The following is a 129609-nucleotide window of genomic DNA, read 5'->3' on the forward strand; positions in this document are numbered from 1 at the left end:
TCAAAGAAATTCCAAGAAAAAAAAATTAAAATTGTTTTTCTATATATGCCTAAATGAAAACGCCGATCAGCAGTGGGTTCTATATCGTGCCAGCACCTACCTGACACAAATGTGCTTTTCGTGCTCAAAATAATAGCTTTAAACCATTTTATAACTGGTAGATTCTGACGTGAAAAGTTCGTGCACAATTTGTCTAATTAAAAACAAAGTTATTTTTTTCTTTTGAGTAGGAAAGTGTAAGGAAAACGCTCGACCGGTGTTAAATAAGTAAAAACAATCGGAACACTTATTGTACAAACTATTTCTAATTAACATCATTTGTAATCAGAAGCGGCAAGAAAAGAAAAATAATCTTTGAAGTGCATAGACACCATTAACAAGATATCTGTGAGCCAATGATAACTAGTAATAACCCCACTCTGATGTAAATATGCAAAATAAGCAAAGTCGACATTTAACTGGAAGTTGGCATCCGATTGGTACAGAAATAAATCCCACGATATGGCATGCCTCAACTTGTAGTGTGTTAAAATTTCAAGCATCTGCGATAAATAGCTGCTGAGAAATCTTTGACAATAATTTGTTTGAAAATTTAGGCTTAAAATAAACAAAGTCGTCATTTAACAGGAAGTTGACGTCCACGATATGGCATGCCTAAACAAATAGTGTGTTAAAATTTCAAGCATCTGCGATTAGGATAAATAGTTGCTGAGAAAAAAGCAATAGAAATTTTTGTTACGGATGGACAGACAGACAGAACGACAGACACAAGAGTTAAACAGTATAGCCCCTTCTACTTCGGAGCGGGTGTATAAAAATAGAATCTATATGCCTGTTGTTTAATTAAGAATTGCACATCAACGGTGTAGCGTCCTTGCATGCTACACACACGGATTTAACCAGATTTAGGCCATGAATAAAACAGGTTCGTCATTGAAGACCTTTATTAAAACCCAAAACAACGTCACGCATAATACACGGGCAGTAACCCAACATAACACAGTAGGGGATAGCATAGAGTTATCTCTCTTAGAATACGTAATGTAAATAACAAACTCTACATCCCTTCCTTTCTCACAATGCAACTATGTTCCAAATGAAATAACTTCTAAAAAGTAATCAACTAATCACATAAGCAGTGCCATAATAATTTGTACATTGGCACAAATCAATTACTTGTGTTGACAAAGACGTAATAAAATATTCCAAACATAACATGAAGATTTCCTATTACATTTTACCAATACCAGAATGCCAATTCACAGTTTTTTCCCAGGAAGTTATTAATACATAGAAAATCCCTCAAATCTTGATGGCAGTTTCTTATTTCTTACAGGTCTACTTTGAACACCAACAGTTTCACTACTTGTATCATAGGACATACTGACAGACTCAGTACTACACTGACTTTCTGAGTTACAAGTTACATTTGTACTTGGATATGTCTTACAGTTTTAATCAACTCACTCATCATTTTCAATCAATTTTGGTTCATCTGACAAACAATTACGTTCTCTCTCATTGAATTTCTTTAAATGTGTAACATTTCGTTTGTACTGTATATCTTCATCTGATTCAATAACTGCACTATTGCCATTCATCTCAACAACTTTAAACGATGATGCATTGAATGATGTGGGCAGTTTGTGTTCGCGATCTTTTTAACAAGAACTTTAGCACCGGTATGAATATCGGATTCAACCGCTCTACGACGTTTATCGGAATACGTTTTGCCCTTTTCCTTCTGTTCCGCATCGCAATCGGGTACTTCAAGATCATCAACATTGTAGTCAAAAAGTTCGGGTAACTTTGTGCGAAGCTTGCGACCAAACAATAACTGAGATGGACTAACACCAGTCGTCGTGTGCGGCGTATTGCGATACATCACAAGAAATTTATCAAGTTCCGCTTTCCAATCTCGACCTTCAGCATGAGCAATTACTTCACCATTCGCCTGCGGCCATAAAGGAGTCGTTCTGTGGTGGACAATACCGTTGTCCAACATGAAATCTTTAAAATGCTGACTCACAAACTGAGGATCATTATCTGTATGGATTGATAACGCCAACCCATGGGTTAGAAAGAACTTTGAAATCAATGCTGTAATATTCTCAGAAGAAATATTTTTCGTGATTGCAACTTCAAAATTCCTACTATAGTAATCAACTAGTACTAATATGTACTCCTTACTCGGTAATGGACCTAAGAGATCTGCCTCGAGATGTTGCCAAGGCGCAGAAGGCAACTCGGTGCGCTTCGTCGGTTCGGGTTTACTAGGTTGACTTACTAACTGACACCCGGAACAACTTCTGCAAAACGTTTCAACACATTTGTCAATCCTTAATTCTTAATCGCGATTTCATTGCAACGATGCCAGGATGTACTTCATGCGCAAGTTGAAGAACCTGATCGCGTAATTGTGCTGGAATTACGATTCGCGTACCTCGTAATACTAACTTTCCAATCGAACACAATTCGCTCCGTATTGGCAAATATAGCTTGAACTCGATGCGATTCCACTGCTGATTTACAAGACATTGTCTAACCGAACAAAGTTCTGGATCATTCTCTGACGCTCTCTCCATATCGCGAGTTGTCATAGCAATCGGTGTTGCTTCTTCAGCTACAAACCTAAAGTAGTCGTCTACAATATCCTGTGACTTTTGCAGGATGTTATTCTTGACAAGACGTGAAAGCGTGTCTGCTATGTTCTTCGGACCCGGAATGTACCGAACTTTAAAATTGTACGGTTGCATGCGCAACACCCAACGCTCTATTCTAGCGCAAAACTTTGACTTTATAGAATGAATACTCTTAAGCGGCTTGTGATCAGATAGGAGCTCAAATTTTATGCCGTACAGATAAGCATGAAATCTTTCACATGCCCACACTTGGGCTAACGCATCTTTCTCCGTCTTAGAGTAACGACGTTCCGTATTGCTCAAACTACGGCTCGCATATAAAATAACACGAAATTTACCATTTTGCTCTTGAACAAGTACCGCCCCTAGTCCAACAGGACTAGCATCAGCTATGACCTTAGTCGGCGCAGATTTGTCATAGTAGCCTAACGTTTCGGCATCCGCAAGACGACGCTTCAGTTCATCAAATGCTTCTTGTTTCGATCTTCCTCATCTAAAAATCGCATTTTTACGAGTCAACTCGCGTAACGGAGCAGCAATTCTTTCTAGATCCGAAATAATTCTAGAACTGTAATTCACGAGTCCCAGAAAGCTACGAACTTCTGCTGAAGTTTTCGGTTCGCGCGCGTCGACGACAGCTTTGACTTTAACATCCGCCGAACCTACTGGTATGCCACGACCAGACAGCGCATGACCCATAAAAACAACCTGTGACATGTTCAATTGACATTTGTCCCTATTAAGGGTAAAACATTTCTCATACAACACTTTGACAACATTTTCAAGACATCTATCATGTTCAACTTGACTACTTGCATGTACAATGATATCATCCATAATATTGTGTACATCCTCACAACCTTGCAACACTTGTTGCATGACCTTCTGATACATTTCAGGGGCACAACTTATACCAAACTTAAGACATTTGTATCTACATAAATCCTTGTGTGTTACAAATGTAGTAATTTCTCGAGATTCAGGTTTTTAATTCAATTTGGTGATATGCCCAAGTAACATCAAGTTTGCTAAAAATAGTACTAGATTAATTTCATGCAAAAGTTCATCAATGGTTGGAATAGGATGACGAACTCTCTTGACGGCGGTATTGGCCTGGCGCATGTCTACGCACAATCTGATGTCATCACCTGAATGGTTCGGAAAGCACACAACGGGCGACACCCACGAACACGGCTCTTCAACGCGTTCAATGATGTCCAGGTCGAGCAGTCCATCTAGCTTGTTGGCGAGTTTGTCACGCAAACTATACGGTATCCGCCTCATTGGTTGAATCACTGGCCCAACATCTGGATAAATTGGAATTTCTAATTGAAACAATTTCAGCTTCCCTCCCCCTTTGAAGCACTGAGGGTACTTATCAAACACTGAACGGTTATCTGCATTGACGGCATTACTTACGCTGCGCACGATCTGTAGAACACCAAACTGGAGAGCTGTATCACGACGAAGTAGGGTCTGTCCCTTCCCATCGATGACCACGAATTCCACATCCGGTATAACGGTTTGGTTATATCATAATAAATATAATTTTTACGTAATAATGTTTAGATAATTTCAGGTAGCGAAACTAATGAAACAAATGCGTCGTAAATGAACAGCGAAACAATTTTGACATTTACATAGAATTCATATAATAAGATCAATTCATTCTTTAAATTAAAGCACTGTTTAAAACTTAATGTTATTTTGAAATAAAAGAATTGAAGGTAAATAAATAATATTTTAACATTTTTGAAGACCTCAGAATAAATGAAAATTTGTTTATTTATACATTATTTATTATTTTATGTAGGATGATGACCGACGGGATAGAGATAGGTAAGTGTATTTATCTATTTTTTTCTTTTTTTGCATTTTTTGTCATTCTCTTGTTCACTTTTTAAGTAATCATATCCAAATACTTTTAAAGGGGCATGATCACGATTTTGGTCAAATTTTATTTTTCTGTTTTATTATTGAAAATTGTTTAGGAATGCATTTCTAACGATCAAAAAAAAATTGGGGTGCCAGTAGATGAGTTTTAAGCAAGATACAGGGTTCGCAATTATTCGTCATTTAAACAAGGCTCGTGCCCGGTTTCCTTTACATAGGCTCAATATACCAGTAAAAAATCTTTTTTCAAGCTGATTTTTTATCATCTTTTTCATTTAAGGATAAATAAACAGTTCCTAACGATTAACTCATTCATTGAGGGTTTAAAACTGGAATTTTCACTTCAACATTCAAAATGTAAACAAAAGCTTTGTTTACATAGAGAAGAATTGTAAGCTCTTTAACTCGCTTATAACTTAACAAATGACACCAAAATTTTGGTTGCCTATTTTTAAAAATGCGTTACTGAAGCAGTGTAAACATTAAAATCAAAAAATAATTTTTGACCAAAATAATGACCATGCCCCTTTAATCAACATTTATTTGTAGAAAAATCAATTTTTCTATCTTTTTTGAGAGGGCTTGTGGCCATCTGTAGACTGTATTGATTCCCTTTTAAAAAGAGCTCGATATAAAAATAATGGAAATATCCAAAGCTAAAAGACGACAAATTTTACTGATTTTTCTTTACTAAATGATGGTTTATAACCAAAGCTTTCCTATTTTAAAATTCTAAGTAGATCTGATGGTATATTTGTTGGCCATCAAGCTTCTTTAAAACAACAATCTATAAATCCTTATTTGGGGATTTTTTTTCGGCAGGTGGTTGTGCAGATTTGATTTTTAAAAATATGTTCATTGTTCACAAAAACTAGGTCATTATATTTAAAGTAATAAAGTTAACAGCTTTATTAGCACGCATGCGAAAAACTTTAATAATTACTCTTTTCTCATTTCAAAAAATGTCGGATAACCAATGTATTTTATCTTTGCATCAATGGTGTCTACTATTTATCAACATGTGTTTAATCCCAATTTTCGTGGATAATGTTGCGTAAACGAACGTTGCGTTAACTTTTGATAAAAAGAGACACGCAGGCCTTCAAAAGTCAATCTTTAATATTCAGTTTCATTCATAATGCATGCAGCTTATTTCCTTCAAGAATAAAATGCATGTGATATTAAGATTTCCGAATCATAGAACACATATTTAATTCAATATTGCCAAGCTATATTTTCAAAATGAAGTTAAAATCGTTAATGGATGACACAGCAATTGCTCTAAGAAAAAAATATCACCCCTTCCCCACTTTTTTTCGATATAAAACCTTAACTTTTGCCCCACGACCTGAGGATCGTTAAGTTCACAATGTAATATGAGGATATAATAATTAAACATAAAAATAATGCACGACCTTATCCCCTACCATTGTGATACACAATTGAATAAATTTCCACTATCTGGCCATATTGACTCCGCCATAGTACCAGAACGCTTAATCATAGGACCATGAATTTCACAATTAAGGTAAAGGACTTCATGGAAATGGAAACCTTAAATTCCACAATTAAACATAAATTAGAGGACTTCATGGAAATGAAACTACGCATTTAGTTTTCCTAAAATATATGTGAAAATGGAGAATAAAGTATTTAAAGATTTGATTTTCACTATATGGCCATATTAGCACCTCCCTTAACTTTAACCCCCGTCTTAAGGGCACGAATTTCACAATTTAGGAAGGGAACTTCGTGGAAATCAGAACCATGCATTTGTTTTTCGGAAACATATATGGGAGGAGAGAATAAGATTTTTTTGAAGAATTTAATACATTTTTACTAGTTGGCTATACTGAACCCGCCCTACAGTATAAAACTCCAAACTAGGGACCATGAATTACACAATTTAAGATAAAGAACTTAATGAACATCAAAACCATGCATTAATTTTCTCTCAAATATATCTTTGAGTAGAGAAAAGATACGTAAAGATTTAATACCTGTTTACTAGATGGCCATATTGGCCTCTCCCTAGGACCTGAACCCTTGTCCTATGGATCATGGTTTTCATAATTTTTTGATACAGATGTTACATGTATACAGCATGATTCAAAGATACGCCATATGTATGAGTCAGTTCTGGATCACCGACACGGATTGAACAAGGCCATGACAACATATCTAATCTGCAGGATCAATTGCATAACCTAGCGTGTTTTAAATTCATAAATTTTAATACCACGACAGATTTGTTGTACACCTTAATCATTAATGAACAGATAATTGTATTCAACGCCTATATACTTCTCGGGAAATTGCGATCGCTATTTTGTATAGATATATATGTGCATAAAACGGGAAAGTTTAATGGGGATGCCCCCCACCCCCCCCCCCCCCCCCCCCCGATTATTTTTCTTTTATCTGAAATTCTTATTTGTGACAGTAATAGAAATAATATTGAAAATTGACCTATATAAAAAACAAATTTAAAGAAACACTAAATACATATTGACTGGTTCGAAATAAATACATGTACATGTAGAGTAAAACAGGTTATTTTTTCAAGTCAGATGCAACAAACAGGATTAAGGCCACGTATATATGCTTGAGTATATTATCAATTTCAGTTTATTTTTTTATCCGTGCCCGCTCTTTTAAATATCCATCACTGCAGTTTGTGTTTTATTTCAATTTTTAAGGATTAAGAAAAACGATTTGGACAATGTGTATACAAAAAATGAAGTAAATATCATAATAATGTGTACAATGTTAATTCCCGCGCTTGCGCGGATTATCATCTACACTACTAAATTCAAAATCCACTGATATTCCCAAATATTGACTGACATTGTCTGACATCCACTGTACATTGACTGTACATCACTGTACATGTCACTGACTTCCACTGTACCCCACTGTACATTTCTACTGAACAGCACTGTATCCCACTGTACACCACTGTACAGTCCTACTGACTTCCACTGTACCCCACTGTACGGCACTGTACTATTAATTTGAGAAAAAAATCAGATTTTTAAATCTTCAGTATATTTTTTTTCTTCGATATTTATATTTATTATGCTGTATATACATGTAGCATTATCATTATGTATACAGATAACTTGACAGGAGAATGCAACAGGTCGTTAAATTTATTTAATACATTTTCTTTATTAATAAATGTCTATTGTTATTGAATGTTACGATCATAAAATTATGATAATTTCCCTAGCTATAAGGTGAAAGTATTGAATTTTACATGTTGAATCTAATTATTAAAAAAGTACATGTCATTATGTTCATTCTGCCAGTCATTCGAAAATAACCCCCCCCCCCCCCCCACCAGCAAGGTTACATAATCATTTCTTATTGATGATATTTGACAAGCCCTCGTTTAAATGATCGGGTTGTTAATTCTCTGTGTCTCTTAAGCTGTGTTTTAGCCACTAAAAACAGTCAATTAAAAACAGAATCCTCAAAATATATCCATGCTTGGTTTTTTTTTTACACATGTCCAAATATCATGACTGCCCGCTTGACTACACAGGTACATTTTGAAGATAGCGTGCGAGTTTCTAGCTCATTTCTTAATTGATTTCTTTTGATTAAAATGTTTAAATATATATTGCAAATGTCGGGTTTTGATTCTACAAAATAACTCCTACTGCAGAATACATTATAAATTTTAAACCTAATCAGTGACATATTAAGCGGTAATTAACTGTATCATTAATTTCAGCAAGAAATAAAAGGAAGGATTTAAATCAAGGAAGGTTGTAATATGCGTAGCTGTACAGTTTTCTTAATATATGATTTTCTTTTAAATGTTTAAGAAATAAGATATATATAATGCCCTACGCTACACACTTTTTTGTATAATGTGAGAGAGAGAGAGAGAGAGAGAGAGAGAGAGAGAGAGAGAAAGAGAGAGAGAGATTACAGGTATATCACTTTCTGACAATATTGTATTGGTGTCATTTGCAAGCGTAGAAAAGTTCACGATAAAATCTATGTTGGAAGTGGCGGCTGTGATGCCTTAAGGGGATTTTAACGTGCTTATACCTTTCTGACTCGGGGCCTCAAGTTTTAGCACTAGAAAATTCATGAGAGAGAGAGAGATCCATTTATCAGAAATAGATTAAAATAATAAGAAATTGGTTGTCTATTAATCTGCTTCTTTTACAAATCAATTATTTTTCTTTATGTCTTACGTTTATTTTTGCCAACCAACTCCGTGGTTTTAGTAAAATATCTGCAAACTTTAAGTCGAAAAATGAAATGTAATATCACCCCCTCCCCTTCCTTTTTCTTCCCGAATCCACTTGATACCCCTTGCAGTACTGTGTTATGTCGAAACGATTCATGTTAAGCAATCGGTTATAAAAATTAATGCATTTTTTTTCAATTTTGACCTCGATGTGTAATCACTATTAAATAGATATCATAAATCCCACTTTTGTGCAAAGATTACATGAAACTAGTCCTACATGTAAGTAAATTATAATAATCTTTTAAGACAGATTTTAAATGATTATGATCCCAATGCACCCGGCAACCATAATGACTTTTTTTTAATCAAAAGTGAAAATTCAGAGTTTTTGTTTTAACAGTGTATTTTCCCGACGTTTACCTCTCTTTATTTCTAGGCCCCAACACATATACACAGGTGGTCAGTTTTCACACCTAGACACAATCACCCGGCCGTGTGTATAGTCCGGGCCTTTCTGTTAGTTCCGGGTTTTTAGCTCACCTGAGCTGAAAGCTCAAGTGAGCTTTTCTGATCACATTTTGTCTGTCGTCCGTCTGTCCGTCCGTCTGTCCGTAAACTTTTCACATTTTCAACATCTTCTCGAGAACTACTGGGCTAATTTCAACCAAACTTGGCACAAATCATCTTTAGGCAAAGATGATTCAAAGTTGTGAAAATTAAGGGCCACACCCTTTTTCAAGGGGAGATAATTAGAAATTAATGAAAAAATTTGAGAAATTTTCAAAAATCTTCTTCTCAAGAACCATTAAGCCAGGAAAGCTGAAACTTGTGTGGTAGCATCCTCAGGTAGTGTAGATTCAAAGTTGTGAAAATCATGACCCCTGGGGGTAGGGTGAGGCCACCATGGGGGGTCGAAGTTTTACATAGGAATATATAGAGTAAATCTTCTTCTCAGAAACTAATTAGCAAGGAAAGCTGAAATTTGTGTGGAAGCATCCTCGGGTAGTGTAGATTCAAAGTTGTGAAAATCATTACCCCTGGGGGTAGGGTGGGTCCACAATGGGGGGTCAAAGTTTTACATAGGAATATATAGAGTAAATCTTTAGAAATCTTCTTTTCAAAAACTAATCAGCAAGGAAAGCTGAAACTTGTGTGGAAGCATCCTCAGGTAGTGTAGATTCAAAGTTGTGAAAATCATTACCCCTGGGGGTAGGGTGGGTCCACAATGGGGGGTCGAAGTTTTACATATAGGAATATATAGAGTAAATCTTTAGAAATATTCTTCTCAAGAACCATTAAGCCAGGAAAGCTGACACTTGTGTGGTAGCATCCTCAGGTAGTGTAGATTCAAAGTTGTGAAAATCATGACAGCCGGGGGTAGGGTGAGGCCACCATGGGGGGTCGAAGTTTTACATAGGAATATATAGAGTAAATCTTTAGAAATATTCTTCTCAGAAACTAATCAACCAGGAAAGCTGAAACTTGTGTTGAAGTATCCTCAGGTAGTGTAGATTCAAAGATGTGAAAATCATGATCCCTGGGGCTAGGGTGGGGCCACATTGGGGGGGGGGTGTTAAAGTTTTACATAGGAATATATAGAGTAAATCTTTAAAAATCTTCTCAGTAACTAATTAGCCAGGAAAGCTGAAATTTGTGTGGAAGCATCCTCAGGTAGTGTAGGTTCAAAGATGTGAAAATCATGATCCCTCGGGCTAGGGTGGGACAACATTGGGGGGGGGGGTGTTAAAGTTTTACATAGGAATATATAGAGTAAATCTTTAAAACTCTTCTCAGTAACTAATTAGCAAGGAAAGCTGAAACTTGTGTGGAAGCATCCTCAGGAAGTGTAGATTCAAAGTTGTGAAAATCATGACCCCCAGGGGTAGGGTGGGGCCACGATTGAGGGTCAAATTTTACATTGTAACATATAGAGGAAATCTTCAAAAATCTTCTTCTCAAGAACCATTTGGTCAGGGAAGTTAAAACTAATGTGAAAGCATCTTTATTTAGTGTAGATACAAGACTGTGAAAATCACTATTGCCGGGGATATAGATGAGCCATTATTTGGGGTTGATATTCAAGACGCGTTTATTTGCACTTTAAGAAATCGGGCTCGGTATGCCGGAAACCGATTCTTTGTTTGCATCCGGCAGCCATATTGCCAAGTTGAAAGTGTGTGCTTGTCTCCTAGTTTGACGATTACATTTGATTTAGCTTTATAAATTTACAGGTTCTGTTCAGGTAAAGTGATTGAATGACATCAAAGTGACCGACTTATGCATTAAGTTATCATATATATTTTATCGATAGACGATGAGTAATTTATTTGTTGCATTGTGTATGCTTATGTTTTAAATCACGTGCCATGGGTTTGCATAATCGTGAGTTTGAAACTGCTTTAATCTACGATGTTTGTTTTTATGTTTTCTGACATCGATACTTAAATTTATGTTTTTTATTCTGCCATTGAACAAGAGTTGCAGTCTTGCAGAGACATAATGCTACTATTGGGAAAAAACTTCGGAAGACCGATACAAAATTTTACAAAACGTTTGGTGACTTTTTATGTATTTTTCAATATTAAAAAAGGGGGGCCTTTTAACTGAAGGCAGTGCATTTGCAATTTTAAAAACTGAATACCTGATTACCGAACTTGTTTGGGCAGCATTAATAACTTTTTCATTTGATGTACTCTAATCCACATTTTTCATTATAGACAGTAGATAGGTAGATGCATGTTTGTCTTCTTTAATTTTCTCTCTTGCAAATGATGTCATGCTAAAATTACAAACTATTCTTTTTTTGTTTATCATACCGTGAAATTAAGCTAAACAAAATCCATGTTTACAGATGTTTAAAAAAAAATTAATCTAAATATAGATTGATAGACAATCTCTTTAAAAAGGCAAAATATTTAGTAGGGGTTATTTTAATAGGTTTGTAAAAGTACATAAAAGGAATCAATTTTTAATTTGTCCTCATAATATGTATAGCGTGTATACAGACAAGTATTGTCACTATAGTCTGTCCCAAGATATTTATGCCACATATTTCCTTAAATTATTCGATATTTATAAATACCTCTTGGTTCAGACAATGTTCATTCAATAGTATGAAAGAATCCCAAGATTCCCTCTTTGAAACGCCCCCTTCTAGCTTGTCGGGTATCAGTACACAGCTAAAAATAAAAAGTCTATGGGGTTTTTCCATTGCCAAGGAGATGAAGACGCCCAGATGATAATGTTGAAAAATTGCGCGAGGTGTCCCGAGTACTTCCGAATGGAGAAAAGATGTCAACATTCCCCATTATAAATCTCCGTAGGAAATCTGTTTTTGTTCCTGTGAATTAAATGATAATGTGTGAATGAAGTTATCTTGGGAATTTCATCAATTTTTATTGCACTTCTGTCACAGGTACATGTATGTGTATTTTTATTAAAAATTGTTCAAATATGCAGCATAAATATCTTGGAACAGACTTTTTAATCAATTTGTAATTTATGATCAGTAGGAAAGGTCACTGAATGATATATGACAATCGATTTGAGATTTTATAATCATTGGTACATGTATTAAATTAAATATCGTCAACATTTTTGGTTTTAGAATTTTAATTTTGATATGGATAATGCTAGAATTTTTAACAAAATATAAATTGACTTGATATTCAGATATGTCATCATAATGAATTGTTGATTTAATAAAAAGAAAATAATTGACAATCATTATTTTAATGAAAATAAACATTTAGTGGTATATTTTAAAGAATTTCTACAAATTATTACATGTACTGATTTGATTTTAGGCCAGTGACTAGTTGGTTAGAGTTGACTAATTCTACAGAATAATAGTGATGGCCTGATTATCACAGACAATCAAAAATTGGTCACTAAATGTCTCCCGATGTCCATCGATTAAGATTTTCCTAATCGATTATTTAGAGAAAAATGTAATAAATCAAAACAATTCATACAACTTGTTAGAAGGAGGTGAAATGGCGGCGTCATGTACAACAGATGATGAAGATCCAAATAATAAAAACGTGACTCACGAAATCTTTTCTTTTATACAAATCAGGTCCAGTACATTAGGTTGTACGTGTATATATTATTATTTTTGAATAAATGTTCTTAAACAACACAACATTTTGTTAAGAAATTTTTTTTTTATTCAATTAAGAAAATTTGAATGTTTTGATTACTTAATTAATTGATCACTTTTAATTGTATTTTGTAATCAATTGTGAAAATTTTCTGATCTCCCTATGTACCCGGTAGTTAATGATTTTACACTGAATTTACACCACTTGCATACAGACATTATGTAGATATATTGATGCAATTTGTCACAGGGGCCAAGCCCGTTTTAACATTAATTTCATTTCAATGAAATTTAAGTTAAAACGGGCTTGGTCCCTGTGCAATTTGTCTTAATATTAAATGTAGATGTGTTTGGAATCGGTGAGATTTTCATAATTGATTATCGGTTTCCTTCAACTAATCATAAAATATAATGGTTGCTTCATAGTTTACTGCTGAATATGTGTAAATAAACATGATTCAATCAACTGAATTGCAATGTTACTTAAGCTTTTGTATCTTTATTTACTTATTGTTTATTGCCACAAATATGATTTATTCAAGAATAAAAAGCTCCAAATTAAATATCTAGAATCATATTTGAGTACTAGTCCATGCAGCACTGCAGACAAGACATTTAGGCCAAATAAAAAAAAAATGTGTTTCCGGTAACATGCCAAAAATATTTAGGGTAGGGTTTTTTGTAATATATTTAATTTTACCTTTTATTTTAAAATCATTACTTAATGATTTATTAAGCTGTTTTTTTGCCAATATACATGCACATGTGAATAAGTATGTGCTACAAAGTATGTTTATTCTTTAAAGGGGCATGGTCACGATTTGGTCAAAAATTATTTTTCCGATTTTAATGTTTACAATGCTCTAGTAAGACATTCTTAATTAGCAACCAAAATTTGAGTGTCATTTGTTGAGTTTGAAGCGAGTTCAGTGCTTACTATTCCTGTTGTTTAAACAAAGCTTTTGATTACATTTTGAAAGTTGAAGTGAAAATTCCAGTTTTATACCAAAATTGAATGTGTTAAACGAAAGGAACTGATTATATATGCCTATGGTGAATTAGAAGATAGGTAAATCAGCATGAAAACGATTTTTACTGGTACATTGAATCTATGTAAACCAAAACAGGGCACAAGCTTGTTTACATGAGAAAGAGTTGCAAGCCAAGTATCTTGCTTATAACTCTACGACTGACTCTCAAATTTCACATGACCATTAGAAATACATTCCTAAAGCTATAGGATATGATAGGCCTGCATATCTAGTTGCACCCTGTTTTGATTTTTTTCATTTGGGGTTGGCCAACAACTCTTTAGGGGGTCAAAAGGTTGGGGGTCTAATATTAAACCCTATGGGAAAAATTTAGACTATTGTACATGATAATAACTTGAGAATGGACAGAGACAATAACGTTGGGTTTTCAGAATCATATATTGACTATTACAGGCAATGTGTACTGTTTATTAGATCTGATCCCTAGGGACATCGCCATCCCCAGGAATTTGAAATGACCATATATCTCAAAAACTGTTAGAATCCTGACCTGTAAACCATATATATTCTTGTTCGTTTTGTTAAGGGGCATCAAATAGTATGTAGGTCATGGGGCCCTGGGGTATGGTCCTGACCCCCCTCAAACAGGATGACCACCTTCACCCCCCTCAAACAGGAAGTCCCGTCCCCTGAACAAGGAGTGCCCAAACATCTTGAAAACTGATGTGATTGCCATCCCTAAGCCATATATTTTTTTGTTCATTGTGTTAAGTGGCATCAGATGGAATATAGGTCATGGGCACTGGGGGTGGTTCTGAGTCCTGACCCCCCTCAAACAGGAAGTGCCCAAATATCTTGAAAACAGTTGAGATCCCCACCCATAAATCATATATATTCTTGTTCCTTAGGTCATGTTGATTCACCAGTTACACAGTGAATGACACATGGGGAACATGATGAAATTTTAGAAATAGAATTAAGTATTAAATCACTTTGTTTGTAAAGTTTGACCCATGTGGGTCATCCCCAAATGATGGTCTCGTTCGTTTTGGAGACTTTATTATCGCCTGATTTTAATTACATCTTGTTTAATTAATAGAATAGACCACAGCATTTGATTAGGTTGACTTTTAAGTCCATTAAACAAACAAATTATCTCTAGAAAGGTTACTGGCATTTAATTTTTTTTTTACACCATTGCACTGTTTTAGTTACTGTGGAATCATTTAAATTCGTGGGGGCCAATTTCCGTGCATTGTGGGTTTTTTGCTTATTCATGGGAATGTAATTTCTTGGATGTGTCAGTTTTCAGTTTCAGTAGGTAAACTAAATCTTTTATAATTAGTTTTCGTTGAGGATGTAAATTCTTGGGCGACGGCTACCCACAAATACCACAAAATTGAGCCACCACTAATTCTAATGATTCCACAGTAAACGCTAATTTAAAAGTCATTTAAAGAATGCATTGGGTGAAATTGTTTATATTCTAGACACAATGCCTCGGAAGAAGAGTTGGCGGCGGTCTTTGGTAAAGGTGGGAAACCAGAGTCGTACCAGCAGTAATGACGATAGACTCGTGGAACTTGGCCACGTAAAAAACAGGAGCCAGTTAGACCCAACAAATGACGTTACATTTGACGAACCTGTAAGACTCGTGGAACCTGGCCACGTAAAAAACAGGAGCCAGTTTGACCTGGGGGATACTGCCTCATTAAAAAGAGTACATAGTTTGCCTTCGGGCACCAGTAACATTGCAGATTTGCCTTTGGGCGCCAGTAACATTGCAGATTTGCCTTCGGGCGCCAGTAACATTGCAGATTTGCCTTCGGGCACCAGTAACATTGCAGATTTGCCTTTGGGTTCTAAGAAATGTGCTAGTCTGAAAATTTCACTCAGTTACATAAATGAAGAGAAGCAAGTTTGTGCTACGAAAATGATATTTGGTTCATTTCATCAAGGAGATGATAGATTTTCTTTATTTTCAAGAGGAAGTCAGTGCACCTGCAATGCTCTTACAATGCTAGTGAAATGTTATGAAGGATTTTCATTTACATCTGAATTTATAGATAAGACATTAATATCAGGAGACCAGCTTTATGTTAAAGTTGTGAAAAGTTTGCAAGGAAAAGGAAAATTTTTGAACAAGTTTCTCTCTTTTGATGAACTACCTCTTAACATAACATTAGGAGAAAATCATCATGTTATTCAGAAATTTAATAGCATTTGGGGATTGGTAGTCTCTGAGGAGCAAAACACCCAAGTAAAAAGTTTACATCAAGCTTTGGAAGAATCATTCCAAATTTCAAGGTACCTAATGATAATGATTGGGTCTATTTGTTCTGCGATATATAAAGTGTCCAACAATGAGTTCTACTTCTTTGACTCGCATTGTCATGACAGTGATGGTATGTCATCCTTTGAAGGTAAATCTTTACTAGTGTTCAACAGGAATATTGATGATTTGGTCTCCTATTTGTACAATATGTATAGTAGTATGCATATTGATTTTGCAATGCAATTTGAAATTTTACCCATCTCAATTGCAACATTGTGCCATAGCTTCCCAGAAAAAGATCCTTTTCAGAAAAGGTTTTATAGAATGGATGAAAAACAACCAGTGACAAATTTAGTAGACAAGGAACAAGACAGAAAAAGCTATATGAGGGATTACATGAAGAAAAAGAGACAAAATGAACAATTCAAACAACTTGAAAGAAACAAGGAAATGTTGTCAAGAAAATTGAAAAGGCAAAATGTTGAAGTTAGAGAGAAAGAAAAAGAAGGTGATAGAGATGCTAGAAAATTAAAACGACAAAGTGTTAAAGAGAAAGAAAATGAAAGGGAAACAATTGCAAGAAAATTGAAAAGGCAAAATGTTGAAGTTAGAGAGACAGAAAAAGAAAGTGATAGAGATGCTAGAAAATTAAAACGACAAAGTGTTAAAGTGAAAGAGAAAGAAAATGAAAGGGAAACAATTGCAAGAAAATTGAAAAGGCAACATGTTGAAGTTAGAGAGAAAGAAAAAGAAGGTGATAGAGATGCTAGAAAATTAAAACGACAAAGTGTTAAAGTGAAAGAGAAAGAAAATGAAAGGGAAACAATTGCAAGAAAATTAAAAAGGCAACATGTTGAAGTTAGAGAGAAAGAAAAAGAAGATGATAGAGATGCTAGAAAATTAAAACGACAAAGTGTTAAAGTGAAAGAGAAAGAAAATGAAAGGGAAACAATTGCAAGAAAATTGAAAAGGCAACATGTAGAAGTTAGAGAGAAAGAAAAAGAATGTGATAGAGATGCTAGAAAATTAAAACGACAAAGTGTTAAAGTGAAAGAGAAAGAAAATGAAAGGGAAACAATTGCAAGAAAATTGAAAAGGAAACATGTTAAAGTTAAAGAAAAAGAAAATGAAAGGGAAACAACTGCAAGAAAATTGAAAAGGAAACATGATGAAGTAAGAAAGAAAGAAAGAGAAAAAGATAAGTCTGCAAAGAAGCTTAGAAGACAAAGTTATGAAATAAATCAGAAGGAACGTGAAAAAAATAGAATTTCAAAAAGAAGATGCAGAGAAAGACCACTAGCTCTTGAAAAAGAAAGGTTAAAAAAGCAAACACAAAGAAGTGACAATGTCTTTAGACAAAATGAAAGGCTATGTGATAGAGAAAAAAAGACAAGAAAAAAGGTTGAATAAAGAGTACTGTAACAAAGAAAGTGAACAAAATAAACAAAGAATGTTTGGAATGCATCTCCATAACTGCATTCAGAATTTTCATAAACAGATTAAACATGGTCCCATTTTCGTTTGTTCATGCTGTCATCAAACTTGGTTCAGAGAAAGTGTTTTAAATGTAGATAACACAAAACTGGATAGCGCAAGTAAAAATAAATATCTTACAAACACAATATCTGCTGAAAGTACAGAATGGATTTGCAATACCTGCTATTCATCAATACGAGAAAATAAGATTCCAAAGCTATCTGTTCTAAATGGCATGGGTTGGCCATCGAAGCCAAAGGAATTAAATTTGTTTCCATTGGAAGAAAGACTTGTGTCACTAAGAATTCCTTTCATGCAAATAAGAGAATTGCCAAGAGGTGGACAGTATTCGGTGAAAGGAAATATTGTGAATGTTCCAGTTGATGTTCAACCAACTGTGAATAGTCTTCCTAGAAAAATGGACGAACATATCACAGTTCCTGTCAAGCTAAAGAAAAGGCTGTGTTATCAAAAATGTGATTATCAGGAAAATGTAAGACCCACAAAAGTACTCATGGCATTACACTGGTTAATGAACAACAGTGACTTCTACAGGAATGCAAACATTAATGTTGATGAAAGTTGGTTTCAAGAAATCACATCTTCAGCAAATGAAATTGTTCAAGAATTTGTAGAAACACAAGGTAGGAAAAATCAGAATACTGATGACGATTCTGAAAAAGATACTGAGTATGATGATTTTTGTGAAGTAGATGGAGTTGGTAGAGATGGCAACTGTGATACTTTATTAGAAGATGCCTCGAGAGATATGAATCAGATATATACATTTGCACCAGGAGAAGGACAGCGTCCTCTTAGTTTATATCAAGATCAAAATGCAGAATACTTATCATTTCCAACAATATTTTGTGGAAAAGGAAGACTTACTGACGACGAAAGAGCAGTTCATGTCTCATATGCAGATATAGCTAAGTGGGAATTGAGAAGTATAGATAGGCGTGCTGCCCAGTCAGTTCCAAACTTGTTCTTCAAGCTCAAAAAAATTCAAATGAAACAGATTACTGATAAATGTAACTTGGCTCTTAGAAAATGCAAAACCAAAGGAAAACTTATTACAGCAAATGAGATAAAAAACCTTGAACATGTGAATAGCATAGTAAGACATGATGAAGGTTTCTTTGTGTTTAGACAGTTGAGAAATTCACCTGCATACCTTGAAACTAGAAAAAAAGGATGTATTTGCTATGATCAGACAGCTAGGATTACCAACATGGTTCATGTCCTTTTCTGCTGCAGATACAAAATGGAATGATCTCATTAGAGCACTTGGCATCTTAAATGATGGAAAAGAATATACAGATGAGGATATTAATGATACTACATGGAATGAAAAATCAAAATTGGTACAAAAGGACCCTATCACCTGCACAAGATACTTTGATCATAGGTTTCGAGTATTTTTGAATTCTGTTTTGAGGAGTGACCATCATCCAATAGGCATTGTGAAAGACTTTTTTTATAGAATTGAATTTCAACAGAGAGGGTCTCCTCATGTTCATATGATTGTTTGGATTGAAGATGCACCAAAATACCAAAAAAATAGTGAAAAAGAGATATTGCATTTTGTTGATCATTACTTGAAATGTGAAAAGAATGAAGATGATGACTTAACAGGATTACAAGTGCATAAACATTCACAGACATGCAAAAAAGGAGGTAAATCTGTTTGCAGATTTGGATTTCCTTTACCTCCACTTGAGGAAACTATGATTTTGGAGCCTTTAGAGTCAGATGTTGACAAGTATAAAAAAAAGTATGATGAAGTTCAGAAAAAATTAAATGATTTGAAAAATGACTGTGATTTATCATACAAGGAACTCCTAGACACAGTGTTGAAAATATCCAAGGAAGATTACATCAAATGCATTAGAAGTTCTCTAAGAGGTCCAAAGGTTTTTCTAAAAAGAAAACCATGTGATATGAGAGTCAACTCCTACAACAGTGTTGTTCTAAATGCTTGGAAAGCTAACATTGACATGCAATTCATATTGGACCCATATGCCTGTGCAATGTATATTGTCTCATACATAAGTAAATCTCAAAGAGGAATGAGTGATTTACTAAACAGAGCTGCAAAAGAAGCCAGAGAAGGAAATCTTGACATAAAACGACAAGTGCGTCATATTGGAAACCATTTTCTCAACAGCGTGGAAGTTGGAGCACAAGAAGCTGCATACTTAGTGTTGCAAATGCCTCTGACAAAAGCATCAAGAGATGTTGTATTATCAACACAAGTCCTTCTGATAATAGAGTAATTCTCATCAAAACAGATTCAGAATTGGAAAAGTTGACACCAAATTCTACGGATGTCGAATGCAGTAATGCCATTAAAAGGTATGCAAAACGACCGAGACAACTAGAAAACTGGTGCTTAGCTGATTATGTATCACAGCTTGATGTAGTTTTCCCAAAAGAAAGTGGAAATGCTTTCAATGAAACGGAGATAAATGATGATGAAAATGAGAATGATGAATCGGATGTTGACTTTAGTGAAAGTGATACACTTGTTACTCTGAAAAATGGCATTGCCATCAGGCGTCGCAAGGTACCTAGAGTGATTAGATATGTTCGGTTTAGTCTTAAAACAGATGCCGAAAATTACTTCAGGGAAAAGTTAATGTTGTTTTTGCCGTGGAGAAATGAATCAATTGATCTGCTATGTGGAAATGACACTTTTGAGGAGTCTTTTAATCTTAAAAAGTTTTTTCTGACACACAAAATCAAGGAATATGAATTCAATGCTGAACAGCTTGATGCAGCTTTGCAGATGGCAAATGAGGAATTTGAAAATGCTTTTGATGAATTGGCACCTAATGCCCAGCAGACAGAGGCAGAAGATGAAATTGAGGGATCTTTGGAATCTGAAAACTTTGTGCAGTTTAATCCTGAAAGACCTGTTGAACAAAGAATATATGATATTGGAGCAGATGTTGGCATTTCGTCGAGACAAATTACAGAGGAAAGTTCTGTGAGATTGCCTGATGATGAATATTTGAAACTTCTAGAAAGCCTGAATGTGAAGCAAAGGGAGTTTTTCAACCATGTGTTGCTATGGGTCAAAACTAAAAAAGAGCCTATGTATTCTTTCTTATCAGGAGGTGCAGGTGTTGGCAAATCTGTGTTGATAAGAGCACTTTATCAAGCTTTGCACCGATATCTATGTTCCACAGAAGGTGAAAATCCAGAAGATGTGAGAATACTTCTATGTGCCTACACAGGAAAAGCAGCATATAATATTGGAGGATCAACCATAGCATCTGCTTTTCATCAAAAAATTAATCAAAGCCAACAAAGCTTGCATTGTGATGAATTGAACACTTTTCGTACAAAATACAGAAATCTGAAATTGATAATTATTGATGAAATATCAATGGTTGGCAATAGATCTTTAGCTCTTATTGATAGTCGTCTACAACTTCTTACAGGCATCAAAAAACCTTTTGGGGGTGTAGGTATAATAACTGTTGGTGATTTTTTTCAACTCAAACCAGTGATGGACAGTTGGATTTTTCAGGATTTAAAGCATGATGCCCAAGCTCTTGCGAACAATCTTTGGAAGGAACACTTTTGTGTGTTTGAATTGGATGAAATAATGCGCCAGAAAGATGATCTTGAGTTTGCCCAACTGCTAAATCGCCTTCGTTACAATGAACTAACATCAGAAGACAAACATGTAATACAAAGATGCATGATAACAGAATCAAGTGACAATTATCCCCACCATGCTCCCCATCTCTTTACTCAGAACTCTAAAGTAGATGCATACAACAATCAGTTGATTCAAACACTTGAAGGAGAAAAGGTCACAGTAAAATCAGTTGATACTGTTATCAAAGATTACTCAAAGGAAGTAAAACAAAAGCTTCTTAGATCTTTATTGAAAGAAGATGATGTTAGCAAAACTGCCAATTTAATGCAAATTTTGATTCTTGCTGTTGGGATGATATACGATATCACAGTCAATGTAGATGTCTCAGATGGGTTAACAAATGGTTCATCATGCAAGGTTCAGTTGATTGAAAGCAGAATGGAAGGCATATCAAGACCAAGCATAGTTTGGGTAAAATTTTTTGATTCAGCTGTTGGAAAGTCAACTCGCAAAAAATACAAACATTTGTTTCATGATGGAATAAATAATGAATGGACACCTATTTTTGAAGTTCAGCGGTCTTTTGTATTGAATCATAATACTTTCCAAAGAATTCAATTTCCATTGAGACCTGCTGCTGGAAAGACAGTTCATAAAGCCCAAGGTTGTACTGTTGATGAAATTGTAATTGACTTGTCTCAAACTAAAGTAAGGAAAATTCCACACATTCATTATGTGGCTTTAAGTCGTGTACGGGCAGTAAATCATCTACATATCCTAAACTTCAACAAGCAGGCATTAGCTATGGATGAAAAAGTGCTTGAGGAAATGGAAAGACTGAAAAAAGAGGCACCATTGCAACTTTGTTACATCCCATTATACCAGGTCAATTCTAATTGTTTTAAAGTTGCTTTCAACAATAGTAGATCACTTCATAAACACTTTCCACAAGTAAAAAGTGAGCCAAATATTCTTGCATCAGATGTAGTTGGTTTTTCAGAGACAAGACTATGTGATGTGGATGAATTACACAATTTTCAACTACAGGGCTACACAGCAATATTTAACAATGAAGTTACAAGTCATTTTAATAGACGCCCACATCATGGAACAGCACTGTACGTGAAAAATGACTACACGGTAACATGTATCTCAAAGTTTAACAATGGCTCAGTGGAATTCATCAGTGCAAATGTGCATTTAAGTCAAAGTAGAGATGTAAAGGTCATCGTAATTTATAAATACCCATCTTGTTCTTTGGGAAATTTTAAGCAATATGTAGACATGCATCTAAAGCCTTTAATTGACAAACAGAAGGACTTTCTGCTTTTAGGAGATTTCAATTCTGACTTGTTTGCTGGGCATTTTGACTTTTTAACGTTTTTAGAGAAATGTTTTCAATGTAAACAAATTGTTACAAAGGCTACACATGATACTGGTTCTCAGCTTGACTTGATTTTTACAAACATATCACCATGTGTAACAGACGTAATTGAAGCATACTGGTCTGATCATAAAATGATTTACTGTGCTTTTGAATGATTAAATAGTTTTCTAAAAGAAAGGGGCACGAAAGTATAAATTTGTCGGAGGGAGCTGTGAAAATAATGCCCCCTCCCTCATCACATTTGTCACCTTAAAAAGGTGACAAATGGACTATTAATTTAAGTATTTTAAGACACCAACCATTTGCTGGCAATGTGTCAAAATCATGTATTTTTCAACTTTTCCTCAATATGGAGGAATATTTAGTACATTGTTTCTGAAGATTGAGGAGTATTCTGAGCCCTCTCCCTATATGAAAAACATGACAATGCAAGTTAGTTGAATTCCTATGCCATATAAATATATTAAGTAATTATTTACATTGGTATTCTGTATTGATTATTTTATTTACTTAATTATCTTTATTCAATTGGCATGTTCTTGTGTATTATTTGGTCATCTAATTCTATGTCTCTTCATTATATGCTTATCATTTTAAGTCTTATTAATTAATCAACAAGAATTAAAAAAAATTGACAATAGCTGAATCACAGGCGAGTGAACCGTGAATATGACAACTGTGGACGGGTCATGAATTTACATTTTCTAAACTGTGTACGGTATAATATATGATGTCAAAAAATCAAAACTTTCCTTCTTAAAGCCAGCATGTGCAGCTTGACAAAACTATTGCAGGAAAGAAAGGCATAGTAATTCAAAAGAATCATCTGTACTTAATTATTGTACATAAAGAATTGTATACTGATGTTTTATTCTAATATATTCCTTCTGTCATTTTTCCATTTTTGCAAAAGCTTTGATAAACTTTGTACTTATAATATAGATGTCACAGCAATAATGTTTGCATCTAAAGTGAATAATTATACCATATTTTTTAACTTGATGATATTTTATTATTAGTCCAGCTTTTACAGAAAAAACAATTATTTTCTGCTATATCAAGCAATGGTTGGTGTTTTACAATACAGTAGATGTATTCACGAATATGTTTTCAATTGTTATTTTTCAAAATTATTTTATATTCATTTATATTGACTGTATATTGTATACCGGTACATGCAATCCTTTCATCATGTAGGTGCATAGCAGATGTACTCGTGTAAATTTATACTGATATTAGAAAAGAAATATTGGAGCAAAAAAAATGGTGACCTCTCTAGTAGTATTTCTTTTCTTTTTCTTTGGGATATTTTTCTGTTGACAGATTTTTATATTATATGTACTTAAGACCAATTCATTTCTCTGTAAATAATAATTAGTAATCCTGGTAATACTGGGTTTAATTGTTCATAAGGAAAATTATATTTTGCTAAATGATTTTAATTAATGTAAATGCATGTATTTATTTTAAACATACTAAATGCACTAGTATTTTTGTACATGATTTATAACTTCCATTATAATAAAGACACAGGTAAGTATAAAGAAAGGAGGTCACTGGCCAGCCCGTAGACGGTGCGGTAAACCTGCCTTTTCTATTATATATGTCTATGGAGAGAGAATTCATGTTTTAAATTAAATATGATGTATCATAAAAGAAAAAGCAATATGTTTTACAATCATACACATTGCTTGCTTATTTGACAAAGTGTACTCTTAGTTTACACTTTATAGAAAATTATATGTCATTAAATGAATTTGAGAAAAATGAAATTGAGAAATGATAAATACATGCATTGCTAACAATGATTTTTTTTCTCTTAAACAAATTAATACTAGAAGCTTTTCCCTTGGCAACTCTTAACATGTTTTCGTATCAATTTAGCACTCTCTATGATTGTTACATTTATATGACGTATAAAATGCATTATTTCCTGCAATTGTATCAATTGTTTATATATTTAATGTACATGGATCCAAATCTGTTTAAAAATATTTTTGATCATTTTCTGATGATAAACCATTTACTGTTTTTGTAACAGCCAAGAAATGACACATATTGATATTACTTTTTTAAAAACATATATTTGCAATTATCTCTACATAATTTTGACTTTATAAAGACCCTCACTGTTCATAACCTTTCTATTTTCGCCTTTTCGAAGAAAGGTTATAAAAAGGAGTGCAACTTGTAAAGTTTTTCAGCTTTGTAAAAATGTGTATTTAAATACATGTAGTTGAAATGTATTACTGATAAAGTGTATAAATATCACTTGCATATATCTGTACTTTATGCTCATGAAAATCAAATTTCAAATTAATTGCCATCATTTAATTTATGAATGTACAACATGTAAAAAAAAATTAAGCCAGAGTAACTGCAAGTACATTCTATGCATATACAGTTATTAAATTTGTTAAACTAATGTATATTTCTAACAACTTTTTAAATGTATGTACACATAAAAAATAATTAATTAAGGTTCGTTTTAGATATTATTTATTATTAGTTATTGTCTCTTAATAAAATTGTTTTCTTAAAATAAATTTTATGTCTCCTTGTGTTTTATTAATATATTGAAATGAAATTCATAAGCAAATCATGCCAAATTGTGAACAAAACATTTTACATGTAAAAGGTTTCAGTCAAACTAGTAAATTTCAAGGGTTCACATCAAACTATGGCTTCAGGCAAGATATATCATTTTGTAACAAACAAAGGCATATCAATAAAATTCCATTAATTTGATTGTTAGTTTGTTGACCTCGTTCTAGCCAATCAACACAGAGAAGAATGGCATCACAATAATTGATTATTATTGTAGGAAGAATACTTCTGTTCAGTCAATGAAATAATCACATACAGGTTAATCTGAGTCCAATAATTGTATGTATACAAAAAAATTCTTTTTTGACTTATAGGCCTGCATATTTTTAGTCAGTTACCATGGTTTCTCAACAACCATTTGGTCAGAAAGGTTTAAATTTTTGTGGAGGCATGTTTAGGTAGTGTAGATTAAAAATTGTTCAAATCATGATCTTTGGGGTATATAATTATATGTATACTGTGGCCTTTGTCGTTCAGGTGAGCGATATGGCCCATGGGCCTCTTGTTCGTTGTTCCCAGACAGACAAAAGATTTGTATCTGTAGACATACACAGAGAAGGAGACAGTACACTGTCGATGTAAATTTTTTTTAAGACAATCATTTAATAACGAACTTCAAATCATTTGAATCCATGGACATTATCCCGAAACTAAAGATAAATACATACTTTAATTTTTTTAATGCCAATATCTAGATTTAGCCGCTGTCAACATTACTACATGTTAACGGTAGTACTTTATTTAAATACTAAAATATTCGTACGTTAGCATGGAGAGAGAGAGAGAAAGAGAGAGATAGAGAGAGAGAGAGATTTTATAGAAGATTTGAAATGTTTGCTATGATACAATATACTGGTTTCAGTAAATGAAGAAAAAACAGAAGAAAAAACGAAAGACCGTTTTAAAGGCTGAACTTTTTTACCGGGTGGTAAATCTCAGGTGAGGGCGGGGTTACTTTCTAGAGGTGTGAAAGCCTCCGGGGATGGAAGTCTACCTGCGATCGTGAACGCTGCTAATCACTATACACAGGAAGCAAATATTACACAAGATATAAATAATAAGTCAAAATTCGTCCTGGTTTGAATATCTTTTTGTTTTGATGACCACACGAAGCGATTTTATACGGAAATGTCGTCCGAGCACGTGTGTAAAGCACAATTAAAAAAATTCAGTAAACTAATTCTGCTTTAAAGATTTAAGTCAGTTCATTGTGTTTAGCACTTGACATTGTTTAAGACGTTAATTTTAACAAATATAATTGTATAAGAAAACCATACGATCAGTAAAAATATTCACTTGAATGTAAAGGCAGCCATTATACGATGACAACTAATGGAGTTCGTTTTCCATGTAGTGACGTTTACGTGCAACAAGTTCCAATTGAGTGTATAATCAGTAAATACATCTTTAATAGCTCATAAGTTTGTTTTAAAAAAGAAAATTGTGTATGCATGTTTTGGGCTGCATGCTCATTCATCGTCGTGAAATTTATTAAGTCATAATATACATTCAACATGATTCAAAAATAAATTGCGTATTTTCAATTACTGAATAATAAAACTATTTTTCTCATTTATCCGACCCTTACACAATTCACTTATTACGGAAAGAGAAAATAAACGTGTTTGACTATTAATTAAGGTGTCGCTTATAATTGAAGAGGTGCTAAAATTAAATTGTGATGCAGCAAATATATTGCGCGGGGGGAGGGGGGGGGGGGGGCTTATGTATGCCTTCCTGACTTTGGAGGAGAATAGTTACAACATGAGAGAGAGAGAGAGAAGGAGGGGGTATATTTTTTCTTATTAAACCTGTTACTACATGTATATTATGGCAACATTCTTAGCTGTGCAAGAGAAGATCCATGCAGATGTATTACATGTGTTGATAATGAACAGTGTTTAATTTCAATAGTATATATTTAAGAGTACCGTAATAGGGTGAATATATTATTGGAACACTGTTCTTTATCACCATATTTCATTTTTAATTTAACACAATACTTATTTTGATATCAGCGACTGGTGGGGGGGGGGGGGGATGAGGATTTATAAATGTTTAACATGTTTAATATCCGACTTGATTTAAATAATAAAAAAAACTCATCTAAAATGATTAATATAAGGAGTATTTCGTTTATTCATACATGTTATGTTTTTTAAAATATATATTTCAAATGGATTTAATAATCAAAAGACCATAAATACCCTTATAAGGGAATTACATAATATCTTGAACAAGGTGTCAGACGGACAATTTACAAGGTTGAATATTGGGACATTCACACCTTTTGATCTACTGAAAGTATGTATACTATACACAGATACTGACTCGCTGATCTTCCTGTGAAGTAAAACTTCAAAGACATTTTAAAGTCCAGACCAGTTATCTTCTCTCTTTTGAAAAAAAGTCAGTATGTTGAGCAATATGGTGGAATTTTTTTTATCGTTAAAAAAGTTTTCCCTCCTCCACATATATGTTACAATAAAGTTTTAAAATTCAGATAATTTAAAACTATCTATAAATTGTAATTCTCTTAATTTTAAAACTTTAATGTAACATTTAAATATACTATTTATTTGACAATATTGATTAAATGAAATTCATTGTAAAAAAAAATCATGACAACTAGATATTTAGTTACTAAAACATTGATTTTGAAATACATAAAAATATTTTCCCCTTTTTATCGAATAAGTTGCTATATTTTGTATGATAATTGGATTCCGAGTTTTTAGATAAATACATGCGTGGATCGGAGGATTGGGGGGGGGGGGGGGTCAGAGGTTTTTAAACTTACATAGTACAACTATCCAAATTTGTCTAAGCTCCTGCCCTTTCCCTGGAAAGAATTCTGACCGCGCATGTAATTATATATGAACTTAAAGAAATAGAAGCCCATTTTCTCTTTTGTAAGCAATAGGAAAGGATCAAAACAAATCAAGATTTTGGTCTCAAATAAAGTAAATATTCAATTCATTGTTTAAACAATAAAAACATACTAGGTACAGTGGGTTACAGTGGTGTACAGTATTTGTCAGTACCCTGTACAGTGGTGTACAGTGCTGGTCAGTGCCCCGTACAGTGGTGTACAGTGAGGTACAGTGCTGGTCAGTGGGTAGGTACTGTGCTGTCCAGTAGAGTACAGTGGAGTACAGTGGCTCTGTACAGTGGGATACAGTGTGGTACAGTAGCTCTGTACAGTGGGTGTACAGTGGATTTACAGTAGGGTACAGTAGTTATACAGTAGATGTCAGACAATGTCAGTCAATTTTTGGGAATATCAGTGGATTTTGAATTCAGTAGTGCTAGTTGTTCAAATTTTAAACATTAATGGTTCATTTTTTTTACTCAGTTTAGCATTAAACATTAGACATAGTTTTTCAGTAAGAATATGACCACTGCATATCAGGTGTTAGTGTAAGGAAATCTGGTCCAAGGGCTTTGCCTTTTGGGAGTTTTTCAATATGGTGTTTAATCTCTTTAACTGTTAAAGTGTCTTGTTCCATGAATGGTTTTTGTTGATGATTTAGATTCTATTATAATCCATGTTTTCTACGAGTTCATTAATATAGTGTCTAAAGTTATCATTGAAATGTTTCTGGACAGCGTTGTCTTTTTTTGCACGCTGTTGTATAAAAACTTTCTATGTCTATCTTAGCGGCTTTGTCAATTTTATCAACTATTGTCTTTGTCTAATTTTTGGGTGGTAATCAGTGAAGTCTTCTGAACAATCATACCCTTTTTGTTTTAGGAATTTACGTACAATTGTTTTGTTTATTTTTAGGTGAACCTTCTGATTTTCATTCTCTTCTACAACGTCCCATTTCATTACTCTGATTATTTCAAAGGTGTTTTAATGTGCGAATTCAATTTTCCATAAGGTATATGTTCGTCAAGATATAATAAAAGAGAAGTGGTTAGTTGGATAAGGAAATCTCTCTCTCTCTCTAAAAAGACTGAGAATGTGTCAATTGATTCCATTGTGAATTAATTCAGCATAAATAAAACCATAATTCTTATTCTATGAAAATAATCCATATCGCAACTACATCATTAACAATGGCCTAATGTAACTATTTAGTTTGTTTTTTTTTTTCAAACAATAATTTAATAGTTAATAATTCACATAAAGATGATGAAAGGATAACTCACATGTATGAAACAGTTCTGGATCAAAATTATCTAGATGGAAAAGATGGTCAAGACAACTTATTTAGTCTGAAATGTCGATGGTGACGAAGAATATAAGATAATAAAAAAGATGGAAAAGGCGCCGAAAATATCTTTGATAGATGGAATTAGAGGAGAGCTTAATTTAGAATATATGATGAGAAAAAATGTCGATGGATAATTCAAAAAAGGAAAGGTAACCAGTGGTCCGGAACGGTTGTGTATACATGTAACGGCATACATTAACAATTGCCCTTGTTCTGGTTGCACAGGTGAATTGACCACCTTTTTGGACAAAAACAAACAAGTTTACATGTACATGAGATTTTTTGTCACCAATTTGTACAACATTCGTCGTAAGTCTTGCAGATCCAGAAAGAAATATCATTAACAAAGTGGAGGAAAGTGATCACAAGGCTAATTCTCAGGGGTTGAAGAATCTTATGCTGCACGACCGATGTGAAATCAAGGCGTTCACTAAGGATATCTGGGAAAAGTTACTTGATCTCGCGACCGTGTCAAAGAAATGCAAAAAGCAACTTCTGGAGGACTACGACAATAGAATGAAAGGTAATGATAAAAGTACAAAAGACGAGGATGAGTATATCCAGAAAGATCTGAATCATATCAGGACCAATGAATCAGAACTATAATTTATCATAATGGGCTTTGCAATTCTTTGTATTTTACTGAATGGTATTTTAACATTTTTGATATCGAGTGTTGTAGAAAATCTAACAATCTTAGAATATGTAAAAAAAAAACCCCAAACAAACCCGAACGCAATTTAGATTAAGGTCAGTGCTGGCACCAATAGAATTTAGAACTTCATCTTATCATATATCAAGTACATGTCTCCTATTACATGCACCCTACGTTCTAAAATAAGTTAATTCCTTTATACACGTATCCAACGAAATACACTTAATGTCAGTAAGAACGAGAGATTGAGTATTTTCAAAATTCGAATCTAGTTATACATGTATCCCTTAAAAGGAATCAATAAGCAAATTAATTTATTTCAGCATTATTCTATATAAAAGTTCAACAGGAACTAGGCAAGAGGTGTTAATAAAAAAAACAAGCAAACAATAAAAAAAAGCTCGATTTTTACTGATAAATATATCATAGCCATAGCTAGTGATATTATGTAGAGTGATATTATGTAGAGTTACATGAATTCCAAAACTACATCACCCTAGTATGCTTAATTATTCCTGATAGGCGTAGACAAATTTGTTTCTCTGTTTATTATGTACACATTAATGGAATAAAATTTAATCAACTGCATGTCATGTTGTTCATTTATATCGGTTATACTATTCCCAATACCTTTTGTTGTTAAACGTAACCATTTTAAAGGAATATGTGGTTAAAATGAATCATGATTTGTCTTATCTTATTTTTGTTTCGAATCTTATTTTTGTTTCGACAAAAGATAATGTAACGTGGATGAGCCAGGCGTTCTCCAAAAAAAAGGGTGTTTTTTTTTCAATTTTATAAATTTATATACAAAGAACAAATGAAATATAATCACAATACCACTTCCACATCCCCAATTCTTCACACCCAATAATTATTCAATTTGGCTGTAATTAATAAACCCTACGTTGACAAAATCATAAAAAAAATATATATATTTGAAAAAAAAACGTTTTGGCAGACAGATTATACCGGTAAAAAATGATTTTCTTTCAGTTCAAAACACGGTTTCCACACTTCACGTGATAAGTTATTCTCAACTTGTCAACATATATCAATCAATAGAGAGGTTTGGCAGACCAACGTGTACTTGTACGTGTAGGTTACAAGTTAGAACTACGCGTACCAGCTCAATTACTTTTACCAGCTCAATTACTTTTCTTGTTTGGCAGTTGTAACGTGTACTTGTACGTGTAAATGTTTTAATGTAATTATGGATATCCTCTCCTACTAAGCTGAGAATGTTGGTTGTAAACGAAAAGTAGGAATTCTGCATGTGTTCATTTTATTAAACATCATTTATTATATATGCACATTTTTATTTATCGCAAATTAATAAGATAATGGGGAGAATGCACGTTTTGGAGGAAGAGATGCGTGAAATAAAACTCAAATAACATATTAAACGCTAATGAAAATTTATGTTGGTAGATATCAGCATTCGCATTGAATATTCAGGCTTAAGAAAAGTTAACATATTTATTAAAATAAATAGACAACAGGGAAACAGAGGCTACAAGTTCGACCTTACGGGTACTTTGCAATTTACACGTATGTTCATTCGGATACATACGTGTAGAAATTCGTCATTACACAAACTGATGACGTAATGCACATATTTTTCGTTCTACTCGTACACGTACGCGTACACGTTGGTTTGCTAAACCTCTCTATTAAACATTCTTTCACTTGTTGTTCAAGTCACTCGATCACTAACCATCTGTACATATTTCAACCCCGGAGTCAACTTGAATTCTCTTCTTTATATCCGCCGTGGAATCATTTCAGGGCTGTAGTCCTGGAACTTTGGTACCCTAGTGGTGTTGAAATTTGAGGATAGATCTCTCCGCTGGAACGTCAACGTTGTACGACCAAGTCAAAACGCTACATATCATTCCAGTAATAAGTACAAAAGTTATGGCAACATTATTTGATAATATGTTATGCAGTATTGATAAAATATGTAAACCAAGATGAGCATCATAGCAACATGTTAATAATAAATAAATAAATTTGACGCACACTTTCGGGGAATCACTTCCGCCCATGATATTTAAATAAATCAGCAAGTTTTATCCAATACAACAAATACGCATAGAAAATCGTTTAAAGCAAAAAAGATGCATTTCAAGGCTTTATCGATAATATAAAACTGGCATTTAAACATCTATGCAAAAAATACGCTAGACTGCTCACACAGGTAAGATTAACAGGTAAACGCTGGCCAAGGTTATTTTAAGCTCAACAATGAAACAAGAATTACTAGTCGAGTACATTAAAATACTACATAAAAACGATAAAAGTTACTTAGCACGGTCTGCTATCTGTGCCAACTTATTAACAAGGTTCATGCACACTGCATATTGCAATAATGATGTACTGCACAGCAAATATGAGCTATCCTCAAAAGCCTGTCTCGCCTGACGGCAGCCACGAGAACGATCAGTGGTGCTACCTGACTGAGTATTTGCAGTGAACTATCGGTAAACCGTTTTAGAGAATTGAAGGGCCACGCCGCTAACCTAGTGTTAGTTTACAAGTGATTGTCACAGATATCGTCTTTGTTTATCAAGGTGTTTTCTGTCTGAGGTTTTGAACTGTATGATCATTTCCAGTTACATGTACCAGAGCGTCACCCGCTGTCATACACATAATATTGATAATAAGAAAAAAATTCCTGAGAATCGATTGCAAGCAACAACAAAAATTATTTTTTATACTTCATCAACTGAATACAGTATTTCTATATGAAAGAAAGAGTTTAAATGTTACTACAGAATAAAGAGTACATACTTAAGGATGTTATTTACGACAACAAAATTCTCTGGTTTATGGCATTTTCTGATGAATGTGTAAATAGCAAGTGAAATTCTAAAACAGATTTCAATTCTAGACACAATTGTCTGGCTACATTGTACTTTCAGAGAGACCCAAACTGCCACCATCCAGAAATGTTTTCCAACGGCCGGATTCACTTGTAGAGAAAACGACGACTCTGATGAACTTGACGACGAGGACAACGACATCCCGTTATCAGTATAAAATTGTCATCTGAAGTGTTTGGATGCTGATTTACTGAGCTATCGCAAATTGAGCAATACTTAACAACTTGCGACAAATACGGTGAAAACTAAGACAAGCCAGCAACTGAATTTTAAAAGAATGATAAACGTAACTCTAGCATTGACCGGAATGACTGTGCAGCCAATGAAACCGAACAAGAGAATGCAAATGATACAAACTCTTGTTCTTTTTTTAAGCCGATGCTCATGATTTTGTAGCAATTAAAAAGCATCAGCTCTATTTCATGTCTGTTAACATGAGAAAACAAGTACGTAAGAGAAAAAAAAGCATCATGAACTATTATTCAAATGTGCACAAAAATGATGTAAGGTAAATGTGTGTAAAAACATGCAAGTTTGTAAACCTGCAGACCCTTTTAAGCATCAATATTATGTATTTATGCATTGATTTAAAGGATTTTGTGTGCAAATTGGAATAAAGACAACCTGCAATAAGGCCAACAGGTTTGACTGTCTCATAGTTATGAATATATATTATCGATTTAGAATACTATTTAGTTTTCTTTAAAATTCCACAATAAGAAAATTATACATTTACATGATTTAGAAATATGTATCGATTTGTGACTGATTTCAAGACGTACATGTATATACAAATGAGTACTAAGATAATTGATTTCATGCGCATTTGTCACAGATGTGCTGAACTATGTTTCTAATATTCATTTAGAATCCATGTTTTTGATCATGTATCATTATGCTTCATATCTTTTCTTTAACAGCAATGTACACAAACTACTTACTAGATACAACGATTTTTACTCCGTAGGTACACGAGTACAAACTAAACCCATTCTGTGATAAGATGACAGTCAGATCTAAGATACATGTTTCCTGCCCACAAACAAAAAACTAAAAAAGTCATAGTGCAGTCATTGTTCTCATTGTAGCTTAGGTTTCAATCGATAAGGATAAAGTCCGCATATACATGTAGTAACCTTCTGAAGAATAAACACACGGTTTAAAGGACATCAATCAAGTGTACTTGAGTAAAGGGTTTCACGTCACAACCTGAGCACTGCTTTATGATGTGTTTGAGTTTATAATAAACGTGTATGTTCAAATCGATTTAAACTGGTTGGATCGTGATTAGGTGTTAGAATAGGTGTAAAATAGAGAGAAAAAAAGGAAATACCTACTTAGTAAATATTTACATTTTAACTTACATGTACCTAAACTAAAAATAAAAGTAGTATCAAACAAATTACTAGTATACTCTAATAAGCTGTTTATAGATTGTCCTTTTTATACATTTAAGACGGTCAAAAGTATGTTTTAGGTATAGCTTGGGTTGCGCAAATGAGTGGTTAGCAATGTAGATCCAAGCTCTTGTTTAAATCATTCTTGTCTGGCAATCTACACATTTTTCTAAATGTACTCAAATTAAAACATTCAATAAATAAGATTTTTAATCAAGCTTAAATAAAAACTTTGTAACAATAAATCAAAATCGGTATTAACCAAAACAAGTTGGCGAAGAGTTAGCATTTATGACCTCACATTAAAAATGGATAAAATTTTACATAAAGTATATACAGTATACATACTTCTTTAGTATTATCTAAAATAAAGTTGGTAAACAAATATTCATTGCAATACATACATGTAATTTGAAACAGTAAGATAGAAGAAGGTATGAAAATAGTGATTAATAAACATTATTTTAAAAATTGTATTCCATTTTTCTCAAAACAAGAAATCTTTAAATATGCAGGCATGGTTAACTTTGTAAGAAACATCCCTAGACATGTACGTACACTTCAAGTTGAGAATCTCTTTTAGTTCCTTTTTGAAATTTTTACACACAGTCATTGAAATTATTGCGGATTACATGTACTCCAGTCAAATTTTAAAAATCTGAATCAGATAGGGAATTTCTGTTGTCAAAATATATGCGCATCTGATTTCCTCTTGATTCTATGTCAAGTACTTCTGTTAATAATTCCATCAAACCTGAATGACTGAAATATGATGTTCAAGTTTTAGAAATCTGTCCGACTGCATGTGTTCGCCAAAAGACCTGGTTAGTATATTGATCTAACAGGAAGTAAGGCAAGTTTTCAAATACCTAGCACAAGCTGGTAAAACCACCAGTTTTTGATCCCGTCTCTTGCATACAGCATACTGAGAGTGGCTTCCTTCAACTGATGGTATGGTAAAATAATGTTTTGGGGTGACTTTGGTGCATTTTTGGCTACCTTAGTAACTGGTGCATAGTCAGGGTCCTTCCTTGGTTGTTACACTCAGAAGACGGTTGGGTCAATGTTATTTGATAAACCAATTTCTATCATCCGGTAACAGTGCAATCTACATCTGTTACTAATATCACCTACAGGAGGAAATGGAAAAAACACACTGTAGAATCTTGGTGTGACATTCTGAGGATAAAAAATGTCAACTTTTTTATTTATTTATTTCTTTTTTTTTTTTTTTACTTTTTAAGAAACTTGAATTTTAATTTTACATGTATATTAATGGGTGAAGATAAAATTATTGTTTTGTTTTATCAATTTCATTTATCCATTGCCATCAAAGACAAAGAAACAGCGGATTCAAAACATCCAAACAGTGCATCTGGGTTTTAAATCCATACGTCTTAGCTCGCTTAACTACATTGTACGCTGAAAAGTAGAGAAAAAAAAAACAATAGCAAGAAGAGAAATTTACTTTAATTTCATGACATTTGTAGCATGCGACATCTTTCCTTTTCAAGAAATTACTTAATTTACAAGAATTTGATAAAATTCATTACGTTTTATTCCGTTATTAAAAATATTCAACTATATATATGTCCTTATATTACCTTAAGAATCAAAACTGTATTATTTATAATCCATCAAATCCCTATCTTATTTCTCAATTATGTACAGCAACATTTTGATTTATTCAAAAGCAACGAAATGATTCATCTTGGAAAAAAGAAACCCAATTCAACAAAGTGATATCAAAACATGTTCACGGTAAAGACAAACGGTAATAAAAAAAGATCTGTTTTGTAAACGTCTGACGACGATTTGTTTGCTGATCGCAATGGTATCTAGACAACACAAAAATCTTTTATCTATAACAGTTTACAAAACAAACAATCGATGTTCTGAAGTACCTTATATCTATCGGGTCTTGTCTCCACAGAATGATGACACGATGTTCAAAGCTTTTCAAACCTATATCTTGACTGTTTACGAAAGAATTGACATCGGTGTTAACTAGATTCGTTCCTTTGCTAAATTTATCCACATTAACTCATTTTGAGTTAATTGTGGTAGCAAATTCATATTAAATATTATATAATAAATCATTACTCCATTATTCTTCTCACTAATAAGTATTTATTCTGCCGTTTTGTAATTTTTTTTGGCTGGATTTGCAGTTCAGCCAATGCAACCTTTAAACATATACTTTCATTCCCTCCCCAGACTTAATAGTGTGAAAAATAGCAATGACGTAATAATAATTATTTTGAAATCATATTAGAAAAATATATATCGTTTTCACTATTATTTTTCATTTAATATAATCACTGAACTCTTCTTCAAGTGCAGAAATGCAACGATTTTTAGCCTGCTTTTCGGACTATTAGACTATAATTAATCTAACACTAGTTTTTATTTTTACCTCAACAAGAATGATGTTTTTTCTGAATCACTTTCTACACCTTAATCAATCAATCATTATACTACTTTAGCACAGAACTGTGGAGCATGTGAGTTATACATTTTGTTGTCTCAAAAATGTAATTTTTTTTCGAAATTTTGCAAAATAGACTGTTTCCATGGAAGTATAATGTCACCACAGGTTGTATTTTCCCGGAAAAGCTATCATCTAAAAAATAAGACATATTGACCAGTTTATAAATGACAGTATACTATTATAAAGCATACCCGATTTTTAAATTGATGACTAAAACTGCGGCCATTTTTGGTCCTTATTGCCCTGTCTTCTTTGAACCAGCGGACATTTTTTAAAAATTACATATTTTGAGTTATTGTAATAAAAAACATACTACAAATGTACGAGACAAGTTGGTTCACAACAATTTCTTAATCAGGAATTTGATAAGGAGAGCAAATATAAGCAGGTATATAACGTGTTAATAGATGTACGTTTTATAAAGGATCTTTCAATTGTGTCAGGTTTGTTTCTATATGCTTGCTATTGATTTGTTGATAATAAATAAAATAAAGTAATGTTGGTTAAAAAATTGAAATCTCACACATGATTGGAAACTCTTTCCTTTCATTTAAATTATGTTCAAATGCGACCCTGTTGTCTATAAAAACGAAAACTCTCTTGTACAATTATTAATGTGTGTTTCTCTCTCTCTCTCTCTCTATCTCTCTCACTCTCTCTCTCTCTCTGATACACAAACGAACAGAGTACAAGTTACCATGAAGCATATTTTGTAACGTTAAAACAAATTTTTCTTAACGGATTTTGTATCGATCTTAGAGCAATATCAGGAAAGATCCATCAAAAGAGCATCTAGGAGATATAATTGTATAAACTTGATAGATGATTTGCTAACGCCAATAAAAAAATTAACATCTAAATGCGGTAAAAATGATTACACAATCCCAATGCCACGAAACATTTTTCACTTCATTGCTCATAAACAAAATAAAGATTTGTAAATCTCGCAGAAGACTCGCCTTAAAAAGGGTCAGTATGGTGTTTTTTTTATAAGTATGTTAATTTGAATTGGCAAGAACAGAAAAAATGCTTGAAAAATTATTTACAAATAACACTAAATATACAAAGCTGACCAAAAGACAGTACTGTAGAATCATTATTGTTCGTTAGGCTACTAATGTAGCCCTTGCCCAAGAATTTACATCCCCACGAACCTTTTGTATGCAAAATGAGGTATACCGATTGGTCTCCTCTTCCAAATCCTAAAAATCACAATATACAAATTATTTAACATTTCTTTTGTCAAAGCATTGTATAAACGTGTCAGGCTTCCCTGTATGGCACAAGCCGCTACTCAATATGTGTCCCAAGTGGATTCTCTAAATTTAGCACAGTATTGCAGTTTGGATTTCAAGAATATCACTCAACACGCTATAAAAAGTAGGGGATGAAGCATTAGTTTTAAGGGCATACATGTAACTGTATGTAGTTGGCGTCAAAAGTCATTTTCCACTCAGCATGTTGTTTTACGTATAGTTGAGATTACCAAAAAGAAATTACGAAATTGAAGATATTGTTGGTTAATGGAAAAGATTGTCAGAACTTTTTGAATCCTGAGGGAATTAAGCTTGCACAAAAAATCTAACCATATTTTCTAATTTCTCGTTACACTAGAATGTTATTTTTTTCCCGGCACATATTTCCTCAAAAGTAGTGACCCTACTTAGTAAATATTTTGCCTGACCGATCGAGTTCTATTTCTTGTTATTTAAAATTTGCCAATTAGTTTTATTTCTTTGACTGTCAAAAACGATTGCATAATTTCAGAAAGGGTCTCCATAACAAAAAATTCTTTCTTGCTTTAAATAGCTACAATGTTTTTTAAGTAAAAAAGAAGTCAATAAATATTTATTAAATCATTTAATGAATTTACAAAAAGAATATGTACTGTTAACATCATCGGCCATATCAATAAATATAACGGTATCTGAGTCAACAACCCCCCCCCCCCCCCCCAAAAAAAAAAAAAAAAAAAAACAAAAAACTTGTAATACGACAATGCTAGTGTAAAATGTTTCTTATCTAAGATGATAAAAGGTAATTGATTTAAAGATGCCGATATACAAAAGAAAAAATCTGTACAGAGTTTACAGTATTGATCAACAAATCGGGAGTGTAAAGATATGCCATTAAATGAAGGTATGTATCATCTAAAAGTGATAACAAAGATTGATATCGCTTGCACAAGATTGATATCTCTTGCACAGTCGGTTTAAACGTCTCCTTTGTATTTGTTTTAATGAAAATAACGTTCAAGAGATTCATTCTTTGATGTTTATCATGAACACAATTAATTTCTAGTGTCAGTAATATGATAGACTTTACAAGTTTAAATAAAACAGTTTTATAATCATAAATTCTGATAAGGGCCACTCATCTAACCTGACAAAATGCATGTACAAACAAGCAAAATAATAAGAACCGCCAATCTTACCAAGTATATTGCGTGTACCAACCTGCATACTGATAAGGATCGGCTATCTTCTCAGGTATTGTACCTACATGAATTATTCGACTTTTGTTGGAAAACTGAAAAAAAAGATAGATGATTCCGGTAGTTTGTTGCAATTCTGGTAGGATATTAAACTGACCACGGTCATAATTTGAACATATTTTAATCTATATACTATCAGATTTATTTAATATGATTGTATAACAAATTAAAGAACTAGCTGCACATGTGGTGAACAATTTAAACTTTTACGGAGAGAACAATACTTCGTTTATTTCATTGAATTTTATTATATTTGGCTAAATTATAGTAGCGACTGCTCACTCTGTCACTTCAATTACAGCTAATACATTGGGTACATGTAACTCAAATAAGTCGTTTAATTTAATTTATTCTCTGAATCAAAATATGAACACACCATTTTAAAATAATTCAATAAAACGTGGTGTCGCAAGTGGATCTTATATGTCAGCTCGACCCAAAAGCCATTATCTCATTAAAGACAGATAATAAAATAAAAGATAAAAATCAATAGTCGTTTTCCTGCCTTTCTTTTACAACATATTTTTATACAGGCTGGGGTTGAAGGGGAGTATGTTTCAATACAAAGCGGCTTAATGCCACGTGAAAATTATAAAAATTAATGTAAAATAATATAATTATCATGCAATGTCTGTAGGATCGATCCGAAAATGCCAACGTCAAATTCTCCCAGAAGAATTTTGTAAACGTATTATATTTAGCTGTGTTTTCTATTTGGCGTTTTAACGAAAAGCCGCTTCCTCTAATTCAAAGACATTGCGAATTCAATGTATGTAGAATTCAGATATGCGTGAAATCAAAATCATGCTTTTTGAGAGTTTTTTTTCTTGCACAATATCGTACACGCTTAAGATAATACATTAACGGTAGATATCGTATATGTAGTTTTGGCGAATGGTTGTTCTGAATATCAAGTTACATCTACATGTAAGCCAAATTTTAGTCGATATTTTATCATGAAGTTTTTGACATTATTAATAATCTTGAGTATTCCAGATGCATTTTCCACAGGTAGTAATGTTATCATAAGTGGTTTATAGCTCCGGTCCTAACTTTCATTCAGCAACAATGAATTGAATGAAAGCTGAAATCAAAGTGTCTCCCTTCTGTTCAAATTATGTAGTGTGATGTCAGAGTTGTTGTCAGTTTTGTGCAAGTATGACTATTATTTTGCATAAATGCACTTTTTTGCTGTTCTACCGATTCTAAAAATAGTAAGAGAGATATATTAAATTACGTTGCTTGTCAACCCAAATCCAACAAAATATTTTCATTTACCAAGTAAAACTTTCATGGTTTTCAGTTTGTTTAGTATTTTGATTTCATTAATTGAAGACATCATTGGTAATTTTAATAATATCTAAAATGTTTACTTGCAGACTCCGTCTAAAAGAATGGCTACTGATTCAAGTGGTACGTATTTTTCGTATGTTGAACAGTATGGAAAGATATTAAAAGGAAAGTAAAATTTAGAAATAATTATATCTATGTAGTGAATCTGACTGCAGTTTTGGAGTGTTTTTTTTTTTTTTTAAAAAGGCTGCTCTCAAAGTGAGTTAAACATGTATGCATAATATTGTAACACAGACCGCATCAGATCCATCAGACAATAGCAGCGACACTTCTGATGGAGGTAAACAATTTATTTACAGAGGCATTACGCTTGTTTGAACATATTCGATTGAAATAAATTAAATATAGGATCGTAAACAAGTTTTTACAACTTACAAGTTCCTATCGGCATATATGATCATGATGAGGTCAGACTGAACTAATTATTCCCACTGGAGCCGATGTTGCTGTTTCTTTAACCAAACGCTTTCTTCGATGAAACATGCTGTTTGTGAAGGTAGCGATCATTGCAGAATTTTAAAAAAAACCGCTAACGCAAATTGTGTATTTTTCTGCAATATCGCGACCTTCATATCCTGCATGTATCACCAAAAAAACATTTTAATAACTATTGTTTCAATAAATTTTATTATTAGCAGTGAAAGTGATGTATACAATGAACCTAAAAGAAAGGGAATATTACTAATATTATTGACAAAAAACTGTAGGTTTTTACAAGAACAATAGTTTTCAAGGTAATATAAATTCAAATAATTATTTTTATGACGTGTTTAAATAAAACGATTTTTTTTAAATTTTTCTTGTAGAACAGTGACATTGCCCTCGATTTAGAGAGTGTACATGTGGCAGGTTTGCCAAGCAATTTATATACTTTTTAGGATAAAAAAAATCACACACTATCACTAATGTACACCGCTATTTTGTTACAATGCTTTGTAAAGATAAGTTTTCATAACAACCCTAAACTAAGACAAGGGCCCAATATCAAAAATCGCTCAAGGTGATGAAAAATCTTTACATATGTACATGTATATTTGCCCCTTCTTACACTCAGAATACGTAACGCCGCCATTATGATATTAGTTAACGATGTGGCAACCGATATGTAAACATTATAGTTTACTTACTCCACTTACAAATTAACAAGTTAAACGGTTCACTGGTTCTATGATATGAAAAAAACACATTACAGCAGCGCAAAAGATTTACAAAAACATGATTCTCCAGAAATAGGTTTGTTCGAACACTGGGTTCTTCAATAAAAGTAAGATCGTAAAGATGTTTATAAAGGCGTTCCACAGTCAAAGGAGAGCTTCATAAACATGCCTTCGGGTTCAAAATGGACAACTTATATTCCGTCATTAGCAAAACTTCCACGTTATGAAGACATACCTTAATGACCAAGAGTAAAACAAACTGATTTTCAAGATGTCTAACAGGTCACATACCACTATTTTTACCCCTTGCACATTGAATTCACAGTAATTCAATTCTAAAAATATATGTATTTTTTCAATTAATTTTAAGGGTGCTAATTGAGAAAATGTGGTGCATATAAAGACAGGATGTAAAGATAAAATATGTCTGATTAAAATACTAGGAAAGCAAAATCAAGAAATGTATAACTATCTTTTAGGTGTCGATGTGAAATTTATGTCATAAAATTTGTTTAACAGCCTTGAAATCGATGCAAAAATAACGGAATTACGCAGCTTCAAAGTGACTATTTAACCTGCTTTGAGAAATCTAATCAAAAGAAATAGAATTAGGCTACATGTATAACGAGGCCATAACGAAAGTGACGTCACGAAGTCAACAGGATTGAAATTTCCTTACAAACCTAAACAAAATAAATACGATTTTACAACCAAAATGATTGATATAAGTCTAATGTTTTGAGGTACATGTACTAGATCTAAATCCCAAAATATCAAGTTGTTGATTTGAACTGCTTACTTTCACTTTGGTTTCACAGAAGTGAAGCGGAAGTAGTTATTGTCAAGTCGTACCTAACATTTCGGTATAAAACTGTTATTTTTACGATATATTTAAAAGAATTCAACTAAATGACTTGCAAATTATCAGACTTTATACTTTTTCCATGCCAAATACTTGTGCGAAGTTTGATAAATATCCGTGCAAGGGATTTTCTTACTTCAAAAAGTTCTTTAAACTTGCTTCAAAGCTGAACACACACACATACACGCACAGCAGCGATGCAATATCCCCTTCGCAACAAGTTGGGCGAGGGGATAAAAACAAACATTCAAACACTTATTAAGCTATTAACTCACCGTAACGTTGTTCTGTCACGCTACTTTCGCTCTTGGTGATTGATAACTCTTACTCAGAAATTTCGATTGATAACTCGTATACGATGTTGATTATGACATTGATTTAATGAAATAATAATTTGTAATAGTATTAATTGTTTGGAAAGGCACATGCATTTTTTAATTGTCATTTTACAGAATTGTGCAATCTGTAATGTTTTGAACTGCTTCATTGTATCTCAACAGCCAATTCGTTTCCGTTTCTTTATTAATCAAATGTAGGAAAAGATTGACTACAATAAAAAGTAAAATTACGCAACTTACTATGATGTACACGTATAAATCTGACCTGATGATATATTATATAATAAACAAACAATGTACGAAAGTATTAGAGTAGAAAATTTAGACTTGACCGATGTTCCATACCCTTCATTTTGTTTACATATTGAAACTTGTTTAAACGACAAAAATACACAATGGGGGGAAACGCAAAAAGTTATTACTGTGTATAACAACAATGCAAATGGTAAATACTGTGATTATTTTCTGATACATCTATTATTATTCAACAAACAGTTCAAACTTCACTACGCCGTAGTCTACAGTTCTTACAAGTATGGCGGCCTTGCATCACATAACGAAAATAATGAACGAGACTAAAGGCAGCTCCCTGCACTCCATGTGACCATTACTGTGACGTCACATACTCTCAAAGTGAAAGTAACGCGATGTCTGTCAACAAATAGTAGTATATCACATACTAAATGTAATGCGTGTTCCTACACACGGACGTGTAAGAGTAATATTTTTTTTTCAAAATGTTTAACTGCATTGTAACAAAGTGAAGAAAGTGTTTATGTATTGTTATTTACATGTACCAAATACGTAAGAGAAGATGTAACCCCCCCCCCCCCCAACACACACACCGATCTCTCAACATGCACCCCATCCTCTCAAACTAAGCATATGCTGGGTTGATCTCCCACTCCCCCACCCCCCGTAATCACATAACTGTTGCATGCATTAAGGTGATATTGTAATGTTATGTACAGTGCATTGATTTATTGGGAAATAGTTAAGATAATTGATTTAATTATTTCTTAACATACAAGATTGCATTGATTGACAGAATACTTGCTAGCATAGGGGTATGTTGGTGATAAAAGTATCCAATTTTATATTAACCAGTCCAAAATGTGTATGTGTGTGCATTATGCTTGTAAATGTACCCTTTTGCATATAAGATGAAATGCATCATCATAATATAATATGGGGAAGGATATAGTACATGTAGAGATTAACATTAACTTTCTTTAAAGTAAATGTAGAGTAATAACTAATTAAAAGACAATGCATGGTCATATACATAAAATGTTTGGGAAAATTTATATATTAATATATGTAGTATTTAGGTATAGTTTAAAACAATTATTTTACAATGGTACAATATTTTATCTGTCAAGTATATACATGTAGGTCTCAAGTCCCAAATGCTTAGATTTTAAAATACATGTACCTGTATATATTTTAAACAAGAGGCCCAAAGCCTTATTATATGTTATACTAGGCATAAATGTAACCCTGTTGAGGATTAATTAAATGGCATTTGATGAAGAATTGATAGTTGTGATACAATTAGTCTGCATGTATCTAGAGGTGGGTCAGGAAAATTCAAACTTGTTAAAATAGGAAAGGCATTCCTCCTACCCCCGAAAAAAAAATATCTACAAGATTTGTGACCAAAGGATAATGAGTTTTATAAATTGTGTTATAGGCCTCCATGCTCATCCTAACCTGTACTTGAAAGTGCACTATTAGATGCTAATGTTCAATATATGACAAGGCTCCCCCCTCAAACAACACCAGTACCCATGACTCAGTGGTCATGAATTTCAAAATTCCAGATGAATTCTATCTGTTCATCACAGGAATGTACTTGTATGTCTGCTAGTTTTTATACATGTACGGTACTCGGTAATGGAAGAAGGATTTTTAAAGAGTTAAACTATATGACCAAAATGGTACACCCTAAATAAGAGCCTCTAGCCCTAGGAACATAATTACAATTTTGGCAGAGATCTCCCTGCTCATCCAATCCATGTACAAAGTTTTAAAGAGAATTAAAGAGGAAGATTTTTAAAGAATAAATAAATACTCAATTACCTTATATTTTAAGAAGAGATCCACTTTAAATTGAGCCAATCTTGCTTCATGATATGGTACAAATCATACTATAATACATAATGTATCATGCGATATTTGGTGGAATAGTTTTTGAAAAAGTTGGCGTGGATTTAAAATAGTGTATTCCTGTCAGAACATGACTATTCCTATACATATGTGCATGGCATTGTACTTGATTTAGTGGAAGTGCATTCAGCCAAAACACTGAATAGAATATACAGCCAAATGTATTATGGTTACAGTACTGTATAATATCATACAATACTATAATATCGCATCATATGATACATATAGATTATTTCATGGCAATTTTTATATCGCATCCTATCTTAGCCCTCGGTCGCTGTATATCATGATTTTTATATCATATACTTATAGAAAATATCAAGAAAACAATAAATAACAACATGTGATGAATAATTATTGTTTACAAATTGCTCCGTGTCTTTATATTCCATCTCTAATAAACTTCCCTGGAATTTTTCGCCAGCTGTTAATTTGTATATACCAAGTTGACATCGACACGCTATTTGACGTCATACTTGAAAATCGGAGTTGAACGACGCATACCGAACTCTACGTCATAATAGCCGATAATTAATGGAAAGGGGTGTAATATAACATCCGAAGATTGCTGGAGAGGGGTGTGATATAAGATTTATATCACACGGGTAGGTGAAATTTCTGTTTATATTGCACAGGGCGAAAAAGAGTATATTTTCTATAAGTATACGATATACAGTTGTATCAAATTATAAAATATTGTATCATATTATTTGATACAATATTCTCTCATATCATATGATACAATATCATATTGTATAATTTGTTTATCATATCTTGATTGCTATTGTGATATTTACATGATTTGAATGAAGATAGTCATATTAATCATATCATAATGTATAAGACATTATTATGACATTAGCTTTACTTGTATTATATCATGATATTGATTATCAACTATAATTTGCATATAATGTTATCATATTGGTCATGTTGATAATACCTTGTCTATCACTCAGTGAGTTTTGTAATCTTTGATTGCCTATGTTTAAAATATCAAAACACATATCTGTCATCAATTAATATTTAATTTACAAATTTGAACATGCATTAGAGTACAAAAAACGTAAAAGACTTTCAACTGAAATAGCCATATGTATGCCGAGTTGGCCATGAGGGATGAGGATAATTAGCGATGACTTGAGGTATATACTTAATGGCGTAGGAAGATAATACATATTATGTTTAACACTGTGAAAGGGTAACTGTGAATTCCAGTCTCACATATGGAAGGGTGGTAGAAATCAACCATAGATGAACATGACTTGTAGAGGATGGTTTAGCGACTTTAGCCAGTGCACAACTCCATTGCTGCCTAATTCCTATGTCCACTTCTATTCTAAACATGATGTTAGTAATAGCTTAATGGATTTTTGGCTAGGTAATGCAGCACATCTCCCAAAATGGGGGAACCTACTGGAGATTATGTTTCAGTGTTCTATTCCTTGTCAGAACTGTTAATTCTATCTTTTTCATTTTCATCTTCTCTGGAGAAGGTCCTAAAAATTCACAACAAAAACTTAAAATTGAATATCATTCACATGAACTTAAAATGCATGCAAGCCCATTGTGTCCCTCTTTTTTAACATACACTAACAACACTAATAATGTTTATCACATTTTCAGCTCAATATGTGTTGGGATAACACTCATGTAACAAATTTTTATATTACACCCAACATGACGTCATAATTAAACATACTGTAGGTTTAAGTCGGATGATTGACAAAGAATGAAGAAGTATCAAAATATAACAGTTGAAAAGTGTCGAGTAAATCTGAGTTATAAATCTAAAGCATTTAATGCTGTTTTATATTTTTTTTTTATAAATTCATAAGATTTAGTTTGAAAAATAAAAGTTTTGATGTTTGTTAAGCTTGGAACTTTTTCTCCCTGCATAAAATAGTTGGCGTTTTCTAAAAGATTTGAGTTTAACAAAAGATGTGGTATGACGTGATAAAAGAATCTCTCATGATTAATTGCAATGGTGTATAATTTTTATACAATTCATTGTGTGTATTCTATCCACTCGCCAAGGCTTGGGGATAATAAACACACAACTTGTTGGATAAAAATCATACAACATCACTAATTATAAGAGATCCTATATATATATATATATATATATATATATATATATATATATATATATATATATATATATATATATATGATAAAATCACAAAGACGAACAACTTGATGTCATAAAATTAAACCACACAGATTATAACCTTAATATTCAATACTTACTTACACACAAAATAGAGCTACAGGAGAGGGTGGTCTAAGTTTCTAAACTTTTGCCCAATCCCAGTTGTGATTTTGTACAATAAAAATATGTTCAATTCAAATCAGAGCTAGAGTAAAAGCTTACCTGAGCCAGATAAGGAGGAGTATTGTTAGCTTCCTTTGAGATTTCCAAAGGATGTACTCCATGCTCCACTCTTACAAAACTAAATTTCATTCACATTAGAGGTCTTCTGCAGTATATCTACAAACAACCTGCAAAAGTTAGCCATCTTTGAGTTGATATGTTAATTGTAATATTAAAATCTTGCATCTGGCAACACGAAAGAGCAGAAGATTAACACATTACATGGACCGGAAATTCTGGGGGGTTTCTTGGTGGACTAGATGGTCATGGTCATTTTTGGCCTGTATTGATCTCTTTAAGTTCTGTATAAATAGGAAAATACTTAAATTTAGAAGCCAAACAATAAATAGTTCAGTTAATCATACCTTAAAATTTAAGGTACTGGTAGATCTGATGGAAATATTTTGACCACCCAGCCTCCTTAAGGTTGCTCACTACACCTTAAAACAGTTTCTCAAATCAGCAGAAAATTACTTTATATTTTATGATGGATAAGCGGCATGTAAGTAAAATAGGTGAAAAAATGTGCAATTATTGATAAAAATAATATTTCAAACTTTAATTCAATAAACATGAACAAAAGCCTCAGTTTAACAACACATTCCAATCGCCATCTTATGAAGTGGTGTTTTAACAAGTATAAGTCAAGGTGTAGTGGATTACCGGTACCTTAATTGTAATAAATTTTCATTATAATAATTGATCAAAATTTTTATCAAAATTATTTGCTATGGAGCAGATCCTAAAATTGAAGTTAATGTAATAAAAAATGCTTCACTTCATTGATTCACAATGTTGTTGACATTGCATGAAAATCTCTGTCAAACACTCTTCATTATTAATATCATGATTATGAAAAGACAAATTTGAAAAATATTAATTTCAATCTTTACTCTCTCTAATATATCTCTTTGAACAACTATGGCCTAGTTAAAAGATATTTACCCATCAATGAAGAGTTGATGAAATCTGGAAAGTTTATTACAGACACTAGGACACATTTTTCTCATTCATCATCAGATAAGTGGGTTATCAAAGCAATGGATGAAAGAACAGGGTCTGGCTCATGTGGGTATTTCAGTTTCTTCATACTGCGCTGTAAAAAGCAAATGTATGAACTTTAGTATACATGTACTCTGTATATATAATTATACTGATTAGACACACATATACATGTAAATACATTTTATGTCAATCTAAAACTGACTACATTCAACAAATACTAAAAAGAAAAAGACATTACATGTAATTGCCTAGATTGTGGTTACAATACCATACTGACTATAAACTATTTACACTGACAAGATACATATTACATTGTCCAGAAACGGTTAAAATTGTCCAGTTAGTGAATACATTATCTAGATACAATGTAGTGATTACATTAACCAGATATGGATTACACTGAGCAGACATACTGATTACAGTAAACAAATTATGATAACAGTGACCTGAGAAACTGATTTCATTGACCAGGCGCATTAGTTTCTGTATAACATAGGAGCCAGACCTGGGGTCAATCGCATTAAATTACGATTACATTGGAATTCTTTCCATTACAATTATCATTACCATTACTTTCATTTACAAAAGTAATAAATTACAATTACTTTTCTAAACAGTAATGAATTACATTACACATTACAAAAAAAGATACAAAGACAATTTTTCATAACATTTCATGGCATTTTTATGGAAGTAATGTATTATATTACAATTACTTGTAACTGAGAAATGGGTGCATTACACATTACTTTCAAAAAAGGTAATGATTACAATGCATTACCATTGCACATCATCCCAGTTCTGATAGGAGCAATGAGAAAAAACTAAAGAATTAGTGCTGAAACGAATGTTCGAATATTCGCGAATGAATAGTAAATTTCTAATATTCGAATGTATATATAGCATTCGAATATTCGATCACATGTTAAACACCCATATCATGCACTGTAAACTATGCAGCATCGTGTTATTTCATTTTACTCGGAACGAAAGTAAATATAAAGCCATCTTTGACTGCCATGCTTGGTAGAGTCTATTACTTAACCCAGTATAGACTCTTTCGCCATGCTTGTTTACCTTGAAAGTAAAACCAGGGTTTACATCGAACGGAGACAAACATTCTGGATTTTTCAATTCATGTCATGTCAGACGCTGAGGAAAAAATTGCTTAACTGTTTGAACCAGTGTGAGCTACGGAGAGTTAATATCGAAAGGTATATCGAAAGTTTTTTCTAAAAGATACCTCGATATAATTTTTTTTTAAAATAAACAGAACATTTCCGGAGTTATGAGCGTTATCAGTTTTCTGTTTAATACTATATCAAACATGGCGGAAATATTTGGACTGACTTACGAAGTTACGTATCGGTCTCATCCAGGAGTCAGGACTGCAGTATATTATTAAAGAAGTAATAAATCTTTTGATTGTGGTTGATGGAAATTTTTAAAAATCAGTATATTTTTATTTGCTTAAAAATTAAATGCGCACCCAATTCAATGGATACTAATGCATTAAGTGTCGACTTCGAACTGACATGTTTAAGCAGTCTACACATACACCCACTTCGTAATACAAACTATCATATATGCTTAATACATTGTCTATGACGTCTACGAATATTCGAATACGAATCGAATAGTACTCACGAATATTCGAATACAGATTTATGGTATTCGTTTCAGCACTATAAAGAATTCATAGTAATTCCTAATGTATTAAGTAGTACATGTATTATCAAACAGCACAAGTTCTTTTTTAACACTTGAAAAAATTTGATACATGTTTCAATTAGGTTTCCTCTGAATTACAGTACATCAATTTCTTTAAGTGTCATATAGTGTGACTGTGTGCTGCACATTACAAATTTCAACATTTATGATATGCATGGATATAATTCAATATCTTGAACCTACTGCAGGATGTATCATGTAATAACTTGAAACTTACAGAGCATGTGGGTGATCATACTCGGAGAGTAGTTGTAGCTATGTCACTGTCTGGATCAAGTGAGAGCTTCTATTTGACTGAAACAAATGAGACACAAATGGAGATCATGTAAAACCTAAGAATTTGAATCAAGATACATGTTCATAATGTTAAGAGAATGTTAATGACTAATTGTAATAATAGGAATCTCTTTAAAACACAAAATTAAAATAACATATACTGAAGCTCTAGAGAAGTCTCCATGTGGATTACTGAGTACCTAATTGTTTTATTCTGCCTAGTAAGGTAAATAGACAGGTAACCTTATCACTAAACAGATAAAAACACAGGGTTCCTAAAAAACAAATAGAAATCTTTCAATTAGCATTGAACAGGAATCATGTCTTCCAACTCATCTATTTTGCGTGTCTGAGAACACCAAGTATTTAGCAAGAACAAATTAAATTGCTATACCACTCTTAAGTCAGCAGTCCCACCGTACATGATATCTTGATATTGTGTAGGTCACATTTGGGGTGTGCAGAAGGATTTGCATTCAGATTATATCCACTGGTTGACCAGGGTGCTTATAAAGAATCACCCCAGCTGGCTGACTGGTTAGGATGATTCTGAAACAAGAAAAGCATGCTTTAATTAATGTAGGATAGCAGCTGTAAAAGCTAGGGCACACGGCCCAATATTGTACAGCATGTAATAAATACTTGTCTCAGCACTGAAGAGAATCAAAGCTTATAAAAAATTGAAAAGTATCAATCTTACAGAAGAATATACTGTACTTGTAATGTACTTCTAACACTTTACATTGAAGATTGATTTTATCACAGATTTTTTATTTCAATAGGCAAGTCAAAACTCTATTTTCACTAATTAAGCTCACTTTATTTAAAAAAAGCATAATGAATGACAATAAAGACAATATTAAGACATCAGTGAAATAGTTCATAGGTACATTGTACAGCCCACACATATGGATAACATATTATAGGTCCTGAAACTTTTCGAAAGAGCTAGGTCATAAGGCTCTATTAGGTAACTGTCAATAGGCCCCTGTTACGACATAAGGCTCCATGTATTATTATTTGCTACATTATGCTAGACCACTGATGGGGGCAAACATTTAATAGGCTCAAAGATTAATTCACTATTCAGGGTCCATGATTAGCACAAGAATTTGACACAATCTGAGTAACAACAAAAAGAAGGTGCATTCTTTTTATATACCCCCTTTTTATTGCTGACAGATTGAGTCAAAACCAAATGATGGTTAGGACCTGTATATCTGCTCAACTGAAATAATTGTCTATATTTATACAATACATGTACCTTCTATGAACACAAATATCATAAAATATATTAAGATAACACTATTTCTTTAAACAAAAGAAAAATTTGTGCATATATAAGTCATAAAAGACAACAAAATATTTTTTTAATCATACATACCTCGCTGAATCCTTACTGAGCGTCGAATACCTCGCTGAATCCTTACTGAGCGTCTAGCTTGTTATGATGAGATACGTCGAATACCTCGCTGAATCCTTACTGAGCGTCTAGCTTGTTATGATGAGATAAAGTGAGAGCGGAAGTTCAATTGCGCATGCGCAACTGGGTAGCAGGGAGCTGTCGAAAGCTGCATTCGAAAATAATATGTCCGGACGAAATTGGGAAAAAATGAAAAACCTGTTCTGATATATTTGGAAAATAAATTTGGAAATCATAAAATCAATTTTATACAATCTATGATAAATATCTTTAGTTTTGAACGAATTTTGTCATAATGTACATGCCCCCTCCTTTTAAATGGTATAATTTTATCTAGGTTTTTGCATAAAAATTTGACCAATTAATATGACATATCATTTGTTTTAATCTTTTACAATGAGGCATATTTGTGCAAAAGTTGAGGAGATTCTATTGAAAGATTTTTTTTAATTTACTAGAAAATTGAAATGGAGTACACACATACACACACACATACACACATGCATACATACGAACACACACACTCACGGTAGCGATGCTATATCCCCTTCGCAACAAGTTGCGCGAGGGGATAATAATTGAATGCAAATCAGATCAGTTTCAACAGTCTTTCAGTCAAAAAATACGACTAGTTTCACCTTTGTCTTATCAAATTGTTACTAACGAAAAAAACATCAAGAAACCGATCTATATAGATAATGAAATAGCAAATTTCAATTCATCAATATATGAAATTGATAAGCATTAATACAAAAAATAAAAACTTCTCGAAAATTTCCGAAGACAAAACTTGTTTTACGTATGAAACTTGATGTCATTATGTAGACTTTTCAAAATTTACTTAAAATAAAAAAAGGTTTCATGATAATTGATACTACACACAATGTCTAGAAACTAGCTCATAAAAGTAATTGTGTAGTTAAAAGTTTATTTACAATTATTTTGAAAAAAGGGAGATGTTTTGTTGTAAGAAATATTCAAATACAAATTAATTTGTCTGTTAATCATACGCTTATAATATTTTGTGAAATATGAAATTGGCGTTATCTGTAACATGCTATCATCCGCTAGCATCCGTGGCCCATTATACCATAACAGCTAATGGGTACTTGGTATTTGTGATCTACATGTAATAATCTACTGATGATGTTTATGGTATAAAAGCCGCGGCATCTCTTTAATCTTTGCAATAATTACAGTAAAAATTGATAACTAGTAGACTAATTATTATCGAACAATTAAAGGTCTTTCAATCTCATCATATTTATATGTTTAAAACAGTTTTTGTTTTAATAGAGTTAATAAAACATTTTCTCTGCGTTCCTTCACTTAAAAGTCAATAATCAAGTATGTTATTTTTTTATTTGACTTTGACCTTTAATCTTTAAATCATTTTGATTGGACAAGGTCAACCTTTCAACTTAAAGTGGTCTGACTGTCCTACAATATAGAGTTCAAAAGTTGTAAGTGTTTAAAACTAAATTAAGACACTTTCAGGGGCAATAACTACTAGAAAGGTGCCTCGGGACTTTTCGGGATCAATAGATTGAAGGAGCCTCTTAGTGTACTGAAGACATCAATAAAGGTTTCAAGTCTCTACCTTTAACGGTCTATCGGCAAGAGTTTTGTACAATCGAGCCAATTACTATAATTTTATCAAGGTTAGAGGCTTAAGGGTTTTTTTTTTTTAATGTACTTAAAGGCCTTACTACATCAATGAAAAAAAAATTAGTATCTTTGTGAACAAAGGAAATTTAAAAAATGCATTAATACACCGATTTTCAATTGACCTTGATCTTTTTGTCATTTTAATTGACGCTTCCATTCCAAGTGGTCCGGTGTCTCTAAGAGGTAGGTTAAAAGGTTGTGTCTTTATTGAATGTCAAAATCTTTCAGGGGCAATAACTGCTAGATGGGGACTCGGATCCCTCTCAGTATAAATTAGATTGATAGAGCCTGTAATTAAACTTAACATATTAGTTGAAGCTTCAAGCCTAACGGTTCAAGAGGAGAAGCGAAAACAAGCTTTTCATACACAAGGGCAATAACTTTGTAAGTTCTAGGAGTTATCACCACAAGGGTGATTTGGTACCATTACTTTAAATTATCAATTACATAAAGAAAAAACATGTTTTAATATCTCTAAAAAATCTGTCCCTGAGAAAAAAAGAGAAGAAAAAAACCATAAATACAAAAGGTCTTTCTCTTGAAAGATGAACAAATTTACTAAACAGAACAATATCATAGGCATTAACACGTGGTGTAAAGACCTTATAATCAAGACTCGAGATCATTCGATGAAGCCAACAACTGAGTGTGCATGCTAAACCGTCTATTTCGGTACCAATTTCTTTTAATGTCGAAGGTCAATGTTGTCCGTTACCAAAAAAGTGAAAAAGAGGGTTTACGGACTAGTCGAATAAGGTAGAATTTAGGAAATCGTGTCAATTGGGTCCCTTTTGCCAGGGGTCAAGGTCAAAGGTCAAGGTCAACTCTCACGGGATACGCCTGCGCCGAAAGATCAGAAACTTTCACAGAATGACAGTTTTCCCCCATTTCTTGTTGACCTTGACCTTTGACCTGACCTTTGTTGCATGCTAAAAATTCAACAAAATGACTGTTAGTGATTTTGTGTCTCTATCCTTAGTAGTTTTAATTTTTTTATATATTTTTCGTAAAAAATAAAAAGAAAATTTGAAAGACATTCATTCTAAGAGGAGAAACCTTTTGTCTCTTAGAGATCTGCAACTACATGTAACACCGAGAACATCGGCGAAGGTTTGGAACGCGCAAGTGTCACGGCTTCTGAGGTGTAGGGATAAACTTTTATTTGTATGCGTCAATAGTAAAGAGACGTGACGTGTTTTAAGACCCAGGATCAAATACAAAAGGTCTTTCAACTGAAATGTGGAAAGACCTAGTAAAATCTGTTTTCTAGACAAGCGGAATTTAGGTGCTTTTCAGTTAGATTATAGAAATTATTGCTAAACTTTGTTTAAGAGAAAATTACATGTCAGTACACAAATCTTTCTTTTTTTAAATTTCCGACACAGGTGACGAGAGTTCAGATTCATACCTAACAGATTATTCAGAGACGAGTGATGGATCAGACTGGGATTATCAACAACGTTCTTCATATCCAAATTGTTAGTTTTCTTTGCTGTATCTCCCCCGAGACTTTATGATCAGTTGTTAATCTTAACTAGTACATATAAATGACCAAAAGCTAATGAAAAAGTTTCAAACTCTGCTTTATAAGCAAAAACCCTCAATTAACACAATTAAGTTTGGGGGATAAAAATTCCCTTGAAGTACAACGTAAGTAGGGAAAACTCAAGTGTTATACTGTTATATTTTCATTTTGCAGCGTATCCTGAAGTCAACAACATTATACATAAAATGTGGGACACAGTGTTGGATCACATCCATGGATATCAACAAAAGTTAGCATCAACTACATACTTGGTGTGTAAGACAGACGCATTTCATAAACCAGCTATTATAAAAAGTAATGCGGAGCACGCAGAAGAACAATTACTATCTAAGATACAGAGTATCTCCAAGGTGCCGTTGAAGATTATTATCTACATTAATAATTCTCCTTGTGCTAAATGCGCGAGTTTGTTGAAACAATTTCTATTGGATAATCAACATATTCAAATGGTTCTATACAACGCTCATCTGTACAATATACAACGGATATCTTGTAAATCCAGAAAAGCAGCTAAGAAGAATGAAAAACATGTAACCAAAATATCAAATGAAGATCATGTGAAGAATTACAATGGTCTGAGAGATCTGATGAGCCTGGGAGGTCACCAATGCAGGATTGAAGCTTTCACGAAGAAAGTCTGGAAAGACTTGCTAGACGTGACAGGCATTTCTAGACAAATGATGAGCAATTACAACAGAAGGAAGAGAGGATGTGATAGAAGCCGCAAAAATGAAGATAAACGTATTAAAAAAGATCTCAATGAAATAAAAAGATTTTCAATTCCATGATAATTCGAATAAATATGATTTGAATTTAACAGCTGAACATAATCTTTTAAATGATTTTTGTTTTGCGAAAATGTTGGGCCCTTTTTATAGTGTATATTTGGTTTATCTAACCGAGAAGGAGTTTAAGCAAAGCAAGATATAATGTAATATGAAAACAAAGAGAACACTTGCCATCAAATCTTTAATTTTCGCGTGGTTGATTGGTAACTCTCGCTATGATGCAACCTTTTCGCGAATAAACGGAAAACTGTGCACGGTTAGTAGAAATCTTTAATTTTCTTTACTTTTTTACAACATCTGTAATTTTTTTCCGTAATTGGTTTTCATTGTTTTTCATTGTTTAACAATTCGTTTGTTGCTTTATAATTTAGGTAGATAAGCATGTTAAACTCTTAATGTGCAATGGTTTATAAAGATGCATAATGTTTTAAAATTTATACTAAGTAACTTTCTTTAAAAAATTATGTACCCTGATTGGTCGAAAATTTCTTTGATACCTTCATCAATAAAATTTTTGCCGGATCTACTTTTCTCAACTGTTCTGATCTAACACTATTTATAGAACGGGAATTTCCAAGGTAAACATTGTCAACAAAATGTAAAGTTGTGTCTGTTTTATTGTCAGCAAACAAAATAAAACTTTATAAACATAAAAACTTGAAAGTTTAACCTTCAAAAATAAACAAAACACATTATTTGATTCACGAAATAGAAAAATAAGCGTCTTCTCACGATTTCGTCTGCTTGAGATCATTTTAATCAACATTTACATCGAGGCTGGCTGTTCCTTTTCCAGGAATATTATAACGAACATATAGGCCTATAAACTTTCACTGTAACACTGCATTGCTGTTCAAATTTGGTAACGATTATTTTTAAATTCACACACGTACAGGCTCGGTGATCAGGATAAGCGTCGTAAAGAAAAGCTACGAGTAATGCATTAACTCCCTCAGTGCATTCCAAGCGGCAGATATACCATTTAATTACATCACTGGCTATCTGGTTACCACAACGTTTACAAAAGTCGCTTATACATACTATTCTTTGTCGACATATCAGCTATTTTCGTCCACGATCGTCTTTCCTTAGATGGTTAATACTTATGTCCAGTTGCATATTCCCGCGATCTCACATGAAAACTAGTTTTATTACGAGTTTTTCTGCACAGTGGATAATATCACAAGCTATCGCATGTATTTTCCTTTCGTTTTCAATTCAGCCGGTTCAGATTTTAACTTAATCCATTAAATTCAGCTCAATAGCTCTGCATCAGCTGAAGGCGCATCCATTTTGAATATTGTTGCTGTTGTTGTTTTGTATTCATACGCGTCGCTTCATTTACATTTTTGATCAATGACATTTCACATTTTTTTTTAATGTGAAAATGTTTTATTAAATGATAAGAAATGAAGATAATAATTTTTCTATTGATCGACGTATTGATGAAAAAGTTTTCCGGTCAATTTTTTCTTTGATACGTCGATCAATAGAAAAATTATTATCTTCATTTCTTAAATCAAAAACTCCACAAAACATGAAATTTCCTTTGATACATTTAATTGTTTATAGTTGTGACATAACAGTCTAAATATAAAAAAGCTGAGATCTGCTATTTTCACCCATGTTTATAAAGTTAAATACAATGGACACGGATATCCTAAACAATCATTGAATGATTTTTTTTTTACGCATGGCACCAGTTTTTATTATTGTTCTAAATCCGTAGATATTTCAACAATTAGTACGAAGAGTCTATTATTGCATGCTATTATTATAATTTCAGTTGAACGGTAAATTAGCGTGATATATCTATCTTACTTATACGGTATTTATTTGCTCCTTGAAACACTAGAATTGGGGGGGGGGGGGGGGACTTGTGTACTTTTCAATCTTGACAAGACAGTCTATACGTATCTCCTGGAACAGCCAGCAAAAGTTTGTCGTATAGCAGATGCTGTCGTGAAAAGACGATTATTTATGTGCATTAATAAGTTAGTGTATTGTTAACCTTTCAAGCTCAATCTATCTCATGTGTTATATGCATGTATTTATATTGTATATATAATATTTGCTTGCAATAAAAAAGTCAAAGCTTTACCATGTCTACATATACATTTTGTCGATTATTTTGAAAATTTCTCGTTTTATGAAGAGTGCTAAATCAGAAAAGTTAAAAAAAAAAATAGACACGATCTCGTTGCGAGCAACGAGAAGGTCCCGCCCGATATTAAGTAGAAATGTGACATTGACTTTGATATTCGTCAACGCTTCAAACACGATATTAAAATGGATGCGAGCAACGAGAAGGTCCCGCCCGATATTAAGTAGAAATGTGACATTGACTTTGATATTCGTCAACGCTTCAAACACGATATTAAAATGGATGCACAGTCATAATGCCCCTCCACATCTATGTAATCAATCTCATTTTTTATTTAAAAAAAAAAATTAAATTTTTAGGATTCTAGGCAACAATAAGCCCTTCCATTTTATTGGATGCTACTTTAAAGACATTGAATATTGCATGAAGCAATACATGTACGTTCCATGGTAGATCTTAATAATCTTAATCAATAAGAAATTTGATAAACAAACGTATAAATATTTGAAAAATTGAAATTAATGATTCATAACAATTTAATTTAAAATCATAGAGTACCTATCAAACCCAACCTAATACCAGTGTAAACCCGAATTAAATCTTGGGTTTACTTTTGGGGTTTACTTATTAAAAATTTGTGTCCAGTTGTGGTTACTTTGGGTCCATTCGGGGTTTACTTTGGATTTACTTGCGGTTCGCTTTTGGGATCTTCTTCAAACATTGAAATGTGAAGGGCATCTGTCTTTTGTCTAATTATCTTACTGCCTGTAATGTCCATCCCTCGTACATTCTAAATACACATGTAGCATCTGCCGCATGGGGTCTACTTCTGATCGGGGTTTACTCTGGGTCTGCTCTAGTAAACTTAGAGTAAACCCAAAGTAAACTGAAATTTCCATTTCCATAATCAATGATGTTATTTTAGTAAAACTGAATGATTTAACATTAAAACAATACTACATGCATTTCTTCGTTACCTTACCCCATATCTTTTACAATTTTATGATAAGCTATGGTATGCGATTTTAATGATATGCTATGAGATGTGTATGCTATGCGCTGAGATTTGTATTCTATTGCTATGCGAAATTGAAATGAAAGGCTTAATGATATGGTATGCTATGCTATGCTATGGTATGCTATGAGATTTGAACAAAAACGCCTCCATTCACAGAAGAGGTCCACACATTTCGAAGTAAAATAATAAGAAGCCAAAGTTTACCACAAATATATTATATGAACATATTTTTTTTCAAATAAAAACATTTCAACCCAGGTTAAAACAATGTTGTATGCTATGCTATGGTATGCTATGGTATGATATGACGAATGTGATTCTATGAGTTTGTATGCTTTTGTATGAGATTCCAATGCTATGCTATGATATTTCAATGCTATGCTATGATATTTCAATGCTATGCTATGGTGTATGTTGTAAAAGATATGCTTGAACCGACTGTAAATTATGCAGTTATAACAAAGCGCAAGAAAATGATACAGCAAATGTATGAAACAAATCTTGATCATCAAGACTCGGATAAGGCCATATCAACATGCTTAATCCGCAAAATAGATGATAACATCACTGTCAACTTAAAGGACAAAACAATTGGTGAAGAGGGTACACATGCGGAGGAGTTCTTACTACAAGAATTGGAGAAAAAGAGTGAAGTGAAGAACGTAACTGTATTTATGAACAACTCTCCTTATTCTACACCAAATCACACATGTGCGGATAAATTGTTGAAGTACCTTGATGCTAACGAAAATGTTCGTATGACCATGTATGTCACTAGATTGTACATGATTGCGCGGGAGTCTTGTAAAAGAGATGGCCATTCAGATGACATCACAAACGGAAGTGTTCACAGCGCAGGTTTACAACGACTGAAACAACACGCTCGCTGCGAGATCAATGCTTTCAATAAAAATGTTTGGGAAGAGTTATTGAACATTACCAAAATGACCAAGGAATTCAGAGAAGAGTTCATGAGTAAATACTGCAATGTAAGAAGCAGAAAAGAAGAGGATGATTGCATCAGATCAGACCTGGAAATTATCTGAACGATCAAATGTTTAGCATTCATATTTGTCTGTAAACATTTACTGTGGTTTTACAAGAGAATAGGAGTATTTGATAACTTTGCCGTATGTATTTTATTTCAAAGAGCAATTGTCACAGAAATACATGTATTCACAATACCCAACATTGTTTCAGTAATATAAATATATATACATAATGTGCTTAATTAATAACACATTCTAATAAAATCGTATTTATATGCAGTTTTATTGTCTTCTTTTGGGTAGTTCTATTTTGTTTCTTGTTTTTATTTTAACATTCAATCTACCGGTATGTCTTCTCTAAACATGCAGTCTGCAAAAGCTTATGACATTGGTTTTAAACTTAAAATTGCTATATGCAATTATGTGCAAACGTTGCTTTAAGTTATAATGTTATGCATGTAAATCGACACGGCCATACTCTTGTTGTCATGATAAACAAGAAAAATAGGGGAATATAGTTAAATAGATTTCTCAGTTTTCTATTGTATTTTTATGGCAATGTAATTTTTGCAATCGATATGTGGTTTAAAGTAAATCCACCCTCCTGTGACGTCATACATTTTACATAAACCATGAATTCATTAAAATTCTTGCAAGTAGATTTTTAATTTCTATGTTATGATGCACATCAAAAACTCAAATCATTGTTTAATTGGAGATATTTGATAAGCGTTTTTCATCCTTGTATTCGACATAATTCAATAATGACAAAGGGAAATAACTCTTTTCTACTTTTCTCTGAGTGATATATCTAAATGCTATAATTTTTTTAATGTAAACAAATTTTTTCTTTTTGTTTAATTAATTTTAGTTTTCTGGCAAAGTAAGCAATACAATTTAAATATACAAACAAGTATCCATCAACTTATATTTAATTTTTAAACAAAAAAAGTGTGATTTTTAGATGATAATTTCAGCCTTTGGTTTTTATTACCTTACATCTTAAATAGTATGGATACATATATATTTTATTGTTTTTTTGATGAAATTCAAGTCCACTAAGTTAAAAAAAAGTTATGTTTTTAACTTTGAACCCATGATTTTATAGGTACGGAGTTACCTTAAAGATTTATTTGATCTCCCTTTTTGTCCTTTCAGGCTCATTCTTCATCCACACAGTGTCTTTCGTAAATAAATATGTAGTGGGTTTTAATAAATTTTTATGGTCAAGAATAACATTGTTATCCGAATAATATATTCATTATCCTTTGTTTAAGCAGCCTCATACCTCACCCAAAAGTGCCTTTGGTCAAAAGTGTGCAATGTCTTCGAATGAGGCTCTATGTCTGGGTTCAAACTCAAAGCAGATTTACGTGAATTTTTTTTCCGGATCATATAGTCTCTCCTCTTAGTCATTTCCGGCAAAAATCTTACCAACGAAGTGTCTTTGGTCGATGGATGTACACTGTGCAGTGACCCTTTATGAAGTTCTAGGATTTTTTGTCACATTGGACAAAGTCTTGTCCAGATAATATATTATCTTCTATCTACAATGTACCTTCGGTCAAGTCTGGCTCAAACACATCCCTACTCCTTTAATCAAAGAGTCTATAATGACTTTAAATAAAGATTCTAGGTCAAGGTTCGAGGTCATAGTAGAATCATCAACAGATTTGATTAATAAATAGTCTCTCCTTTTGGTTTATTAAAGCTCATACTTCACCTAAAAAATGCATTTGGCCAATGGCTGTGCAGTGACTTTAAATAAAGTTTCTAGGTCAAGGGTAAAGGTTAAAACTGAGTTATGTGTAAAATTCCTGTTCGAGTAATACATTTTCTACCCTTAGTCCTTTTAACTAGTATTTTACCTAACAATTGCGCTAGCTTAGTCAAAGGGGGTGCAGTGATCGTGAATAAATTTTCTAGGACAAGACTACGCAAAATGTCTGGGTTCAGAGCAAATATGTAATCTCCCTTAGCTTTATTTGACTAACACTTCACACATTGCTTTTTGATAAAGGATATGTGGTCACTGTGAACGAAGTTTCAAGGTCAACTGTAAAGGTTATTATAGCAGATTTCTATAAAATAAAATTGTAGACTATAAACTCCTAGTTGACGAAATATTCCAAAGACCAAACCAAAATAAATCTTCTTCACCAATATAAGAATTTTTGTTAATTTAAAAACAAAATTTCTTAAGCGGACCTGTTGATATGGTTATTATGTCAACAACCTACTTGTACTGCAAAGGCTTGCTTAACTCGGCATAGTTTTCGATGTAAGGATGTAGAGACATTGTGCATTGGCCGTAATGAACATCGAAATAAGACAATTTGATTGGATTTTTTAATATGTTATCTATTGTGTATGCTTTGCACAACTATTTTCGGGCGACAGATTAATGTCTTTGTTTGATAGCGCTCAGGATCCATCTCTTTTGAAACTTGCTAAGACCAAACAAAATTATTGCTTATATTCGAAAGCCAAAAATTTCCAATCTATGAAGTCCAGGTTATTATACATATGAAGCATCTTGAAAAAAACGTTTAAGTCCTCTTCAAAGATAGAAGAAGCTTCTCATACAAATACATGAGCACATGGCATGTCGGGATTACTAAATTGAGTTTGTTAAAGAAGGTAGAATCAAAGAGAATGGTCACCCTGAAAATAGAACCTGGCCTTTAGTGCTAATACATGTGTATACAATGACTAGTATAAACAATTATTACGCCTGTTTGCTTGTTAGAGGTTTCTTGAATATCGGTCTAACACCAAAACTAGTGAAATTCTTAAGGTTAATTCGGAAAAAGTATTGAAGAAGAGAGGGGGTCCCGTAATACTTCAATGACGTTTGCGTTGTTCAACGTCATCCTTTAAGTGAAGACAGCGGTATGTAAAATAATGAAGTGAAACACATCTTTATTAAATGTTGATATTATGAAATGCCAAAATAATCAATCCACATCTAACATAAATTCGTGGCAATCCATGGTATTCGAGATCTTCTTGATTTCCCAGACAAGAGATTATTGCCTTGACTCGTAGTGAATGTTTCTGATTCATCCATCTATTGTACATGTATATGTTTTAGATACCAACATTTAAAAAAAATACAAATCATTGCTCCTGAATCGACCAAGACCTCCAAAGATTGTAGGTTTAACTAGCATTTTAAGCACAGTTGATGTGCGTTTAGCGTTTTTACTGTAATATGCATTATAAGACGTAGAATACAGCATTCGGCATGACCTAATGTTGTTGTTTTTTTTCATTATTTGTATCATTTGTATCATTTATTCATTTCCGTAGTTTAAAAGACGTTAATAGTCCAATTACTTAGTTTGACGAGGACACATGGAAATAACTCAGTGCATATATGAATCCTCGAAAAACGTATGCATAGCAAAGTAAGTACATAAAACACGAAACTGTTATATAAATATTTTATGTATTTTATGTTTTTATAACTACACACAATTTTGACCACAAATATTTAACACGATGTGAAAATACAACAATTTTATAGATTGCGTTACCTAAAACTCTGATTGCTAAAAGATATCAATTTGATATGTAACATTAATATATTGTTGATTCGATCATTTCCCTTGAGGAAACAACATAGATAAGTATGCTTGCAATCTATCTCAAATATATAAACATCTACAAAACACCTTGTTTCCGATTTTGCAATTCACGTGTTCGAAAATCACACGTGGCCAGCCATCTAGATTTATCCAACTCTTCGTCCACAAGAACGTTGGCACTGTCCCCAAGATTCAAAATTGTTTTCATTTCCTTGGCAGCCACCGTACAGAAATCGTTCGCATCTTCTAAAGCGGGCATTATAATGCCACCTTGGAATAGCCGCCATGCAAGGCCCAGAATCCTCGGGAAGGATACAAATCTGGTTTCCGTTTCCTGTAATTTTTTTTTCAAAATATGTATAAATTATGTAAAACAATAATTCTGAAAGATATCGTTAAGGGTAACTATTTCCAGTAGATTACGTAAAAAATATCCAATATACGGTAATCGCTGAAAAGTTATCTATAGTATTTACATATAACTATTCACTGGCCATGGAGACGATGACACTTCCTATTGTCCGAAAAGTCAGTTCATATATAAGATTGATAAAGGTTGATATAAGATTATAAATCTTATAATACAGAAGTAAACTTTATTTGCCAGCGATGCAAGGTTGTTGGTTGTCAACAAATTCGAGTTATCGGACTTTGAATTTAACGTAGCCTCTCATATTACAACGTTTTTTCCCGAGTATAATTAAATACTAGGGAAATGAAATATTGCCGGTGAAGACTTACGAATACTCTTCTATTATACTCTGTCCCAAGATATTTTGGATTCACGTTTGGACGATTTTTAATAAAAATACACTAACCTGTGAAAGAAGTGCAATTGAAATAGTTGAAAGGGATATTTTCCAAGATAATTTCATTGACACATTATCATCTTTCACTCGGAAAAATTCACAGGGACGAAAACAGATTCCTTACGGAGATTTATAATGGGGAATGTTTACATCTGTTCTCCATTCGGAATACACTCGGAATACATCGCGCAATATTTCAACGTTATCATCCGGGCTTGCTGCAATGCAAAATCTCCGTAGACATCACATTTTTTAGCATTGTATTGAAACCTGATAAGCTAACAGGGGCGTTTTGACTGAGAAATCTTGGAAATTTTTCATACTTTTGAATGAACATCGTTTGGATCCTGAGGTATTTATAAATATCAAACAATTAAGCCAAACGTGAATCCAAAATATCTTGGGACAGAGTATAGTAGAACCTTTTCACGGTGAGATAAAATAGCATATTTAATCGACGTTATTTTTCAAAAAAAGAAAGACAGAGAGGTACAATAATAATATATATGTATACCTCCTCCAGCGTTTGAGCACGTGTCCTCACACTGTTGACGTGTTTGGAAGTTGTTTCCGTTTCCGGCGCAACCGCCATAAACGAACCTTTCACATTGCCCACTTGTCATGCTGTAGCTCCAGCGCGGGAAAAAGGCCCGGCAGGGACCGGAAGCACTGGGTAATCGGCACACAGCTTCAAAATATAGGAAAAAGGGGGTTTCTTGATATCACATTAGTTACTAGTGGTAGCCTTCATTTAAATATTCGTCAGACCATCTCTCTCTTTCTCTCTCTCTCTCTCTCTCTCTCTCTCTCTCTCTCTCTCTCTCTCTCTCTGTACTCTAACAATAAAAACTGCTTGTTAAAAATGAATTTGAAATTATGTATTTTCAGCAACTCTAATGTCATGTGTCAGAATGTGTATAGTCCTGCCGTTTAATTGTTAAAAGCTGAACGAAATAATGGAAAAAAGATAAAAAAAAATTAATAAGATCACCAGTAGAAAATAATAAATATGAGTACAAGTCATGTTTTGTGTTTTTGTTTTTGTTTTTGTTTTTTTTTTTTTGGGGGGGGGGGGGGTTATTACTTAACATTAAAGGACTGGTCAACAATACTGGTCAAAATATGTTCTGAATAATGGTCTCACCTGGCGTGATATCTCCTCCGCCTCCCCCGTTTACACATATCCGGCGGCAGTCCATTAGTGAGTTAAACCGGTTCCGGTTTCCTCCACATCCGCCGTACACAAACTCCTGGCAACGCTGGGTGACTGAGTTATAGGTCCACGACGGGAAGAAGGCTTGGCAATTACCGGACTGCGCATGCGGTAAAGAGCAAGGACTTCCTGTAATAAGAGATCATTTTATGTATTTTAATTTAATCAGCTCCATAGGCGTCGGAACCGGGGGGGGGGGGGGGGGGGTGGGCTCAGCTCTAACCTACATGTAGTTAGATCTAACCATGAGGCACATAGCATCATAAAGGGTTCAGCCCCCCCCCCCCCCCCCCCCCCCCCCCCACACACACACACTTTTTCTCGCAGCAGAAAGAATTATTCCTAAATTTACCTTGATAAGATTGAAATATTCAGAAGTTGTGGTACATATATTTACTGACAATTTGAAAATCTGTTCGATACGAGGTTTGAATGTAAATGAATGCATATTTATGTGAACATCTTATAATGGAATTTCTATAGACTGTTGTGACTTTTAGAAAGCTGAGATTTACCTGGTGGAAAAATACCGCCATCTCCTCCACACCTCTGCTGACAGGCTTGTAGAGAGGGGAAGTTGTTTCTGTTTCCTTGACAACCACCATACCGGAAGAGCTCGCACTGACCGGAAACAGAATTGTAGTAAAAGCGACGTCTGTTGGCACGACACGGTCCAGTGACCGCAGGGAGAGTACAGACATCCTCACCTGAGAGAAGAAAAATACTCTTGAAATGAAATATTGTTTCGCAGTGTTATTGTTTGCGGGGAAACATAATATTAAAGATATATGCGACTACATCTTCATTAAAAAAATAAACATAAAAAGCTCCTTTTAACAGGTGTTTTTCATTTATATTACATTATTATATATTATTCAAATATATTAACATCTACGAAACCAATTATGTTGAAACTGATGCATCAAATTGTGTGCAAGTGGTAGCTTTATATGAAGCATAAATCATATTTACTCTTGAATAATGTTTAGGGCCATAACAGAGGTTTGCACTTTATTGCAAGCGTTTTTACTTTAATTTTATTTTTTGTGTGTGTTTTATTTATCTAACCATTTCAGATGAATGACATTTGTATTGCATTATTCGCTTTTATCTTACTTAACATATAACAGCCACATAAAGCTTAATGCCCATGAAAATACTTTTATTTGGTTAATTGGTTCACTTTTCACCGACAAGTTGTAAGTTTTGAACCGATCCATCTTCAACTAACGAAATTTAGGTTTTATCGCAAGAAAGATAATTCCGCTCATAAACAGACAAATTCCGCATATACACTCTCTGCTAGCAGACAAAGTTAGCTACTTTGTTGTATTATATATAGAGGGGATAAGATTTGTTTTTCAAAATGTTTGTTTTAAGTAATTTTGTGAAATGAATGTGCATATTATTAATAATTAAAAAATATATCATAAAAAGATATTTTAATGAAGGGGGAGTGAAGGATAGATGGGGCGGGGGATGATCCATCCTATCCTTAAGCCTCTGTGGTCATTGACAAAACCTGCGAAATACAAACCTGCGCCACCATTTCCACAGACTCGTTGGCACTCCTGTCTGTTTTGGAACCTGTTTTCGTTTCCTTGGCAACCAGAGTAAAAGAACACTCGGCACTGCCTGGTGACACCATCATAGTAGTAACTTAGGAACCTGCCCCGGCAATTTCCGGTTAAACGTGGAAGGTAGCAAAATCCAGGTGTACCTATATAAAATAATACATAAAAACAGTGTCTTAGAGAGGTGAGTTCATTGATACATGTAAGTCGGCATCAACCATGTGCACATGAATATCTATAAATTGGTCGTTAAGGTACCTTACTACACCAAGACTAATAATTTATATGTCACTATGTCACAAAATGGCAATTGAAATATTTTGTTAAATTGTTTGTATTAATCGCTTGGTTATATATCATCATAGCTCAGTGGTTAAACTATCGAGCTTGTGAACGACTGATCCAGAACTCGAATCCGTTTTATGAAAATCATTATTTTATTTATCCAAAATTGCATATTTTTCGCCTCTTAGACTTACTTAATACTTTATGCTATCTTTCATAATCAAGTAATTTTCTGCTGATTTGAGAACCATTTTTCAAGGTGGAGTTAGCTACCTTAAATAGCGTCCAATTAAAGAGTGATAAGACAATAGACATTACCAAATACGTATCAACCAGAGACTGTAATTTAAGGTCTTCAACGATCGACATCTCATTTTTAAGTTTACTAATGAGCCGTCAAAATACTAATACGCTATATTCCAACAACAAAAAATCCCAATTGAGTCTGCATCAATAAATCTTAACTTCTTCGAAATCCGATAAAACAAGGTAATCAATACATTTAAAAAAATAATTCTTCGTTTTACTTAGTGCTTAAAAACCTCTGTGACAAAAGACTACTACCATTCCTTTTCAAAGTAACTCACAGACGTGCAATTATGCAAATTCTTACATATTCGTATCCGAGATGTATATTTGCATTGTGTTCGGATCTCAATCTTAATTAATCAACAAAACTGACATTGAGCGCGTAACTAAACATGTACAATCAATGAGGTCCTCCTACCCTGGGGTCCTCCTCCTCCTGGAAGTTGTGGTGGCGTGTCAACAAAAAACGTATTATCGTTCCCTACATCCGGAAAAGTAGTTCCAACTGGTATTCCATCGCCGCCATTTCCGCCTAACCCCCCATTTCCGCCGAATCCCGCATTACCACCAAGTCTTGCATTTCCGCCAAATCCAGCATTTCCACCAAGTCCTGCATTTCCGCCAAATCCAGCATTTCCGCCGAATCTTCCGTTTTGAAGTTGGTTTCCTCCGCCACCAAAGTCTTGTAAAAAAACTGGATTATAAATGATCTGCAATAAAAAAATAAAAAAGATAACTGATAATGCACAAAGTAAAAAAAAAAAACTATTATTATATTTTTTTTACTACATGTGTAATTATTCACATTATAAGTAGCATTCAAATATTTGACAATATACGCAAGTTCTCTCTCTCTCTGTCTGTCTGTCTGTCTGTCTGCCTCTCTCTGTCTGTCTGTTTGTCTCTCTCTCTCTCTTCTCTCTCTCTCTCTCTCTCTCTCTCTCTCTCTCTCTCTCTCTCAGAGAAAAAGTTTTATAAGGAGATGTCAAAGATCACTGCGTGCAAGTATATGCATATGTATACTGATTACCCATGGAATAATATTCTTATTATGTATAAAGACGCTTTGTCCAAAAATAGTACAGCCGTGGATTTTATTATCAAATTACGAATAATTTATAAGCTTCTGGGGGATCAATGGACATTGATCACATTTTTTGTAACAAATGTGTCATTATCAATCAGTCTGGAGCTATTTTGTGAATGGGTTTGATTGTTTCCAAACTGGCATCAAAGATTCTTCAAAACAACATTACAAGGGTCAAACTAAAACGTCACCGCTGCATGTATATGTATATCAGTCAAGTTGAATAAAAATTCGCATTTAAATGCAGCTACTTGATTTAAATTTTAGGCTATTATAAAAAGTATCCAATTTTGTCCATACAAATCAAATTATCTTAGAAAGTTATAATAGAATTTCAACTATTTTACACCAGCAGAATTAGTCTTCTTTTAAGGATAGAAATATCAAAAGTAAATGAAAATAAGTTAAGAGTATATGGGAACACAAAATAATAAACCAAATGCATGTTGGACATGTCAAGAAGAGGGAACAGATTTGTCTCTTCCCCCAATTGATTGGGTTTCTTGTTCTTGAAACCGCACATTATGCGTCAATGAAAACAAAAATGTACACTGTACAAATCTCTTTTCTTTTATTTATAGCAAATGTCAAAGATGCAATCCAATTATAAGTCTCGACGTTTGGAGCGAATCTTAATATGAAGCGATATAACCGCCATCATTTTATGGATAGTTATGTATATCATTTTCACTTTGATATACATATAGCTTAAGACAAATATGGGGTTTAAGAAAAAACGGAGAGGCGATTCAGAGAGAGAGAGAGAGAGAGAGAGAGAGAGAGAGAGAGAGAGAGAGAGAGAGCAACGTAACAAGGGAGAGAAGGGAGTGAATGGTACAATGAAACCTATGTCCACTTTAATTATGATTAAACAGCGATGTCAGACAACATTAGAGTTTATGAAAACAATTTATGCATACAGTCTACAGTCTGTGTTCTTAACCCGACGGTTATCATTTAATTCAATTATCAATAAACCCTGGGTCTACATTTTCATATTTTACATGTAGGTGACTGGAAAAAAAACCAAGCCTTTAAATGACATCTGCCACCCGAACACCACTTTCGGTTTATCCGAGATCGTATAATGTCTATATACAGGGATTACCTGTGAATGATTATTGTGCACCCGTGAATCATTTCAGGGTCGCGCTAGTTCCTCTTACCATACCACTCATACCACATATCCCTCAATCGCAACTTCTCGGGCCTTTCCGGCAGGCTCGGAAAAAACCTCGAATGTATTAACATTACCTGATGTTAGATTTTTATACAAAATGGAGTCGCTTCCCATTAAAATAAGTATCGGCTAGACAGCCTTATAAGTCGCTTCTGTGTTATATTTTAGGGTATATCATTTACTTTAATGAAGTCTATCTTACATCTAAAAAGATCGTAAAATGTGTTGTGTTTATATCAAGTTTTATAAAAAGGGGGGTTACATGGACACCTAGGTAATAAATTCGAGGTGTTTTTCCGAGCCTGCCGGAAAGGCCTGAGAAGTTGCGATTGCATATCCTTATGTGTACAGAACTAAGACCTTCGATTTTCAACCAACAACCAGTACGAGATTTTTTATTTTTTTTATTTTTTTTTTTCAAATTTTTATAGTATATAGACAGACAGACAGAACACCCCTTTCTCACAGACATTCACACACAGCAAGTTGGTACAGTGTATTGGTATACACCTATATATATTTAAAGATACATACAGTACAAATTATCTAAAGAAAAAGAAGAAGATTAATATCTACATCATCATTGATGTGTTAATTAAATATTTATACTGGAAAGAGACAACTCCATGGTGACCATCTCTTAGTAAAGTCTACAGTAGTAAATAGTTTCCTTTCAGTATTGTAATAGGTTTGTAAATAGGACATTAACATTTCAAAACATATCTTTATATCTTTTCTCGACCTTTGAAAAATAAATTTTTTTACCAATATAATAATCAAATTAACTACATGATCCATATCTGGATTACCTAATAGTACACTCTGGATATCAAATGTTATTCTCTTGCCAGATCTATTAAAAATATAGTCTGACAATTTTGTCCAGAGATTCAAGATTAGTGGGCATTGGTAGAATAAGTGCTTAAAAGTTTCAGGTTCTAACATACATATTGCACATAAGTTATTGTTTTTTATCTTAGAAAGATACAAAAATTTATTTATACCTAAAATTCTATGAATTATTCTGTAATTAAACCATACCAGTTCTGTATCTTTTGTGATACATGTGGTTCCAATTAAAGTCTGGTTCAAGATTTAAGTCAATTTCCCACTTAGATTCACATATTGGCCTATGCTGTAGTTTTGAAATAAAAAAGTCATATAATGTTCTTGAGCCTTTTTTATCTTTACACAGAATTTTTATAGATTCTAACTGGTACGGTTTCACTACTAATTCATGTGAAAATTGCCTGATACTGGGCCAGGAGCTTAATATAGCCTTTTTTAAGCCTTCGTATTTAGTAAAAGGTAGCTTAACTAGGTAATCATTGGTTATTTGTTCATAACTAATAAAATTCCCCTGCTTATCCAGCAGATCATATAAAATATAAAAACCCTTTTCATATAAAGACTTATAAAAAATATAGTTATTTTGCACACTGATCTTCTCATTAAACCACAAAGGTTCTAATAATATATCATGTTCGCATTTTGGCTCTATAGAATCCAAAAAATCAGCAAAGTAAGATAGAGTTTCTTTCCAAAATAGATTTGTTGTTGAATTAGCTTTATGTTTAGAATACTGTGATCTAAATTGTATGAGATGAGCAGTGTTACAATTAATTACTTCATTGAAAAACATGGACCATTCCGAATTAGAGTGAAGAAGCCTTCTTATCCAAGTAAGTTTAAGTAAGCTTTTACTTAAAGTAAACTTACGTTTAAGTAAGCTTAAACTTACCAGTACGAGATTTGTTGACATTTACACGAAAAGGCCAACCACATTAGACATTAATGATCGCCGTGACTTGCCCTTCAAAAAACTGCGTGTGAAAACTTCACGGTCCGTTCGATTTACCATCATGCATGCCGCCCTTTTTTATCATTAATTGACAGCGCGCTCGATATAATGTCGTGGCGTTCTATGTTTGAATGTTTGTGGAATGTCCCTTATGTTTTAAATAATCAACACCCGCTCCTCCGACGTAAAAGATGATTATGTCGACTCATCAGATCCTTATGTCGACTTGTCGGAAAATATTATTTCAACTGGATACCACAAATTGGGAACACGTGAATAAGTGACAAGTCGACTTAAAGAACTGACAAGTCAACATCATTATCTGACAAGTCGACAGCAAGTCCCTTATGTTTTATATTATCAACATCAGCTCCTCCTTCTAATAAAATACCTTTTTAGTATACCAATGGCATATTATTGTGTATATTCAACCTGTTTGTCTTGAAACGAAGTATCATCAGACAACGTATTATGGTGTTATAACATTAGTTCAAATATTAGATATTTATCATTTGTTGCCAATAAAATATCGTTTCGCAAGGTGTTTATAATTTCATGTCTCAAGATTATGTTTGCATCGTTCGAATTTCTAATTATATTGAGACACGCATGTTGTATTGTCACCACAAATATTTTTCACTTTGATTGTTTACGAGGGTTCATAGAGCTGATGACATATTACGAAACAGCCAATCAAAATGCTTTATTATTGCAAAGTTTGATTGTTTACAAAGCGTTTTGGTGATCATGACTATATTACCGCGCCTTTGTTTGCATATTGAAATGACGCACATTGTTTACAGTGAGTCAGTGCCAACGTAGAAAATAAGACGCCTAAAACATTTTATTTCTATTGTTATGAGTCCGAGGATTACGCCCGGCAGGGCGTGATACATGCGTTATTGGTCCTTTAGTTACAAATAATGTATAATCACAGTCAATAATTTTCAGTAAGAGAGGTACATAGAGATCCCGTACCATCAAAGAACCCAATATTTGTTAAAGTAATATAAGCACACTGGAAAAACTAAAACTAAACTAAAAACTAAAAATTTCTTTTTTTGCGGTTAAAATGGGTTATTGTTCTTTGATTAAAGTAAAAAAAAATCCGTTAGGATCAACATTTAAAGCAATATAAGCTGCAATTTTCATGTTGAATTTTTTTTAAAGGGAATGTTTTTTCTACTAAAATGACAAAAATGTCAAAGTTTTTAAATTTCTGTTAGCTCTGTTTTTATAGGAAAAGCCATTAGGAAGCCTTAATTTGACCAAAATTGAATTATTGTCGTCCTGATCTGCTCTATATTCCTTATAACTGAAATATTTTTCCTGACAAAAATTAATGATTTGTTCTAATCTGTTTTTATCATAAAAATTAAAGTTACAGGTTGACTTATTATACTAGCAGGATTTTGCAGCAAAATAAAATTCTAAAAAATACAGCTCATATTGCTTTAATCTCAACAAAAAATTCCCGTATTAAAAAAAATCTCCATCTTCTTTTTTTGCTAGTCAAATTACCATACGTAAATTTATTTTATGAAATATAAACCAAAATACTGCACTTAAAAACATTTTCACACACATAAAAACCCTCATCGGTTTGTAATCAGAGAATCATTTAGGCTGGGAGTTTGTGAAGGAGGACATCTTTACAACCAGTCAGTAAAGTACACTGACATTTATACTGACAGGGCCAAAATTAAACTGATAGGAAACATTGGTACATGGCGATCGGAATGCTCACTGAACCAGGGGGTGCAGTCACAATTTTGAAGAATTAATTTAGCCCCTCCCCCATTTCCCCATTTTTTTGGTGGGGGGGGGTATAATGAGATTAACCTGCATTTTTTGTTCTAAGATGTGAATTTATGAGTAAAGGTTGAAAAATCATTGAAATGAAAATCTACATAATTTTAGCATTCCTAAAGAATTGCTAGTATCATGTGTTGTTTTTTTAAATTCTGTACCAGCATACAATGTACATGTATCAAACAAAGGTATATTATGAAATGTAGACGGAAATCTCAAGATGCGTAATATACAAAAAGTTAACGGTGACAACATTTCATTCATCAAGAAATACTTGAACTTAAAACCCATACAAGCTCTACTGAAAAAAAAAATGATATTGTCCTTTACAAACCACATACATCTACTTAAGTGCGCATCTTGCTCGCCTTGTTATAAAACATTCTTAACACATATTTTTTTTTTTAAAATACATTTTATTAAGCTGATAACTAAAAATATGTGGAGGGATTGCCATAATATTTAGCCTTTAGGTAATGTAAAAATGAGAGAATATAACCAGGATGATTAAATATATAAGCAAAGTCTGTTCATTTTTTGGCAGAAACATGTACATTATGTTATAGAAAAAAAAGATTTGATTTTAATTTGAATCATGTTTCAAACTATTTGAACAGCTACTAATGCATTTACAGAACAAAATTATATTGCACTGAAAAAAGCATGTGAAAGATACTCGTATTTTAAGAAAGTTGTATATTCCATCTGTTTAAAATACGTTTTCTTTAATCTTGATTCAGTGCCATTGTTTGAAAAAGAGATACATGTATTAACAAAATAAATACAAAATGAAATAAAATTTGAAAAATATAGAGGGCCTTCAAAATTCCAGAAAAAAACCCAGAAATATGTACTTACATGAAGAATAAATAACAAAACCGGTCCCGGTATTCTAAAACACATGTTTTCCCGCTGTGAATTATACGGCCATATACTGCAGTCTCGCACTTATCGTTCGCCTGTCGTCACGTGACACCGTTATTGCGCTTTGACGAGTGTTTATTTGTGTTTTATCGCCTCGCCGCCATCTTTACCGTTTACGCTCCCAATAGAGAGGTAATTAATACGCGGTTATACGTGTGGCTTATATACATATAAACAAAAAGGCGCATTTCATTGATCATTACTCTCCCTCTCTCTTCGTCTCCATTTCTCTATCTCCGTCTCCATTCTCTCTCTCTCTCTCTCTCTCTCTCTCTCTCTCTCTCTCTCTCTCTCTCTCTCATAACTGTTTTAGTTCTGGAAATACATCAACACATTCGCGTTCATTACGTGTATGATTTTATTTTGGAAGCTTTAAAGAAGATTTTCTGAGCATTAAACAGGAGCGAAAATAGGATTTTTTAACGAGTAGACGAAAATATGTAAAACATACGTAAAATTAATAAAAATGAATCATTGACATGGCCGGGGTCTTAACTAATTTAACAGAAAAAGCATAATAAACACCGCATGTCTTGTAAGCTTAGAAAAGTATGGGTTTTTTTTTAAATTTGACTTTTGTTAATTTTTTCTGGAAGTGTATCACTCACTTTATATTGTCAAGTCGCAACTTCTTGGCCCTTTTCGACAAAGCTCGGAAAAATACAATCCGAAGCTGCGATTGTATGTTGTTAAATTGTGACGTTCACTTTATTTGGATCATTTCGTCTTTCTCTATAAAAATGTCCGAGCATAATCCGAAGAACAGACTAACTGGCGCGGGGTTATCGCTCTTGTCGTTAATTAAGAAGGTAATGGCAAAGACAACACGCGCGGATCTTACGATTGTGATAGGTGTACATGTATGTCCGGACCTCCTCCCTGATATACTTACAGTCATTGTTTTACTACCTGTACAATAAAGAAACAGTAAATAGGCATCAATCTTCACCCTCCCTCTGCTGACAAAAGTACGTCCAAAGAAATAAAATATCGAAACAGTATCGTCCACAAAATGAAACTTTTTACAGTGCTATTCTGCAGCGGAATGTTGATTGAGAGTTCTGGAAATGTGACCGAAGTTGTGCCGTTCCGGTAACGTTCAGATACATTTCAGTCAAAATTCAGTCAAAATTCAGTCACAATGCAGTCACTTTTCAGTCACATTTCAATCACCTTTCAGTTGCCTGGATGGCATAGTTTTCTCCTGTATCGATCATCAAGGTCGGATCACTTCTCGTTGTGTTCAGGTGCGGATCAAATAAAGCGTCTCATGTGATCTGATGATTCGCGCCTGGCATCAACACATGGTCTGGCCTCCATCGGGTTACTGTTATAGTGAAACAAAAATTAATACATGTATATACCCATTCCATCAACAAGTTAAAGATCATACATGTAGCATCCATCTTGTAGATGAATCGCGATACTCTCTGAAATAATGTCTTATGTTGCGAAAAAAAAATACTGAAATCGGTACAATTAGTTTTAGAAGGATTTGGGTACTTACCATTTTTTTCTTACCCTTTCTCTCTTTCCTTTTCTTCTTTATTTCGGGGAAGGGGGGGGGGGGTTGCATGTATTTGCAACCCATTGTGTTATCTCTTTGAAAGTTTTTTTAACGACAGGTTTTTATCTATATACAGTCATTGCCATTTTTGTATAAAATGGTTTTTTGTTTTTCTGTGCATTGTTAAGGATTACAAAGCTCATTTCGTTAACGTTTTAATATAACTCGCCGTTTGTTAACATCACATTATTTATAATACCCAAGCTCTCAGGATTGTTTTATCTGTGACTGAATGAAATAACGTATTTGATAATTGTGTTCTTTAAACTTGTCGGTGTCCTAAATCCTTTTTAAATTTGTTATCTAAGAAAATATGACTTCCTACTTTAATTAAAACCAAAATTCTCACACATGCATTAAAATGCCACCCTTTTCGCGGACAGATTTTTAATTATTACACAAGGAAAATCAATAAAAGTTAATCTTCTTCGCGTTGCTGAGTAATGATATAACAATAACAATTAACGAATTCTTGGCGATTAGTTTCTCTAGTTTTAACTACCAAGTAAACAGTTCAGATGTCACTGAATGCATAATATACCCATACTCCGCTGCTACAGGTAGATACTCTAAAGGATTATATAAGTATTCAACAAATTAATGGTTGTATTATCTTCGTCGTTGTTGTCAACAGCATCGACGTCGTCGACGTTGGCAATGAGATCACATCATCATCATCATCATCATCATCTTGTTGTTCTCCTCTTAAAAATATTTAAAAAATTCTAAATAGCGTTTAGAACTGGTGAGAGGGAGGAAGTAAGGAAGAGAATGAGTTCAGTCGGCTCTTTCCATATTTCTCTACTAATATACAGCCGATTTCATTTCTATTTAGAAAATGGTTCTCATTTATCTTCAAGTACACAGCCAATTTCACTTCTAGTTAGAAAATGGTTCTCGTTGGAACTTGCGCAAGCTCTATTTCATACTTCCCAAGCACACTCTTTCCAATTTGCGACATTTCTATTTTGGGTGGTTTAGATTAGCTTACATTCCTACCATTATTAAGCGACGTAAAAGTTTGTCTGTCAAACATGGGCACCCTTAATTTTTTTCTCAATACCTAAAATTACATAACACCATTAGATATATCATTCAATATTTCTGCTTGTTGATTTAAGATTTCGTGGGAATGGATGGTCAACGAATAAGCCATCAGATTCTCCCGAAAAGCTCTGATCACTTCAAGCTATAAACTATTACTAAGTCATGGAACACAATCTTTTATTAAATGATTGATTAATTTCCAGCTCTCTGATTGACTCATATCCAACTATCTCGAAAAAACAAAATGTTACATTCACCTGCACGTGACCTAGGATGTCAATATAAAATTTGATTTTCTCTACATTGGACTAGAAATAGATCATCCAATGTAAAATCGCGTGGCTATGGCTTCAAACTAAAACGTCGCTTGATTTATAATAATCATATTATAAAATAATCATTGCTGTTTTTTTAGGTCAATACGATGATTTAGCTACATGTACCCTTGAAGCATTATATTCACCTCGCCTCCAGCTCGGTGAATATTGCACTTTTTGGGTAGCTAACTCATAGTATTGACCTCAAAAACAGCAATATTATACAAATATTGACTGGGGTTGAGGGCAACATTGATTATATTAGCCCCCGAGGGACGAAATATTGCCCGACGCGAAGTGGAGGGCAATATTTTCGTCCCAAGGGGGCTAATATAATCAATGTTGCACGAAAACACAGTCAACATTTGTTTTGTTATATGAAGAAACAAACCAAAATTTAAGAAAGGACTCCAAAACAAGGTGACGTCATAATAGACAGTCAGTCAAGGCAAGTAAACAACGGACGCACAATGCGACGGTTTGCTATCATAACGGATATAAGGATTTGCGAATTACTGTGAAGTAAAATCAGGTAGAACATCTGTATTTTAATTCTTACCGTCGGCGGAATATCACCAGTGACCGTTTGATGCTGAGGATATTTTGGAAATGAACTTTGCACAAAATTGAATTCGTGAATTCTTTGTTGAGCTGAGAAAATTACGGCGATCTGTTTTCAATTACTTTCTTAAATTTTGGTTTGTTTCTTCATATAACAAAACAAATGTTGACTGTGTTTTCGTGCAACATTGATTATATTAGCCCCCTTGGGACGAAAATATTGCCCTCCACTTCGCGTCGGGCAATATTTCGTCCCTCGGGGGCTAATATAATCAATGTTGCCCTCAACCCCAGTCAATATTTGTATATTATTTCAGCTTAAAAACTTGAATATTTTTGTATTACACTATGCGGAACTCAATAAAGTATAACGTATTCTAAAATTAACCACTACCAGTCAGCGCTATTAAGAAATTATAAAACGAATCGATGAAGTTTTCTGGTGTAATCGTAGTCCTGAGATGATTTCTTGACAATCAGTGGCTCTCATTACACCGTACATGTTCCCTTTCTGTGGTCAGATGATATTATCAGGACATAACTCACCGGACATATCTGACTATACAATCAATACACATAACAAGTACATGTATGTACACACGATATCATGGTATAACTAAACTTGATGCTTTTTCGATAATAAAAAACATGGAAATGTCTTCTATAAATGTGAAACATATGGTGATTTTTTTATACTAGTAAACTGATGAGGATTTTTTTTTTAGATTTTACTCGTGTTTCAGTCATTATTTATAATTTTTTTCTAAAAAGTACGAAATCATCACTGACTGTCTTGATTGTGAAACCTTAGGAAATCGGCGCAGCACCCCCTCTCCCAAAGCCATGGCGTGGTATAAAAACTGTACCCGTGACAGTATAAACATCTAATGCTCAGTAAACACCTCACTCTCAGTGCCGCCCAAGCAAGGCTTGTTATCTAATCTACCGCTTTAAAGGGGCTGGATGTTAATAGCCATTTTTAGACAATATTTATCCCCCTAAAACAAAGATTTTCTGTATAAATTTATAGATAAATTATACATGTATTATTTTAAACCTAAAATATTTGATTTTTTGAGCATTGGAATGTAATCGATATTTCATAATACAGTGTACTTAGATGTAGTAAGTTAGAGATCGCAATGGAACTAGAAAGTCTGTTTATTTGATAAACTTAAAGCTTTTAATACCTCCTGGGGAAAATTATTTGAAAAGGCGTTAAATAAACCAATATAGTAATTATGAAACGAAATATTTTATTTAAACTGATTTTTATCAAATAATTTGACATGTTCAGAATGGGCCATGTTTGTCTAGATTATGTTTTCTTTTGATATTGATATGGAAATACAGATTTAACTATTTGTGTAAATATTGCTCCCTCAGCCGTGCGTATACCCCCCCCCCTTTTTTTTTTTGCTTTCTTCTCTTTGCATTTCCTCCTAAATTATACATGAATTAAATATGAAGTAATGTTTTGTTCGACTCTAAAATCATTAGGCTATGACACATTTGAATAGAAAATTGCTGATAATGAACAGAAATTCCTATTGATGATAGGATAAATTGCCTACATGAAACACAATAAAGTTTTTCTGGCGTAAATAAATGTAATACTTTGTTTTAAGAATAACACATATCACGAGAAAATAAAATGATTCATTTTACTAAAAAATCTTGAATTTAATGGCGTTTTTAATGAGATACTGAATTTGTTTATTCTTTAAGAGAGAGAGAGAGAGAGAGAGAGAGAGAGAGAGAGAGAGAGAGAGAGAGAGAGAGAGAGGCAGTGTTACTTCTTTCATTCTGTTTTGTTTTAATCAGACTTACATTTAGGACTTAATAGGTCAATACGTTTTAGGCACTCTTTCTATTAAGAGGCCGTTCAATATTTTGATTAACAGTGTTACTCGCCATTGATGTCTTTCAAGCCGCTAATCAATGAATGACTTAACAAGTACTTGTACCGAACATCAAATTGTCCCTGTAGTTGCAACGTCATTTATTATGAATGAGTTAATTTTGTATTTAGTGATTCGTTCCTGAGAAATTATAACTGAGAATGTATTGCGATCAACTGATTTAGTCTGCCCGCGTTTCATCCAAAACATTTTCATCTAAAGTGTCTGGGATATGGAAAAAGAAAAGGACTCCTTGGAATTATTCGGGATCTTTGCTGCCAGCTGAGGTAAACGTGTATTATAATTAATTACACGTACTAGTTAATTCAGTTCTTTTTTTGTGAAAATGTCTTCAACTTTTAGAGAATTTGTGTATTCTACAATTGAATGAATAGTTTCCTTGCAAATTTAAATCAATGGTACATGTAATTTATGACTTTGTATTCAAAATAAAACCAAGTTTAAATAGAAAAAATCGCTCCCGTGCTAAACAAACGGCTAACTAAAGGATTTGAATTTACAATTTTTTAAGAGACTTTTGGGATAAAATGAGAGAGAGAGAGAGAGAGAGAGAGAGAGAGAGAGAGAGAGAGAGAGATTTATTTACTTATTTAATTTCCTTGTTTCATGTTTTGAAAATTAAAACATATGTATATGTTATTATACTTTTGAGAAATGCCATTTTTTATTTTTATTGGTATAAAAATATTTTTTAATGCTGATAAAATTGTCACTGAAGGGATTTTACTCTGTTTCATTTTTTAAGACGTTTTAAGCATTGAAGTCACATTGAACGTTAAAGATTGTTTACAATTTTTACAGTACTAGTTTATTTTGAAGAACAATAAAATAGCGGTAAAGTGCATGTATTTATATAGTCATATAAATATTCGTGATTGATAATTCAAAGAGAAACATGTTATTATATAGATTAAAACTCAATGTTTAACCACTAAAATATTTTTTTGTAACCTGTTATATAAAAACGTCATGCAATGATCATATGTTTGAATATGTTAATTTAATTAAAAGACACGAGAAGCAAACGCATTTTTATATACTAGACTAAGAAAAGTAAAGAACACGAAAAAAACCCGCATTACTTTCTTTACGTACAACCGATATATGAATAAATCATTCTGTATGCGATTCTCACTGCACATGTTCTGTACAGGCACCATTTGTGAACACACATATTAAAAAGTTGACACACTTTATGATAAAGAAACCGGATGTAAGACTAAGATATATCAAAAATGTGTTGATTTTTCAATCTCAGGGGGAAATTTGAATTTATTTATTTTTAAACTCATGGAATATACATTCAATGAGTTTTAAATTCATTTAGCGTTAGAAATTACGCAAAGAACATCGATTGCAAGAACAGGATATAGGCCTATTTTCATGAACGTGCATCGGCTGGTCAGCAGTTAAAATATGCTGGGTAGTATATATACATGTATATCAATATTATATCTAGACACCTTTTGCCATAACCAAACGTTTAGTAAAGAAAATTTATTGACAGTTTAGCTTTAAAACTTAATTTCAATATTATAATTTTTCTCTTAACAAATATCTGCTTCCAGAGGGAATTTTATATTTATACAATCATGTAGTCTAGAAATGACAACAACAATCTAACCCTTTTAAGTAATGTTTGAAAGGAAGGGGGGGGGGCTAGAAACAGAATTATTTTTACACTCTCTTAATTAAATGGGAGTTTTCTGAGTAGATAACATGGATGGGACACAGAGATCTATCTTTATAGTATGTACATTCTATATAAGATGTGATTGATTTGAATTAAACGATTTAGTTGGAAACGATTCTTAATTTAAGCTGAACCAATTGCGATTTTTATCTATTTATGCAAGTTTAATGAGAATCAAAATAAGCAAAATGAACAATAAATTCTTACAGCGTAATTACGTCGGTGTATATATAGAAAACACGGAAGTTACAGGGTTTATTTCATTAAAGGTATTATCATTCTCGATAATCCTCGTCATACGTCATTGGATTATTTTTGGGACACAATCAAAGAAAAAGAGAATGGAATTTTTCAATTTAAGTATTCCAATCTTCTATATTCCTGCTGTGAATGGGCCACAGACCAACAATGATTAGATTGCAATATCCGGGAACTCTCGTAATAAGGAAATCGTTTTACTCCCATCATTTTTACAGATTCAGCTAAATTGCAACATTCACGTTTATTCACCGAAAAAAGATTCCAATTTTCAAATAACAATTCGGATATTTTTTTTAATTTGAATTTGTGTTTTTCTTCTGACATGTTTATACATTTTACAGGCAATACTCAAATAATCGTAAAAAAGGGAAAAAAAGAAAAGTTTAAACATGAATTCTAGTATACTTGAATATCAAAATAAACTTAAACCTGTCTACAAATTTCAAATAAGCAAACAAATAGAAAAAAAGTTAATGGTATAATAAATAAATGTTCAAATTTTGACAATAATTTGCAAATATAGATAAAATAAACAAAATAAAATGCATATATCAGTTTTTGTTACCAAAAATTAAAAAATCATATTTTTATTCAGCTCACGAAATGTTTAAGGTATAAGTTAGGGTCTATGTACACGTTAACTTGATAAATCAGCAGTCATTCCATGTATATGTTCTTAATGAACGCGTTCCTACGTGATCAACAGACAGCTCAGTTCTTTTATTGATTCAACGGACAACGATATTTTAATCATATTAGGGTGTTGGCTTTACATGTAAATGTAATATTTCCTCATTAATACAGGACTCATCAAAATAAATCCCAAACAGAACCTGAATGTAATGTAATACCATGAAACACACATAAAATAAAGCCCAAACATATGCTGAATGTAATGTAATGTAATACCATGTAACATACACAATGTACCAGTGACGGCATTTGTTTAATACTGTTTGCCGTTCTACGATTATCATCTACATTATATATTGCTTAAAACAATTGTATATGTCATACGTTATAGTGATTCAATTAATACTTTCGTTGAAAAGTTAAGTAACTCTATAATATTATACCATTTTGAGATGTTTTATATCTAGAAACTAAACACATTCATTAAAGCGACGAATAAATCTCAGACTTCGCTTAAGTTTTGTTTGAAGTATATTTCTATTGGTTCAACTTTTTGAATAACGACATTTTATACTAAAATTTTACCTTAGTATAAGTATAAGTCTAAGTATAACTTAGAATTATCCACTTCTTATCATATGCTTATCGAATAATTAATTCCAGGAGAAAGTCATCTATCGGAATTGAAGCAGGAACCCCGTAGCTTGAACAGCCGCGTAGAGAAGTTTGGAGCCATGTTTTGGGGTGATCATGGTTTCGTGGTTGTAAACATCATATTCTTTCTGTATAAGGTCGGAGAATCGATGCTGGACACTACGACCAAACCGTACCTAGTGACCGCCGTGTGTTATGATACATATATGTACGGAAAAGACAAAAACAACACGCTGTGTATGGATCTAGATAAACACCCGGAACTAGAGAACCACATGCAGAGTTTGTCGGGAAATTATCTCATATACTACAGATTGCTTTTGAATATACCCGCCATTCCTCTGGCACTTCTATGTGGATCTTACAGTGACCGCTATGGAAGGAAGATTCCCGTTCTCCTGCCTAGCCTTGGAAGTGTTTTCGCCGTCTTATGTTATATTTTGAGTGATTTGGTGCCGCTGTACAGGATTCCTTTGATATTCTGTGGTCTAGCTCTTCAGGGACTCTTTGGAAAAAGCTCCGTAATAACAATGGCAGTCAATAGCATTGTGTGTGATGTATCTCTGTCTGTGGATCGCACTAAAAATCTCGGTATTCTGTTAGCCATGAATTTTCTCGGTGTCTGCATTGGTTCGTTTTTCTCCGGAATTTTCCAAGACCTTCTCGATCTTAGCATGACATTTCTCTGTGTTGCAATACTTCACGGTATTTCTATAATTTTTACCATAATCCTTCTCGACGAAACGATCGAACGAAAAACAACCGACGACGATTTGCAAACAGCAAGGAGATGTGAATTATGCGAAGTGTTTAGACCTTCTAACCTGAAAGATGCGCTGAGTGTTGTTACAAAGCCTAGATTTCTAAACAGTCGAAAAATCATCATAGTTCTTCTGATCATTTCTCTTGCAACACAGATATGCAGAACAGGTGAGGCAGACATCAATCTCTTATTCATCACAAGGACACCACTAAATTGGCCAAAATCCTGGTACGGTTACCTGATGTCCCTCGAATACGCCGTTAAAGGGCTGTGTCTTTTTCTGTTCCTCCCCATCTTTTCTATCCACCTACACATGTCCGATATCTCAATAGTCATTCTGGGAATCTTATTCAAATTAACTCGACTGTTGTGGGCGGGGTTTTGTAATACTTCCTGGATGGTGTTTGCGTCGGTTTCGATTGGCGCAATGTCGGGCCTGATCACTTCCGCTTTACGCTCATTGGTTAGCAAAGCTGTTGACGTAGACGAAGCGGGAAAAATGTTTGCATTGCTATCTGCTGCAGAAACCTCGTCGAAATTCTTGGGATCCATCGTTTTCTTGAATATCTATAGCTTAAGCGCACACGTATTTCCAGGGGTGGGGTTCCTTGTCGAGGCTGTTGTCTATGTGTGTATACTAGGAACTCTGCTGACGATATTCCGGCCCCTTCAGAAAATGCAGCACAAGGGGATGGTGGAGGACAGAGTTTTAGACCTATCGTATGGATCTCATTAACAATAACAGAAAACACGAAATCAAAGCTTAAAATTGATTACTTCAAACCACCAAAACCCAAAACACGAAGTCAAAGGTTAATCAATTAAAGGTTGATTAATTTAAACCATCAAAATTTATACTTGTTTAAGATTTTAACTTTAATGCTTCAAAATCTAATGCTAGACTGTACAAATTTTTCACGTGTAGTTTCCTTTGTTTTTTTCCCACAAAATATCGATGTAATAGGCTATGAAATGACACTCAATAAAGGTTTTCAAACGTACATGTATCTATTGTTTCATCTGGGTTCTTGAAACGTGATGCTATTACCTGTACAAATTACGAGTGAACGTTTTCTTGAAAATAAAAACAGACAAGCAATCATACGTTAGTTTGAATTAAAAAAAAAGCAAAAAAAATGTCAAGCACATGAAAATTCTTGTGCAGAGGGTGTGTACCTGTGCACATGGTCTTATACCAACATCAAATCTGTGTCATGTGTATATGCAGAAGTACATGCATCATAATTTAAAGCTTGTGTATATTGTATTGTTTTGACACTCAATTATTCAGTTTTAGAATGTTGGATTGTTAGTCGAAGTACAATATGCTGCTATGAAATGCAGTAAAACTGTAAAATACTCTCTGCAGTATGAATTCACATCTGCGCAAAACGGGCATAAAATGATTGTATTAAGGGTACAGTAAACAGGTAGCACTGTTTTCAATGTCAAACTATATGTTTATTAAAGCTCTAATGTAATGAGCAATCGTGAATTTTTATTACGTAATGTTCCTTGCATGCAGTACTTTATATGAGTTTTTTTTCATAGAATGGTTAACAGGAACCATATTTCAAAATTTGAAGACATTTTTGTAAAGTTGACGTAATCCCCATACAATAAAGGCTAATAAAATGGTCAGCAGTTCGAGAATTATTAAGTTCTGCGATATTGGAGTATGTACCCAGTGCCCTTGAAAGTAACTGTCACACCATTAAAATGATCTATAATAGTAGATATTAATATACGATCCTAACTTGCATATTCGAGATGTCAATTATGTAACGTTGGTAGTTGGCCTAAAGGATATGTTTGATTTATGGGTACCTTATGGTGTTCCGATAGGGCCACTTTGACTTTCGCACCTTCGCCTTTAGGTAGAAGATGCGAGATTGCGAAGTTACGAAGGCGAAAGAACGACGGCGAAGGAGCGAAAGTGCGAAGATGTGACGGCGAAGCGCGAAGGAGCGAAACTACTATCGTTCTCTCGCCTTCGCAACCTTGCACTCTCGCCTTCGCAACTTCGCACTTTCGCCTTCGTATTTTTTGATTGCATTTGGAAAGTATCGGTCGATTACATAGAATTTGATGTAGGCACCGTACTCGCCAACGTTTTCCGATTCACACATGATATTATTGGTACGAATGCGCTAGGCCATTGTGCTTACTATGAATGTTTATAAATATTCTAATGTGTTCATGTGACATATATGTTTACCAGTGCTGGCTATGCCTAATCATTATATACTCCACATAAAATGTTATGTCCGCCATAATGTATACATATACACTTCCACAGTAGCACTCGTGTCACTTACCGGCTGTCTGTTTACCGTTGATCAAACACAGTAACATTCTAATTTCTTTACGCGACACTCCTTGCTCATGTATGGATCTAGCGGGAGAGAGGGGGTCCGCACCCCCCGGAAATTAATTATTAATAACTTCACACATGCAGTAAAGGGAAAGAGAGGGCCCGGATCCAATTCCCACAGAAAATTCAATTTTAATAATTATATAAAATAAAATCTCCAAAATATGCCTCGACCCCCACCCCCCACGACAAATATAATCATCTCTTGCACTTTCGCCTTCGCAACTTCGCACTCTCGCATCTTCGCTCTATATCAGAACACCTTAGTACCTATACTTCATTGCAAACGTCCTAAAATGCAGATAAGTGTTAATCAATTATCTGAACTGGACTCATCACATTATCAAAAGAATTCGGTGACAATCGACCATTATCCAGCAGCATATAAATTTCATCTCAAATATATAAAAATAATAAAAGTATTCTCTAGCTATGATAAATTTTCTCAAGGGTATATTTATTTTTAGAGAAAATTCGCGTCTTACAAAATTTTAGAAGACCTGAGGAAAGAAGTCTCACACAAACAAGTTTTGAGGTGAATACGTTCGAGTGGGAAATTTCCGGAAAAAATCCCCATTTACAAAAGATAGGTCCTTTAATAAAATCAGTAGTGTATATGTGTGTAATATTAAAAGAAACTCATGCGAGTGTTTTACTTAGAACCTTAATATCAAGAATGGTAGATGCATACGAAAATAGGATAGATGTACATGTACGTGTTTATCAAAGAAAATAGCATGAAATCGCAAACGATCTTTATTGTCCCCGTCAAAAAACTATATAGGAAGTTTTCTTCTGTAGCATGTTTATCCACCGAGGCACCATTGTCGACTGTTGTACATGCGCATACAGGTTTTGTGCCAAGTTTTAAGACTATGATAAAATGATTTACATGCACGTCTGTTGTTCTTAATTGTGATACGGAATGTCTGTGCTTATCTTAATTTGTTCTAGTTAAACAAGGTCAGGTTTGACCAAACACGAGAAGTCATTATCGGAGTCGCCAAACGAGATGCATACAGGTGAGTTGCTCGTTTATTTTTTTTTTTTTTCTATTTAAATATCATTTAGCAAGATGGAACAATTTGATTTGATTAAAAGTATTCATTACACTCCCGACGACTGCTGCATGTATTCATCGATATATTGTTTATGAACACTGGCAATTGTAATTGTATCAAAGTGTAGATAATAGGTCCATTACACATCACGTGATGGTTTTAGTTTTTTCAATCGTCAACTTCCTTTACTTATGCATCAATATACCATCATCACCTGCTTATGGAGTTTATGTCTCTCAGCAGGCGCATGCTCTACATACGAACAATTTTTAAAACGAGGCAAGCTATTAACAAACAATTTGCTGAAACAAGAATAGCAAGAACTTCGATTAAAATCTTTAAGCAAGTTCTATGGTCAATACAATGACCTTGTCAGCAAGTTCAACATTATGTTTCATTAGGACATATGCTGACTGCTTTTTCATACTTGCGAGACGATTATTTATACACCGAGTACAGTTTATTCCGTTTTTCATGATTTTGACACTGAACACTCGGCGGGTGCAACCGGCCGACATGGGGTTCTTTCTCCTCATAGGCAACTGATCCCATCTCTCTCTCTTTTTAGAGGTCCGAGTTCCTCTGCTTTGAATTTGTTCTTGTATATATTGATTTTGGAGATGATTGACAGAGTGTCATTGTCATTTTTTAAAATAGTCAACAGCTTGAACCAATGTCACTTACACAACAAAAATGTGACAGACAGGAAACAAAAATTTCTATCAGTTAATATTCAGTCTAAAACACTAATACGTGTTGACCTATAATAACGTAATTTACAATATGATATGAAAAAAAATGACTTTTCATCTTTTGTAGAGACTGTTGTTCAGTTTTTGGCACTGGTTCTCTTTGAATTGTCATATGCAGGTATGCATGATTTTTTTCCGTATTAAAATCATATTATAAATATTGTTTTTTTTTTCTTTAATGACGAGTGTGATTAGGTGATTGATTTTATCTACACCAATGAGATTGAGTTTTATATATTTCTAAAAAAGACCCCCTGCAGATTGTTTTCACTGATCAACCATCGCAAATAACGGTTGGGTCAGAAGTTCATTTGACATGCGTGGTAAGCGGTGGAAGTAGTCCCCATACGACATGGATTTCGGTAGGTACAATGATATGCACTCAATTTTCAAATCCTACCAATTATAAATGAATACGTGTCTTGTTTGACGTTTTCTTGTGTTTTTCATGAAGAGATATTATGACAAAAAGTACAAAAAGAAAAAAAAACATCTCTCAGAATAAATAAATAATGAAGAAAACATGTTTATATAAAGATGCACAGGTATCACAAGAATTGCATTATCAATGAACAAATTTATAGTTTTAGATTAACACGGTGACATTAACTTGACTACATATACATCAAACAATTACGTCTTTACGTTATTTAGGATAAATAAGACAATATAGCATACACAAAAATGTTCTCAAATCAAATCATCCGTAAAATGAAGTGAAGTTTTCTTCAAAGTAACAACTTATACTTAAATGTAGCCAACAGGACTTCTCCCGCCAAACTCACACATGACCAATGAAGGGAAAACACTCGTGATCACACACTTTGACGTTACGAATAACGGGCAGTACATCTGTGTGACGTCAGACGGATTCCAATTTGCACACCACGTGTTTACTGTGAGTTTAAATTCTGGAACGACCACAACAACGACCCCAACAACGACACGGTCTACTACGCATGCCCATAAAACAACCCATACCGGTAAGATGTCAACATAATTAAATACACCCAATCTTGTTTTAATTAAAACGACATCTGTTTTCATTTTTAATTAAATGTATATGCAAATATTTCTTACTTTATAGCTCCAAGACCACCAACTATTTTATCCACAGAAGTACAGCCCACTAATTATCATTATGGTGATGACGTGGAGCTCATCTGTAGAGTAGAGAGCAACCCTCCATCTGATCAGCTTGGATGGAATATGATGGTATTGAAAACACACATTATGGAAACACATTTTATAATATAAAAATTTTATTTATAAGAAAATGTGTCCACTGCAAATAAACTCAAAATCTTACGTGAAAATTAAAAAAAAAAACTTCGTTGTTGACAACGTACGCAGCACTGTTAAGGCTTACTATGAACCTATCAGCGGATTTAAACATTCATTAAACGATGCATCTGTGATAACATATATATTGAGGTAAAGTTATTTTATCATGATGTAAATGTAAATTTAAATGTCATATAAAATGAAAGAGTATAGTAAATGCTACTTTGTATGACACTTAGTGTGGTCCCCTGATTTGATAGTCACGCGACATGTGTTGATAATTATCCCAGATGGAGGCCATGAACAAATTTCAATATTACAAGGGTATACCCCTATTTGAAACAAAAATTTAAATGATTATTCAATTATTCTTTTCTGGTGCATTCTAAAAGTGCTGCTGTGTTGTATAGAGTTCAGTTGTTTTAGAATAAATATAAAAAAAAATGAGCTCCGGTTGGAATTTATATGACCTTAAGTTTGCTTAATATTTTACGTAATATTTATTAATTCATTCTATAGATTACATCGAAGCAGCAATACTTTTAAATGAATTAAACATTCCTTTAATTCATATAAAAAAGATTATAATGATCTTTTTAGTGTATGACCTTGTAAAAAACGGAATTAGATTGGCTTCCCGATGTCAAACACATCGAACTCGTTCAGTAAACACTCTAGAAAAGAAATAATACACACTCTAAAATAATAAGCACATGCCGAATCAAAACAGGCACAATAGATAAGATTCAATGGTATGATGATTGTTTTATGGTTATCTTCCCTTCATTTATAAAATACATTTTTCCATGTTAAAAAGTGTATTGATCCGCCTCTCTACACAAAATATGCGTCAAAATATACAGTATGACGTCACATCGACAAGTTCACCGCGATCAGTTATTTGTTTATAATTATCGTTGTTGGACTAATTTGACTACAAATTTGCAGGCATATGTAATTTTTAATGTAGTTCAATGTTTTCGTACCCATAACACTTGGAAATTGCTGTATTTGTTAAGCATTTTTGACAACTTGTTGTTTTGTGTGATGTCATAGTTAACATTTCCCGTACTTTCTGGTTGGCGCGACCACAAAGTAAACCTTAACAGTGCTGCGTATGTGGACACATTTTCCCCCGAAAACGTATCGTCCTTTGTAATATCTCACAAAAACTTACAACTATGACATACATGATTCTCTTTTCGTTCATGACAACAAAATAAGACCACTCAAAACACGCTGATTTGCGTTGTGTATGTTTGGGACTTTAAACAGTTTATGAATACAAGCCACACGCATTTGATCATGAGATACTTTATGAAGAATAAATCCTTTAATCAGATAAAACCTTAAATTAGATTTGTTTAATATGTGCATAAATACACTGTGTAGAATAGAATACAAAACATGTCTTCATTACTTCATAACACTTAAACCTTTTACTCTATAACTTTGAAAGCTGTTTTTGTAACAGGCCAGAAAAATGTTTGTGATGGACTCACGTCTAATAATGAAATGAACAAAAATGTATATTACGCATACTTATCTGCATTTGACATTTTTTCAACCGTAAAAAAGTACTGAAATTATACATTATTGATAAAAACAATGGAAATATTTATCTACAAAAATAGATTAGGCGGCAGGCAATGCCTAATTTGTAAGTATTATCCACTAAAGTGTCATTTTGATGTAGCTACAAAGTGATCAGTATCATTTGACTGATATTTAAGAAAAAATATTTTGTTTTACAGACTGATCCCAGCAGAATTCCAGCCAATATCAATTTAGTGTATGGTACAGACATGGTAAAGGTACATATTAAACACCTGACCGCCGAGAACATAGAGCAGTATCAGTGTTTTGTACAAAATTCCTTTGGTTCGGACTTCAAACGCTCTCACTTCATCCACCAAAATAGTGTATCTTTTACCCGTTGGAAATAAATCATATAACTGGTAAATTTTTTATCTGGTTTCTAAATTTTTGTTACACAAAATATTTATTCCGATGAACATGCAGTTCAAGGATGGCATTAACTTAGAATTAATTAATAATAATACTGATGATAATGAAAAAGCACCACGTTATATAGCTTCAACTGTGGTGTTTGTTTTCACTGTCCAAAAACTAGGTCAATGGCCATGGTTTGTGGCTTGTGACCATTGAATTTTTTGTTATGTATTTGACATATATTCTTAGAAATTTCACACTGTGGTTTACAGTTTAACTGTTTTACTTTGTAAAAATAAAGTTGATTTAAAAGACCTTGGAAAAAAAGCTTTTAAAAAGGTTGAAAAAACCCAAACAAGCATAGAAACTTAGGTTTAGCTGCTAAACTTATTAGAGTCTGAATTTACTTTATTAATTAACTAAACACAACCCATTTTAATTCCATTTTACGAAAAAACTAAATCATGTATTTATCATTAGCGAGTTTTCAGCATATCAGATACTTAATTTAAGGAGTTTTCATAAAAATAACCGCAGTTTTTAATGTGTAAAATGCTTTCTTCATCATCGTCATCATAAAACTAACAATAAAGAACGAGGCACCTCTTTTAAAAAAGAACTGGACCTCTTCCCCATTAAAACTTTTCAGAGAGAACCAGTTTATAACCTCATAAAAAGTAACGACTACATAAAAAGAAGTTACCACTCCATATCATGAAAGGATCACATACTGTAAAAAACTCACCCCATCATGTAATGACTCAATAACGGCATATGATAAAATTGTCGCATCATATAAAGAATTTACCATGACATGTTACGCTTTCACTACAATAAATGTATGATGCATATGATTTAACACACCATAACATGAAATTAGTACTGCATATATTGAACTTATAACCTAACGTCAAGAAGGATTTTGCAACTGCACATGAAGAGTGTACCACATATTAACATAACGACTGGACAACAAATCATTTTGAGTTTATCTCTGTATAAAATGAGATTTATCATCACATGAAGATTTTTTCATAGCTTATGATAATAAACCACTTCATATAATTATCTTACGACATAATGTAATGGTATTACGTGAAATAAATATTATAACTTTGGATATAATGATTATTCACAGTATATAATGATGTTAATTAGCAATGTGTATACTCACTGCATATAATGATGTCAAAACTGCTTATAATGATGTTACTAAAGCATAAAAATAATATACCAATTCATATCATATGAAATTGACCTTAATACAGTTATGGCGTTCAATACACCCCAGAAAATATCACTGTTAAGAAGTTTTGATGGTCAAAGGTTTACCATTTGGCCAATAAGCAAAAACCTAACTAATTAGATTTTTCAAAAGTAGAACTCTTTTTTGTTTGAAGTTAACTACTATTGTTTGCGTTGTAAATATTGGATGCAAACATTATGGGTTGTGATTCTAACAATTTTAAAAGAGAAGAGACAGAGTTTCAGAGGAAAATAAACTTGAACCTGAAATACTAGGTGTTAGATTAGGAAGTCTCAAAGCTGTTAAGTTGTTGCTCACGAAGCTTGACAAGCTAGGAAGAACATCTGATAAGACATTCAGTGGATCATTTTCCATATCCTAGAAATTCCGGGATATGTGCTATGTCTATAGTTTTAAAATACTCTCTAAAAATTATATTTGACCATGCGAGTTGTATGATATACCTTGGTAAAAAGATTAATGAACGCTAAATTAGGATATTTTGTATAATGAGAGATATATGCATGGATCTCGAAATACTCTATTTGTCCCCGTGATTTAATCATGAAGGGAATTTCTTCGCTAGCATGATATCCATGGAGGGACCACTGTTGGGTTTTGTGAATGCGCTTATATAGGTGCATGTCCGTGCTTATCTAAGTTTATTCCTTTTGAAGAAGGTCAGGTTGAACTATACATGAAAAGTCATTATCAGAGTCGCCAAACGACATGCATACAGGTTAGTCTTTTTTTAATTTCCATTCAAACATCATTGAGCAAGGTTGTGCAATTTGATTTAGTTGATATATTTTTTTACACTTCCGATGACTGTTATTTATCGATATAGTGTTTATGATAACAATTGTGAATGTATCAAGGTGGAGAGATTTCGAGAAAATATGGCCGTTAGATTATAGTCCATATTGTTATCTAAAATGTGATGGACAAGAAAACAACTTTATCAGCCAATCAACTTTCAATTAAAAACAAGTGAATTGGTTGTCGTATTATATTTGACACTGGATCTAACAAACATGACTTTTCCTTTCCTTTTGTAGTAAGCATTGTTCAATTTCTTGTACTGGTTCTTTTTGATTTGTCATATGCAGGTATGTTTTTTTTCTAAAAATTGTCAGATTGTCAAACGAATTTGTACTTTCTTGGAGAGTGTAAATAGGAAATTTATAATTTTATTTACAAATAAATCAAAAATTGGTTTGTATATTCCCAAAAAGGTCCCCTGCAGATTGTTTTCACTGATCAACCATCACACATAACAGTTGGGTCAGAAGTTCATTTGACATGCGTGGTAAGCGGCGGAAGTAGTCCACACACAACATGGATTTCGGTACGTACACATGTACAATGCACTGCAAGTTTTTTTTTTAAATCTCCTTACCGCTTTCGTAAATAGAAAACTTTTCTGACAGTTTTTAGTCATTTGCAGAAAAAGGAAAATGTATGACCGATAAAAAAAAAATCTCTCAGAAATATATAAAGAGCAACTCATGTAAGACGTACATGTTAATAGCATACGGATTTTAATACTAGCATCAATGAACGAATTAAAAACATTGCAAATTATTCAAAGTTTGTAAATATATGTAAAAAGTAGATATTAAACCATTTACATATTTCATAATTACAAGTATAAAAAAGAGTAGGAAATGAACGCTATCCATCGGGTTTAAGCTCGTTTGCTCTAAACCTTTGTGTGGTACAATTTTTAAATTTGGTTTTCATTTATTTTGAGTTGAAATTTTGTTGAAATAAGTATAATTTGATATTAAAAAAAAAAAATGCTAAATATATTTGGTGGACATGTCAACAAAAGCAAAACCAGAAAAAATGTACAGTTACATCCAATGATGATTACATATGTTTTTATTTACACAAGATATACATATAGTGCAAATCCCATATTTTCAACTCATTGATGACTCGTTTATGCTATCAATAAGAAGGTCCTATTGATTTTCACAAACCGGCCAGAGCATGCATGTGTTTTTAAAATAACAACTTAGGCATATTTAGCCTACAGGACTTCTTCCTCCAAACTCCCACATGATCAATGAAGGGAAAACTCTCGTGATCACACACTTTGACGTCACTAACAATGGACAGTACATCTGTGTGACGTCAGACGGGTTCCAGTTTGCACACCACGTGTTTACTGTGAATTTACATCCTGCAACAGCCACAACAACGACATTGCCTACTACTACTACGCATGCCCATAAAACACCAACATACACCGCAGGTAGATCGACAACATTACGTCTTGAAATATAAAAAAAAAAATAATTTATCCAACAGAGTTCTCCTAATAAAATTTTATTGGAATATACAGCTTGAAATGATCCTTTATTTAGAAAAACGATCTACATGATATATCGTTCAATTAACTCAATTAATGTTATATATGTTACATCAAAGTGGTCATATGTAACTTGGAATTGACGATACATTTACATTTGATATACATATATGTGGTATTTCCGAGACACCAAAGAAATGATTTGAGAATTAAACTCTTTAGGAAGCTCCTAAAAGTACAGCTTAGTACGCGTTCATCAAACCTCTTTAGTAAGGTAAATGTTACATAAGCCCTTCTTTTTCATTCTCCTTAATTCCCATATCAGATCTTTCGTCACCTTTCTATATATTTCTCCAATGCCCTTTTTATCAAAGGTGTGTGTTCCTCTCCCAGGTCGTTGATATTTTTGAAGAATTCCACCTTTTTTTTTTTTTTTTTTACTCAGACACTTTTACTTTAAATCTAACTTATCACATACAAATTACATTTTAACAGTAAAGATTTGCATTCGTCACCACAACTTCTTGTTGTATTATGGTGTTACGATTTTTTTACTGCCCTGTGATATGATCATGTAATTGGTCTTACAGGAATATTTACAATAGTGTCTTAACTATAAAATCGTTTTAATCATATTGTAATTTTGTCATATGGATTAAACAATTAATAAACATATAACTGCAAAAGCCATTGACATTGATAAAGCAAATTGATAGATTAATACTATTTATGTTTAAAACATGAGTTAGGTGTCAATCAGGTATCTTGATTTAGATCCTAGTGACCGACTGAAACAAAGTTGGAACCCCGATATAAAGTTCTTGCTCTCTAGGTTTTTCCAAAGATTAAAAAATAATTTGTGAGAACATAATCTAGATAGGAGCAAAATACCAAACTTCGAGTAAATCTAAAAAATAAAAATACCTGAGTAATTTCATTGTCTGCATATTTATTACCAAAAGGTGAAACCCTTTTAAAGTTTATCATATATTATCAGAGTACAGGTTTTGCAAAATATCGTAACACACAATGGGAGATATAGTTACACTCACACTGGTAAATTTTTAACTAATGGGCTTTACGATCTTTTCTCCTTTGATATCTTAGTAATATTGTATACAGGGAAATATTCTTTTAGGGTGTGATATGAGGAATCTAATATATTATTTTCGCCCCTTTTGCGCTCGTTATTAGCGTGTGAAAATTAAAACTGGACGAATTTTAAACAATTTTTGAATTACTGTGGTACATTGTAAATTAGAATGAAAAAATGACAATAGCAAACTATGAACAATCTCAAAAATCCATTAAACGGTGCACATTCAAAGCAGGCAACACAGACCTCTAAAAAGATAGAGGTAGGAACAGGTGCCATGGAGGAGTGAGCATCCTCTGCTAACCGGTCCCACCCGCCGTAATCGGGGGAAAAACCGAGAAAACTCCGTAGACAATTAGGTGATTGAAAAAAAATCTTACATATTTTTTATACTTCTGGGCAAATTCAAAACAGCACAAACAGAAGAAAAAGGAAACGGAACAAAGTCTGTACAAAGTCGTTAGATATGTTTGCATTATTTTTTAGTGTATGGACCCCCATCAATTGTATCCGTAGTGATCCGGCCCACCTTTTATCAATATGGTGATAATGTAGAGCTGGCTTGTGCTGTGGAAAGTAACCCGGATTATGATCAACTTGGTTGGAACATGCTGGTAAATACTCACCAGTTTAAGGGTAGAAACATAAAGCTTTGATATTCAAATCACTGTTTAAGGCTTTTCAACTAATTGCTACAAAAATTGCTTCGTGAAAAATGAAGTCTAATATTTTGTACAAATCTACCGGAATTGTATATATCTATATTGATTTTAGAAATGCATGTAACTTAAGGAAATGGTAATTTTTTCTTGTCAATGCTGATATTTGTAGTCAATATCTTAATATATATTTTAGAAGATATCAGAGTTGAACACAACTTTATTGAGTTACAATTATAGAAGTATATAACTGTTTTCGAAAAAAAACCCATTTATTCCATAGTAAGATAAGGAAATTCAATGATGCCAGGATGTGCCTTCGACTCACCAGATTTAAGTGTACTCTCTTTGTCTTGCGTCTTAAATATGCTGTAACTTCTGTTGCATATATTTTAGAATTTGGAATTTATGGTTTTTTTAAGATTAAAATTGGGATATAAGGTTACTTTTTAATGAATGAAGCTAAAGGAACCCTGATTACAATAATATAATTTCATGTTAGAGACGATTGCCATTGTTTCACCTCATCTACTTCATTTTATCTGTTATAGTATATTCTTTAGTATTTTTTCCCTTCAATTTATCAATTTATCTATTCTCGCATTCTGTCTTAATCAATAAATAGATTGTTACACGATGTATACATATATATTTTGAATCATTGATTGAATGATCATTTAATTCATTGATTTGTCAGTATTGCTCTCTTATTTATCTTTTCTTCTGCAGACTGCTCCTAGTCTAATTCCATCAAATTTGCACTTAAATTATACTGCAAACAAGGTAACGCTACATATAAACGGCCTGAAAAGAGAAGACATCGGGGAATACGAGTGTTTTGTCCACAACAGTGTAGGCTCGATGCATAAAACTGTTCATTTAACGCGTCCACATTGAAATGTACATGCAATTGTCGTAAATTAAAAGTTGAATTCTGTTTTGGAGTTTGTTTGTTTGTTATGTGTTTTTTTTTTTTGTTTATTTGTTCATTTATGTTTTGTTTTTGTTTTTTGTTTTGTTTGTTTGTTTGTTTGTTGTTGTTTTTTTTTTTTTTGGGGGGGGGGGGGGTTATCTTGGCGGTAAAAAACAAAATGGAATTCTATGATATCCATAAAGCTCACTACCAAAATTCTGATAAATTATGGTGGTCCGGGGTTTGGCAAATAGGCTCATATAATGATCATTACTTATATTTATAAGACTGAATGCATTATTTAAAAGTTAACAAAACCTCCATCAAAATTGTGAAAGAAGAATGTACGTTTTCTTTTTAATATTTGCCCTAAAATTCCAAAGTTGTTTAAATCACACGAAAATACGCTTACAATATCTTGAATACATGTGAATATAAAGTACCAAGTTACACAAGTTCATCCTGTTTTCAAAACAGAAAAATGATTTCAACATTATGTCATATTTCTAAGATGTGCTCAAAGTTATATAAATTGCAGATTTTCACATAGTTTTTCAATTTCGAAAATCTGTACGATGCCGTCGCCGGGAACAAAATTCTTATATGTAAATTTCATCGTGGGTGCTGCGGACAATTAAACATTAAATAATTGGTGTCGTCTGCTAATTTATAAAAAAAAAAAAAAAACCGGTAAAATGCAAGGTTGGTGACATCACAATTACCATTGGGAAAGTCTTATCAGATAACTTTTTATAGATTCTGAATTAATTGGTATTTTTGTGTGAATAAATGTTACAATTCAATTTTTTTGGTGGTAATATTTAAAATTTAATTACAACAGGACAAAACATGATTGAAATTGTACCGAGTTCTTTATAATTTGTGAGTGTGGGGATGGGTCAATGTCCCAAGGGAGGGTCAATAATTATTGGTCAATTGTTACGACGACAACGCAGAGCTATCTTTCCATAAATTTCCGACGAAAAAAATAAAAAGGAGTGGATACTCAAACTGAAGAGAGATGTAGGCTAAGGCTTCAGAGTAAGTATACCAGCTAATTAAAATGTTAATCCTGGATAGTTAGCTAATTTGAATGTTATCATTAAACTTTTTGTAAACAAAAATATGATCTGCAAAATCTGTAACATATCTCTCATTTTATAGTGTATTTCTTAGATATCAGACGCTACACTTCTCACAGTCGTAACTACCTCAGTTCTTGAATGGGAAACGGTGAAGATGTCTCAGGCCAGGGAGTGTACTTAGTGTATTTGCTTGGAGTCTTAAATATCTGTGCTCTTTAGAAGAGGCTCTGCCAGTTTTTCATGATCTGCTTTCCTAAATCATATATCTTCAAATATGGTAAACGTATCCTTTGGCGACAAAGTATACGCCACAATTTATTAGCACTCTTTGAGCAAGTCTGCTCTTCTAATTCCAAAGCATGAGTTCGATCAATGTGCATACATATCTACATAGTGTGCTCTCTCTCTCTCTCTCTCTCTCTCTCTCTCTCGTTTAAATGCCAGCAGTAGCAGTAGCTGTGTATGTTGTTTCTGACTATATATATCTTAGTCATATTGTGATTAGTATGAAGATAAAAAAAGAATTCGACGAATTCGAATGCTTTTTCCATTGTGTTGGCTAAAAAGTGAGTTTTTGCTTTATAAAGCTAAACTACCATTCTTCAACAGCAATTGGGCTTTTCAAGGTATTTTAAAATCAACCATATTTTTACAAAGTAGAAGCTTTCAAACAAAATGAGAAATTTAACAAAATATTTGACAAAATATTCAAAAAAGTATCCAATTGCAGTCATTTTAAAACATAGGCAATTGATCTATTTTCGTGGAAAATGACCAACAATTCAAGCAATATCATCGGAAGATTGAAAAATTAAGGAACTTAAAATAAATATAAATTCATAATAATTTAAACAAACATAATTTATTCTCGATACATAAAAAAAACTCCTTATTTGGGTGGATGAAGTGAGAACGTTTGAACGTCTTGACCAAGGGAATTGTGTACAAAACACTGATACTGCGCTATGTTCTCGGCCCTTAGGTGATTAATGTGTATCTTTACCATGTCTGTACCATACACTAAATTGATATTGGCTGGAATTTTGCTGGGATCAGTCTGCAAAAAAACCAAAAAAAACACCTCATAATTCACAAAAAATCATATATTACCACTTTGAAGCTACATCATAATTGAGCGAAATGCTTGTCTATCACTGTTATCAATTTTAAGAAATATGCAATATCCACATTGTTGTATCTTTTTTTTTTACATGCATCTAATTTATCTAATTCAAGCTTTCATCAGATTTAAGTAATTGATCTAAACATAGTCTCGCAAGATAATGTTCAATTGCGAATAAATATGGTCATTTTCAATATCTACCTATGCATGTATTCGAAAGATGTTTAAAACTCTTAACCTCTAAACTCTTAACCATATTCCTGTCGCATCTTAAAAAATATGTTATGTTGAGGTGTACTTCTATCCCATGAATTTCAATTTGTCAGAGTTGTGTGTTTTTGTGGTGATGAGATATTACTAAGGACAATACGTTTGCTATGTTTTCTCACGAAGAACAGTTATCACAGAATTATTATATTTTTCTTGTGAAATCAAATTAATAGGATTAACTATAATGATATTGGATACATTTACTTATTTGAAAAAAAAAACCCATTGTTTCATTTAGATTTTAATAATGTGTTATTTCAATACCATCATATTCCATCCAAGCTGATCAGATGGGGGGTTGCTCTCTACTCTACAGATGAGCTCCACATCATCACCATAATGATAATTAGTGGGCTGTACTTCTGTGGATAATATTACTGGTGGTCTTGGAGCTACAAAATAAGAAATATTAGCCTTCCACAATTTCCGAAATGTTGAGAATTTTTCAGTCAGGTTTATTCAAAGGAAACAACATTTGATCAAACTTTTTTTTATACTACTTTGATTTGTAGTAATATTTTAAACATAGTTTTAACAATACTGTTAGAAAATTATATTTTAGGCAATCATTCATTGGCTATAATCAAGCCATATTTTCTCTAACAAGCAGTTTTATTGCCTATTTAGACATATCAAAACTCCACTCATCATTTATTTAGATTGAACAACATAACAAAAGAAATTTTGTAAACATGATCAATTGAATAGAAGCCACATCCCCCTTCTCATGTTTCATAAATTTCATGAGGTGCTCGTTCAATTCTTGTTGTCAGTTTGTATTCATTGTGGGTTAAAGACAGGATGTTCAATTGGTAATTATGATTATAATTAAGTATACTACATGGCAAAATGGCCTGCTGCGTAAATGAATATCCACAAATTTCCACAAATTTCACATTTTAACAATTTTTTTCCCTGTGTGGAGGTCCCCCTTTGAACGGAAGTCATGACATAACTTTATTTTCTTTTTACCATAAAGATTCCTCATATCACATATAAAAGAAATGGCCGTGAAGTCAGAAAAAGTTAAATGCGTTTTCTTGTTTACGCACAGGGCAGTTGACGGTTGTTGACCGAACACAGCCGTCCGATACACTTGCGATAAAACCACTTAAATTTAAAACAATATGATGAAAAAAACCTGAAAGACACACACAACACAACATCTCAGTACCTGGTGTGGTTGGAGTTGTTGGAGTAGTAGTTGTAGTTGTTGGAGTCGTAGTAGTTGTTGTCGGTGTTGTAGTTGTCGGTGTTGTTGTTGTTGTCGGTGTTGTAGTTGTTGTTGTCGGTGTTGTAGTTGTTGTTGTCGGTGTTGTAGTTGTTGGCCTTGGAGTTGTTGTCGTCGTAGATGTGGTTGTAGTGGTCATATGATGCTGAGGTTTTTGAATCGTGCACTTGTTGTTACACAAATTATCTTGACAACAATTGTTACAAATGTTGCCGATTGACTGCGTGCAGTTCTATATAAAGAACAACAGAAATAATTCTTGATCAATCGATTGCAAACTTGAATATGAATCTTATCTTTAAATTTGTTAAGCAATTTAGCTCAATATATTTTTCAAAATCTTATAAAAACACATTATTGCTCATGTACATAGGTATTTCTACCCAATTCATCTGTATTAATTGGCAGCCATTATTTAAGTTAACAAAGATATAAAGGAAAAGGAATTAAAAACGTATGCAGGTTAAATGAAGCTCCATGATATTGATTTCTTTTGAAGAAAAACTATATTTAAAGACTTGCATTTCATTAAATACCTTAAAAACGAATTTATTTTCGCTTTCAAATTCTGAATCTATTGTACTAAGTTAGATTTTTCATAATTATCTCATTTACTAAGAACTTGTTTTCTATTTTAATTATAACAATATATTTAATATAACGATTCATAATACAAGATATGCAGGAATGTAATGTAGAAGGTAAGCATAGAGAACAGAGTTTAACAGTACAATAATTGAACAATGAAACAATTACCTGTATTGTTTTGGAACACCCTGATTGATATATTCGAATGAGTCCGACCTCTGATATCTTTTGGTGTATATAACAAAACTACAACAAATCGAAAGATATTAATAGTTTGTCAAAATCATATCATGAAAACATTTTTGGTGACGTTTTTCATGGCATGTCTCATCACCGCAAAAAATGACAATTACCATAATGAATTTTTTCATCAACTGAATTCTTATCTTTTTTAATCGTGAAGGGTAATTTGCAACGATTGATGAGTTTTAGCTATCCAGATAGCACCGCCTAGCACCGATGCATTTATCTAAAGTTTTTCTCGCAAAAACTATTGTAACAATTCAGTGGAGTGTTATATATTTTACATGTTAGAACCTTTAATGACATTATTGATTATATTGAACAATTCATCGATCGTGACGCAATATTGGGCCATGCCATTTAATTGCTAAACAATCTGATAAGCTGTGTAATTTTTGCTTAACAGTAGTTGAATTGATTACTAGTAAAAAAAAAAATAGTCGACTCCTGCATACCTTTTGTGATGTAATTATGTATATTGTATATTTTGATTTGTCTTTCAATGATCTTGAAAGGCATCTTGTTGTACATTGTAATATTTAAATTTGTTCTACTTGATCTATATCAAACGAAATTAAAATTAACGGATAAACAAAAAATAATTATAATAATGATAATAATGATAATTATATTTACAATGAAAATAAAATAAAAATTCAAATGATATATAATTTATGATTAAATTGAAAAAAAATAACATTGCTTCTAAATAGATAGTTAGATGGTAGATAAACTGTATTCACAATGAAATACAGGACTGGCATAATATGCCATTTTTGTATTGTATTATTTGTATTGTTTAAACTTACCCTGTCTTGGTCACACAAGGTAATTTGGTCACAATTATCAGGACTTAACTGCTGATCACACTCAAAGCAAAGGCGACCATTGTGATAGTCAAAGTCTGTAATGTTAATTTTCAAACTATTGCATACCATTAAGTGTAGATCACTGATTACTCATTATTAATTATTTTAACGAGAGATAAATAATCATAAATAAGGGCGATGGCGATCTTGAACATCTGCATGTCTGGACGGTAAGACTATCATTGCGTTTGAATTCTTACAACACAGATTGTATACAGAGGTCTGTTGCAGGTGAGTTAACGCTACATGGAGCTGATGTTATGCCACAAAAGCTTATGAAAATAGAGCAGAGCTCGTGGCAAAGCCCCGAGTAGGTCTTCCGTTGTTGCTGCGAGTTGAAAATATATGTTATATGGTGTCAAACGATTATAATTACTATACTTTCAGTTCTGCTTTTGTTATAAAAACGTGTTGTGATTGAAAGCCTGTATATAAAACGTGTTTTGAAACAAAGAAAGGAAGAAAATATTTTAGGAAAACTATTTGTCGAGCAGAGTTTATGTAATCGTTTCAAACATTCTTTAAAAAGTGAGATGTTTAATGGCGAGTTAAATTTTCAAGGGTAGCAAGCATTGTTATAAACAGTATGTACTCATGATTCATGTCAGGAATTGTATTTCTTTTTTAAACTGAACCCGCCTACAAAACACGTAAACCTTTCTCAAAGATAACTTCTATATTAAAATATTTCTAAATTTTTGAAGACTATGTGCACGTTTAGAATTGCGTGCTGACAAAATTTACAGACCCTAAAACGTACTACTACACCAAAAAAAGCGTGCGGCCTACGTGCGAGAAACGTTTCGTGTAAACCTTTTAGAGTTTCATGTAAACCGTTTAGCGTTTCGGGCAAAGCGTGTAAATCGTTTCGAGCAAAGCGTGCGAGAACCGTGTGAAACGTTCATCAGATTTCATTCGGAACTCTCTGACAAGTTAATTGTTTCAAAATGGCGCCCGTGTTTTACATTACTTTAACAAAATTGAGCGAATTTTTAACAAACAAAAGAAAGGTTTATATATTAAAAGACGACTAGTAACAGATAATTACATGTATATTTAACGTTTTCATGCGATGTTTCAGTACTGAAACAATATTAAAATTTGCTATACATAAAAAATATTAAATACAGTTAGTGAAACATGATTTCTATTGGAACAAACCTAAATCAACTTTAACTTGCACGATCATGTTTTGATAAGCATGTATTTTTATTATTTATTTACATCGATAACTCTTACTGAGACCATTCGGCTGTGTACAAGCAGCACACATAACCTCGGACATCGGGTGAGACCTGCACCTGGCTAAACCTGTCAATCAAACTCTGTGTATTTGTTTTCATTGGATGGTCAGGCGTCTCTCTTTTGTCAAAAGCCAATGGAAAATTAATGACTTCAAGGTAATCGGAATACGTATTTGATGAAGCACACAATTTAAATGATAGAAAATTTATTAATTATTTGAACAAAATTAAATGTAAACATAGAAAGGTAATAAAAAAATTAATTATTATGGGAATCTTTACGCATGATACTCAATTCAAATAGATTATATTATGATTTTATTATTTTATGTAGTAAAATCACCCTTCCAACTGTTACTCAATTACATAACAATTGATGACCTGGGGCTATAAATGTTCTGAGCTGTGTGCGCTGAAGCGACACAAGATTATCGGTCGCATGCGGCAATTGAATTAACACAGACTGGTCGAATAAACAAAGGGGTGGGAAAGTGAAACAAAATGTTACACATAAGAAACCACCAAAAATGATTTTCGACAGATCTTGCTATCTTTTCTCCAATTAAAAAAAAAATCCAGCGCGAGCACCAGTCAGCGGGGCGGGAGGAGGGGGGGGGGGGGCAGCAATGAGTTCGCTTCCACAATGAAACTACAGTAGTGATTAATATGTGACCGATAGAATCTAATCTAAAGTTGTTTAAACTCATGTGAATATTTTTTAAAATAATCATCGAATGCCTCAATTCAGGGCATTCCTTTATCGTGCTAGCACCTACCGCAAACATGTAACATGGAACTTTGATTATAATTTGATTTGATTTTTAAACAACCTTATACGCTATCGTATAAATCAATGCTTAATCAACTGTACAAGTAAAATAAATTTATCTTTTCATCTTAAACCAATATAATAGTTGAAAACATAATAAAATATAGTTGTGTCCGTGCAAAATATGAAACATAAACGTGTCATAAGGTACATGTAGAAGAACACGAACCGACCGCGGATCACTTATCCACTCTCGCCGGATCTCCTCAGCCATGTGCGAGGGATTATCATCATTTAAATGTTTAATATTTGAGGGGGGGGGGGGGGGGGTGTTGATTTAAAACATTAATTGTACAGTTTTTAAAGTAGTTTACATAAACAAACCAACCATTAGTTTATGTCTAACGATTTTTCCGATTTGGAGTAATATCGTTCATTAATATTCATTTACACTCAAATATTTAATTAAATATATACAAGTAGGACAAACTTTTATAACATAAAATTAAAACAGTTCTTGTATATACGGCTATATTAACTCAAACACGTTCATATGCATGTAAGTGTAAGTCGCGGTGTGCGAATCTTGTGTATTAAATACCCGCTTACCGCTAGGTAATGCAGCCGTCGCTGATCTCCTCGGCCGTGGGCAAAGAATATATTTCGTAAAGGTACAACGCACAGAAACGCACAGCTCACAACCAAGGAAGATTTGAAAAGTTTGCAATATAATGACCTAACTCTATCAAATAGAAGTTATATATTTTAAACTTAAACCCCACAATTGATCTTAGTCTATTATTGCTATAGAGAATGACATTGCTTTTATTAATTAAATGAACTATTTCTTACTTGACATCCAATCGTTTAATCCACAAAAGATTTTGTGTAATCAAAACTAAAACAATTCTTGAGTTCGCGGCTTAATAAACTCATATATGAGAGACGCAACTCTCGTGTATTAGATAACCGCTGACCGCTAGGTAGTCCAGCCGCGAGCATGGTGACCGATTTTCTCGGCCGCGGGCGAGGGAGAGCTTACGTAATGGTACACACACACACAGCTCTGATTCAAGGTAGATTTTAAATGCATGGAGTTAATAAATAAAATGTAATGCATAGAGTTTTTTAATTCCATATTTTGTGGTTAAAAAGAAAAGAAAAAGAATGTTTTGTTTTCCAATTGCCGTTTTTAATGATTGGGCACTAAGAACTTAACAACAATGACTTAAACTCCTAAAAAAAAAGCATGTACTCCAACAAAGAAACAATTCTTTTAAATTATTGCCTCCTGTATAAACCAGCATACTTTCTGCGGCAACTTTATGCCAGTTGTACGCACAAAGACTTTCGTTAACTTGTCAAATGAAAACAGGTACATGTCAACATGTAAAGCTTTTTACACTCATACTACACAAATCACTTACAAAAAAATATTTTTACGACCTTTATGAGATCCCAACAAACAACTTTTCCAGCGACATCTCTATCAAAATCCAAACCGTTTTTGAGTTATTAAGCAAAAACTTTTAGGGGCTATTGGCCCTTAATTTAAGGGGCCAGCCCTTTTTTATTGGTGTCAAATGAAAGCCCTTGATATTCTGCACAACTTTTATTCTACATGTTTTAACAAAATATTTTTCGTTAAAAAGATATAAAGGAAAATATGTCTAAATTTTTGCACTTTTTGGAATCCTGTTTTTGACCCCTACCTTTTCCTAAATAAGGAACGTAATCCAAAAACAAAAACCGATGTATACAACTTCAATGTCTTTGTTTTTCAAATTCGTTGGATTCCTATTCCCTGCTATCATAGTCTCGGAGCCTTTGTCTGGAAACCAAAGGCCCTAAAAAATTTTAAAAGGGGAATAACTCGTTAACGGAAAGGGAATTCTAACTTTTATGAATTGGTGAAGATAGTGTTTTGTAAATATCATTAGCCCTGAAAATTTGAGCAAAATCCGTTCAGAAATGAGCAAGATATGAAGCCTCAAAGTTCGCGTCTAGGAAGAAAAAAAAAAAAAAGAAAAATAAGAATAATCTTAACCCGCACAATAATAGAAAGGTCTTCCGTTGGAAACGGAAGACCTTAACAAGCACACAATGTGCAAACGGCCTATTAGTTGTTACAAACCTTTCATCAATGATTGAATTTCTTTCTATATATCTTCAGATTATGTTAAGTAAATAAGAAATTATTTTTGAATTTATAGTTCGGACTAATCAAATGAAATGCAAGTTAGGATAAATGCTTCTTGATAATAAATACGAAAGTTTATTTCTATAATATAAGAATATAATAAAAATACAAAAATATAACTGTATTATTCCAAGCGTTGGTTGATATAAACAAAAACACGAAAGCAATTAAGGTTTTAAGATAATTTAAGTGAAAGTTAATATGAAGAGTGAAAAAAATGCTTGTACATGTTTGTCAAACTGTTATTTACATGGTTAAAACGTACCGTTTTAAATTTAGAATTTGATATTTACTAGTGTACGTATATCATTGCAGTTTGTCTAATACAGGTCCACTAAAATCCGGTGCTGTGTTTGTTTATGAATAGATTTGTTATGTTAAAAGTCACCATAAATAACACATACAATAATTATAATTGATACAATGAACCTGAAACTCCGCAGGCTCCTCCATTATTGCAAGTCGTAGCGTTACAACATGATTCACAAACTGGAATTCTACCATCGTCCTCTAGATCGAAGTCAAGGTTGAATGAATCGGGGTCAGTTTCTCTAACCTTGACCGCTCTTCTACCGACCACAGGTACGGGGGGACCACTCAAACCGTTTATGGCATTGCATATCTATTAAAAATATCAAGCATTAAGCATTTTTGTTAATAATGGTTCCATATTTTAATGAAATTAGCAATGAACATTTTTTTGTTCATATCTTGAAGAGTACGTAATATCAAATATCAAATACATGTATAAAAAGTGGAATTGGAACATAATACATTTCATTTCATTAAGAACGTAACACATTTTAAAAAAAACATGATAACGATATTTAAACTTTCAATAACAAATTTTTAATTTAAAAATATATGACAATAGTATAGTTTTCTTCCCAACACATTGGAATCATGACCTTCAAACGAACAATTGAGCGTGGTATACTACACAATGCGGAATAGATACGGCTTTTCTTGTTTGTGTTCATCATGCAATTATGTAAATCTTGATCAATCAAAATACTTTGGCGTTGTCATGGACCTTTATTTCAGTGTTCATATAATTTTGTGTCAATGCACCGCAAAAAACTCTTTAAAGAAATTTGCAAAAAGGGTATTGATATTAAATATACTCACTGTGTTTGATTGGCATCCCAAGTCGTACCAAATAATGTTATGTCGTATGTACTGTTCCATGTAACATTGCTATAGATAATACAGATACAAAAAATAGATATCACACTTTAAGGAATCAATGAAGAGATAGAGATTTTTTGTCAAAACTATTTGATATTGAATTGGCTAGATAAAAGAAAATAGCATTGCTTACTTAAAAAATAATCATTCGGTGTAAATATGAAACTATTGTTGGGTCATTTTGTCCTATTTTATGTACATGTATATATACAATTTTTTTAAAACATTGACAAAAATACTACCGTCAGTTCAAATCTAATGTTTGGTGTTAACGGCAACACACTCACAACAATAAATCTAATTCAGTAATTGAAATGGGTAAAGATTTTACACAAAAGTGTTAATTTATTTTCATATTGGATACTATTTGCGTTTAAAATTGACATTGACATCAAGAAGTCCAGAATTGTTTGTGTCTTTAAAAATAAAACTTACTCAGAACTACAGAAACAAAATATGACCAGAAAATTAGATTTCACTGTCAATTAGTGTAAAGGTTTTGTTTTAAAAAATGTTAACTTTTCAATTAATGTAAAACAGAAAAGTGCACAACCACAAAACATATTAATTCTAAGACCTGGGTTTTTTTCTTTGAAAAAATAAATAACACTGACTTCTAGAGGTGACGTCACTATTATCTATGTTTTCATACCTCGTGGTCGCCACACCTGGTTACTAAATTACACTCGTGGGGGTTGATCAAATTTTGACAGTTCATGCAAAGCTGCCCTGCCGCTGAAATAAGTAAAAAAAACATAAGCGGAAACCAATTAATTAAGTTCATATATTAACTTAAGAAAAATAACAAGAAATATATGATGTATAACTTAGCTATAATATTGCTATAAACAGTGCTTTGTTTGTTTTTTTAACATTGCACTGGTATTGGTACATGTATCATCTATCATTTGTGTAAACCTATTACAAATACCAAATAATACCTAATGCTTATCTGTTGTTTAAATAAAAATTAGATCTTAATCCTGAGCAAAAGTCATAAAATGATACAAATTGTCTGAATGAAATGTGACAACCCCTTTCTTACCTGCAATTTCGATTAATCCAAGTAAAACAACTAAATACATGGTATCAACTGAAATTAAGAGAATACGCGTTAATTTATATACAATGCATGATAACCAAAAGACGAATACTGTAGATTTTAAATCGGTAACTCAATGTACTTAAAACATCAAGATTTCAGTAATAAGAATATATAAGATGAATGCAATTAATGAGCCATTTTAGATAATTGGTAATTAGCATAGAAACAGCGTTGAATACTGTTGTAATTTATTTTAGATATATATCAACATATAACAAGTGAATTCAAAATTTATATTATGACAATGCCTTTATTGAAATGTTTGAAATCACAGAAAAAGAATAGTTTACAAAATGTTTAACTTTCCATTCATCGAGAGAAAGATATAATTATTTAAACAATCTCTTGTCATACACACAAATGTAACTGAATGTCAGGTTAAAGTTAACTTATATTCATTTAAGGTCAAGATCTAGTGAATGAAAGATGTCTACGGGTTTATGAAATTCGGGATAAAACATTTTTCAGTGATGCTACATAACAATAGCTTTATGTGATATTGTGTACCAGTGTTTGACGGTTTGATAAATACAATAATAATCATGATTTTCACTGTCAATTTCTATATAAAACAAACGAAATGGTTAACAAATCTCGGATTTTTTAAATTTTTGACTAATGAAATAAATCTAAAACGACTACAGTCTCTTCAAAATGGCCTTGAACAGACGAAGAATATGGATTAATTTTGTCCAGCAAACTATTTTTTATATAATTTCTGTAAAGTCGTAAAGTGCGGGAATCAGAATTAACAAAGTATTTATGACGTCACAATGATTCTAGCACTAATAAGACACTCCTGAATCATTTACAACATCCCGACCTTAAACATGCATTTAAAACATTAAAACTGTTTTTTAGTAGGATTTTTTAGGTGATTTAAAATATAATAGCATGGGAATTTGGTAAAAATATTTATTAGCAAAGACAATCAACAATTTAGTAATATTAATGTTTAAAAATCTTTGCAGCTGTTCTCTGTGAAGATGACATTTATTTTTATTACATGACTGTTATATGTCACGATTTATCCAAAAAAAGCAAAATAATAATTGATGACAAGGTACCAATGCAGATTATCCATATTAGATGAATATGGTAGCAGTGTACTTACAATTATGACCAAGAATACACCGTTGATGGAAGCGACACTGGCGGAAAAGGACTGAGATAAGAAAAAGTTCCGTAACAAGATAGGGACTCTAACATGTGATAACTAACGCACTTGCATGAACCAATACGCACACAGTCCTATTGCTCTAAGTAAGAGTAAAGAGATATGCGTCTATTTTTGTTTTTTCTATTTTTATTGTTTGTTCAATTTAGGTGTTTCCCTTTTGCAATGATCACGAGTATAACCTTGTGTTGACATTTAGTGTATGATGAATTGGGTTAGTTTTAAATTCAACACGTTTCCTCCCTTGATAAGAAATGTATTACTGTTCGCATACAATTCAAGGCCTTCAATGATAAGGTCAAATAAAGCAAAGTAACCGTTCTTTATGTTTCAATCAACATGTGTAATATTTAATATTTTACTTCATTTTAATGTTGTATAAGCACAAACACATATTTCTTTTAATTGCAAAACAGTTCTGCTATTATTTAAACATGCTCTACGGGTTTTTTTACAAGTGAAATTGCATTGAGAAAATTTTTAAGTACATGGATAGTTTAACAAAACTTCGACGAATTGAAACACATGATTTGTATTTTTTTTATTGTCATGAGCAATCAAACATGTAAAATGCATACTAAAAAGGTCAAAGCTAATGAACAATATGTGAAAGAAAATAAACTAGCATATTCTGATCTAAGTCCCGCGTTGCTATGCAAGCATTTTACATAATCATTATGATAACAAGTTGATGATTCACATTTTTAATATAAACATATTGTTAATATTAACACATTATACCCTTTAATAAAGATGACGCAATAAGATGCGTGATTAAATAATGATTTACAGAATCATGCAAACTGAAATAAAAAAATATAGAGTGCAAATAAAAATGGTTTTGATACATCTTCACATTATCTTGCGTTTTGACCTGGTTTTGATAGTATGAGTGTTTTCTATGTCGACATTTGACACAATTTTTAAACTATTGCTACAGAATTAAACTATAGTGATGTTAATAAAAAAAAACCCCAGAATATTCTTTTCAATATTCAGTCTCTACGTTTATACATGCTGTAAGTGCATTTGATAAGAAATAATTTGCTCAAAAGTTAGATTACGGAAAAGAAAAGAAAAGAGGTGCAACGTTTCGCGTGATAAAGGGAAATGAAGATATAAAAATATATAAAGCTATACATATTCTCCAGGACCATAAACAAAGCATAAATAAGCCAACTCATGTTACGCATTCTATGATACTAGTACATAAGAATATCATACACGCATAATCTATGAACGTACTAAACAATGTTCATTAGAAATATTTACGTGCAACAGTCAAATGTAATCACATCAGTAAACTTAGCATGGAAATTCCAACAACTACCATTACAATATGTATAAACTGATCAGTTGGTTTATTGTATTCTAGTCTTAGTTTTGTCTTTAAAATTGCCATGCTATATAATCAAAGGCAAGTGCATATTGTTGCGGAATAAAAAAGCATGCATCCATTAAAAGAACGGTACCGCTTAATCTGTAGATGTAACTCGTACTCTGCACATCTTGTTGTAAATTGGCAATAGTACATGTTTGTGTTCGTGCACTTAAGCTACCTTTACTGTATCACTATAATATTTTCAAACAAGCTATATATTATCATGAGGAATTTTCACATTATTTGGACAATTAAAACTAAAAATAATATCTTGAACGTTTGTTTTCGAATTCAATGAAACTCTTTTTTTTTCTAAAAAGGAAAAACATGTAATTTGTTTAAGATAACTTAAAATGAATTTGTCTCAATAATAACTTTTGATTATCTATTCTACAATGCATGTGTTTTGTTACATGTGTATTTATGATTTGCAACTTAGTGATACAAACCATTAAAAAAGAGGTCTGAAAATTATAAGTCATGTAATATAATGGGGTTTTTTTTATCAACAGAACATATCCAGTAACGGAAAGGTAATTTTTTCTAAGCTTAAAAAGAAAATCTTTTCCTTAGAATTTAATATTCCTATCAAGATTAGAGACAATGTACTTACAAGAAAGTAATTAAATCTTCTCACATAAAAAACATCATTTTTTTATATGAAAACATCGACCAACCTTGTAGCAGCTTAACATGCATCTTTAAAACAGCTTCAATTTAAATGTGCAAACCACATACGTTATTGTACAGTGCCGTAATTTTAGAAGGCAAATATCTTTAAACTATCCCAAATTGTATATTCATTTAGATATAAATGTAAAAAATATGCATGGACTAATTGAGTTGTGTTGTTATTGATATTGTTATAAAGCCATTTGACCAATCATTTCTTAAAAACCGAGTACATTTCCATTATAGCAGGCCTGTTCCGAAGATCACAAATCCGTTTTCTGAAATTCCTGAAAAGCAAAATTTATAAATCTATTATTTGTATAGTTAATAGTAACAATTGTAGCATATGGCTCCGGTAATTAATTAGACTTGCTCTTAGGGACTTAAAATATTGCTGATGTCATCTATGGTGAAATTTAATTGTTTTATTATTTTAGTACAAAATATTAATCAAAAAGTTCAAAACAATGTAGTTCAATATATCTTGAATATTATACATTGAAATTTATACACTTTCAATATGTTTTTTTTTTAATTGTCTACCAAAAACTGGTCCCAAGAGTATCAGAATAACTATTTATGATTTTAATTGGACTATTTTAAAGCCCCCCCCCCCCCCCCCCTTAATTTACAAAAGCTTTTCAATGTTCCGAATAGGTGTTGATCAGTTCATCAAAATCACAAACTTTTCTAATGAGGTAGGACTTAGTCTGTTCTGCAGGGAATCAGATAGTAAACGGCTATTTCTCAGGGACTCTGAGAAGATATATTGATCTACCTTAAAACCATATATTAACAATAATATTCTTTGAAACATCCCGAAAATGAACTTGATCGCAGTACTTAAACGTCTTATTGTAGAGGGAAACACACACCAAATGATGTATATAATGTTGAGTAGCAAAAGAAGGCAGAAGAGAACAATAAAGGCATAGAGAGCAGCCGCCTGTTGGTTGTATGAAGAGGATTCACCAGCTGAAATGAAACGAAACAAATTGATGAGTGTTATTTAAAACTGTATCACTTGATTATAGCCATGCTTTTTGATTTATTGGAACTCGGTATGTCATTTTATTATTTTTTTTTTACATTTAACAGGGTAGCAATATTTTATTTGGTGCAACAATTATTTAAGTGCGTCTTATTCGGAGGAATTTTCAGTTTGGAAAAATACTGAAGTCATATAAAAAGTGTTATTGCATACTGATGTTTAGCTAACTAGTCTTTTGAAATATCGAAGGTAAATCTTTAAAAACATTAAAAATAAGAAAGATCACAGCTGCATTTCAACGTGATGTAATTTTAAATTAAAATTATCTTCTTTTTTTTTGCCCTTCATTATCTTAAATGTGAATTCAAAATTGTCATGTTTAACATCTTGATTGCAGTGTGGGGATTTGAATGCCTTTTTAATGATTTTTCTACCTGAACGGTTAGAATTAGTAACACCAGCTATATTACCATCGTTGCACAGGTCGCCTTTGAACCCTTCAGGACACCCCCGTGGACAATGTCCGGTCACGTGATTGCATTGTTCTCCATAAAGATAAAGACAGTTTCCACAAGCCATCGTACATGCTGGTCCATACGTGTTGTTGCGACAAGCTAAAATAACGAAGGCAAAATTCGAATGAAATGAATTAAATTCAAGATGAATGCTATCTAATTGCATTGTAACCATTTTGAAATGTTTATCTTAGCATTTTGATAAACGTTTCAAAATGGTTACAGATACCAATGTATTAATATATCAAAAGTAATATCATAATTACATACGTTAAATCGACTACAATATCAGTGGTGTTATAAATTATACAATTGACAATAACTGAGAGTATTGATTGTTGCCTTGAAGATCCTCAAAAAAACGTTCAAATGTCCAAACGTTAAAAAAAATACATCATATGAAAAGATAGTACATGTACTTAATTTTAACAGTTCTATTGTACTAAATTTGCATTAACAACGACTTCATACTCACTTTGAAGATAATGAAGACAAAATTGCAAACATAAAAATTGTTCATAAAAATTTACCTTGTGTATCATATCAATTCATAATCATTATATATATTAAATTAGTATTTACCGTTATCAGTTCAACAATAAAAGTTTATAGTTTCATTTTTTGGCAAAATATCTTCAGGTAACCTTTAGTGTTGTGTAGGTAATGCTAATGTTAAAAACTAATAGATGAAATGGTTTAAAACAAAAAAAACCGCTTGCCTTTAGTACAACGTGCCCCTTCGTAGCCACTGTCGCATTCCCCCGGACACGCACCATCTTCAAAATGGCATTGACTTCCCCGAAAACAATGGCCGCATGTAAGAGTACAGTTTGGTCCATATTTGCCGCCATCACATTCTGTTTCATAAAGTAGTTGATTAAAAAGTAATTATATTGATAGAATAGTTTGACTTTACTGTTAGGTACCATTAAAATGGTCATTTAAATTTATTTTGTTATTCAACCTGTTTGATAATCCATGCTAATTTCTTTCAGATGTTTAAAAAAAACTTATATCTTTATATTTTGTGCAGACATGGATTGAAAAATCAATAAAATTATGGGTTAACATATGTGAAGAAAAAACAAATCAATATAACTGGGCTTAATACATTTGGAGGGTTTATGAAAGCATAAACAACGAATACACATTCAATAACTTGCCACAGATTATGTTTAATTCATGTAAATCTTACGACGATGTACGTATTTCTTACGTTTATCACACGTCACTCCCTTCCATCCTGCCAGACAACCATCCTGACATTCCCCTGTTACCCTGTCACACCCATCTGGCACGGCACAGTGGATACTACATCTCTCCTGACAGTCATATCCAAAACTACCAACAGGGCAAGCTGTTGAAGATATATGTACATACGCATTAAACGAGGAGGTAAGCATGAAGGGTCTTCTTAGTATTGATTCCATAACTTAAGGTCATGATCTAGTAAATGAAAGGTGCCAACAGATTTATAAAATTTAAGATATAAATTCTTTCCATGATGCTTCAAAATAACAACATTGTTTGATAGGGTGTACCGAGGCTAAATTTTTGGGTAAACACAATGAAAAATCATGTTTTAAACTATCATTTTCAATTATATATGAAGGGAAGAATTTTAGGAGTTTTGTCCATTGTTGATTAATAAAATATATCTAGAATGCCTACAGTCTCTCCAAAAACGGAATAAAACAAGCTCTTGACTTCCTCTTTAAAATGATGTCAAATTGAATATATGTATCGGGATTGCTTTTCCCATGATTCAACATAATTTTTTTTTTTACTTTTCTCGTAAAACAAACAGGCATTTCAAAAAATAGAATACGTGTAAACAATATATTAAAACTTTTGTTATAGCATATTTCACTTTCAATTCTATATGGCATTGCAAATTAAAACTTGTTTTTTGAAAATTCATCTAATATTTGGTGGTCATAACTATAATACTTTTTAAGCAAATGCAGTCATATTTAACAGATTTCCGGGGTTTTTCATTCTTCAAAAACACACATATACGTCATATTCAGGGCACACTGAGCTTAACCTGTAGCACAGTAGATGCCGAGTGATCCTCTGTCACATCCATTTGGACAACTTCCGTTCACGTGATGACATTGGTCCCGGTTTCTACAGTTTCCACAAATTCGTTTACATTCGAGGCCGTATGTATGGTCTTTACATTCTGCATAATAAATTTAAATGATAAGTTTCTGATTTGTAAAATCAAAGATAATTGTTCAAAGAATTTTAAAATAATAACATTGATAACTTTTTTTAATCATTATTACTATTTATAATACTAATATTAGGAGTAGTATTAATAGTAAAATTAATAGTAGCAGCAGCAAAATAAACCCCTTCTTTTAGTTTTTTTTTGGTTGTGTTTGTACGGAAGCCCGTTGGTGCCACGTGGGAAAAATATTTTATCTGGCGGCCGCCAGATAATTATTTGGCGGCCGCCACTTATTATCTGGCGGCCGCCACTTAATATCTGGCGGCCGCCACATAATTTATATGGCGGCCGCCACATAATTTATTTGGCGGCCGTCACATAATTTATCTGTCGGCCGCCACATAAATTATTTTGCAAACCGTGAGTGTTAGTGTATTTATATTTGGTTGAGAAGATGGATGTTGACACAGCCGCTGCTCTGTATTTTCATATGGTGTTTACCGCGACAAAGAAATGTGTAAACACCACGAAGTAAACATGTCGAAAGCTAGATTACATGCATGCTTATTTTCATTATAAGAATGGAATGAAAATGCAAGCTGTCCTTGTTTTGCCCCTTATTTTGTTATGTTGTATATAAATTGTAGTCATATTTTAAAAAACTCTAAGGAAAGTATTAAATTCAGTAATTCCAGTGTTTTTGTTGTGTTTTTTAAGCCAATGTGTTCTCACGCTTGAATTTGGTATACGTGACCCCGTCTATTGGTTTACTGTCAGCCGAAGTCTCAAACCGGATGGCACGCATAGAACACATGAATTGAGTCTACGCGAAAGAAAATAGTTCAGAAACCTTCCATGCATTTCTGTAAATATATATTACAAAAACACGCATTACATCGTTTTAAGTCCTCTATGTGTAAACCGAATTCTATAAATAAAATAAACAAATAGCTTTATTGATCAAAATATTCTTGCTCGGGTTCAATAGATGTAGTGTTTTGTTGAATTGAGTTACGTAACTGAATGCACACCGCTGTCAAAGATTCAGTTGGTGGACGAGCTCATAAAATCAATAGAAGAGGGTGAAGGTTTAATCGAAAATTAAGTTCAACTCTAAAATACCATGTTTTACAACAAACATGTATAATACAAGGCACAAAGTAATACAAAAATCATGCTAGATTCTACCAAAGTCTTCTATACATTCAACTCAACCAGTTTTTCAAAACCCTAAGCTCTGCAATTGATATTCAATGTCAAGTTTCAGAAATAAATAATAAAACTAATAAATTAGAGGGTATCCACAACTTTTCTTAAAAGCTCCAATTAAAACATGCGCGCGCATCAGAAAGCCAGGTTTAATCTGGCGGCCGCCACATAATTATGTGGCGGCCGCCAGAAAATTATGTGGCGGCCGCCAGATAATAAGTGGCGGCCGCCAAATAATTATCTGGCGGCCGCCAGATAAGATATTTTTCTTAGTGGCACCAACAGACTTCCGTATGTTTGTCATTAAAGCATTTTCGTAAAATGGCCGAGCGATCAGCGTGCTAAAACCCTCGTGTACAACAATGATCTTCACTAAGTTAAGTTTAAAACCCCTGTCGTTGGTGTTAATGAAGCTCCTAAATAATAAGCTCTTTACAGTTTATCAGATCGATTTCAATACATCTCTTACGTTCATCGCATGTTGGTCCCTTGTAACCCGGAACACAGCCCAGACAGGTTCCCTCCACAATGTGACAATGACCTTCCTTACAGTTCTGTGGACACCGCTGGTAACAGTCCTCTCCATAGAAACCAGCCCTAGCACACCCTTACAAACCCCCGAAAATATAGTGAAAATGGATCTTTTGAATAAAAATGTATAAAACTCATATCACACAGTACGATAAAAGCACAAATTGAGCATAACTGTAATTAAATGTTTGTGTACGTTCAAAACATCATTTAATAAATGCTTTGTATTTGATTTTGTGCATTATTTTCTTTTGTGCTTATTATATTTAACGTTGCCTTAATTGTTATTAGATTAATATCAATGTGTTTTAGCTTTAGCCTTCTACTTTATTTTACCTTTTTTTTTTTACATCTGTCGTAATTAACCTAAAACTAATGATATCTACTTAACAGTTCTAGAGCTGTACAGCTGGACACAACTGCGCAGACGAGGTGCAAAAGACATGCTAGGTTTTTTAAGAGTTCAGTCAATATTTGTTCAGTTAACGCTCTTATCCAGAATTTGTAAATGATTAATCAAAGGTGTATTTTGTACATTTAAGTTAAATTAAACTCTTGTATTTTTAGAAAAAGAAAATTCGAGTATGCTTTTAAAATTTGAACTCTTTCGGCACTGGAATGTTAATATTAACATTTCCGAAATTAATCCCCAGGATGAATTACCATTTACATTTCTAAATCATACACGTATGTTTGCAATATGCGAGTAACCCATTAACTGAAATCTTTAATTTCAGGTACATTTCAACAAGAAGAGAATTCATAACTCAATTCTGAAGGAAAACTAATTATGTTGTGATGAGTAATGGTTTATCAATTGTGTGATTTAAAATATATTGAAACAAGAAATTTACTATTTTTTTTCTATCATTTTTGCATGAAGTCTTGTGGTTCTTTTACGCTTTGTTTTCAGGATTTTCCTTTCAGCCGTTTTTAAATTTTTTTTAGTACTTTGATTGAAAAACATGTTTACCTTAATACTGACTATGAAATTCATAAGTTTATAATAATTCAACAATACATGTAATCCAACGGGGTGGTTTTATCAGAAAACCTTCCTCTCCTTACGCTGCAGTCAGTGCAATAGTAAAAAAAAAAGTAACTATTTTAAAATCTTGTTCCTCAGAAACTAATTAGCCAGGAGAGCTGAAATTTGTGTGGAAGCATCTTCAGATAGTGAAAATTCAAAATTGCGAAATGCATGACCCCTGGGTGTAGAATGGGGCCAAAATTTTGGTCGAATTTTCACATAGGAATGTATAGAGTTACTCTTTAAAACAATTTTAAAAAAAGCTTTAATTGTAATGCCCGTGCAACAATAGAAAAACATGGATAGTTATTTGAGAAATAAAGTACGAGTTTTCGTGAATTTAGCAGAATAACCTCTGAGGTCGAGAAATGTTGTTTGTTAGCCGAGGCTTTTATATTTCAAACAACATTTCGAGACCGGGGAGGTTATCCTGCAACTTTCACGATGACAAGAACTTTATTTCTACTCTACTAACAGCCCAGTATCTACAGATCGTTTCTCCTGTAGAGAGACGATCTAGGTCATTTTGACGGCTGTTCCGTGTAACCCCAGTGGTTTTGTTAGTAATGTTTACATGTGTATCGATCAAAGGAATCACATGCAGACGCAAAGAGTTAAAGTGAAGGAAGAAATCCCGTTCCGGCGAACCAAGAATATATACTAATTTACTCTTATATGTACCCTGTAAATAGACTAGCGTCCCCATTTTACTCCCGTTTTTCTTTATTTGTAATGAAAGAGTCAGAAATCTACTCACCGTAAACCGTAAATTTACTCACCGTAAACCTCGACCTCACATAGCTCACTGAAGGCATATCTATCGTATCCAGCAGGAATAGAGGACTGAGTCCTCTTGTTGTAGAAGATGACATACCTCCCATGCCTAGGACACGTTATAGTAATAGGATTCGGTATTGTGGCTCTAGTAAAGTTTGTATCCCTGAAGCACACAACTCCCTCCTCTCGGTCAGTTGAGTTGGATATGTATAATGTAAATCCAAGAAACCTTGATGTGTAGGCATTGGACGCGTCTGAAAAGAGGTTTGTTTTTATCTATATGTATATGGCATTGAATGGTTTATATTTGACGTTGTCGTGTCAATAATTGTCGTTAGGTGAGCAAACAAATTGAATAACGCACTTAGTGCGCTATTATAATTTGTCTGATCAACTGACGGGTGTTATTTTAAACAAGACGACGTCAAAAAGAAATCCTTCAGTGCTGATATTTACATTCCCTTATCGATTAAAATTAATTTTTTTATTTGATAAATTGCTATTAATTGCAGACCACGGATGGAGTTCATTTGTAACAGCAAGAACAGCTGTTATCTAAAACCGGTTTAACTGGTTATCACATCTACTATTGAGATGAGCCTTGAAAATATAGTCCATGGAAATAACTTTAAAAATTCTGCTGTTCACAAAGTGTTACATAAACGTAAAATATGATGTTTACCAACATGTTTGAAATATATTTTTATACATATAGCATACAAATCATTGTTTGGGAACTAATTATGTAAATGATAAATTGTTACATTTTAAAAGCAAATTCTTATTGTTTGTATCAATTTTGTTATGCTTAGACGTTTTAGTCATTGTACAAATTGTACACATTTTAAAAGACAGTTTACGAAAACATGTACTCCAATGAATGTTGTCCGTCCTGTATTGTATAGTCACGTGATGAATACTTGACACATTTTTCAAGTCAACTCTCCATTCTGCTGTTAGTTTACTGTTGGCTGATATTGAACACTGTCCTCCATTTGCAGAAAGATCCGTATTCCGACCGTCCACTGCTAGATTTGATCCCCAGTTACCTTTGTAGACTGTTGCCAGGTAGGCTTGAACAGTGCAATGTTGTCTGTGAAAAAATAAAACTTCATTATAAACTAGTTTACAGTTGCGCATTTTTTCTACTTAACAAATTAAAGCATGCTCATTGCTGAAAGTAGTTAGTGCCCTGTACGCCTTTAGAAGCACTTGCTTAAATTGTCTTTTCTACCCAAACAAAAATGATGCATTGATATCTTCCTACATGTACATTAATTACCAAACTGCTGTTTGAATAAATAAAAAAAGAATTAAAGTTTTGTTCAGAAAACAATGTGTATAGTTAACATGTTCAATGAAAGAATCATAAAAGACAAAGAGAAACAGAGATTCAAAGAAGCGAAGAGGTTTATTGTTGAATAAATTACCGTATCCGACAACTCCTAATGGTAATACACTGTATAATGTAATTATCCAGATTCTGCATGAGTACATTTTCGTAACTCCTCAATATAAAAAGGAAAGTAGTATGACCAGGTGCAAGGCAAATGTCAACTAGCTTGTTTTTTTGATTGCTGGCTTTTAGAAAGGCATAAGACAAGGAGATATGTCGATATGTCCTTATGAAGAGTTTCCTATTACATATGCGTGTGGTCTTCATGATCTCTAATATAATCTATTAAGCTAACAAACCTTGGTTCTTGGAATTAATCTATATATAAACATGAAAAGTGCAGGCATTTAATAATATTAACCTATTTTATAATAAAATGTGGCGGGCATGGGGCATAAAACTGAAAGAAAACGAAAGTAAAGATTTAAATCATTCCTAGATCTTTTTACATGTATATATGTATTTTAAATGAAATCAGCAAAACTGAAAAAGGGAATTGGTGTGGACTGCATTTAATTTAAAACATTTAGTTTGCGCTATCTTTTAAAATAAAACATTTGATAAGATATTTATACAAAACCGGTTGATTCCTTCTCCAAACAATTTGTTCTAGAGATGCACGTTATGATGTCAATAATATACTCTTCAAAGACAATAACAATGATTTTAATGTCGAATTAAAGCTAAGCTGATTTAATCACGTCATGACTACTCTCATGTATTACTAATTATAATCTGCACACTACACAAAGCGAGAAGATGATATTGTTGAACTTCTGAACTCTTGAGCTTCAATCACCCATTACTTTAACAAATACTAATACATGTAGTGTAAATAACGGGACATTTTGGCTAATTTATAAAATTCTCATTATTATAATTAATAAAAATGTGTTATTATTAATTACTATTGAGAAATTAATCATTATTAAATCAAATTAATCTCAAATGCATAATAGTGACATCAATTAATTTAACTGTAACTGTTGTATCACGTAATATTATTTTATATAATTTTTGGTAAAGTGTTTAAATGTTATGTAACAATTAAAGTCACGCTGGTTGCAAAGAGCAATATATACCATGTCTTGTTTTGTTTATATATTTCGTATCGAAAGATTGAGATGATTGTCATACGTCAAGTAAACTATATAAGTTATGGCCCCTTGAAACGGAAATCAATTATGGATAAAATTAATTAACAAAACAAACAATGAAAAAAGAGACAACGTATACGTATAAATACATGGAATAACACTTCTGATAAAAGGACACTAAGCAGGGAATGACTGTCCCGAAAAATTATACAAGGATTTTACCAACCAGTTTGTTAACTCTAGTCTAAGTGGTTTTATCTTACTACGTTTTCATCTTTGTTTAACTTACCTTAAGAGTCCCACATGCCGTGAATCAGACTTTAGAAAACTCTCTACTAGGTATTTTTAAGAAGATTCAAGAAAATTTCTACTTGACCTAACCTCTTTTCTTTTTAGATTTAAAAAAGATAGTAACTGTTATGCGGTTTTATCCTCTATGTGAAAGTCTTGCTTTGGGACATATCAAAAAGCTTTAAAGGATATTGCGATGCATTCGAGAAATATCTAGCTAGGTGATTCGACCCTGCACGTTAAAAACACAACGCGTTTCGAAGACGTTGACACGTTTGCCTAAAAGCTTGTTATCGTTACTCCTCGAAAGCTGCAACACCTGAGCGCACCTGAGCGCACGCAATCTTCATGGATATTACATGTACAATGTATCGGTCTATCTAGTAGTTCCAAAAATCCAAAAGACGAAAGATCTTGCATTGAATGATATGTAATTAGAAATTAAAGAGCATGGCCATGATTTTGTTCAGCAATTATTTTTTTCAATTTAAATATTTACAGTGGTTTAGTAAGGCATTTATAATAGGCAATCAAAATTTGAGTGTCATTCGTTGAGTTATAAACGAGTTACATAGCTAACGAGTATTTACTTTGTAAATGGGACCTTTTCCAATAAACATGAAAAACCAAACTTACGAGGGTTGTTGAAAAGATTGCAAGCAATTTCGATTGTGAGCAGACTATTTGCATGATGCCAGCGAAACTTTTCAGATTTAAACTTGACGTATTTGCTGAGAAATATTTTAGGATTTGTATGGTTTAAATGCACCATAAAAAAGTATAAAGCATAATTATTTTGATAAGATATGCTTTTCGGAGCATGTCAGAATTTTATTCATTTTTAATTTTTTTTTACACAGTTGTCCTTACTCAGAAAATGTACCGTTTAAGCGCATAAAAATGAACGATATTTCATTTGATATTACTATGATTTATAAAGGTTTATTGTGAAAGTGTCAATTAAATCGAAGAATGTCTTACCATTTTATCGCCGATTTTGGACGAACAACGCTCGAAAAATGAGTCAAAAACGCTAACGTCGATGAACATATTTGACCACGGACCTTTAATAAAATTTGTGTTCACGCAGGAAAATCTCCGACGGAGACCAAAGGGTCTTAATGCAGCTATTTCTTTTAGAAAAAAGGTTTACTTTGAAAAAGAATAACAGGTTTGACTTTCAGTTGACGTCGTGGAAATATAAAATGGTGCTTCGTAAATGTAATTCATGCAAAGTTATAATCGCTGTATCTTCTTTGAAAGAAAAAATAAATTCATATAACTTTTTGCTTACTTGTTTTTAATTGACAGTCAATTAATTAAGGTACCACACTACACCCAGACTTAAACTTTTTAAGACACTACGTCACAAGATGGCGATTTAAATGTTTTGTTAAACTGTTTATATCGTTCGATTGGGTTGTATATCGTCGTAGCTCAGTGGCTAAAGTAATGGGCCTCTGAACTGCAGATCATGAGTTCGAATCCGCCTGGAGCTTTTGTTCATGTTAACTGAATTAAATTTTTTGTAAATGTAATTTTTTTTATCCAAAATTGCACATTTTTTGCCTATTTATCTTAAATACTTCTTATCCATTATGATATCTCTCATAAACAGGTAACTTTTCTGCTTATTTGATAAAATATATCAAGGTGTAGTTAGCCACCTTAATAAAACATACTCCATCCTACAAAGTACATAGTAATTTTGCCGTAAATCTCTTTGTCCGCGAAATTTTATAACAACCCTCGTATCAATTTAAAAATTTGAACAATTTAGATTTGCATTTTCTCTCCTTACAATCCGATTCTCCTCTCACCTGCCAGCGACGTTTCTTAAATTATTTGAGGCATCCTACATATGTACCACGGTCATATACAATCTTGAAATTAATTAATTTGATTTTTACTTCATGCACAACTTTGTGTATCAAAGATGGATGAAATAGGTATCACAGGGATTGCCGTTTGCTCCTTCCGTTGTCATTAAAATCATTGTGTATTGACTACATGTCGAGAACATATTGCTTTAGTCTATGTAAAAAGTGACGTGGGTAGGAGTAAATCGTTTGCCCGTTCTCTGTTTGCTTACTTCTTGCGAATTTGTTTAATGCACAGATAGTCCCGAAACGATTTGAATAAAACAAACGGACCAACTGGCGATAAACATACATTCTAATTGTTCAATGTCTACTTATTTCGTTTTTTTTTATTTTGTGACCTAAAAAGGTCTTATTAAAGAAAAACACCACACATGCTTTCGTAAATCATGATTGACGCATATAAATTTGTTAAGAAGAAGAAGAGGGTGTCAGTAGGCGTTATCAATATTATTCATTCATTCAATTAATAATTCAATATGTTATTCCTCCTATCAGAGAATACATTAGATATGTAGTATATCAATTATTATGCCTTCTGTCAGTTTGTCACTTTATATTCAATACTCATCTATTTTCGCATAGTATCAAAGGATTTATATAGCGTAAGCATACTATGCCGAAATAGAGCACGGCAAATGTTTTCAACGAAAATCTTTCAAGCGCCGACAGCGGGATTCGAACTCACGACGCTAAAATCATCCCAGCAAGAAGCCCAACGCCTTACCGCTCCGCTAAAGCAGCAGTTATCGTGCACTATGTATCAAACCCTGACTACTATTTAGGCATAGTGCATGCACAACACAACACTATTATATAAATATTAGGACGATACAACATACACGAAGTTAAGAAATACAAATATATATACGTGAGCTAATGTGAGCAGGTGAACGTTGGCAGTTAAATGTGAAACGCAATGTGCTAATAAGATTTGAGAGTTCAACATTAAAAATGTTTTAATGTATTTTGATCGACAAAGGTAAAATATGTTTTTATCATAACCAATAGAGGTGTCGTGCTTGTCATACGAATATGTTGCATTGTAATACTATGAAAAGAAATATTTAACTAAAATGTCGTAAGAAAAGTTACACAGTTTTAAAAACATTATATAAATAGTGCCTGTTTGGGAGGGTAACAGTTGAAACTGAGACCCCGAGGAAACCAATGTCAACCGACGCGAAGCAGAGGTTGACAATGGTTTTCTCGGGGTGTCAATTTTAACTGTTATCCCCCCAAACAGGCAATATCTATTTTATTACACTGAGTGTCTTAATATTAGAGAATTTATTACTGCTTTTATATAGAAATGACGTGAATTCTACGCCGAACCATGCGCGCATAATTTACGCGCATGTAACAATTCGTTTTGTTACCCGTTGCTAAGTGTGTTGCCAACGCTGAGGGTATTATATTTAAATAGTGCCTGTTTTGGAGGGTAACAGTTGAAATTGACACCCCGAGAAAACCATTGTCAACTGACGCTTCTCGGGGTATCAGTTTCAACTGTTACCCTCCCAAACAGGCACTATTTATTTTGTTATACTGAATGTCTTAATTTTAAAGAAAACATCACTGCTTTTTAGATAGGAATAACGTGAATTCCAAAGCGAACCGTACGCGCATGATTTTCGTGCATGTAACAATTTGTAATGTTACCCGTTGCTAAGTGCGTTGCTAACGCTGAGGGTAATAGAACAGATTATGAACTGCGTCTAAACCAATCAGATTTCAGTATTTAACATAAAAGTATAACAAAACGGATTGTCAACTGTGTCTTAACAAATCAGATTTCAGTATTTAACATGAAACTATAATAAAAGCTCTTATCATATTCTTATGTGATGCTTTTGCACATATCCGATTGTTTTGATGTTTTCAGGCCTTGAATGTCTTTGACGTTAATATGTTGAAATCTATTTGAAAACCGATCAGCGTTCAGATTAAGTTCATTCCAGATTTCACATCCATAACGTATAGAGGGAAATACCGCTTTCACAAAAAAGATTAACCACTAAGATAACTTAGTGAGCGTTTTTAGAATATGATATGTATTTTCAATGAGCGATGCCATTCATCGCCGACAGTATAACTAATGTTAGCGATGAAATTAAAACTCTAAATAATATAATTCGGAGGTACATGTATTCATATCTTTAGCATCAATAACAAACACCGATTTATTTTTCCTTATGCTGTTATAATTAGTTGTTACAGGTATGAAAGTTAAAGGTAGCCATGCGTTTCTGCAAAGCTTTCACATGTAATATCAAGACCCATTTAACACGTAACTATGTCAATGCAACGGTTAATAGTCATGTCAAGAACAGTTAAATGATTTAACTTCAGGAAAGCAATTGTTATCGTTATAAAAACAAGAAAACGGTAAAAAAAAAATGCAAATGACAAATAGCATATCAGTCATCAACCCTTGACATTCATCAAAGCAGCTACATGTACATGTTTTATAAAACCAAACATATATGTGTACAATATTTGAAGCCAGTGTTGTTTCAGTGGTTGATGTGTCAACAATTAAGAATCAGAATGCTTTAATATTGATGATATTGCAAATTGCAGAAATGACTTTCTAAATAAGAAAATATTTAAAGACTTTTAATCCCACATTACATGGCTGATTTTTAAGAGTTGGGGGATAAAACAGATTTTAACCCGTATTCCATTAGGCATCTTCTCTGGTCACTGTTCATTAGCTACGATGTTTACACTATATAAATAGTGCCTGTTTAGGAGGGTAAGAGTTGAAATTGACACCCCGAAAAAAAAACCATTGTCAACCGACGCGAAGCCTCGGCCAATAATTGTTTTCGAGGGGTGTCAATTTCAACTCTTACCCTCTTAAAAAGGCACTATTTATTTTATTATACTGAATGTCTTAGTTTTAAAGAAAACTTAACATCTTTTATATCTGAATGACATGAACGCGCATAGTTTACGCGCATGTAACAATTTGTTGTGTTACCCATTGCCAAGTGTGTTGCTAACGCTGAGGGTATTATAACGGATTATCGACTGTGTCTTAACCAATCAGATTGCAGTATTTAACATGAAAGTATAATAAATAATAATACCATATATTGTAGCACTGACTTTGTCAAAAAACAAGTTTAATAATTTTCAAGTAATTTATTTCTAAATAAATATTTTCAAATGTGTTTACACTTTTATTTTCTTTGCACTTGATAACACTACGAATCGATTTTGAATGTAATGCATGCACACATATCATACATCAAACCATCAACTAGTATTAAATTTTAATGTATTTCATGATTCATCAGAATTTTTTCCGTTTAAATGAATTTTATTATGGAAAAAATCTGTATATCTGTAAATCAACAATTGTCACAAAGAATAAAATGGAGATAGAAAACAACAATAAAAGGATGCTTAAAAAGCTGATTTATTATTAAAATGAAAATAGATTATTTCGGTGCGGTAAGTGTTATTGTTTGGATGTCTTGGCCAAAAGAATTCTGCACATAACATTGATATTGCCGTAAATTATCTCTGGCAAGGTGTTTGATGCGTATCACTGCTTTGTATAGACTGTTCTCTGCATGGATATTAGATGGAATGTGGTTTTGTGTGGCCTGCAAAAAGTATTATATGAGCTAATTGCTGGAAATAATCTGGTCGAATAACATTACATATTAGGTTTATTATTGACAAGCTTCACCTCCCTGTTTATGAGATTGATTAACCCGATATATTTCTGTGGTAAGTCAGTAACAAACTTGATAAGTGTTGTGTTTACCCGAGGAATATTAATTCAGAAATTTATTCACAAAAAGCGATCATCTACGTCAATCAATGTAAATGTGGCCTTACATCTCGTTCAATTTTACTTAATCGAACTCTTCAAAATCATCATTCTCACATATCAAACACCCTTTAAGTTTTAAAGTTAACAATTATATACGTTTTTCTGTCTTCCTCCGCAGAGATTCGAGCAAATATTGATGATGCTCCAGACACTACAATGTGACGTCAATTCAATGGGCAACTACTCTAATTCAAAAATAATTGCAAAGAACAACTACGAAATTTTTTTTAAAAAAAACTTATGGTACGCAGTTTCGGTATTAAATATTATGATATGTTGAGATGAGTAGGCGAAACGTCGGCCATATTGCCGAATATTAACTCTCACATGACGGACGTAGAGATATATTCGGCAGTCACGTGTCATGTATAAACCAATGAAATTGTGACATTTCAGTGCGAGGGAAAACAATGGTTTATGTCCATCTTTGTTTCTGTTTTATCATCTATGCTTTTAATGATAAGGACGAAAAGAAGTGTTAAGATTTGCCTGGAGGTATATAAACCAAATCATATTAAATATTGAATTCACCAAGCTAACCCAGCACTATACATTATATTTGCTTGAAAGACACAGAGCCTGGCAACATTCAGGAATTATGAAATAGAACTTAATAATAAATTGTATGAGAAGTATTTATTACTCCGCTATTACAAACAATTGGTGGATGTTGGCCGCATAGTGATTTTTTGTGGGGTAACTGGGGAGCCGACCAGTGTGCCAGTTTAACTACCCATGTAGGGACACACTGTTGGCCCGAGTATGAAACATCAGTGCCCGAACCTGAACGATCCCCAGCGTTCTAAGGAGGGTAATGAGACCTGCCCTTCTCACCCTGTCTCCTGATTACTTCTTTTAGAAACAAATTTGTCGTATCGAATTTCTTGTAATCTGTAATGAATAATTCATACATTGTACATACTTATG

General features: G+C 33.0%; 6 protein-coding genes, 1 long non-coding RNA gene and 1 pseudogene across 8 annotated transcripts; 4 read left to right on the plus strand and 4 right to left on the minus strand.

Annotated features, from left to right (window-relative positions):
- Positions 1–46094: 46094 nt before the first annotated feature.
- LOC128170572 (uncharacterized) lies at positions 46095–52128 on the minus strand. Of its 2 annotated transcripts, none has more exons than XR_008241856.1 (7): positions 51986–52128; positions 50996–51150; positions 50543–50619; positions 48535–48685; positions 47812–47891; positions 47590–47717; positions 46095–46714 (listed from the first exon to the last, which is right to left on the minus strand). It is a non-coding gene; the product is annotated as an uncharacterized LOC128170572 (long non-coding RNA). The 2 variants fall into 2 exon arrangements; XR_008241855.1 differs by having other exon boundaries at positions 46096–46714; positions 47590–47706.
- Positions 52129–53936: 1808 nt separating this feature from the next.
- Positions 53937–56026, plus strand: LOC128174485 (uncharacterized). Its single transcript, XM_052840029.1, has 3 exons — positions 53937–53958; positions 55078–55170; positions 55392–56026. Exons 1-3 carry the CDS (start codon positions 53937–53939, stop codon positions 56024–56026), a joined length of 750 nt encoding a protein of 249 aa, XP_052695989.1.
- Positions 56027–63571: 7545 nt separating this feature from the next.
- LOC128170520 (actinia tenebrosa protease inhibitors-like) lies at positions 63572–74794 on the minus strand. Its single transcript, XM_052836301.1, has 7 exons — positions 74656–74794; positions 68336–68627; positions 67287–67469; positions 66265–66456; positions 65681–65878; positions 65051–65224; positions 63572–64061 (listed from the first exon to the last, which is right to left on the minus strand). The coding sequence occupies exons 1-7, from the start codon at positions 74698–74700 to the stop codon at positions 63874–63876; spliced, it is 1272 nt and encodes a 423-aa protein (XP_052692261.1). The 5' UTR covers positions 74701–74794; the 3' UTR covers positions 63572–63873.
- A 5496-nt stretch (positions 74795–80290) lies between these two features.
- LOC128170514 (proton-coupled folate transporter-like) lies at positions 80291–85134 on the plus strand. The gene is made up of 2 exons (XM_052836294.1): positions 80291–80401; positions 83386–85134. Exon 2 carries the CDS (start codon positions 83457–83459, stop codon positions 84873–84875), a length of 1419 nt encoding a protein of 472 aa, XP_052692254.1. The 5' UTR covers positions 80291–80401; positions 83386–83456; the 3' UTR covers positions 84876–85134.
- A 2312-nt stretch (positions 85135–87446) lies between these two features.
- On the plus strand, positions 87447–91573 carry LOC128170544 (neuronal cell adhesion molecule-like). The gene is made up of 6 exons (XM_052836328.1): positions 87447–87535; positions 88394–88444; positions 88576–88688; positions 89084–89309; positions 89414–89541; positions 91365–91573. The coding sequence occupies exons 1-6, from the start codon at positions 87526–87528 to the stop codon at positions 91554–91556; spliced, it is 720 nt and encodes a 239-aa protein (XP_052692288.1). The 5' UTR covers positions 87447–87525; the 3' UTR covers positions 91557–91573.
- A 1786-nt stretch (positions 91574–93359) lies between these two features.
- Positions 93360–97812, plus strand: LOC128170545 (peroxidasin-like). The gene is made up of 6 exons (XM_052836329.1): positions 93360–93548; positions 93868–93918; positions 94045–94157; positions 94844–95069; positions 96709–96836; positions 97611–97812. The coding sequence occupies exons 1-6, from the start codon at positions 93539–93541 to the stop codon at positions 97776–97778; spliced, it is 696 nt and encodes a 231-aa protein (XP_052692289.1). The 5' UTR covers positions 93360–93538; the 3' UTR covers positions 97779–97812.
- Positions 97813–99725: 1913 nt separating this feature from the next.
- On the minus strand, positions 99726–110933 carry LOC128170527 (uncharacterized). The gene is made up of 10 exons (XM_052836314.1): positions 110824–110933; positions 109650–109697; positions 109257–109339; positions 108545–108613; positions 107846–108038; positions 103144–103238; positions 102260–102337; positions 101447–101735; positions 100537–100664; positions 99726–99936 (listed from the first exon to the last, which is right to left on the minus strand). The coding sequence occupies exons 2-10, from the start codon at positions 109687–109689 to the stop codon at positions 99769–99771; spliced, it is 1143 nt and encodes a 380-aa protein (XP_052692274.1). The 5' UTR covers positions 109690–109697; positions 110824–110933; the 3' UTR covers positions 99726–99768.
- A 429-nt stretch (positions 110934–111362) lies between these two features.
- LOC128170515 (multiple epidermal growth factor-like domains protein 11) lies at positions 111363–121665 on the minus strand (annotated as a pseudogene).
- Between the last annotated feature and the right edge of the window lie 7944 nt (positions 121666–129609).

This window comes from Crassostrea angulata, chromosome 2 (assembly GCF_025612915.1).
Source record: "Crassostrea angulata isolate pt1a10 chromosome 2, ASM2561291v2, whole genome shotgun sequence".
Classification (NCBI taxonomy): domain Eukaryota; kingdom Metazoa; phylum Mollusca; class Bivalvia; order Ostreida; family Ostreidae; genus Magallana; species Magallana angulata.

Excerpts from the sequence above, each read along its gene's own strand:
- LOC128170527 (XM_052836314.1), bottom strand. The coding sequence starts at position 109,689 with ATGTATTTAGTTGTTTTACTTGGATTAATCGAAATTGCAG. Across the intron at positions 103,239-107,845 it reads AGGAGCCTGCGGAGTTTCAG|ACTTTGACTATCACAATGGT; the intron begins GTTCATTGTATC and ends TTAACATTACAG. Across the intron at positions 102,338-103,143 it reads CCTTGTGTGACCAAGACAGG|TTTTGTTATATACACCAAAA; the intron begins GTAAGTTTAAAC and ends GATTTGTTGTAG.
- LOC128170514 (XM_052836294.1), top strand. The coding sequence starts at position 83,457 with ATGTTTTGGGGTGATCATGGTTTCGTGGTTGTAAACATCATATTCTTT.
- LOC128170544 (XM_052836328.1), top strand. Across the intron at positions 88,445-88,575 it reads CTTTGAATTGTCATATGCAG|ACCCCCTGCAGATTGTTTTC; the intron begins GTATGCATGATT and ends TTTCTAAAAAAG. Across the intron at positions 89,310-89,413 it reads CCATAAAACAACCCATACCG|CTCCAAGACCACCAACTATT; the intron begins GTAAGATGTCAA and ends CTTACTTTATAG.
- LOC128174485 (XM_052840029.1), top strand. The coding sequence starts at position 53,937 with ATGGGGACTCGGATCCCTCTCA. Across the intron at positions 53,959-55,077 it reads GGGGACTCGGATCCCTCTCA|GTGACGAGAGTTCAGATTCA; the intron begins GTATAAATTAGA and ends TTTCCGACACAG. Across the intron at positions 55,171-55,391 it reads ACGTTCTTCATATCCAAATT|CGTATCCTGAAGTCAACAAC; the intron begins GTTAGTTTTCTT and ends TTCATTTTGCAG.
- LOC128170545 (XM_052836329.1), top strand. Across the intron at positions 93,919-94,044 it reads TTTTGATTTGTCATATGCAG|GTCCCCTGCAGATTGTTTTC; the intron begins GTATGTTTTTTT and ends ATTCCCAAAAAG. Across the intron at positions 96,837-97,610 it reads AACTTGGTTGGAACATGCTG|ACTGCTCCTAGTCTAATTCC; the intron begins GTAAATACTCAC and ends TTTCTTCTGCAG.
- LOC128170520 (XM_052836301.1), bottom strand. The coding sequence starts at position 74,700 with ATGTGTTTTAGAATACCGGGACCGGTTTTGTTATTTATTCTTCAT. Across the intron at positions 68,628-74,655 it reads TTTTGTTATTTATTCTTCAT|ATCATTTATAATCCAGTTTT; the intron begins GTAAGTACATAT and ends TTTTTATTGCAG. Across the intron at positions 66,457-67,286 it reads CTGTGGAAATGGTGGCGCAG|GTGAGGATGTCTGTACTCTC; the intron begins GTTTGTATTTCG and ends TTCTTCTCTCAG.